The following is a 144,179-nucleotide window of genomic DNA, read 5'->3' on the forward strand; positions in this document are numbered from 1 at the left end:
CCTTCTGATGCTGCTGGTGCTTGGCACATCCAGAAAGACCTGGGAACTGGTTCTGCCTCTGTGAGTGGAACAGCCTGGCCTATAAAGTATGTTGCAGGAAAGCCAGAGCTACACAGAGAAACCATGTCTTTAAAATTAATTAATTAATTAATTAATTAATTAAAAGATCAGTTTACTCACATACTTTATTCTTTCTCTCTCTCTCTCTTTCTCTCTCTCTCTCTCTCTCGTGTGTGTGTGTGTGTGTGTGTGTGTGTGTGTGTGTGTGTGTGAGAGAGAGAGAGAGAGAGAGAGAGAGAGAGAGAGAGAGAGAGATTACTTGAGTTTTTGCTAAAGTCTCACTCATTTTCAGGCTCTGGGGACAGTGTTAGTGGCACAAACCAAAAGGATTGACTTTCCCTCCTATGGTCATAGACTTACACTCTGGGACAGCCTGGGCTGGGTTCCTTCTTTTACAGAACCTATGCCAGGGCGTCTTGATCAGAGTTAGTCCTCCTAAGGGCAAGGATGGGGGTCTGTGGATGTGGCTTCTGCTCATTGGTTCCCTCCAGTCTCCCTAGCTTCAGGGCCTGTGCTTTCTTCATTTTGCCCAGGACAGACTCTTCCATCAAATCTTCCCAATGCAAAATAGTTCTTTTTAGGTTTATTTGGTTTTGGGATTTTGGTTTTTCAAGACAGGGGTTCTCTATGTGACCCTGGAAGTCCTGGAACTTGCTCCGTAGACCAGGCTGGTCTCAAACTCACAGAAATCTTCCTGTCTTTGCCTCCCGAGTGGTGGGATTAAAGAAAATAATTTTTAAAGATCAAGGACCTGTCAACCTTATTCATGCCCTATATTTTTCTGCTCCTAGAGAAAAGCCTAACTGGCAGGACATCAGTGTATTTGTATTCGCTGACTAGCACATCAATTCTAATTTCCAGTACATGGTAGTGCATGTATGTAATGCCAGGACAACTGAGATATACGTTAAATCTGGACTGTGTAGTAAGATCTTGTTTTAAAAAGAATAACAAAACGTCAGTCTAGATTTCTATGGTCTATTTATATTAATAATTTTTGAGTTTGAACATTTTGAATATCTGTACTTAGTCTATTACCCATGTAGACTTAAATTAAGACAATTGACCTTAAGGGTAGAGCAAACCTGGGTTTTAGTACTAGCTTTGAAATCTCTCACTCTACTTCCTAAGCAAATTATTTAAGCCCTGTTTCCATCCATTTCATTACATTTGATAATAACAATAATAATATCTTCCTCATAAACTGATTTTAAAATTAAGGCGATGTGGTATGTGTTAAGTCCTCAACCAACACAACACAAATATATATAATATAAATATATATATATATATATGTACATATATTTTTTTCTTGTACTCATCCCCAAAACAGTGAGACTCAGTGAATTCATCAGATGGGGTTTAGACAGGCTAGAGATAGACATGAGGTATTCCCTATTGACCTTGGGCATAAGGCATTTCACATTGAGAGGAACTGGGTGAAGGAAGCCGGTTGAGCCATTCCAGAAATGCCTAGCGCATGCAGACTACGGGCTGAATTAGTCCATGTATTCGTTTGAAAGTATTTTTCACACCTCTCACCAAGAACAGTGTGCTAAGGCAGGATCAAAGGGAATCAATGGTGGCTCCTGCCCTGCAGGGGCTGCTTCCAGCAAAGAGCACAGTTGTCAGAGGCCTATACCGGCTCCTGCTGTTGCCCTGGCAGCATAAACACAGAAGAAAGCAAGCAGCATTTCTCCACGTGGGAGGCAAGTAAGAGCTGAATACGAGAACAGGATCCTGTTGCAGAGGTTTGAGACAAGGCTCAATGGAGGTCCCTTGCAAGATTTTGAATACGGAAGTGAACCAAGTACCAGAAATGGAAACGATAAACAGATCAGCAAATACTCATTTATTTTTTAATACACCCATACTCACCCATCTTCAAACTGGCACCATCCTTTATAGTTAAATCAATCCCGGGCCTCTGAAGCTGCCTGCAGTCGTCACTTTGTATGGAGAGAGGCAGTAAGATTTGCAAACCCTGCTGCCTCTCTGCCTCTAGACTGCTTGGGTTGATGCAACTACTTCTGGCGGCTGTGGTCATGCGACCTCCAGGGGGCGCGATTTCCCTTAGTTCTGGTGGAACTGTGGTTCTCAAGCCAACATGAGAATTTTGTTAACTCAGTGTCGCTGGGTCCCATTCCCACAGTTCCTGGTACAGTAGGTCCGTAGGGTGGACCAAAGAATGTGCACTAGTAATGTGTCCCCAGGGTGTACTGCCTGTGCTGATCCACAAGAACCTAAGACCCTTCTTTAAAAATAGGTAAAATGGCTAGAATTTTGAAAGGGAGCCTTTCTATAAAGTCCACAAGAGAAAGGAAAAACAAAGAGTGAAATTTAAAAATTAGGTTGGGGGATGGGGGCGCAGTTCCCTGGGAGAAAGGCAGTTCTCTGGGACAAAGCATGCCGGGTACAGGAGAGGCCCTGGGCTCAATTCCTACACCATATCAAGCAAAGACAACAGACAGAGCTAAGCCAAGCAACCATGCAACTTATATGTTGTGGCCGTGAGTCCTGGATGCTAGCTGGTCTTTTCCAGTTCCCATCTTCAGGGTAGCTGTCTACATACTTTGATTATCGGAAGAGGTTTTAGCACGGCCGTGCCAGGAAAAGGTCAATGGAAACACAGTGCGGAATACAAGAACGGCACAATCCGAACGAGCAATGTAGTCGTAAAATAGAAGGACACTTTTATTTCCTTAACAGACCCTTCTTTATGTCATGTCTGCCTCCAGTCCCAAGAGCAGAGTTTTGCTTTGTACCTTGAGAATGCCTAAGGAATATCAAAAGTAAAACTGAATTCCAACACTCAGCACCCCCTGGTTGGGAGCACAGCCCACCATACCGACATTACTCATCTGTTCCCAGCTGGCTATATTTATCCTGTGAACTTTGAATCGCATGTTATTTTTAACATAACTACAGCTTTCCCGATAGCACCCAGTCTAATAAATACAGATGTCTTCTGTATTTAACCTCTGGACTGTGTCTTCCTTGGACGAAGTGTCTTGTCAAAGAGGATGAAAAAGCTCTTAGAAATCGGTGCTCAATGGCCAGAATGGTGTTTATATCAACACCAGGGCTTGGCACAACTGTTGGTCATTCTTGAAAGAAAAAAATCTGCACAAGAGGCCTCCCTTAAAGAAAGTTAATCTCTAGTTACCGTATGTATCATCTCTCGGCTACTTGAGAGCTACTAAATGCCCATGCATAGCCCCCCGCTTCTTATTTAGTTTCTGTTGTTCTCTGCCCTCGAGGAGGGGAGACCAGAAAAAGCTCCTTTATATCCCAAACACCCAAGGGCCCTAGATTACTGCAAGAACAGTAGGAGGCGAGGAAGATGGGGAGAAGATGGCCGTGTCCAGACCCACTTGAAGCTCCTCCGTGAACATCAGTTTAGATCCCGATACACAGAAGATGGAGGCTAGATGGAGAGCAACAGAGCAAGAGGGATTCAAACAAGTTCTGGTAGCTGCGGATCCACACCCCACTCTCTTCTCTGCCGGATACATCTCAGACAACAGCGTTTTACCTGTCACTCAACCTAACGAGGAGGTGTGAGAAAGAAGCCAGAGCTGAAGCAATCCTGAAAGGAATAAGCAACACAGTTCTATGGAGTGTGAGAACTGGAGCAAATGGGGTGGGGGTTGGGGGGAAGGGACGACGGAAAGGGGAAGAGAGAGAAACTTTCTCAGGATAAGCTGTTCTTGTCACCAGTCTACATTCACCCGTGTGCGTGCACACATTCATCATGATGGTGGATAATTCTTTCGCAGGTGCAACGCCATGCGTTTTATTCTCCCCGGGTGACTAATGAACTAAAGTAATTTTGTTTTTCTTCTTAAAATTTTGTTTTCATTTTTAAGTAGAATATAGTTCTATCATTTCCTCTTCCCTTTTCTCCATCCCAGCCTGTGTACCCCTCTCTGATCTTTTTCAAATCCATGGTCTCTGTTTTCATTAATTTTGTTTTACACACACACACACTTTTTGTTTGTTTGCTTGCTTGCTTTTTTGAGACAGGATTTCTCTGTGTAGCCCTGGCTGTCCTGGAACTCACTCTGTAGACCAGGTTGGCTTTAAACTCAGTGATTCGCCCACCTCTGCCTCCCCACTTCTTGGATTAAAGGTGTGCACCCCGCCCCTCCAGCTACTGACATATATCTTCATCAAAACAACCTGTTCAGTATGCACCAGACATGCATGTGGTACACAGACATACATGGAGGCAAAATACCCATACACCTAAAATGAATGCTAAACATATGTTAAGGAGCTAGTATCTTGCTTGACAGACATGAAATGAAGGGACTTAAGAATTTCAAACTGACAGTTGATGGGTGAAAAAAAAAAAAAAAAAAAAAAAAGCCAAGTGCCACTGCCACCTGACTCAGACAAATTTCTTTTAATACTCTTACTTCCTGTTATTTTCCTGACGTGGAAACTTCTAGTTTCTTTGGAAAGTTAGTATGTCAAATTATATTTTGCTAGGGCACACAAGAGAAAGGATGTTTTGCTGGAGCGGACACAGGAAAGAATGTCTTCCTGAAGCAGACACAGGTGAAAGGATGTTTTGATATAGCAAACACATGAAAGGACCTGTGATGAAGGAGTATAAATATGACCCCACAGACAGTGGGAGATGAGGACTGAGCTTCGGCTTCTCTGCTCCACCTCACTATTCTTCCATGATGACCCACATGTATTTGTTCACCTTAAATAGCATGGTTGAGCTCAACTTGTGGTAATGCTGCCATTGAGAGAAACTCACCTAAGAACTGCTCGTGAGGTTCCTGCAGCAGCTTGCTGCTTCTGTAGTTTCACCTCAGACTAGCTGACAAGTTTCTTCAGGATTGACCTACAGCTGCTGGTTTGTGCCTGGTGTTTGCCTGCCTACCGGACTGGTCTGCAGCTCAGTCATATTTGGTGTTTGCTACGGGACTGAACTGAAGATCAAGTTCACCCCCAAAGAACTGTTACTAAACAGGTCTACTTCTCCCATGTCCTAATACTATTTCTCTTCCACTACCTCTGCTGGGTGGTGGACTAGAGGAAAGTTTGAACCCCTATTAAAAGTAGGTTGCAAAAAAAATGTACGCTAACACTCTCCCTTCCTACAAGGTTGGGTTTTTAAAAATTCAGTGACAGCCAGATACTGTGGAAAGCTTCAAGTAGAGTGTGTGTGTATGCATGCACACATGTACACACTCAGGAACATAGAGGGAAAGGCTTATCGTGGAGAAAACAGAGTAAACTGTCCTGTTTATCATGTGTATGTGGTGTGCATGCTAATGTGTACAGGCATTTATTTTTATTTGTTGATTGATTGATTGATTGATTGATTGATTTATTCAAGACAGGGTTTCTCTGTGTAGCCCTGGCTATCCTGGAACTCACTCTGTAGACCAGGCTGGCCTCGAGCTCAGGTATCTGCCTACCTCTGCTTCCCAAGTGCTAGGACTAAAGGCATGCACCACCACTGCCCAGCTGTGTACAGGCATTCATGTGCATGTGTGTGCACGTATAGGTGTAGGCCCAAGGTTGATGTAGGGTGTCTCCCTCCACTGCTGTCCATCTTATGGATTGAGGCAGGGTTTTTACTTGACCCTCGAGCTCACTGATTGGCTTGTCTAGCTATCTAGCTTCCTTTGAGGATCCCTGTGTTGGCCTCTCACACTGTAGGATCATAGGCAGACCACCCTTGCCAAGATGGCACTTACATGTGTGCAGGGGATCTGAACTCTGGTCCTCATGCTTGTACAATGAGAACATCACCCACTGAGTCATCTCTTCGGATACATATGCAGGCTACACCCACACACATAAAATAAAAACAAATCTTGAACGAAAAACCCTTTCCCAAACAATCACTGTGTTTCCGATGGTATCAGTGGGCTCTGGGGGGGGGGGGTTCCAAACAATGTCACTGTATGTATCCATTGCACAAGGTTCTGTGTTCCAAAAGGATAGTTTCACACAAGTTTATATGTCAAACACATTCCTCCCTGAGTCCCTATCCTTTCGTTTTCTTTTCTTTTAAAGATATTTATTTATTTATTTATTTATTTATTTATTTAATGTATGGCACACTATCTCTCTCTTCAGACAAACCAGGAGAGGGCATTGGATCCCATTACAGATGATTGTGAGCCACCACGTGGGAACTGAACTTAGGATCGCTGGAAGATCAGTCAGTGCTCTTAGCTGCTGATCCATCTCTCCAGCCCTATCCTTCCTTTTTCAACACCCCTCCAAATTCCTTTTGCCCCCCTCAACAGTTTCACTTCGACTTCTCTGTCATGTATACATGCCTGGTTTCATGTACCTAAATAAACTCTAGAAACTACAAATGAGAGACAGTATACCTTATTTGTCTAAGTCTGAGGTAGAAAAGATTTGTGATGCTATTGCATAAGCGTGATGCTCTGCAGGACTCAGTAGAACAGTTCATAAATGTTAATATTCAGTAGCAGTGAGCTGAAGCTATCTTTATCAGGGATGGGGAAATGATTTTAAATGTTGTTTACCCAACAGCTTTCCCGCAATTGCTCATTTTTGCTGGGTTTACTTGGGTTTAGAAAATGTAGATATTCCTGGGGGGGGGGGGGCGGAGTGGAGAGGGTGTGCCCACGATGCTTGCTTTCCTGGTCCTGACCATCATCCCTCTTTACAGTAAGGACTCCAGGAAATGTCTATCTGCAAACAATAAATCAGTAAGAATTCTGGGTGTTGTGTAATGATAGGAGGAAGTGTGTGTGTGTGTGTGTGTGTGTGTGTAAACCTCAAAGTTTCCATAGCTGTGGCATTACCTAATAATCAATACTTCTAATTTTTCATATTTTTATTTATCCTGCACAAATTACTAGGCTTGTCATACACTTCTTATTTCTCAGCCTCTTCATGCATCTTCATGATTAATAAACACATTGTCATTTTTTTTCCTCTTCTAACAGCAAGCTTGATGTATAAACACATTTGTTTTTGTCACACAAACAAGCGTGTGCACCTTCTCTCTGGTCAGCAGATCTAACATCAGCGCTAATAAATGGAGCATTTGCTTCTGCAGTGAAGGAAGAGAAGGAAAGGCAGCAGCTGCTGCTGGGCAAGCAATGATCCGGGGACCAGCACTGCTGGGAGCTCAGGGTCGAATGAGGTTGGTGTTTGAGTGGAGGGCTGGTGTATATACGATTATAAGTCACAGAAAGGGCTCATCAGCCAAATTGGGAGGGTAGGCCACAGATCACATGGTCAGGCGTGTATTGGTGAAGAGTCTGTGTTCTATTCCAAGCATAATAAAAATTCAAAGGTGCAGGATAAACAGGTGAGTCTTCTTTAAAGTCCCTGTCAACCGTCTACCCGCTAGGCTGGCCAGACTAAGAGCTGTAAGAATAAGACTTTGGGACCCTTTGACAAGCTGCATTGCTTACAGCATCTTGGCTACAGGCCAGAGAGATCCAGAATTTGTCTCCTCTCTTGTTGTGCTTTGTTTTGTTAACTCAAAAATACATAGCCAGCTCCTAAGTAAATCCTTATACCGTCTGAAACGTAAAGCAGCGAGTGATGTTAGCACTCCAACTTTAAGAAAAACAGAACAACAACAAAGCATGAAAGGAGGGATTGAAGATAACAACCTGAAGAAAGAGGAGAGAGAGAGATGGTTCTGCGGTCAAGAGCACTTCTTGCTCTTCTTACAAGACCCTGGTTCCATTCCTAGCACCCACATGAGTGTGAAATTTCTTCCTGGCACTCACTGCCAATCATAACTCCATTTCTAGGGGAATCTCATGCTCTCTTCCAACCCACTAGCGCCAGACACACACACACACACACGGCACACTTACATTCCTGCAAGCCAAACACTCACACACATAAAACAAAAAAGGAATGAGAATTTTGAGGCAGTGTGGGGCAAACTCCTGTCACTTGAATGATATGGAGCAGTAGGTGTGAGAAGCCAGTTGGAAACAGGGCTGAATTAAGTAGGGAAACCCTACAGAGACAAGCAAACAAAAAGAATGAGAATTGCGCTCCCTTGCATTCTAAGGGTTAGGAATGTTGGAAGGAAAGCCAGCTGGTTGGGGAACCCACTCTGGAAAGTCACAGTATGGCGTTGTCTTCTTACTTTTCTCTGGTTGTTGACAACTGGGAGAGGGAAGGGAAAGGGAATAAGAAGTATTTCTTTCACAGCCCGTCTCCGTTATCAGCAGGTTAGCAGTAGCCATGTTTCTTTTTACAGCCTAATGCTCCTAACACTTTTTAGCTTCAACAACTGCTTCTTCTTTTGGCCCTCCCTAGCAACTGTCCATTTCCCACAGCCCTGCCCTGCTCTTGCTGGCTCTGGCATGCTCAGCTGTGTTTTGTGAGTTTTTCCCAGCCATCCACACACCTTGTGAGCAATAATTCCCCAGAGTCACCCCCAATACACATACACTAGAGCTTACCATTTATTTTCTGCAGGGGTGTCCCCGACTATGCACTCATTAAGCTGATAGATTTTTTTCTGGCTACAACAGAGAATGTTTTCAAAGTACACTACTTTGTATATTTTGGCTTCTAAATCATGTGAATCTATTGTGCATCCAAAACTTTAACACGTGTATTTTAAAACGTTATAATTTTAAAATGATCAGAGTCACAGGACGTTGGAAAACAAAATTTAAAACATATAGACTGGGATCCTGTAGTTGCGCCCATCACTTGTGCATGCATGCGGTGTGTGTTTGTGTGTGTGTGTGTGTGTATGTGTGAGTGAGTGTGAGTGTGTGTGTGTGTGTGTGTGTGTGTAGCCCTGTGGCCATTCTACAATAGTTCCAAATCACAGTACAATCAGAACAATAAAGAAATCCACTCCTCATGACAAAGACCTCCTTTGCAGTCCTGCCTATTCTTCCTTCACCATGTAACCCTTGGCTAGTATCATTTATTTCCTATCTCTCTGATTTTGTTACTTTGAGAATGTTAAATCAATGGACTCACACCATGTGTAGCTTTCTGTGACTGCCTCCCCTTCCTCTTCTCCCACTGCCATGCTCTCATACTAGGTTGGTAAGTGTAGCAACCAACTCCGTCTGACCCTTTTGAACAGTGAGTGGTATTTTATGTGTCAAAATACCACTCACTTAGCCCCGGGGGTTTGTGCCTTGCTTGTAGTTTGAGGCTACTCTAAACAAAGTCTCTATGTCTATGTATATACAGCTTTTTAGGTAGACATGCAATGTTGTTCTCTGGGAGAAGAGCCTGCCAATAAGCAGATCATGTGACAAAGTGTTTAGTTTTGAAACCACTGCCCAAGTCTTCTCTCAGTATGGCTGTTTCATTTGTCGGTACACCAGAGATGCAATCACCCTGTCAGACTTGTCATCCACCTGTGACTGTAGGAAAAGCCCTCACCGTTCAAGTCAGGTTTTCTGATTGTCCACCTGCAATTCTGACTGGAAACCAGGAGCTCACTCTTCTTCTTTCCATCACTAACTAAGACTGTCTAATTAACCAGGTAGTATCCTGGGCCATACATCTATGATCAGCGACAATGCCACAGCTTTGTCTTTTGGTGCCATGCTGGCTTCTGTCCTCCATGTCATGCACACAGAAGTTTTTAACTTTGTATTGGTTCTTTGTGAGTTTCACATCATGCACCCCGATCCGACCCAGACCCACCCTTTTCTAGTAACCACCCTCCACCCTTGCAACCTCTCCCACAGCAGAGGAAAAGAAAACCTCACTAAGGAAGCTGTAGTGCGTCACAATGTGTCCCACAATATACCCTTCTGTTCACACCTCTTTCCTTGCAAATGTTCATAGCAATGAGTCTGGTACGAGGTACACTGGATCATCATTGGGACTCCTCTTGGATAGCCTGCTGTTGCCCTGTGTCGTGGAGATCCTGTAGTTTTGGATCAGTAAGACTGGCCAATACATGCCTTCCAGAAGTTCATCAGTAGGGTAAATGTTGGGGTGGGTCAATTCAAAGCCCTGGATCTGGGCCTGATCTGAGCTGGTCATTCCACCTGTGCTCCAGATCCCATGCCCTTGGGTCCAGCTCACCAGCAACCCCTGCTACAGGGCCAGCTCTACCCTCCTGCCCAGGTGAGGTGCAGGGCCCCCTCTCGAGTATTTTAGCTGATAAGAGACATGGCCAGTTCTCCCACTCTCATGATCCTGGGCCCAGATCTCCTGCCTGATATAGATGGTGAGGACTGAGGGAGGGGAGAATGGCATCTCTCCCTGGTCCACACCACCACCCAGCAGACAAGAGGGGCAGTTCTGCCTCTCCCACACTCATTCCCTCAAAACCAGCTCACCCACATCCTTTACATCCAGGCACAGCCCTACTGTGCTGCCTAGGCAAGGTGCAGGGGCCACTCTCTTAAGTGCTGCAGTTGGTGATGGGCAAGGCCAACTCTTCTGCTCTTATGACCCCAGGGTCAGCTCTCCTGACTGCCGCAGGTGGAGAGGGGGTGGGGGAGAGGATATCTCTCCATCATCCATGACACTGCACAGGAGATGAGTGGTAGGACCAGCTCTCCCACACTAGTATCCTTGGGGGCCTGGCTCTTGTACAACTCCCACAATGTGCTAGGCTGATCTCCTGGGCACTGCAGCTGGAGTCAGCACCCCAGTTCTCATGCACCCAGGGCAAGATCTCCCATGAAACCCAGATGAGGGGGCCAGTTCTACACAACACTTAGACACCAACATGTCCCAGGCCTGGCTTCAGGGCCATGTATCTAGACATGGCCCTTGGTGGCAGCACAGGCCTGAACCCACCATGGTCCCAGGTGGCATCACTGGCTACTCACATTAGGTCGTTCCTCACTACCCTCGAGTCTCCAGTCCTGTCTCTCTTCATAGGCTCCACCTCCTTCTGTTTTTCTTTCTGTTCCTTTTGCCCACCACTTACTCGCTCCTCTTAGAGGCACCCAGGGTCTCTGAGTGCCTGGGGTTATCTCAGGAGTAGTCTCAGGAGTGTTATGTCCTGGTCATGCATTATGGTGCTGGGTAGGTATCATCTCAGACATGGCCTACTCCCCCTACCCTAGAATTTCTTGGCACCCAACTGGTGGTTTTCTCAGGCTAGCTCCTTGTCCAAACCCTAAGGTGCCAATATGGTGGTCATCTCAGGCACATTTCTCACCTGGCCCACGGAGTGGCTCTATGTGAGGGGTGTCTATCTCAGGCTCACTCCTACCATGAGACCCAAGGGAACAATGGCAATGCTTCCCCAGAGCTGGAAGACAGAGAGGCTTAGAGCTTAGACTACCCAAGAACTTAGGGAGGGGAGTCTGCTTTTAGCAATACCATTGACTACACCCCCGAAAAGGGCAATGACATTGTTGTAACCATTTAGGACAGCCTCCTGGATACATACCAGTTAGTGCTAAGGATTTAGCTGAGGATTTAAACCCAAGACCTGGCACAAGATTTGTAGGCATGTGGCTGTTAGAATGGAAGCACTTCCCGATGTGCGTCTATTGGGAAATGCCGTCCATACCTTTGATGCTTCTGCAGTGATACAGCCAGAAAAGCAGGAAGAACCGAGACGTCAGTGGCCCCTGAAGTGGTGCTGATGTGGATATCAGCGAAAGCACAGCCGCTCAGGCTACAGGAGCAGACATTTCCCAGGCAACAAGTAACTCTTTCCAGCTCACTATAAACTCAGACTGTCATATTCTAGGGCTCCTCCTAGAGCATCAGACAGTTTTCTGTGAAGGGGATGAGGTTACATCTACGTCCCACACTGGAACGTGTCCCTAGAGACAGCGACGAGCATTAACTAAAATATGTCTGCGGAAAGTCACCTTACATTCTGTTCAGTTCCTCCACAAGGACATCAAAGCGACTGGGACACAATGGCACCAAGGGTCCGGATAGGGGGAAACTCTGGACAGCGTTTAATGTACTTGCAGCTGATCAAAGATCGTGGCTGTCTTCAGATGCTTTGCTGGGTCTGCCTCAGACATCTAGCCCCAGCTTTTGATGTTCTTAAGCTCCATCCCCTAAAATCAAGCCCTTTCCCCCAGCCGGGGGCTTGGAAGCTATAGCGGAGCCACTGCCTATCTTTTCTGAGCAGGCTTCTCTCCAGCAGACTTTTTTTCTGCATTCTTCTACGAGATCCTGGTTTTCCTTTCCCGAACACATTTTTTCCTCCTAACTGCCCTTCGAATATGCCTGATTTTGATGGTGAACAGCTTGGTACACTTTTCTGGGTTTCTCTGGTGTACACAGCTTCTTCTTATCTCTCTCGATGTGCTGGGATGCGTTTGACCTTCTGCCACCGACATCAGAGGGGTGAGGTCTTTTTCCTGAAGATAATATAAAGCAGACAGTTTCATCTCTTAGATTTATTACAAGAGCTGAGGAGTGAGGAAGAGATAGCAGAGGGTGGCTATAATTATTTGGTCTCCTGAATGTGTTGCTTCAGAAACCTGGCCTTGTCCACATGCACATATTCAAAACAAACTAAAGCTTTACAAGAGACCACAGTGCAGAGAATATATATATAAGTCAGTGATGGGGTATTTACCTTGTGTGCAGAAGCACCCTGGATTGTTCCTCTATACTATACCACCAAAATAATAATAATAAATAATAATAATACTCATTACTCTCTCTTTGCAACCAAGGGCATTCTCACATATGCTTTAATTTAATATAAAATAAAGTGTGTTCATTTCTTAGTGACCTTAGATGTTAACATAAGATAATTGCCTACCAAGTGGGAGAGGGCTGTTGTGGCGAGATATTCCTCTTGAGGACTACATTTTAATTCCTGTAGTTGTTAGTGAAGAGGAACATAAATACATTAAGCTATTCAAAAACTTTTAGTCATTTTTTAAAAGATTTTTTTTCATGTGTATGAGTGTTTACCTACATGTATGTCTGTGTATCACGTGTGTGTGATACCCTCAGAGGCCAGAAGAGGATATCAGATCCCTTAGAACTGGAGTTATAGAAGGTTATGAGCCACCATGTGGGTCCCTGGCCTGGATCTTACACACCTCTGACTCTAACTCACCTGAAAGAAGGACTATTCCTTCCTCCCGGGTCCCCTCTTCCTCTCTCAGACCAGAAAGCCTGCCTCCTCATCTTCACCCAGCGACTGGCTTCTTCTCAGCTCTATTGGCCAATCAAATAATTAGGGGAAATTCCCCTACAGATATCTACTATAGCATCACTAGTGGCTTATGCAGGACCCGGGTCTAGAAGTGTGCTGCCACAAGTCCGAACACTGACTTTAAGTTTTGGAAGTGTTCAGCTACAGAAATGTCTATACTCATTTCAATCAGAGTCTTCAATCAGAAAAGAAGTGCAGATGATTTTTAATGTCCAGCCAAAACTAAGAACTACCAACCCAGGCTAGCATACTTAACCCTTAGCCCCAACAGTCAGATTTCCTACAAGTCTCCTTCAACTGAAGGTCGCTGCTCCCCACAGCTAGTGTAGGCTTTCGTAGGCTGCAAGTAGAAACCAAGAATCTGCCTATTTAACAAATCTCCAGTCAGGTCTCTGTAGTTCTCTATGAGAACTACAACAGAAGAGGCACATGGGAGACCATCTCTAGAAACTTTATAAAGGAAAGACGTTCAACTCAGACAGCTTAAGGAATTTACTGGAGCTTATTAACAAAACTATGACCACAACATGGCCTGACATTCCCTCTCCTGATGGCAGGGGATATATATTGATGAAAGTTAGGCTAATGGGAGCTATCATTTTTCCTAAACAAAATTAAAAGGTTTGAAGGGGTGGGTGAAATAACTTTTTCATAAACCTACTTGCAAGTGTATGCATCCAGAGGATGTAGAAGCTGATACCACACTGGAACCAAGACGTGGGGAGGACTAGAAGGGTGGAAATGGAGGCTGTGATGTTCCATGAGAAGCCTGAATTCTAATCTGTGCTCAGGAAGAGGCACATCTGCCTTCTTGGACTTTTTTATCTCCTTCAACCACCTCTCACAGACTGATCTTCTGCAACCACCCTAACCCACATAGATAAAAATCACCAGGTCAGGGAATCCGTTGATTGACGGCCATGTTTCCTCCAAGCTCTCTTATACCACAGGATTTGCTCCATTCTCTCCCTTGGCCTCTCAATCTCACTCACGTTCCATGTGAGGGAAGATCTCCCCAAATATAAACGCCCTGTGGCCACACCTGACATTGACTTCGGAAAGCGTTGTGCCTAAGGGTCTGGGACACAACCTTTCAGCTGTGTCACAGGACACAGTGCACTGGCAACAGGGATTTTGACTTTCAGAGGCACTGAAGTGTGACTTTGTGGCTCCTGGAACTGCATTGGTATGCCCTTCACAGTGGTGTAGTTTTGCCTAGGGGACCGGGGATGCCAGAAGTTTATATTTCCACCACAGGTGAGTCTAATGTAGAACCAGCTGTGAGGTCCTCTGCCCATATCGGGCACTTAATGAGTAATCTTTATCTCATTAAGTTGTCAGGTGTTCTGATTTGTTTAGTTCTTGGGGGGGGGAGGGGCTTAATGACAGAATGTTCATAATGTCGATATTTTCTGGGTAGTGTGGAAAATATCTTCAGCTTGAGATCAAAGCAGGAACTGATTCTATCATACGAAAATAGAGAAGAGAAATGAAACTGCAGATGCAAAGCAGGTGTGGACACTCACTTATATCTTAAATTGTATTTCTATACAAGCTCGATAAAAAAAAAAAAAAACCCTTAGGTTTTGATTGACACAAACAAAGCCTTATGGCCACTTGAGTATGGAACAAAATAAAATCGGGACCATTGCAGCAGCGATGTAAGGGAACAAGTCCAAACCAGGGTCCAAAGTGAACCCATGTAGGCCTTGCAACCACGCTGCTCTCACGACTGTTACCCCTAGTTCTGGTGGACAGTAAACAACAGCATCAATAAGCTGTATTGTTTGAGGGACTTAAAGGACCTTCCTAGTCCTGACAGGGAGGAGCCCCACCCCTGACACTGGAATGTTCTGGCATCTGGGAACATCTTTTTCCATTCACAGTGGGTACCTTTATCAAACTCCTCTAACCTTCCTTTTAACATTCACAGTACAGGCTGTTGGAGGATTTTCTCTTTCACCCTTTTGGGTGTCATCTGTTACTTATCCAACCATGAAGCGATCAGGAATTTGACAGCCATGCCGGGTCCTCGCATCCTGCATCCTCGCATCCTGCTAGGATTTCCCATCCTAGCTCCTTTTGGCGTGCTTGCATGTCTGTTTGGTGCAATCTGCACATCTGTGAAACACCTAGTGATTAGCATTATATAACGAACACTTTCTATGGGGTGGGGGCAGGATCTCTGAATCCCTCCCCCTCCCAGTCCGAGTGGCAGTTGTTCTCAGGAGTCAGCTGCTAAGGGGACACTAAAGAAAGCTGTCAGCAAGACCCACCACAGCATATTCCAATCACATGTATCAACTGTTTTCTCAAAAGAGCAATGTACAGGTGGGGAGCATTACTTTGTTTCCCCCGTTGTAGGACACAATTTATAGGAAAAAAAGATACAAAGAATTTATAGACCCAGAAAAGTGATTAGTTCCTTGGGGATTCAGTTAGGAAACTGGAGTATAAGTAGACATATAGGAACCTGATGGGGTGATGGTCTAAAGCTGGATTGTGGTGATTATTATATAACATTATACAAATTTACCAAATCACTAAATTATATACTTTTCAAAATTAGGTAAGTTTATGTTGTGTAAATTGTACTTCAAATTTAAAGTATAGACAGAATTGTCACCCCCATTATGGAAAAGGCTTTTATAGCAGTTCACAGAATTTACAAAATAACGACGGGTGATATTTTTATCCTCATAATTTCCAGGCTCCCAAATTTCTTTTGAAAAGGAAAACAGCTATAGCTGTCAATAGCTGAATTGGACACCTTAAGTATAGATCAAGAAAACTATATAACTAAGGGATATTGCAAAGTCAGTAACATACTGTTAATTGAATTTGTATTTAATTAATTACAACTACCACATGCACACTCACTAGACATCTAAGACACCTTTCGTCAGACTACTAACTGTGTGAGTTGAGCATGTGGCTCATCAGCTCTGTGATATCAATGGAGATGCTGAGTGGTCAGTGCCCCTAAGCTGAAACTCCCCCAAGACTTTATGCCTCCTTGATACAATGTTGAACGAGGGAGAGCAAAGAGACTCAGTTCAATTCCATCTGCTCAGTCCTCTCTGGAGCTTAGAGAGAGAGACACATAGTTGACTTCGTGGGCTGTGGGGTGTCCAGTGAATGGGCAAACTATACTTGGGAAGAAGCTCACAGAACAAGAGGAGACGTCATGACTGGATAAAAACAGAAAGGCTGGATGGTCCGATGTCTGTCCAAACATGGTGTAGACCATTTTATGGATTTGGGTTTTTTTTTTTTTTTTTTTTTTGGTTTGGTTTGGTTTCCATTTTGTTTTATATTTATCTCCCTCTTGTCCCCAGGGGTCACTACAGTGGTACAGAGTTATGTCACTATAGGCTATAAAGCAGACCTTTCATGATTGGCTACCTCAAACAAAGGCTTCCTTGCTGTAGAAATTTTCTTTTGATGTAGGGTCTCTTCACTGATTTGTGAGGCCTTCACAGAAATGTGGCATCAAGCATGCCCAGCAGTCCTTACTGAGGTCTTCCCACATATAAATAAATCAGCTACTTGACAGGACCTCAAAAGTCCTTGTCCATGGCCAAGAAGTGAGTTTCAAACCCTTCCCCAAGTCATTTACAGGAAACACTTGCCGGTTCCAGTAAGTTGTCTCTGCCCATCCACTGGCAGCTGCTTGCCCTGCAGCTGTCTTGTGGCAGCTGGCAGCCACCGTGTTGGAAGGTGAGAAGTGGGTGAATCTTATTTTTAACTGTGTAACCACTCTTACACTTCCATGCAGTGTAACCAATATGCTCTTGGGTAAAATAAAATGAATTCACCATTCTCGCTGTTTTCAGACTTTCTGAGCATGAAAAAATTTAGAACACTAAATTTTTTCCTCCAGGGGAACAATTAGACCCATTGGTTCAGAGTACATGACCAGAAAGACATATTAAATGTAAATTACAGTTTGAAAATCATTTCATGGGGGCTGGAGAAATGGCTCATCGTTTAAGAGCACTAGCTGCTCTTCCGGGGACCTGGGTTCAGTTCCCAGCATCCACATGGTGGCTCACAACTGAGGTCTGACTCAAGTCCCAAGGGATCCAATGTTCTCTTCTGGTCTCTTGGGCACCAGACATGCATGTGGTACACAAACATACATGCAGAAATACTTGTATACATATCAAAAATTAAAATGAAAATAAACCATTCTGATTTATATTTCCTGACTTAGTAAAAAACAAAACAGTGTAACATCCTGGGCTGAGGGACATCAGGGCTGTCCTTCAGAGTGTCTAACCTTGAGTGGCCCTGGCCATTTCCACAGGGCTGATTCATTTCCTGTACCATTGAGATCACTGTACCCAGGTCACCATGATCTTTCTTGATAGTTGTAAAATAAACTTAAAAACCACAGATTAACAAAAACATACTCTACAAATGGGCTTAGGATTAGTCGAATAAAAATAAAATGTAGATTGGATAAGATCATGCTCAACTGTATAACAGGCAAATGTGCATCTTAAATAAGAGATCGTTGTAAAGGACAGCGCTTTGAAACTCACTTTCCATTTTTAGTTAACTGTTATTTCAAAAATAAACCCCTCCATCAATTGATTTCCTCAGCATTCTGTGGATATGCATGTGATAGCAATTAGTCCGAGCTTAACAAATAAACCAAAACAAATTGTAAGGTTATTACTGCCAGAAATATACTTTCCAAAGCTTGCTGCTGCACCCAATTTGCAAGTGGTATTGTTGAAGGGTCTACATCTCACAAGTATTAAAAATAACCCAAAGCAAGCCTAACTCTTAAGCAATTTCATTGGCGGAGTCTGCGTCCTTCTTTAGTGGAAAGAGATTTTGTGTCAAACTTCCTTTCTTTGCTTTTATCCAAGAATCTTGGTTGACCTGCTCTGCAAGCTCACAAACCTCTTAGGCTAAACTGAAATAAAATGTTTAAGCCAAAAATGACTAGAGAATACTTCCTTTGTGGAAATAAAAGGGGTTTCTTGGCTCGGTGGGTAAAAGCACTTGTCACCAAGCCGGAAGACCTGAGTCTGATTCCTTGAGCCTATAGAAGGGAAGGCAAGGGCTGACTTCTTTGAGTTGACCTCTGACCTGCATTTGTGCTCTGTGGCATTCATGGAGACATGTGTTCTGCTGGATAGTTTTATGTCGAGCTGACACAATCTAGAGCCATCTGAGAGGATGGAACAGTTGCTCAATCAAGAAAATGTCAACCCATAAGATTGGGCTGTAGGCAAGTGGGAAGAACATTTGCTTAATTAATGCTTGACAGGGCAGGCTCAGCTCATTGTGAACGGGGCCACTCCTGGACCGGTGGCCCTCTGTTCAATAAGAAGGCAGGCTGAGCAAGCCATAGGAAGCAAGACAGCAAGCAGCGCCCCTCCATGGGCCTCTTCATCAGCCCCTCTTCCAGGTTCCTGCCCTGCTTGAGTTCCTGTCTTGATGAACAGTGCTATAGAAGTGTAAGCCAAAAAATCCCCCAAGTTGCTTTGGTCATAGTGTTTCACCACAGCAAAAGAAATATTACCCAAGACATGCACATACCAAAAGTAAATATGTATTTTTAAAATTGATCTTACAGAAGCCAGGGTCTCCAGATGCTGGGAAGAGCAGGAGTAAGAGGCACAAGAAAAGGTGGATCAGTGGGTACTAACTCTCAGCTACACAGGAGGAGGAAGATGGGCTAACGAGGGTACCTATGGATAATGATAATTCACTGTATTGCAAAAAGCTAGAACAGGTGTTGAATGTTTTTATCATAAAGAAACTGTAAATCTTTGAGATATTGAACCTGATCTATACATTATATAAAACATACAATTTATTAAAACATCATATAGGACACAAAATATCCCATATTTATTTTGCTTTTTTTTATTAGTCAATTTAAAAGCAAATTTCAAGTAAACGTAAAGGATTGAAAACAGCTGCAAAAATAATATTTATAAACTTCTTGACCAGAGCAGCTGCTATGTGTCAGGCATTTTCTATATAAATTTACTGCAGGTATACAGTTGTGATCCCAACCTTGTGAGACAAAGGCATGGATGGAAAGGAGCTCTCGCTGGAAACCAACCTGGGGCCGCGATGGACAAGGCAAGGGTCGGATTCAAGTAGTTCTTTCTCCCTTCCTTTATGGCTTATTCGTCCTTAGGTCAGGAAGATCATCTGACCAAGGCCAGGATTTGACCGAAATGTACCATTATTTTGTAACTCTTACTGTTACTGCAGTAAAGTTTACATAGAGTAAAGTCAATCCCAAGAGCCGAGCACTTCTGCACCTGTGCGAACACCTGGCTCAGGATGCAGCTAGCATCTGGATTCCTTGACCCCCTCGTGCCTGTGAAGTGACCGATGAGCAAGACCTACTTTTTAAAAGGCTCATTTTAACCCACCATTACTTTCAAGAATATTTGAAGATTTTAAATGAAAAAAAAAAAAGGATTTCAAAATCACATTTAAATTATTTAATGCATACATTTAATATGAAAACTTTACGTACTTAACATTGATACTGGGTATTGTAACTAGGATTTGATGAAATACCAAAGGCTGGTTGACTTCTGTAAAACTACATACTCTTTTTTTTCCCCCTTTTGAGACAGCATGTTCTGGGTTGGTCAGGCTGGCCTCTGGACTTACACCTTTCACTGTGACTTACTTTTGTAGACTATGAGCAGAAGCCAGCTGTGTTTGTTTGTTTGTTTGTTTGTTTGTTTTTTCCCTTGCTGCGACAAAATACAAAAGCAACTCGAGGCAGAAAGAGTTTATTCAGCTCATAGTTCCAGGATACCATCATGACAGCGGATTCACATCGAGAGGTTTGAAGTAGTTGGGCACAGTCAGAAGGCAACAGAGGCCCAGACACTCCCCTGAGAACTAGTGTGTCCTCAAGAGAAATAATCCAACCTCACTGGACAGTATCATCCCTTTTAAAGACTCTATATCCTAACACTATGAGATCACCAGTCACATTTCAACACGAGCTTTGTCAGGAGCAGACTACATCCTAACTGTGGTGCACAGAAATAAAACATGCAGGCTCCTGTGCGATTGTGGCCCTCTGCTTCTTTAAAAGATGTATGTGTGAGATTTGGGGAGGTGAACGTTTGCCTGTATGTGTGATGGTTGACAGGATTGTGGGACTCACTAGCATGAGGCTTCGTAATAAAAATCTGTGGAAAATGGTCTTGTGGTTTTCAGTATTTCTGACAAGTGCTAACAAAATGAGTAGAAATTCTAAGGGAAGGCAAGGGGAGGGAATCTATGCTCTCTGTAAACTGTTTTCGAAAAGGACAGTCATCCAGGACAGAAAGGATATGATGGAGAAAGGCAGAGGAGAGCCACAGAGGACAAGAGGTAGAGCTGGGCTTGTGTCATAGATGCATTGAATCAGGACAAGCTTAGGAGACTGCAATAATTACAACTTTCCATAAATGAGCCTGAAGTAATACAGGCTTTAGAGATATAAAGAACTCATTTGTATCTCCCCCAAACTGCCATTTTATTTACATTATTTTTAAATGGTAATAAAGATACCAACTACACACACACACACACACACACACACACACACACACACTCTCCTGTGCACATGCTCATACCTGTAATAACTCCTTCCCTGTGGTTAATCATTACACACTAAGTGTCACTATGAGGAACCTTCTCAGTCTGTATTCTGGATATCTGTACCACATATCCAGACTTGACACAAAAACCTATATTCTTTTATTGTGCCAATAGATCTCGCAATAAAGGGGTGCCACCTAGTACAATGATTACAGATACTTTTATTTCATATGTATGTGTTGATATTCATAGGTAGGAATCAAAAGCTGATTTGAATTCAGATGCATCAGTTACAGCTAAGCACCTAAGTACTTTCCAGTAGTGCATGGGACTCAAGGGGAATCTTTAGAAAAATATTACAATTGTCCAAAATGAGGGAAGAGCCCTACGTTGCTAGAGAGAGAAATAATAGACTTGTCTAGTCAGTAATGCATAGTATTCTCACATACTCTAACTATAGTAATGTACAGGCATGGTGTTGGAGTCAGATGACTACGCAGGCTCAAACTCTGAACCTAAAGGTTATTGCTTGTATGTGAAAGTAGTTACACTCACCTTTTCAACTATATTTTAGTTATTCTTCTCATTGTCATGACAAAATACCTGGAAAAAAGAAAGCAATCTTTAAAAAAGGGTTTGTTTTGGCTTTCAAGGGATATAGCCATCATGGCAGAGAAGGCATGGTGGCAAGAGAAGTAGCAGGGGCAGGGGCAGGGGCAGGGGCAGGGGCAGGGGCAGGGGCAGGGGCAGGGGCAGGGGCAGGGGCAGGGGCAGGGGCAGGGGCAGGGGCAGGGGCAGGGGCAGGAGCAGGCTGCTCGTTGTCTGCAGTCAGGCAGTAGAGTGATGAACACTGCAGTTCAGCTGACTTTCTCTATTTTATTCAGTGCAAGACATCAACCCCCAGAATGGCACTACCCACATTTAGGGTGGGTCTTCCTGGCTCAATTAATCTCTTTGAGATAATCCCTTTATCCATGGCCATTCTAAAAACCCACCAAGTTGACATTCACGATAGCCATCTGTAAGTATGGAAAACTACAGGACAACACTGCTGGATCAGTGAGCTCTCTATGTACAGTCCTGTTTGGAGCAGCACCAGGTCACACCAAGTACTGTGTTGTTGGGCCACTTGGCCTTCAGGACACATATTCCCATTCCATTTCTCAGGGGCCTCCCTGATTTTTTTCCCACTGGTTTCCTCTCTTCTCACACTGATCTCTAACGCTGAGAAGTCCCAACTGGTCTCAGGTCATCTGTTCCATAAGTAACCATACTTTATCTTTTCCTATCCAGACTGATGGGCTCTAAATAGCACCCAGGGAAAACTGATATTGGATTTACTTTTCTTTCAATGAAACTGTAAAGGTGTTTTGTTTGCATGACACACTGCAGGTTCTGGCTCACACACAATGTAGGTTGTAAGCTTTGAGAGGCCTCACCTGCATCCAGTACTTTGTCTCATGATACGTTCTAAACCCAGCTCAGGAGAATAAAGCTAAAGCACAAGGTGCTAATTGTGCAGACTGGAGAAAACACAACAGAAGCTGGGGCAAGGGCCATGCCAGAGCTTCGAACATGCTCTTAAGAATCTTGACTGAATAGTTGAATGCTACATCCACTCCAGTAGTGACACACATGACAGGCTAAAATCCTGGACACAGTCCGAGGCGAAAAGTTCACAGAAACGTAGTCTCCTGGATCTGTGGCATCCCATAGCACGTATGCTCCAATTTTGTCCTTGTGAATGGATCTGTGTGCTCTCTTTTCGGTATTGTTTTGTTATAGGTGCCTCCAAGCAATGACTTGCCAAATACCTCAGCAAAATTGAACTTTGCTTCCTGGCCTTCACCAATGCCCTAGGTAGTCCTTGAGCAGACCATGGGCTTTGAATTCAGAAAGAATGTTGCCATTCAGAATTGGAATTCAGTGACATTCAGAATTGCCTCTAGTACTGAAAGAGAGATACTGAAAGAAATCAGGCATTACTATCTACTACATAGAGTTAGAAATCTCAGGGCAAGCTTAGCAAAGTAAGTTTAGAATTCTTAATATAGTTATGTATGGCAGACTATATTACTTATTAGTAGAAAGTCCCCCGACACTATCACTTAGAATAAAAGCCAAGTCACTCCCATATGCAGGAATTTACAATGGTTTAGGATGTAGATCCGGCTGTGGTTTTAGAGTATTGCATTATTCATGAGAAGGTTAGCTAGAGCGGAACTCCCTAATTAGGACCATGACTTGTGTGTGAAAGCCCTTGCCCTAGGAGTGTAAAGACCTCACACCTGGCTTCTAAGACTATAGCTGACCTTAGATAGAGCTGACTTTGTCTCAGTTGTTTTATTGCCCAGTTCCTGCCAGTCTTTGTGTTTGCATTCCTCTGTTTCATTTAAGAGTCATTAAGCATCCGGTAACCTCATTGTACCTTGCCGATGTGTCACCTACTTCCCTATTCTGTATAAAAAGTTTGATGCTCGATTTGACATTACATTCAGATATAGCACACTCCCTTGCATCTGTATTTGTTTGTCATTATTCTCCGACTATTTGCCCATCTGTCTGGAACCCTGAGTTCTCCTGAGGATTGAGGGAGCCTGACTGAGGCGGAGGCAGCTGAACATATATGTAGGGCAAAACTCTTGGATTCCTAGCAGAAAAGACCCGTGGTAGAAAAGGTTGGCAGAACCTTGAGTGCCATGCCATACAAAGGAGCTGTTGGAATTGAGACTCACATGGAAGTGCAGCTAACCTAGCATTAAGGACCCAGAAAAACAGCAAAACAAGAAACCTAAGAATAAAAACAACATCCTAGACATGAGTTAGGAACAGGGGCCCTTAGGAACAGAAGCAAGACCAAAACAGAATACCTCTGTCAAAGCCACATACTTAGTATTGACATCCAAGATGATGTATATACTTGATTTTTAGAAATAGTTTCAATAATGTATCACCCATAACTTCTAAGACAAAATTAAAATCATTCAATATGCAGAGTTTAAGAAGTGACTGACAATCAAAGGATGTAGCCAGTGGTAAGCAAATGAAAGACATTCTGTTGGTGTATTTTGTGTTGCTTTAACAGAGTATTAAAGGCTGTGTATTTTATAAACAACACTTATCTGGCTCACAGTTCTGGTAGTGAATGGGTCAAAGAACATGGCAAAGGCTTTTTAAGCTTCTTGTTTTTTTTGGGTTTTGAGTCAAGGTTTCTCTGTGTAGCCCTAGCTGCTCTGGAACTCACTCTGTAGAGCAGGCTGGCCTCGAACTCGCCGACATCCACTTGCCTCTGCCTCTTGAATGCTGGGATTGAACATGTGGGTCAGCACTGGCAGGCTGGCTTTTTTGGCTTCTTAAGAGTCCATTCTGTTAAGAACTCACTCAATTCCCTGCAAGGTGGTTCCTTTGTGACTAGATTAGCTTATACTAAGTAAGCCCTCTTCTAAAGAGGGCCTGCCTCTTCAAACCCACAATACTAGGGCCAATGCTTCCAGCATGGATTCCTGGATGTTCATGATATACCTTAATCACCCCAGATAGCAGTCAACTATGATTACTACATGAGAGGTAACAGAAAAACCTGTATAAAATAGGCATGATGGGAATTTATATAGTTATAATCTCAAAGATCAAGCTGGTATTTCTAGAATTATAAATTCACTGTCTGAGATTTACGACTTGTGAAAGGTTTAAAAGTTACATTAAAGACATTAATTTACCACTCTCTACAAGACTCCCAGATGCAAAGAAAGGCAACGAGGAAACTTGCTGAAGTATAGAGGATATAGTCTGATAGATCTCCCAGAATCGGCACATCCCAGAGTCCCGAAAAAGGAATAGAAACACTAATTGCAAAGATATTTGATGGCAGTTCTCTGAGTCTGATAGTAAAGATACCAACAGATTTCAGGGGCTCAGAAAATATTACATAGGCTGGGCAGTGGTGGTGCATGCCTTTAATCCCAGTACTTGGGAGGCAGAGGCAGGCGGATCTCTGAGTTCGAGGCCAAGCTGGTCTACAGAGTGAGTTCCAGGACAGCCAGGGCTACACAGAGAAACCCTGTCTGGAAAAACAAAACAAAACAAACAAACAAAAAACAAAAAAAAAGAAAACATTGGTAAAATCAGTCAAAGGTCTAAACAAAACAGTAAAAGATAAAAATGGTTTTGTTTTATGAGACAGGGGTCTTATGTAGCCCAGAGTGGCCTCAGACTCAGGGTATAGCAGAGGCTGACTCCAGCCCCTCCTGCCTCTACTTCTTTAGCACTGTTACTACAGGAGTGTGCCACTCTACTCAGAGTAGCCTGTGGTCACACGCTGGTTTCATCTCTTAAGGGCTCTAAGGTAACCAGATCTCTCCTCGAAGCATCCTGAACAGACCAACAGCCTTCCTTTCAAGGCTTCCCAGTGGGTTTTCCCTGCCTGGGACATTCTTCTCATGTCTCTTGCCCCTCTTTGCACAAATGAGTCTTTGATTCTCTCTCTCTCTCTCCCTCCCTCCCTCTCTCTCCCCTTTCTTAAATAATTTATGTTTATTTCATGTGCATTCTTCTACCTGCATGTCTATCTGTATGAAGTTCTTGGGTCTCCTGAAACTGGAGTTACAGGCAGCTATGAGCTGCCATATGGGTGCTGGGAATTGAACTTGAACTTGGGTCCTCCAGAAGAGCAGAGTTAGATGGCTCTTAACCCTGAGCCATCTCTCTAGCCCACCAGATGGGCTCTTCAAGGGGTCACTTTAAAAAAATCACTTCTCACTCCTCATCTATTTGAGCACCACACCTCTAGCTCACTGGGCTCCCATTCCTGATCCTCTGACTCCTTAACACTTTGCCCCACAGCAGAGCACACTGCTTACTGGCTCCATTCATTAACAGATCATCACTACAAGGGCAATCTTAGTTAAATGTGTTAATGTATGCAAATGCCTAGGATCTATGAGTACAACTGCTACCATGTGATTAGTAGCAATTTAATCTATGAGGATTCTTTCATGAAGGCAAGCATTCAAATTCACAAGGCTTCACTGCCAATCAATCGTATTTAATATATGAATTTATTCTTGCTACCATAGATGTAAGTGCAATAGAACGGGTGTCACAAAATTGTTTTGGTGTCAGCCGGAATGCTTCTGGCTGCAAATAACTGGATTTCTGGTTGGCAGTAGCTTGTGAAAAGATATTTATGGGCTGGAGAGATGGCTCAGTGGTTAAGAGCACTGACGGGTCTTCTGAAGGTCCTGAGTTCAAATCCCAGCAACCACATGGTGGTTCACAACCATCCGTAATGAGATCTGATGCCCTCTTCTGGTGTGTCTGAAGACAGCTACAGTGTACTTAAATGTAATAATAAATAAATCTTTTAAAAAAGAAAAGATATTTATTTACCTCAAAGGAACTGGGAGGTTGTGAGCCCAAGATTCTCAAGGTTAGCAGCTCAACACCATGGAACTGGGACACCGTCTCTGCAGCTCAATGCATTTCCTCACAATGGCTACAGGTTCAAGTCCTGTCTTCTCACATCACACCTAGGCAGGAAGAGCCAAACTGTTTTCGGTTTCTTGATACTTCTTTCCCAGATTCCCCTCACATGGCTATCTACCTCTAGCTGCAAGAGAGTCTGCAAAGAAGGAAATTCGACTAACAGGTCTGTATCTGGTCAGCATGGAAATGGACGATCCGGATCAGCTAAGAACCCAGAGAGAAACAAAGCAAACAAACAAACAACCCAGGTGTGTAAGCCAGGGGAAGGAAATGCATCACAATGTTCCAGGAAAAGGGATTCCTTAAAAGGGTCTCTGAAGTGTATGATTATAGTTGGAACTTCTGTAATAACCCTGATGTATTCAGCTGCAATGGTTCTGATATTATCTGCTGAATATCAAGGCAGGGCAACTTTCACTATATACTGAGTCATACAATAAGATGCAACATGTTTCATTTCATTTCCATATACTGAACTCCAAGAAAGAATAATCCTGTGCTTTTCCAGTGTAATGTGACTAGCCTGGAGTTCACTATGTAGACCAGGCTAGCCGCAAACCTGAGATCCGCCTGGCTCTGCCTCCCAAAGACAACTATTACAGCATGTGTCACTATGCCTGACTTTAGAAAGAATAATTCTTTTTGTTGTTGTTGTTCTTTTTGGTTTTGGTTTTTCGAGACAAGGTTTGTCTGTGTAGCCCTGGATGCCCTGGAACTCACTCTGTAGACCAGGCTGGCCTCGAACTCAGAAATCCGCCTGCCTCTGCCTCCCGAGTGCTAGAATTAAAGGCGTGTGCCACCATGCCCGGCTCAAGGCAATTCTTATAAAGGACATTTAACTGGAGCTGGCTTACAGGGTCAGAGGTTCAGTCTATTATTGTCAAGGCAATAACATGATAGTGTCCAGGCAGGCATGGTGCAGGCAGAGCTGAGAGTTCTATATCTTCATCTCAAGGCTACTAGTGGAAGCTAGGGTGAGGGTCTTATGCCCACACCCACAGTGACACACCCACTCCAACAAGGCCACACCTCTAATAGTGCCACTCCCTGGGCCAAGCATATACAAACCATGACACTCCCTTTATGTAGGAAGGGCATGCACTAAGCACCTTGTGCAGTGGGTACTCTTTTTACATGACCAGATTACGATACTACTCAGGGCAGGGCACCTCACCAAGAGAGAAAAGAAAAAAAGCCGTTTTACTGTAGTGGTTCGAATGAGAACACAGACATCAGGTATTTGAACCCCTGGTACCCAGTTGGTGGCAATGGTTGGGGAATCTGGACGGTGTGTTTGTTGGAGGAAGTATGTAGCTGGAGGCTGGCTATGGGAGTTTAAAGGATGGCCCTACTTCCAGGTCACTTCCAGCTTCCTGTTCCAGCTGTCGTGCCTGCATGCTGCCATGCCTCACCACCAGGATGGACTCTGACCCCCGGAAGGAGTTAGAAACCCAAATACTCTAAGCTGCTTTGGCCATGGGATTTTACACTCTGGAAACTTGAGATGCAACCATGAGTACGTATGGCTAATGCCAAGGCAGTTACCTGCTTGCTCTCCCACGTGGAGCTCATGTCCATACATGAGTTGGTGCATACTTGTGTGCTCAAAGCCCACACTCGTACTCTTACGAGAGAGATGTCTTACTTTCCTCTGAGCCCCCCTCTCTTAAGTTTAGGCTTTGAGTTTAAGCCTAAACTAAAATATCTTCAATAAAATCTCTACTTCTGGTTCATTTTACATAGGTATTGTGTGGATCAGGAAAATCAGTCTCCAAGTTTTTATAACAACAACAAGACACACAAGTGCAAAACCACAGCTTCCCATTTATTTCAATGGCTCAGCAAATATACACACACATATGTACATGCACATGTGTGTAATATATACATTTGTAGAGATTAAGACACACAGAAAACACAGTAAAACATTGAAATTATGACTCTAGCTAGAGTGTGGAAAAGCCCATCATATCACCTGGCCACTATTCTGTGGCTCTAGGGTTTTAAACCCAAGGACACAGACTTCAATAATCACGTGACACTAACTTACACTGTTTACAGGTGAAAACACTGGCAATAAAGTGATAATTCCGGAGGATGGAATTCTGGGAAGGATAACCTTTCGAGGGAGAACTTCACAGGAGCTTCTGATACTGTAAGTATCTCCACTCCAGTATGAAGGTTGGGTTTTCCTTTCTAGACAGTAACTATACAGTCTACACATTTTTCTAAGTGTATATTTCCAAACTAGGAGAAGGTTAAAAAAATGGAATGAAGCATATAAAAACATTTTTGAAGGAAAATCATTACACATGATTGTACGTGTGTGTAGTGTGTATAAAAATAAGCTGTTTTGCTTTGTGCGATGTAAGGGGGCTCTTGCTAATGAGTCACATACCCGAGGTCAGGTTACAGACATGTACGCTGAGCTAGTCATCTTAGTTTTCCATGGATAGTGCTGATGCAGTCACCAACTCTCAACACTGAATAATTTGACATAATGTTTTTCTAAACAATTTCTATAGGTTTTATACAACATGCCATGGTGTGCCCACACATATTCTGTATATACAGCTTAAGTGTTACTGTGAAAACCTTTAAGATTCTGTTACTCAAATGTTATAAATAACCAATGTTGCTCATGAGCCTCTTCTGACTCCCTCTGCAATTGACTTGGTGTTGTCAGGCCTGAGTGTCTCCATCCTCGCCATCCGAGTCAGACTCAGCGTCTAAGTCCTCATCACTGTCTTCCTTCCGTCCGCAGCGTCTTCTATGGCCAGAACCTTCATTTTCAGTGTTTTCTGGAGCGTCTGGTTCTTTATTAAACCTAAATGGAAGAAAAGGAAGACAAGGTGAAAACGAATTCCCAGGCTTCCTTTATCTAAAAGCGATAAAGCCTTTACAAGTCTACTATTGGAGTCTCCAGAGAGAACAGAGCTCTCCTACGGACTAGCTTAAACCTGGAGTCAGCAGATTCTAACTGCTGTCAGAAGAATGGGCCCAAGGAGTCAGGAAAGAAGCCCTTCAGGGAGGATTGCTGTGAAGTGGGTGATGAATATGAAGCTCGAGGCCAGAGCTGATGTTCTTCAATATTTGTCATTTTATAGTATTATAGAAAATTTAATAAAATTGTGACCCTTCTCCTGCTATGTAGAAAAGTGCTTATATTGAACTGTCAGTGCTGTCTAAGAGAAAGCTCATGGATTAACTACAAGACACAAATTCCAGTGTAAAAGGCAGTACTCACGGAATAACGATCTCTTCTTTCTTTCCACATTTGGCACAAACTTCAAGTTCACAGGCACATGGTCTACACATTATGTGGTAAGAGTCCTTTACTGTCTTTTGTAAACATTTAACACTGAAAGAGGAGGGGGAAATTAGATTCTGATTTTTACTGCTTAAGCTTTAGTTAATAATAAAGTACTCTCATTTCTTAGAAGCCCTTTAAGCAATGCCATTCCAAAGGCCTTCGAAGTACTGTACGTCCTGTACTGTTCAAACATCACACAGCACTAGCACGACTCACTATTTCCCAGTGCCTCTCTCTCTGACAATCTTGTGTTTAACTTTGCAGACTTTCTTCCTAATTCAGCTTTTTTTTTTCCCCTGTAAAGAATCCAAGCTTCATCTCGGTGTAAATGAGGAAGAGAAGTCCTGAGACTGCAGAGGGAGGCAGTGTGGGGCTGGGACTGGGACTTTTCCCCAGTGCTGCTGGTATAAAAGCTTCACGCTCAGCACACTTGGGGAAAGCACAGTGGCCTGCACCTTTATCTTAGCCCTTTCCAGCCACGGGCAGCTGGATCTCTGAGTTCAAGGCCAGCCTGGCCTATAAAGTGACTTCCAGGACAGCCAGGGTTACACAGAGAAACCCCGTCTCAACCCTATACATGCCTCCCCTCCCCCCGAGAAAGAGAAGAGAGAGGGGGTAGGAAGGGGGGAGAGGGAGAGGGCGATATGCCCATCTGCAAACTCTCCTTAAGAGCACATTGGTGCCCTGCTCCATCACTCTCTTCCTCTCCTCCCCTTTCTGACAGGGTCTCTCACTGAACCTGGAGCTAGGCTGGCAGCCAGTAATGATCCTCCTCCTGTCTCTACTCCCACAGAACTGGAGTTAAAGGAACCTATGGGGCAAGTAACCATTTTCTCTAATGTGAAAGCTACGATCAGAGCTGAGGCGCTTGATAGGTCAAATGAGCCAATTCACGCCACATTAGAGTATATTAAAGGCAGGTTTAGCAAGGCCCCAAGGCCCCAGGGGAGATGCCATGGGGAGAGAGGAGGGGAGAAAAAGAGAGAATGGACACTCACAGAGAGTGAAGAGAAGAAGAAAAGAGAGGGGCAGAGGGAGAGAGGGAAAGAGGGAGAGGGAGGAGGGGAGAGAGAAAGAGAGAGAGAGAGAGAGAGAGAGAGAGAGAGAGAGAGAGAGAGAGAGAGATAGATAGATATGTCTGGATTATATAGGAAGGAGTCTCCCGGGAAAGGGCTGCCCAGTCCCTGGGTTGGAAAGTTCAAGGTTGGGGCAGGGTATGCCAGGTAGGGACTGAGGGATGCTGGGAGAACCTGGAGGCCAGGTCTGTTTTGATATATGAAATATGTACCTCAGTCCCTTGCCCTGGGGTTGGAAACAAACAGCGTTGCACTTGCACATCAAGTGCTCTTGGCCACCAAGTCATCTGTCCAGCAGCCCCTGCAGCCCACACATCTCTACATACATATCCTTAACTTACCACCCAATGACCTCACCAGGACAGCTTTACTCAAGAAAAATGAACACTATGCCCATACAAAACACTGAATATTAACAATGGCTCAACTTTAAAGTTGTAAAATGAAGCACCCCCGAGATGTTTTCAGCTGGTCAGTGCATAAAACCCAGCTGCACCCCTTCAGTGGACGCCTCCTCAGCAAGAGGTCACACAATGTGGAATCCCTACATCTGGCATTCGGGAAATGCCATGGACAGGGAAGGAAAGCAGACCAGTGTTTGCCAGCAGTGGGCATAAGGTAGGCCTGATCCTAAGTTGACAAGCAATTCTTGGGTAATTACAATTTCTTATCTTCCATGAGCCGCTGATCTAACAACTTCAGCTAAACCTCAGGCTATACTGCAGCTGTTCACTGCAAGGCTGAGCTTTATTGTTGGTATCAGGACCTCCGAAACCCGTGACATCACATAGGCAGGACCCGCAGACCTGTTGTCAAGGCAACAGCCACTATATTCCCAGAATCCACTTGGCTCACCTCCCACCTTTACCTGTGTTCCACCATCACCCATATATAAAGAAAGGCCCTCTGGTCTCCCTTTCTCTCTTCGCCACCACCTTGCGCGACCTCCCCCCCTCCCCAATAAACCTCTTACACATGGAACTGCTTTGGCCGGGTGTGCTATGTTGGATGCAAGCCACTATTCGAACACATCATTTATTGTACGAAATTATACAAAGGGCCTCAACTGTGGGAAATTAGATTGTAAGCAAAACTTAAGATAATAAAAGCCTTTGACATAGAGCTAAATGAAAAGCTATTAAAACTGTGGTAAACTTGGATTACATTATTCTAAAAGGCTTTACTAAATTATTCTATACTTTAAGACTATATCATTAGGACCACGAGGAATAAGTCCCAATCTATAACATTTTCTTTTTTTTTCTTTTAAGTTTGAGGTCATTTAATTTTTAACTTTAATTTCTTTTTTTTTTTTTTTTTTTTTACATTTTAAATGTTATCCCCTTTCCCAGTCATCCTCCCTGCCAAACCCCCTATCCCATGCCCACTCCCATTAAAGTCTCTCAACTTTAACTTCTTAATGTCCTAAAATAGTTTAGGTCATCTGAGAATTCAAGCAACTAACAAGCATGTTTTCTTTTTGATAAATATTTGTCTCACGCTGAAGACCTCTGGAATCAGTAGATCTTTACTAAATTGCCAATGCAGGGTTAACACTGTATCCGAGGGCGCTATCAGTGTTAAGATCTATATGTAAATCTTGAAAATGGCTCAATTGTTTACAGTCTCAATCCATCTGCTCCAACAAAGGTGACTCTTAAGAATTACACATCAGCATAGCTTGCTAAATGCTCCACGTATTGTTTACATGGCCAAAATCTTGGGAGTGAGCCCCAGGAGTCTGCTAAATTCTTCAATGAATTCTTATGCCCACAAACACTTGAGAACTCTTGATATCCATCATAATTAAAAGATTCCTAAGTGGGGGTTTCTGAGCCCTGGTGAAGGTTACAAGGACCAATTCTGAGAACAGAAGAAATCTGAATGCTGCTGAAAGCAAGTGTGATCTTTTCAAAGTGAAATTCATTCGGAACACCACGTTTTGTTAGGTAATATGTCTGCCTGAGTGAAAGGGTCTTTCCATAGGTCAGGCATGTTGGTGGCAGTAGCCATGACAACAGTCTTTAGTCTTCATTTTCTGTCTCCCAAGAGGGTGTGGGTGTGCCTTTTCTTTCAAGTACATAACCCAGGCACAGACCATGAGTAAAGGAGAGGAGTCCCCAAGCTACCAGAGGTTTGCTGTTTTACACAAACCACATGCTCAGTACAACACTGAGTTTTAAACACAAAGAACCCTGATCCTAAATAGGAGAATAGTTTATGTAGCACTTTAATAGACACCCATTTCAAGTTGCATAAAACCCACAAAGTATTTTTCAATCTTTAAAACCAGCTATAAATCTCTCGTTGGGCCGGGCGGTCGTGGTGCACGCCTATAGTCCCAGCACTTAGGAGGCAGAGGCAGGCAGATTTCTGAGTTCGAGGCCAGCCGGGTCTACAAAACAAGTTCCAGGACAGCCAGGGCTATACAGAGAAACCCTGTATTGTAAAACCAACCAAACAAACAAACAAACAAACAAACAAAAAAACCTCTCGTCACTCCACCTGCTTTCCTCACACCTCACACCACTTTATAGTAAGAAATAACTTTACATTTACCTAAATACTTTTTTCCTTGAAAAAAAAAAAAAAGAATTGCTACATTTATAGTATTTTATTAAGGAAATGTCATGGGTGTTAATCCTAGTTTTCCTTCCTTTTCATATTTCTGTGTGTGTGTGTGTGTGTGTGTGTGTGTGTGTATGTGTGTGTGTGTGCGAGAGAGAGAGAGAGAGAGAGAAAGAGAGAGAGAGAGAGAGAGAGAGAGAGAGGGAAATGCCAGAAAACAAGCACTTAAGCTATTTTGGCTATGTGTATATTACAACTAATCAGTTGAAAGTGGCTAAATTCAACACAAATTGTTCTAATAAACCCTATTTACTGACAAAGGAATCCGTAATACACATCTTTAAAATAGAATAGTTGGTTTATAATGAAAACAGAAAAGGAAAAATAAGTGCTGACTTCCTAAGATCTGAACCAGGGCTGGGCAGTGGTGGCACACGCCTTTAATCCCAGCACTCGGGAGGCAGAGACAGGTGGATTTCTGGGTTCGAGGCCAGCCTGGTCTACAAAGTGAGCTCCAGCACAGCCAGGGCTATACAGAGAAACCCTGTCTCGGGGGAAAAAAAACCAAAAACCAAAAGCTGAACCAGGGACAGACTTCATTACATCATCTTTAAGAGTCGCCAACTTCTTTTGAGGCACACTGTTCCCAGTGGGTCCCAAGCTGCTTCCCCTTGAGCATGAAAACCTCTGGGACTGAGGACACCTGAATTACAGTGTGCTCATGCCTACAGATCCACTTAAACAGAAGCCTCATGCCTACAGAGTCACTTAAACAGAAACCTCATGCTACAGATTCACTTAAACAGAAACCTCATGCCTACAGATTCACTTAAACAGAAGCCTCATGCCTACAGATTCACTTAAACAGAAACCTCATGCCTACAGATCCACTTAAACAGAAGCCTCATGCCTACAGATTCACTTAAACAGAAGCCTCATGCTACAGATTCACTTAAACAGAAGCCTCATGCTACAGATTCACTTAAACAGAAGCCTCATGCTACAGATTCACTTAAACAGAAACCTCATGCCTACAGATTCACTTAAACAGAAGCCTCATGCCTACAGATTCACTTAAACAGAAACCTCATGCCTACAGAGTCACTTAAACAGAAGCCTCATGCCTACAGAGTCACTTAAACAGAAACCTCATGCCTACAGAGTCACTTAAACAGAAACCTCATGCTACAGATTCACTTAAACAGAAGCCTCATGCCTACAGATTCACTTAAACAGAAGCCTCATGCCTACAGAGTCACTTAAACAGAAACCTCATGCTACAGATTCACTTAAACAGAAACCTCATGCCTACAGAGTCACTTAAACAGAAACCTCATGCTACAGATTCACTTAGAGACCTCATGCCTACAGATTCACTTAAACAGAAGCCTCATGCTACAGATTCACTTAAACAGAAACCTCATGCTACAGATTCACTTAAACAGAAGCCTCATGCCTACAAATTCACTTAAACAGGAAGCTCAGGGCCTTTTCTTATCAGTCCTTTAGCAGCTGACAGGAACAGGCCTCCCCTGCTGCTCTGTAGTTCTGCCTTGGTTTCCTGGTTACTATGTTCTGACCATGGCCATAATTAGCCCCGGGTGGTATTGGCACACAGGAGGACAGGGCACCTTGGTAAACAGTGACTGTAAGCGCCTCACCCTTTGGTGTGCAAATGACAGAAGCTTAATATCGGCAGATACTCAAGATACTTCCTGCAGTGGCACTAAGCAACCTATGGTGTTTACAATAAGGAGAGTTTAAAACTGAACTATGGGATTAGCTCCTACTAGATTTTAAAATGCTTTTAAAGGAAACACTTACCCCTGCTCCCATTCCAAATACCTCATGTAGTAGTTACAATTAAGTTCCTGGGGTTTCCACATTATACACCGTAGACTTAACAGACAGGTAAAAAAAAAATACTACCTCCCTTTATTGCACTAGTAGCCTGGACTAGGATAATTATTTATTATTTTGAGCTGGGACTCCCTATATAGCCCTGGCTGTCTGGGAACTTACCATGTAGACCAGGCTAGCCTCCCTGGTGAAATGCTGGAAATGAGAGGCACAGGCAGAGGCCAGAGGTGTTGGGTTCCCTGTAACTAGAGTTACAAGTGGTTGTAAGCTGCTTCATGGGTGTGCTGGGAACCAAGCTCAGGTCCTCTGGTCAAAAGCTCGTACTCCAGCACTAAGCACAGAGCCATCCTCTAGTTCCTTAAAGGATATCCAACAGTTCTTCATTCGTGGCCCTTTTCTGCATATAATTGCAGGCATTGCCACTGTGTAGTTTATCTGCAAATCCAGGTCAGTTTGTGAGGGCAGAGGTTAAAGAATGAAGATTGCTCAGCAAGGTATGCTGTCTGGCAGAATCTCTTTTGTTCGTTTGTTTGGTTTTGGTTTTAGAGACAGGGTTTCCCTGTGTTGCCTTGGCTGTCCTAGAACTTGCTCTGTAGACCAGGCTGGCCTGAAACTCAGAGATCTGCCTGCCTCTGTCTGCCTCTCATGTGCTGGGTTTAAAGGCGTGTGCCACCACTGCCAGGCTAAGAATGCAGACTTTGAAGGTGGTAAAGCCTGAACTGTAGTCGATGTTTTCCATCTCCTTCCTGTTCCTCCATCCCCCACATGCATGGTAACGATGTACTGTGACAGTGAGTTGGCCCTGCCACTGGGTGCTTGCCTCTCCACCGCACCCCCAGTACAGTATGACTTAAGGAGCCTTAGGATGTCGATCATCCTCTGGGCTCAGAAACTGCTTTGTTATTATAGAACACTTCTTGTTTCCCGTATTTTCAAAATGCTTTTACTATTTAGGCTTGGAAAATGATATCTCTTCTAAGATGAGAAATGATTTTCTGTTGTGGTAATCGTAAGAATTATTTCAAGCATTCTTTATAGAGACTTGTCAGGAAGCTGACACAGTTTGGGCAGACAGGGAAAAGACCGTAACTAGTCAGAGCAGGCCTGCCTGAAGAGGTTGTCTTAGTCAGTTCTCTATTGCGGTGATGAAACACCATGGCCTCAGCAACACCCTGGAGGAAAGGACCCTGGAGGCAGGAGCTGGTGCAGAGGCCATGCAGGAGTGCTGCTTACTGCCTTGCTCCTCATGGCTTCTCCAGCCTGCTTTCTTACAGCACTCAGAGCCACCAGCACAGGGATGGCACCACCCACAATGGGCTGGGTCCTCCCCATCCATCATTAATTTAAAACATGTCCTCTAGGTTTGCCTACAGCCTATTTTATAGAGGCATTTTCTTAATTGAGGTCCCAGCCTCTAAGAAACAATCCAGTACAGAGATCACAGAGCTAAACTCTAGATGAATCAGTCCATTTCCTTAAGTAGATAATTAAGGTCCTTACTTTTTACTTAGTATCCTTTCAAAACTGTCACAGGAGTGGGTGCTGGTGACACTCACTTGTAACCCAGGTACTTGGGAAGTAAAGACAGGAGAATCAAGAATTCAAGGTTGTTTTAAATCAGGAGTTAAAGGTTGTTGTTCTTTGCTCTATTGTGAGTTTGAGACCAGCTTGGACTACACTGAACCTCAAAGCAAAAAAGCCTTGATCAACATAATCACATAGTAGTGGCATTTTAAATAGCCACTATCATTTAAAGGTAGGAAGCTGAAGAGGTGGTATTAAAAACTCTAGCAGCTGACCCCGTATGGTTAGCAAAGAACATATTCAGAATTGGGATCCAGACTTTTTGCTCATAATCTCTCACTCCTGGCTCTATTTTAGTGTCAGATCGTTAAGGTTGGCCATTTATCATGTTTTGAACAATTCCTGTATCTTAAATAAACTAAAACAAACATTTTATAAAATGAAGACACCTGCTAGAAACCATGTCTTATACGAACAATTTTTTTAAACTCTAAGAACCAAGAGACTAAGCTGGATTTAAAAGACAATTTACTATAATTGTTTTATTAGGAACAATAAGTATTGTTATGATTTAAGCAGTAGACACCATAAAGTCACACAATGCAACAGATAGCACTCAAGGGGTTTATTGGCGGAAGGGGGATGGCTATGCCAAGGCTGGCTCTGAGAGAGAGAGAGAGAGAGAGAGAGAGAGAGAGAGAGAGAGAGAGAGAGAGGCAGAGAGAGAGAGAGAGAGAGAGAGAGAGAGAGAGAGAGAGAGAGAGAGAATACCTACTGTAATGGGGTGTATAGCGCATGCGCATTGGGAGACTAAGAGACTTGTCCAAATGAGTCTCATTTGGCCGCTGACGATGGCCTCCTATTCCTAGGTTACTCAAAGTGAGCTTAGGGTGGGCTTGGAAAAGTCCAGGCTAATAGAGATATTATCCTGGACATAACTCTTAAATTTCTAAAAGAGAAAAAAAATATAGAGATGCCAACCAAGAATTATGGTTCAATTCTCAATTATTTTAGATAGTATCTTCAATATTCAAGGTACAAGATGAAAAATATGAAGAGTCTTTGCTGGCAAGGAACTCATTCAGTTGGAGTCCCAGGCTTGTCCCCTTCCCCCACATGGTCCAGCAAATCCCATTCCTCCCTCTCTCTCCAACCTCACCCACTCAGAAAGCGTCCCCAACAGAAAAGTCGCCAAAAGCCCAGTCCTGCATTCCTACCAGCTGTGCCAACCCCCTCATCTGAAGTCATCACACACACACACACACACACACACACACACACACATACACACCACACAGACACATACACACGCACACACACCACACACACACCACACACACACACACACACACACACACACATACACACACCACACAGACACACACACACACACAGACACACACACACACCCCACACATGCACCTGGGCACAAGCCTAGTGTGTGGCAGACACATCATTTTCCTTCACCTACCCTCTATAAAAAAAACTTCCCTGCCGAAGTCTGCCCTTAACTTCTTCCTGTCTTGTCCCCCAAAGCTTGTTGATAGCCCATTCTCAAATAAACCTGCCTTTTTAATTTTTTTTAATTTCAAGATTTATTTATTTATATACATAAGTACACTGTAGCTGTCTTCAGACACCCCAGAAGAGGGCATCAGGTCTCATTAGGGATGGTTGTGAGCCACCATATGGTTGCTAGGATTTGAGCTCAGAACCTTTGGAAGAGCAGTCAGCGCTCTTAACTGCTGAGCCATCAATCCAGCCCCCCCCCCTTTTTTTACTTTTAATTCTGCTTGAATTAGCTTATTTATCTGGAGCAGAAAACCTATTAGAATTTATTCTCGGGAGATATGGGTCCACAGGCAATTCCCAAGCAGAAGGAGACCTGGGCATTCGAGACAAGACTTCATAGGAATAAAACTGTAACAGCAAGAAGAGAGGTTCAGAATGGTCCTGAGTCCTGACTGGGCAGTGCATGGCTGATGTTTGCAGAAAACCTTGTGAAGAGTGCCTGGGAAAGAAGGGAAGATGAGTGGAGCCACCTACCTACCACACCACACCCTTACGAACGGTGCAGGCGTCTCACAGCTCTTCTAAGTTCATTTGTCCTGGGTTTTGCTGTTTGATAAGACAGGGTGCCCTATAAGACACTCATGTCTGCCACTCGGCCTTCCCAGTGCAGCAATAACAGAAGCACCACCATGTTCCTGTAACTTTGGGGGTCCGTGGAGATGAATAATATTTGGCAGTTGGGGAGATGGCTCAGAGGTTAAGAGCACTGAATGCTTTTAGAGAGGACCCTGGTTGTGACCTGTAACTCCTGTTCCAGGGCTCTGATGCCCTCTTCTGAATTCCACAGGGACCAGGCGTACATGTGTTGGAAAGACATATATGCAGGCAAAACATTCATACAATAAAAATGAATAACAAAAATTTTTAAAAGGATCACTAATCGGCTGAAGAGGAGGAGGAGGAAGCAGCAGCAGCTGCCACCAAAGGGTGAGGGTGGTGGCACGCACTTTTAACCCCAGCATTTAACCCCAGCACTCAGGTGGCAGAGGCAGGTAAATCTTAAGTTTGAGTCCAGCCTTGTCTACAGTTCAAGTTTCTGGACAACAAAGGCTACACAAAAAAACACTTTTCCCACAAAACCAAAAAAAAAAAAAAAAAAAGGAGGAAGAGACTTAGTTGACCTCAAATATAATCAACACATAATCAACAGAAAAGTGACTTATTTCTGACCTCAGGGTGCTAGATCGACTGGTTACATTTTTATTCTTTCATCAAAATAAACATCTATTACCATTTATTTAAGTATTACAACGCCGAACCCCACCAGTCTCTTCCTGTAAAGCACGTGAGACTAAGCTGTCTTAGTTGACACACACACCTACAGAGAATTAAAAATCCCTTCAGAGAAAGCTCAATCATTAAATACCCCTTTCTCACGCTGCATTTCAGAATGATTCTTCCCCCTAATTATGTATGTGGTAAGTAATCAAAATTCCACTGGCCTAGCAGGAATGTGCAGGTTTATTTTTTGCTAATGCATTTATTTTGGTGACATTCAGGAGCATCACTTTAGGTTGACACTGGAATATGTAGTGAACTATAATTCAATACGTAAATACGCCAATCTTTCTGAGTCAATACATTTTGTGAAATGTAGTGAATACATTGTTTTTTTTTTTTCACTTAGTCTAAGACCTTAATGGAAAAATTGAAAATTATAGATGAAGTATGCTGAGACAGGAAAGGGTTTAACAATTACAAACCAGAAAACAACCCAAGTGCAACATTTAATTGGCAAAAATAAAAACAATCTATAGAAAGGGAGCTATTAGGCCATAAGCATATAAAGATCCAATTTTTACCACTTGAATTTTGGATTTAGAGTTACATGGAGAACAAGGGATAGTCTATACTCATCAGGGGCATACATCATTCATCCGGCTCTAAGAACGGAAGGGAAGCTGGGTGGTAGGGGCGTGCCTTTAAGGAGACAAAGGCAGGCAGATCTCTGAGTTTGAGGCCAGCCTAGCCTAGAGTGTGATTTTCTGGATAGCCAAGGCTATACAGAGAAACCCTGTTTTCAAAACAAAACAAAACCAAAAGCAAAAAAACAGTAACAAAAGGGAAAACACCAAGTGTGTCATGAAAGCTACCTATCTGCACTATAGTTACAATGTCAGAAAGACTGGTATTGCAATGGTGTCTGTCCGGCCAACACATATAATTAGTGAGTGCCAATGGGCCAGAGTAGCAAGGCACTACTAGCATTCACTATCCTGCTCTCTGAACACTAATGCCTTGTTACCTCGGGAAAATGCGGGCAGTGGTCCAGTGGTACTCTTTCCTGTTTGTCTTCTTTTGTGGTCTTAGACCAGGCTGTTCCTGAACTCCCGGGCTCAAGCTATCCTCCTGCATCAGCCTCCCAGTTAACAGGGAAGACAGGATCACACCACCGCTTTCAGAACTAGGGTATTACTAAGAAATTCAGAATTACAGAACTTCTGTATGAACTCAATTTCCCTGAAAAAGCCACCCACACTGAAGATTCTACAGACCAGGGGGTGCCTCACTAGAACTTCTAGGGCTGTGGAGAGTTGGAGGTTTAACAGATGGTCAAAGTTACCTGGAGATACCTAGTCAGCAGCCATCACTACCCACCTGTGTCTGACCCAACGTCCTCTGACTGTCAGGTAAAACCTTTGGGATGTATTAACTGGATAGAAACTGGATAGACCATTAGTTTCCACTACGCCAGGGCTAGAGCTAACTCAGCTAGCATGAGACCTATAGAAGGGACCTCTGCTTGTTCAAGGCAGCTGCCTACCCTCAGTCCTCAGCAGTGTATTTTGCAAGTGTCTTGGTTTCTTTTGTTCTATAATCATAAAGTCATTGTAAATACTTCCATTGGGGAAATCTGAGTCTATGTCCCAGGGTCGCAGTCACTCATATTTAGCTGAAAAAAAACAAGAAACAAAAAATCAAAACTATCTCTTGTTCCTGTTAGAATAAGAGCTATGTTCTGCATCGATGTCCTTTTCAAAACCAGATGGCTGACTGAGGCTGTGGGGGAAGGATCGTGTATTTAAGGGTAGCTAGGGTATATCAGGAGTTTGAAGCTAGATTGGGCTACACAGAAAGATCCTATTTCAGGAAAACAAAAACTGATTCACAAGTCAGGAGCAACGAAGATTACAGTTAAGCTTCTGCTTACCAGGTCACAAAGGAAGGCCTAGAGTGCCACCTACCTCGGTGATCCTGACACCTGGGATGGGGGTTGCGGATATGAGGGGCTCACAGCAAGCCTGTCTCAAAAGACCAAAAGGGATGAAAAAAGTGATGGTGCCAGCCTGATGAATAGGGACACAGCACATGGTGGCATGGGGTTCTTGGCAGCATCTCATGCCCTCTCTGTGTCTTCCAAACACGACCTACTTTGGTTTCTCCTGCCTTCTAGATGACCCCTCCACCCACACTCGCAGGTCCTTTATAAGAACAGTAAGGACTCTGCCACAAAGCAATTTCTTCAACCCCTTTTAAAGATTTTTATTTAGTTATTTTATGTATGTGAGCACACTGTTCTCTCTTCAGACAGATCTGAAGAGGGCATTGGATCCCATTACAGATGGTTGTGAGCCACCGCGTCTGCGCTCTTAACCACTGAGCCATCTCTCTAGCCCTCCTTTTAATTTGTTAAATCACAGGTTTATTTATCTCTGGGCCAACAGAGATGTCTGAGAACAGGTGAGATGAGGAGCAACAACAACTTTAAACGGAACAGTAAAATTTATTTAATGGAATTAAGTATGAAGAAGTAAGGTGAAAATACCTTATAAAATAATTGGTCTAAAGAGTATCAAGTAATTTAGACACCTTTTAAACTTACATTAAGGTTTAAAAGATTTTGCCCTTTTCTCAAGCAGGGCAAGAAGGCCAGAAATGAAATAATTTTTTTTTTAAATGTCTTAGGTCAGAGGGATTATGCGTCTAACTCAAGACAAAGTAAAGCACAGGAAATTTATATTCAAACGCTAATTTAACTAATCCTCCAGCCCTCTTTTCCCATTCGCTCGCTCCCAGTACAGAATTAATCCCTCCAAAGGTCCTTCACTTCCACTCAACAAAAGCTTGGTGCTTCACTGAATCTTACAAACGCCACACTCTTGCTTACTGAAGAGGTCTGAAACTGAACCACACGGACTTGGTTTAACATATTATGCTTAGAACACCCTGGGTGTTTCTTTTTAAGTACATGTATTTATGGAAAGACAAGTAAGCTTTACTTTTAGTTCTCAAATGCCTTTGTTCCAGGTAACCAAGCAACAGTCTTTAAAAATCCAAAAAAGTCTAGAGGTAATTAATTACCTGTAGACACCTGTGTGCATGCTCATGAGCCTGTCACAGCGCCTGGGCTCTCTGCCACCCACCGTACAATCTTTCTGCCATCAGCTTAGACACCTAGTAAGGCAAATACCCACATTTATATTAGACTCTCTAAGCTACTTTTCTTCCTCTTTCCATCCGTTAAACACGCTCATCGGTAATAATGAATTAGCCCAAGCTTGACTTTGTCCTAGTGCTAGAGAAGCAGCTGACACAGAATGGTAACAGCCACAGACTGGGGCCTGGGTGGAGTGGGCGCTTAACTTATTAAGGAGGAGTATCATGGTGGCTCTTTGTCTCCCAAGGGGCATAAGGAAAAGGCTGGAAACTGTTGACATTGCTATGACTTGGGGAAGAAGGGAGATTACTGGCAGATAATAAATAGGAAGAGGCCAGGGATATTGTGACACATCTGACAGTGCATGGGACAGGCTAGTACAAAGAGAAATACTTGCCTAATATGTCCAGTGTCTCAGGCAAGAAATACTATTCTATTCATGCTTTTATGTAAGGATTTTGTTTTCCCTTTCAACACAGTATTCAATTAATTACTTAAGATTCGATGCTTGACTGATCGAGTTTGCGGTAGGTGATTTTGTCCCACTTAGGCTAGGGTGCAGACCATCTTAAGGTACAGAAAGCTAAAATATGACATGAGTCAGCACATTTTCAAACTGAGCCATTTTTAGTTATGATGGGTCAATTAGGCTGTAACCTATTTTGTTTTTTTGTTTTTTAAATGGCTCATCACAATGTATTTTATGTTAAAATGTACAGCTTTTTTGTTTTTTTCTTTCTTTCTTTTTTTTTTTTTTTTGAAGTAACTGACTAAAAAGAGAACAGGTAAATATAAGAGTGCTGCTGGCTCCAACTTTATACAAGGTGGCGCCTCTCCTGCCTGGCCCTTACTGTCACCTGTACAGGTACAAAGGCTACAAGAGGAAGCAATAGAAACAGACACAAATAACTTTTCTGCTATTTATTTATTTATTTATCTATCTATTTTATGTATATGATAGTTGTGAGCCTTCATCTGGTTGTTGGGAATTGAATTTAGGACCTCTGCTTGCTCCGGTCAGCCCTGCTCACTCAGTCCCTACTCGCTCTGGCCCAAAGATTTTATTATTATACATAAGTACACTGTAGCTGTCTTCAGACACACCAGAAGAGGGCATCAGATCTCATTACAGGTAGTTGTGAGCCACTATGTGGATGCTGGAATTTGAACTCAGGGCCTTCGAAAGAGCAGAGCCATCACACCAGCCCCACTTTTCTGCTTTTTTACATGTGATCTGCAAGCTTAGTTTGAGCTATTCACAAACTACTTTTCTACTTTTCCTTACAAAAATAACTCCAATATTTTATAAAAGTAGAAAAATCTACAGGTGGAATAAAAATGTACAGTTAGAGGCATTTCCATAAAATAGCAACTTTACACCAAATTCAACTATTTCTTTTTAAAATCCTGCCAAGCATTTGGACATGTATGAAATGCTTCAAAACCTGACAGATAAACACTGAGATATGCTTCACTCAATAAGCAGAAGTGTGCATTTATAAAACAGAAAGCTGCCTTCCCTCAGGATATAACCTGTTTTGAGGTATATCTGTATAATTGAAATATAAATCTGATCAAAGGATAATTTCTATAGGTGATTAGCTTGAATGAAATGTTTAATGTTCCAAATTAACCTTTACCATCAGCATCATCAACAGATTAAAATTCTTTACAATGTATTTTAATACACAGTGTCAATACACAGTAAAGAGTTCAAATCCCAGCAACCACATGGTGACTCACAACCATCCATAATGAGATCTGATGTCCTCCTCTGGCGCAACTGAAGACAGCTACAGTATACTTATATATAATAATAAATAAACCTTAAAAAAACACAGTAAAACAAAGCAAATACAGGTGAAGTATATTCCTACAAAAATACAGTCATAGACTGGACTTTGAAATCCCCAAATACCTACTGTGCTACATGCTCAGATTGACAGTAACTGCAAGTAATATTTTTAGTTTGTAAAACTTTAAAGCATTCTAACCAAAAAGGTGCCTTGGATTAGTGACTATCTTATGCTTCCAGAATCTGAGCTACAGAAGGTGTATGAAGGCCCTCATGTAAGAGAAATCCTGCTGACCTGAAAGACAGACAAAGGTAGGAGGGACAGAAGCTCCGCTAAGGTGCAGGGTCCCATCACTACCCCACCTCGGATTTACACCTAACTGCATGCTTTGGCCTATTGCATTCTCCATGGTGTCCTGCCTACAGCTCAGCACACATGCTGTGAGACACTACAGTTCAATCCTCTCTCTTTATCTTTCCCCTCCCCCTTAACTTCTTAGTTAGTCTGCAGAGAGCAGACTGAACTATGTATCATAAACCTGCCTAGAACTCTAACTCCCTCTATACCTTAGGTTGGCCTTGAACTTGTGATCCTCCTGCCTTAGCCTCCTAAGTGCAGGGTTAACAGGTGTAGGCCTAGCTTGAACTTAGCTATTTCTTCAGGTCTCCATTTCCTTATGAAGGCTCCCATGCTATATAAAATGTGTATAGTCACGTTTGCCGGTTCTGCTTTAGATCCAGAATCCCAGCTAAGGTTCAGAAGCGGAGATGAGAAAGGCATGTCTTCCGCTCTTCTACTGGAGCTCTGCTTTGAAGACTATGGCTCTGATTATTTCCCAGGGTCTTGTCAGCTTTGCTTGGAATAATAAGAACTCGAACGCTCTTATTCTTGGTGATTTCCCTTAATGATTTATCTGTATTTTATATTTGTACAACTTATACAATACTGTATTTATATAGTACCCCATTCCCTTCATTCTGAGGCTTTGGTGTGATGGCCTTGAGTCCTATTTAGCCCTCATCTCCCTTGATATAACAGTTGATCGCATGAGACCCATGAGGGGCACCCCTTTCTTCCTGGGCACTAGTAAAATCTGCTAGTGATCTTTCACAGTGGCGTGTTTGTATCAAAGAGAAGCAAGCACAAAGGACACAGCAGACTACCAGGAGTAGAATTCAAGTAATGGACATAGAAGAAATCTAGTTAAGTGACTGCATTTGTTACAATGTAAAAGTCTGCTAAAAAGCGGCATTCAAACTGCTCTGGGACACAAGCTGCCAGGGGAAGGAGCATGGGCAGCAGCAGTGCACAGTGCTGAAACCTTACACACTCCGTACGCCTTGTAGGAAATGCTCTAAACCACACATCTTGTGTTCGGCTTATTAACTAACAATATATGGTTTATTGCACAGCTAGTTTTAACTACTACCTGGAAAATAGTTATTCATACATAGAAATCTAAACTTGTATGCTCTAAGCACCCTTGTAACAGCATACCTTTCTGCTACCAAGTTAGGTGACTTAGCATAAGATTCTACAGTCTTTTTATCAGTGAGGGTTTGCTGGTTTTATGGGGATAGAATCCAGGGTGTCAGCACACCAAGCACACACTTCACCATTGTGCCATTTCACCATTAGCTGAAAGGCTTTTTTTTTTTAAAGGAAAGATGCTAGGAAGCAGGAAAAGCACTGAACAAATAATCAAGACACGAATGACTCTATGTAAAAGGAGACTCAGCAATAGCAGCAGGAAAACCACAAGTCTAAGAAAGTAACAGAGTGAAAAAAGCCCAAGCAGCTTAACTTACCATTGACCTTCTCTGAGGCCTTTTAAACAATATCAAGAAACACCTAAGTATGCAAAAAAAAAAAAAAAAAAAAAAGCCACATTAAGTATTGTTTTTTTCTTCCTTCTTTTTTGAGACGAGATCTCTGTGTAGCTCTAGCTATCTGGGAATTCTCTGTGAAGACCAAGTTGGCCTCAAAGTCACAGAGATCCACCTGCGTCAGTCTCCATAGTAAGTGCTGAAGTTAAAGGCATTTGCTATCATGCCCACTGGTATTTAATAGTCTTAAATAAACAAAATGCTCTACACCTCGACTTTTAGATTCACAACAAGTGTAAAAATAGTTTCCACTGGGAACCAACAGCAAATGCAATAATCTCTACAGTAGTAAGATGGCCAAGTCTTAGGATTTCCTCCCAGGAAGAAAGGTGTGTCCAAGTAAGATGGTGCCCTAGAAACTGTGTGACCTTGCCCCCCAGGAAGCCTCAAAGCTAGGCTCCAGCAAATGGGTGCACAGGAACCCCATGTTTGTCATTCTACATCAGTTGGACAGCAGTGACCGAGTACTATCTTCAGAGCAACTATCGTTTAAAATTGAGCAACTCAGGGAGGCTGGGAACAGAGAACTGCCGCAGGGCAAAGAGGCTACATTCAACCTGGCATGGTTCTGTGGTCAGAACTAGTTCTGTGGGGTCATTGAGGACAGCAAGGAAGCCTGACCCAGGCTGAAGGGCACACAGAAAAAAGCATCCCTGCTCTCCTGAGTCCTGGACCAGATTTTAGCAACTGAAATACTTCTAGAAATTGACAATCCTTTTCAGACTCAACCTCTGGAATAACCAATCTGTTGTCTAGAGCTCAGGAGCCAGAAGCTCCAGTAGACAACTGACACACACCTGCAGAGGGACTAGTATTTTAAAAAGGCTTAAAAGCAAGAAAACTTTCTTGTACAGATATCAGGGCTGTACTTAATTCCCTACTCCTGAGGCTCTTGTAAGATGTTTTGTGTGTGTGTGTGTGTGTGTATACACATGTGTGTACATATACTTATATGTTATATATATTTCCTCAGATAAAACATAAGTCCCCTTGGGCACGATCAGTGAAGTCTCAGAAGGGTGAAGGACTAGCTCTCAGCCTGCAGGGCCCAAAGTGTCACAGAGGCTCCTGTCACACAAAGAAGGTACACTATTAATGTAAAATCAACTTTGGAGGACACTGAGCATCTGTCCACACAGGCTTGATACCAGCACGCACAAGACTCCACAACCTAGTAGACTTGGATCTAGAGGTGAAACTGCACAATAAGAAGATCCTCGATCTTGCTTTCTCTCTAGCCCTCATGCTCCCTCTCTCCCCCTCCCTTCTCCCCTCTATCCATGTGACCACGGCGGCCCTCTGCCTCTTTACTCTTCTCTGCTTTTCTGCAATAAAACTCTGTATTTTTGTTGTTGTTTTGTTTTTCGAGACAGGGTTTCTCTGTGTAGCCCTGGCTGTCCTGGAACTCACTCTGTAGACCAGGCTGGCCTCAAACTCAGAAATCCACCTGCCTCTACAATAAAACTCTAAAACCAAAAAAAAAAAAAAGATCCTCAAATACAACCAAAATGGACAACCTAGCAGATGATCAAATGATCAAATCACAATAAAGAAATGTGAGAAACGTAAGAAACCAACACAGCATGACCCTTCAGAGACACCTGAGTGAGTATGAGATCTAAAGTTTACTGTTAGAAATGAACATTGAGGCCGGGCGTGGTTGCGCACACCTTTAATCCCAGCAGTTGGGAGGCGGATTTCTGAGTTTGAGGCCAGCCTGGTCTACAGAGTGAGTTTCAGGACAGCCAGCACTATACAGAGAAACCCTGTCTCGAAAAAACAAAACAAAACAAAACAAAACAAAACAACAACAAAACCCAAAACAAACAAACAAAAGAAATGAACATCAAACCAGGCGTGGTGGCTTTAATTTCAGCACTCAGGGCACAAAGACAAGTGGATCTCTATGAGGTCAAAGCCAGCCTGGTCTACATAGTGAGTTCAGGACAACTAGAGCTACATAATGAGACCCCGTATCAAAGAAAGAGAAAAACAACTGCAAAATGGATACAAATAACAGATCAATTCAACTCAGGACCTAGGAAGGAAAGTAACCAACATAAACCAATGGTCAGAGATGGCTCCTGTCACACAAGGAAGAGGATCTGAGGTCAGATCCCCAGCATGCATGTAAACGGCTGCTTACGGCAGTGTGTGCCTGTAATCCCAGTGCAAGGGAGGTGGAAACAGAAGCATCTTACCAAGGCCAAATGGCTCTCAGGAAAACAAAGAGGGCTGGCTGGCAGAATATAAACTTGTACAGCCACTGTGGAAATCATGTTGGAAGTCCCTCAAAATCCAAACAAACCAACCTAACAAGTGAGCCACTATACCAAACCTAGGTATATTCCTGAAGGACGAGGTCATACCACAGCCACTCACACATCCACAGCCATTGCCGCTCTAATCTTAATAGCTAGAAAGTACACTCCACATCCTTCGCTGAATGAACCAGCAGAGAAAACATGGTGCATATATATGATGAAAGCTTATTTAGTCACACAGAAAAATGAAATGATATTTGAAGGAAAATGAATGGAATTGGAATTACTACAAGCAGCAATACTGCCTATCTCCTCTCACATGTAGATTTATGTGTATGTATGGCATACAATTAGAAATGGGACCATGAAAGAGGAGGACAAGATCTTAAGGGATGAGGGAAAGAAGAAAAGTGAGGGAAAAGGGATACCGCTCTGTGAAAGCAGAAGTAGGAACTACCTGGAGGGAGGAGGAGGGGCAAGAAGAGGGCAGCACATAGGGAGGGCAGAAGGGGAAGAAGGCGCATCAAGAGAGATGTAACTACTAAACAGCTAAAGAACTATAACACATATAAAGCAACAGTGACAAGTTGTTAAATAGCTACTACACAGAATACCAAATTAAAACAATATAAAGAAATGCATTAATATTTATAATAAATACTGCCAGGTTCTTTGATACAGCTATTATTTTCCAATTGTCCTTACTCAGCTGAAATAAAGGACATAGATGAGGCTGATGCCAAAGTGTCTCAAAATTACAGAAGAGTTAGAGGCAGACGGGTAACAAATTAAGCTGGGTATCTTTTCATTTTGACTCAAGTCTTCAAATGACCGAAACTGTAAATTATGAACCAGTGTTCATGTATGATAATCTACCCACAACATTTTAGTAACTTCCATGGTTTGAATTAAGAGGTCAGACCCCTTTTAAGAATTGGTATAATATCTGTGCATAGTGCACATGGTAATAATGCCAGCATTTGGCGGCTGAGGTGGGATGGTCATTAGTTGGAGGATGGTCTAGGCCACACAAGCTCAAAAAAAAAAATCATAAACACAAGCTACAGTAAATACTGCTACTTATTCAGTGGAAAATAGGATTTTACAATAACTAGGCTTTTTCCAGTTGTCTTCAACTTACCTATCAGAAAAAAGCTTCTGTAAAAATGGTAGAAAATCGGACAAAGAATGATAAATCTACCTTTTCATCTGTCTGCTTTCATAACCCAAGATTCAGCATTCAGTAAAATGAAATTCTACACGAGAGAAAGGACTTCTCTATTTTCTTTCATGTTCATCTAAGCACAGCTTTGAGACACTACGATGTCTACATCACTAGAAGGAATTTAAGAACTGGGACTCACCACTTCTTAGGCTTTGACAGTGGCTTGTATTTGCTGTACTTTACACGCCACTCAAGAACTTCTTTGCAGCGCTGACATACTCCATCATGAAGTTTTGCATTAATTTTCTAAAAGCCAATAAAATAAATAAATTAATAATTTCATCCACAAGTCAATATGGCAAACCCCATAAAAAAGTTCATGGGAATGTCATAAAAATATCCTTGGATAAGCAAGGTGACTCAACAGATATAGGTGCTCGCCACTGAGCCTGAGGCCCTGAATTTAATCCCCTGGACCTACATGGTAGATCTCCCAATGCAAACTATGGAGAACATGCATACAAAACAAATAAAAACAATTTAAAAATTAAATGCAATGACTTAGCTTTCATCTATCTAAGATTCTATGACAAGTATGTGTTTTATGACACTACTCAATTTGATTCTTTATAAAGGAAATAATTTCTAACATGCTAACATGTTAAAGAGTTTTGAAGACGACGCTGAGAAAGCCTTCCTCAGACTGCCCCAACCGGGGATTCATCCCATAATGAGCCACCAAATGCAGACACTAATGCATATGCCAGAAAGATTTTGCTGAAAGGACCCTGATATAGCTGTCTCTTGTGAGGCTATGCCAGTGCCTGGCAAATACAGAAGTGGATGCTCACAGTCATCTATTGGATGGAAAACAGGGTCCTCAATGGAGGAGCTAGAGAAAGTACCCAAGGAGCTGTAGGGGTCTGCAACCCTATAGGTGGAACAACAATATGAACTAACCAGTACCCCCTGAGCTCGTGTCTCTAGTTGCATATGTAGCAGAAGATGGCATAGTCAACCATCATTGGGAAGAGAGGCCCCTAGGTTTTGCAAACTTTATATGCCCCAGTACAGGGGAACACCAGGGCCAAGAAATGGGAGGAGGTGGGTAGGGGAGCAGGGCAGGGGGGGCTATAGGGGACCTTCAGGAAAGCATTTGAAATGTAAATGAAGAAAATATCTAATAAAAAAGAAGAAGAAGAAGAAGTAAGCCTTTCTCACTGGCCCTGATGGAGTAGATCAAGACTAATACTGGATAATTAAGACACATGGATTTTACTGTTTGTAAACTAGACCTAAATAAAAAAATGTAATAAAAGAAAAGAAATCAAGATTATTATTATTCAACAATTCAAATTCTACCAATGCCTCTGAATTAAAATGAAAAATTGTGATTACCAGTTTCTTTGGGATAGCAGTAACTGGAAGTCAAGATGCGCTAGCAAGATGTAAGCAGGAAGCCAAGGGCACTTCCTTTCCTTTTGTGTTTCTATGTAAGCCAAGTCTTTTACAAAGGCTCCTTGGAAGTCCAATCTCAAACTAACAAAACCCCTGCGCTCCCTTGGTCTCCTGAGAATACAGCATGGACGTAAACACGGACAGCCAGGGGACAGGGGCTTCACTAGCTGCCCACAGGAAGAAAACATTACAGTTTTATTCTCAAGATGGGTTTGTATAAACAGGCGAGAGTTTAAATGTACCCTAGGTCCTCTGTACTAGATCTTATGGCTTGTTCTGAGAATCCTATCATTTCTTTTGATAAAAGAAGAAGGCTGGTCTTTGCCCACTGTTAGAAATATTTGCCAAATAAAGGGCAATTTTTTTTCTCCTTTTGTTTCCTTTTGAAAACACCTGGGGTGGGGGGGGAGGAAGCACATCACACAAGATGCAGTCTTTGGATGGCCACTTGATAGTGAGTTACAAGCACAGTCTGTGGACTAGATCAGCTGAGGGAAACAATTGAAAAGGCCTCTGCTAGCCATAAAAGCTGACGAGATGAGATATTTTCTCAAAACATTTATTCTAAGAGAATATATTTCAAGGTCCACAAAATAGGCTTTGGAGACCTGTGCCTCAGCTGAATTCTGGTACCGAGGATATTCTGTCATTTATGAATTGTGTATGGGTTTACTGCTGTCTTTCTGGCGTAGGGATGGTCAGTCCCAGCAGGCAGGCCTGTGTGTTCACTGTCACTATGGCATACTCTAGAGAAAGGCCCGCCATGCCTACACACCAAACGCCTCTTCTTAGATGCCATGCACTAAGCCTAGCAGGGACCACAGGACAGCTAAGAAACAGACTTCACATTCATAATTCATCAACTGTCTTCTATCATGTGCTGTCTGAAATATCTTACAACTTGTATTTGTCACTTAACAATTATAATAAGTTAATGGCTTTGAACCAGTTACAATGTGAAACAAATTTCTAACTAGTAAGAATTTTTATAATGCAGGAAATTTCATTACCTGCAATTGTAGCGCATGAACTTGCATTGGTTGCCAACCAGGAAGCATTAGTTGGTTTCTTGTTTGTTTCTCTATCCAAATTCTGACCAGTTCATCTTGATTTATAAAAGCTTGCATAGTTTAGAAAGGGATTGGCTTAGGGAGGACTAACTGTAGATCACGCAGGTCTTTGTAGTAACTTGCTCTGTGAGTGACCCGTGAGGCAGTAGAAACGGTAATCTTGCACAGGGCTCACACAACTGGAACCTCTACAGAATTAACTCCATTTTTATGTACTAAGGAATGAACGAGGAGGACAACAAAGAGTGTGTTCACTTAAAAACGCATCCACCCAGAAAGGGCAACTCCACAGCTGAGTCCAGACAACCTCCAAGGGGCTGGGTGAGCTTGCCTTATACACTCTTGTTTACATCCGATCCTCTTTCGGCAAATGATTTTAGAATACCCTTCAAGGTATATCATAGATTACTGTGAAAATGTGGTTTATAAAGAAGATCCGTCAATTCAACACGTTCCTTTCCTGATCTTCTGTTTGTTTTGTTTTGTTTTTTGAGATACAGTAGTTTTGGCTGGTTTGGTACTTAAATGTGTAGCCCAGGTTAACCTAAAACTCATAGCAATCCCCCTGCCTCAATGTCTAAGTGTTGTGGGTTTTTTTTTTTTTGTTGTTTTTTTTTTGTTTGTTTGTTTGTTTGGTTTGGTTTTTCAAGACAGGGGTTCTCTCTCTGTATAGCCCTGGCTGTCCTGGAACTCACTCTGTAGACCAGGCTGGCCTCGAACTCAGAAATTCATTCGCCTGCTTTGCCTCGCAAGTGTTGGGATTAAAGGCATGTGCCACCACTGCCCAGCAAGTGTTGTGTTTTATGAAATGCAGTATCACGTGGTGGGAGGGAGCACCTTAACAGGCCCACCAAGGTGTGTCCCCCTAAACAATCAAGCCATGCTAGAGACCTAGTTAGTATACAGACAGACTTACTGACAGGAAGGGAAAGGACCCTGGAAAAGGGGTAGAGGTAGAAAAAAAGGGGACAGAGAAGGACAGAAAGAGAGAGGAGAGAGGAAGAGGCAGGCTTGGAACATGTAGGGAAGTGGGGCGGGGGGAAAAAAGCAAAGCAGTCCTTACATGCCAGGTAGGCTAGCACCTGGCAGGCGGCTATGCTGTTGCTAAGCAGCTGTTGGGTGGAGCCTAGAGGAATTGCCAACACTAAGTATAGGGATCACAGGTATACCCAGCACATACAACTTCCACACTGTTAAAAGACTAAAATTCTACATGCTTAGGGATGAGTCAGTGAGTCAGATACAAGAACATGAAATGAATACTTCTTAAAGGTCAGAATAAATTTAACACATCAAGAGATATTCCTAATGGAACATAGAAAGGATGGCTTAAGAATGCCTTTGCTTATCAACCCACACCAGCATAAATTAGTGTTATTATCCCAGCTATGAAGATTCTATTGTCATACAACAAATATTCCATAATGGAATACCACAATCACAAACAGGAACTGAGTGAGAGTTCAGAGTCTCTGGAAGGTAGCAAGAGCAAACTAACTGTAACACGCATCAACATGCATCTAAGCATTTCATGAGCTGCAAAGTATCACTTAACAAGAAAGAAGACACAATTTGGGAGAGTAAAGGAATTTAAAATAACTAGTAATTTTTCTTTAGGATTACTTGGTATGAGGCAATTCTTTCAGCAATGTTGAATCCAAAACAATTATAGATGTTATATTTCATTTCTCTTAATTAAAAAGAAAAATCTTAAAGGAAAAGGTCTATTCCAGCTGCTGCCAGCCAACAGGGATCACCAGATTGGCCTGGCTCTTCACCCTGCAATCTCGCTACATGAGGAATTTTACTGTGAGATAACTGTATTACTGCTACTCTGAAAATAGGAACTTTTTACATTAATTATATTTAAAGCTCTCTCTCCTCATATACATACAAAGAGGGGGGAGAGGGAGAGAGAGAAAAAGAGAGGAGAGAGGGGCAGAGAGAAGGGGAGGGAGAGGGAGAGAGAGGGAAAGGGGGAGGAGGAAGGAGAAAGAGGGGGGTGGAGGGAGGGAGAGAGAGACAGAGAGAGAGAGATGGTTTGAATAGGTATGGACCATGTTGTGTGGGAATGCTTAGCCCATAGGGAGTGGCACTCTTAGGAGGTGTGGTCTTGTCTTATTGTGGTTTTGTTGGAGGAAGTGGGTCACTGTGGGGGCAGGCTTTGAGATCTCATAGGCTCCAGCTATGTCTAGTGTTTCCCTTCTGCCTGTGGCTCAAGATGCAGAACTCTCAGCTCCTTCTCCAGCACCATGACACCTACAGGCTGCCATGCTTCTCCCCACGGTGATGATAATAAACTAATAAACCTCTGAAACTGAAACAGCAGGCCAGCCCTATTAAATGTTTTCCTTTATAAGAGTTGCTATGGTCATGTTGTGTCTTCACACCAATAAAGCCCTAAAACAGAGAGGGAGAGAGAGAAATATCCTTGTTCTAGTATATAGGGAGCAAAACCCTCAGTGAATGTGTTATTCACAGAGGCATGGCCTCAGGCCCACTTGGCAGGGCCTTCTCCCTGGGGTGAGGGTAAAGCATGAAAAAGCCGCCCTCTGCTCCAAGTATGGATGCTGACACTTGGGCGAGAGTGTGTCCATCAGCCTTTCTAAACCCTGCATGTTTATGGCCCCAAGACTGCTCCACCTGCAGAAACTACTCCTACAGAGTTAATATCTAAGTCTTGCTTCCTTAATCCCTGTATACCACAAACCCTGACTCCCTGTTCAACAATATATAATAAACAGACAAACTCCCGGGGTACTATAGCTTCTTCAGCAGAGAACTGAATCCACCCAATCCCAGCTTTCTTTCTGGGTGTCCATCTCTGTCTGCCTTTTCTTTCTTCCCTTGCTTTCCTGGTCAGGCCTAAGTCCCTGGAAGCCATGCAACGCCTCGGCACTGGTAGCTCAGTGTTGTCCTTCAACTCCCAAACCTCATGTCGCAGCCTTAACTCTTAGAAACAGTCTTACTCAAAATTTGACTAGAGGCCAAACCCCTCACAAGGACTTACATAACAATTATAATGTGGAACTATGTCATTATGCTATTACCTTCAAATCATTAACTTTTATCTACTTTGTGTGTGTGTGTTTGTAAAGCCACTGAACTTTACCCCTGCACCATATTATTTTAAATTTCTTTCAGACAGATTACCATAGAACATGAAGTCTCTCACGATATACAGCCAAACAAACAAATAAACAAACAAACAAAGGAAAAAACCCAACAAGAAGAAGCAGTGGGAGGAATCGGGATGCTGCAGAGATACAGGTCAGCATCCAGGAACACAGCTGGACTAGGCCTGCTGGAGATGGCTACAGGTGAGAGCTGAGCATTCCCACAGTTACTGACCTGGAACTCATTGTAACAAGCCAAGTCCAGGTTCTCAGAAGCAGTATGCCTATTCCTTTTAATGAAACCCAGTTATCTTTCCCCAAAAGCTTATAGCATGTGAAGTAATCAGTTTCAAAGAATCCTACCATATGAAGAATTTCATAGAAATGTGTTCTCTCCCAGTGTTCAATGGAAACCTGCGTTATTCTGCTCAAACAGACACACTTTTGAATGTGTCTCTAATAGGCTCTAATAGTAAAGGCTTTACAAAGGTATTCTTACATGCAGAGATCCCTGATGGTAATAGGTCTGTCAGAAGGCCCTGCATATCACAAGATGTACATCTTCAAGATCATCTTGAAGAAGTATTATCATCAACTGGGTCTTTCTATTATGAAAAATGTCAAATCTGCACAAAAGTTAAAACAATACTATTTGGTGTGGTGGCTCATGCCAGTGGTCTGACATTTGGGACACTGAGACACAAAAACAGCCATGAGTATAGGCCAGTTAGACTACAAATTGCGACTGTCTAAAACATACATATGCATATATGTATGTAGATACATGTGCACAATGGCTAAAGACAACCACAAAGCTTACCCTTTCCCTTTTCATGTGTGTCTACACTTAAAGTAAGCTCCAGACATGAACGCATTTCATCTCCTGCTTCTCATCAGATCCAAGAAATGAAGGCTCTAATTCCAGGTTCTGTTACCATGCTAAAAATTAGGACAAACAGCTCCCTAACACTGTGAATATGGACAAACTATACTGAAATCCCCTCTACTGCTCCCAGCTTCCAAGCTTTGTCTGACAGCTTCCTCACATAGTAATTTACATTCCATCCTCCCAGGAACACTAATTGCTAACCTGAGGATTTTCTAGAATATAGCACAAATGGAATGCTGCAACCACTAGAGGGGCTTCCCTGGCCTTCATGCTGAAGCTGGGGTCCTGCAGTACTGTAGCTTCCTCATCCTGAAGGACACCTGGAGCTTTGTGTTATATGGGAGTTCACAGACACCTTCGTGGAAGGTTCTATTTGGACATGTTTTAATTTGTTGGCTTCGGACCTCTATTTTCCCAGGTTTTCCAAGTGCCTTTCAGAACTTAAAACTGTAAAATCCGTTTCATCTGAAAGAGTGCAGAACTCTCACTGTGGCTTGAATCTGTATTTCTCTAACACCGCAGCACCGAGCATCTTTTCTGCAATGCATCCTCTTTGTAGAAGCAACTGTCTAGTCTTTTGCCTATTTTTCTTATTAGACTGTTCATTTTCTGCACTTCTTCTTGATATCAGCCTTTGTCAGATACATATTTTGACTATATTCTCCACAGCCTGTGACTCCCATTTTCTTAAGAGCAGACCTTTTAACAATTTTATAAAGAATAAGCCATCAAGTCTGTCTCTTATGAATTCATATTTCCTATCTAAAATCTAAGGACCGTTTGTTGGAAAATGACAAAAAGCCTTCTACTTGTTTTCTGCCAGAAGCTCAGTGATTAACTTCTAGTCTATAACTCCTTGTGAGTTAATTCTGTACACAGTACAGAATGTCCAAATGTTCCAGCACCACAGAATTGCCTCTGTATTTGCATTAAAAAATTAAGTACATGCTGGCCTGTCCCTACACTCAATGAACACCCTGTCAATCATGTGTGTGGCCGTTCTTCCTCCAAGGCCTCATCGTGACTAAGGCAGCTTTGCAGCACATGCTGGGCTCAGTACTCTGAGTTCTCCAATTCTGCTCTTTGGCAAAATTGTCCGACTATTACAAATTCTTTTAATTTTTCTATTTATATTGGGAATCTATTCATTATTATTTTAATAACACAAATCTACTGTGCTTTTGATTAGCTTCACACTGAATATACAAGTCAATTTGGGAAAGAATTGGCATCTTAATTATATTCAATTCTTCTAAAATATTTTCTTTTCCTACCTTCACTTATTTACTTTGTGTGGGAGTAAGGGCAGGATGGGTGCACACCAGGGCACACACGTGGAGACCAGAGGGCAAGGTTTAGAAGTCATTTTCTCTTCAGTGACCATGTGAGTCCCAGGGATTCAGGCTGTCACATTTAGGGGAAGATGCCTTTTACCTGCTGAGCCATCTCAGCAGCCCAGTACTGGATTTTATAATACACAAATGTTGTGTACGCAGAATAAACCACGGTTCATTGTGGAATGTTATATTTCATTGGCTTCACTATAAAACATTTTTGTTATGTTGTAGGGATGTCCATAGTTAAATGAGTATTTAGCCTAAGTTACTAGGGAATTCATACATAACAGTGTAAATGGAGTTTAGTAAACTTTATTATTAATATGACCCAGTCAGCCTCCCACTAACCAAGGCAGAATTCTGTCGATTATTTGATCAGTTCTTGTATAGTTACTGGGGGTGGGGAGGGGGCCTATCCCTAATGTATATTTCTCTTTGCTGGACTGTTAGTTCCCACCTCTGCTCCTCAATACTTGCTGTTTGAATTTCACCCGGTTATTTCTGCTCTAGCAGTCTGTCCTGGGCGTGCATTTCACTCAGGCATGTGTTCCTGGTCCATCTCGTCTAATGGAGACCTTCTCTTCTATCTTCTTCCTCCTCCTTTCTCCTCCCTTGCCTTCTTCCTCAGGGTCGTTCCTGTAACCCACAGCCTGGTAACTGAAGCTCCGCGTCTTCTATTCTCTCCAGTAACTGACTGTAGCCATTTTATTTAACCAATAGTTTTAAATTAGGGAGCAAAGTTGGTGCAGTGAGGATCGGTTCCTGGGGGCAGCTAGATCCCAGAGGCTAGTAGTCAGCATTTGAATACATAGCAGCACCAGGCCAAACCCTCAGCACAACAGCTAAAGGCCTTGAAATAAATTTTATATTCCTCGAAATACTACATTAAAAAGTCTTACAAAGAACATATTTAAATCTATAATTTTAAATGTTTATAAATACAAAATGGTTTAGTCATACTTCACTGCCCTCAATAATTTTTATTAACTAAAGAAATTTCTCACAGTATATAGCTTATCCTAGCTTAAGTATACTTAGAGAACATATTCAACTTTTTTTTTTAAAGACTTATTTATTTATTTATTTATTACATGTAAGTACCCTGTAGCTGTCTTCAGACACTCCAGAAGAGGGAGTCAGATCTCATTTCGGGTGGTTGTGAGCCACCATGTGGTTGCTGGGATTTGAACTTCGGACCTTCGGAAGAGCAGTCGGGTGCTCTTACCCACTGAGCCATCTCACCAGCCCCCATATTCAACTTTTTATGTAGATAAAATGAATGGGGCAGGGAGAAAAATACTAAATGTCACAGGAGTATTTCATACACCTTCAATATAGATGCTTCTCTCTGCTGCTGCTTTTTCTCCTTCAATTATTTTTGTTGTATATTAATAATGGTATATAAACTTATATGACTTTCTTACAGCTATAGTCTATAACTTTATAAACAAAAATAATTTTATTGATCAGATTTTTTTTGTATAGACCAATCAATTCCAGGATAGCAAAACTTAGCTTTACCTACTTAAACAGAAAAAGTCCTTGCTTCACAAGCGGGAGGCCCTGCGAGGGATCCCTGGCCCCTTGTAGAAAGGTGGGCATGGCCGTGAGCACCTGTAACGCCATCCCTGCAAGCACAGGCAGGTGGGCGTGGCCGTGAGCACCTGTAACGCCATCCCTGCAAGCACAGGCAGGTGGGCGTGGCCGTGAGCACCTGTAACGCCATCCCTGCAAGCACAGGCAGGTGGGCGTGGCCGTGAGCACCTGTAACACCATCCCTGCAAGCACAGGCAGGTGGGCGTGGCCGTGAGCACCTGTAACGCCATCCCTGCAAGCACAGGCAGGTGGGTCTTAGGGTCCTGCTTGTTAGACAGTCTAGACCAGTGGTTCTCAACCATCCTAATGCTGTGACCCTTTAATACAGTTCTCATGTTAGGGTGACCCCCCATCCATAAAATTATTTCATTGCTACTTCATAACCGTAATTTGTTGTTACCATTATAATAGTGCAGATATCTGATATGTAACTCCCAAAGGGGTCACAACGCAAAGGTTGGGAACCACTAGTCTGGACACTATCTCCAAGTGCAGTAAGAAATATTGCCTCAATAATATAATAATAATGAGAAGAATGACAGAGGAATAAGTTACATGGTTTTGACCTCTAACCTCCACATGTGCATACCCATGAGTACAAAAAACATTTACAGGCACATGCACATACTCACACCTATGTAACATGCATACACATACAAATTTCAAACTAGTACATCTTTCTTTGTTTACATGAGGCATGCTTCTGCTACATATATGCAGCCCAGGCTAAAGCCATAGTCATTTTGAAACTCTTACTTCTACAGCACTGCTACTTAAAGATTGGTTATAAACATTTTAAATATTAAAAAAAAAAAAGGCCAGTCTCCAATGAGTAAAATACACTCTAGTATTTAAAATACCTAATTTGCATGTATGTACCAAATATGTAAATATTTGGTTTCACTATGTATCACTTTAGTTAAAGGCATCCGACACATAAAGTGAGGTACATCTCTATTTGTGAGATAGAATGACCTTTTACCCAAAGCCCATCTTTCTTTCACTCACTCCAAATTTATCACAAGAGAGAAGCAAAATGCACACTGGTCCTCAGAATGCTTCTCTTGCTCAGGAACCTGTAACCAAGTCCTTCCTGGAAACCAGGAAAGAATGTTGACAACCCCCCTCCCCCCTCCCCCGCTCCTCCAGCCCCCCCCCAACCTGCCTCCCCTCTCTCCTTGTTTACTCAACATCATCTGCAAAAATAAACAATCACATTTTCACCAGGAAACTGAATAGAAAATGAGTTTGGGTCATTCCAAACAATGGACTATTCTCTCACTAGGCTGGCAGATCTCCCCTCAGTGGCAATTAAACAGAGGGCCTGTGCTTACACTGGCTAACTCAGCAGCCAAGCACACTAGGAGGATTTTTCACTGAGGAACTTCATGTAGACAGTCAAATGGCACCACACTGGCCTGCAGGTGGGAAAATGTGCTGGTCTGTCAGAGAAAACCCACAGCTACTTTATGCACCTCACTTTTCCTTCCTTCCCCTGGTGCTCAGGATCTAAGGCAGGGCCTGGCATTCTCAGCAACCCGGCCCTACTCACACACTGGTAAGGAAAACAAAGTAAGATGGGATGCATAACGCAACACATAACTATGACAATTAAGCACTGTACTTTTTTTTTTTAATTTATTGGTGTGTGTGTATATGGTGTGTGTGTATGTGAGTGAAAGAGAGAGAGAGAGAGAGAACATGCCACATGTGGGTGGTCTGAGAGGTCATCTGGAGCTGGAGTTACAGGCAGCTGAGAGCCACTCTATAAGCGGTGCTTAGAACCAATCCCAGATCCTGGGAAGTACAATAAGAAATCTTAAACACAGAGCCACCTTTCCAGTCCCAAGTACTGTACCTTTAAAATACCGGAACTTTAAAAGGACCAGTAAGAGCCTGAATAAGGACCTCCAGTAAAAAGGTTTGGATCCTTCCCACTGTGACCCCACTTAGGAAAGCACGTAACGAAGTAGAAAATACCGGCCTTCTTCTGCGGCAGGAAGCAAACCTAGGGCCTTGGGAAAGTTAGGTAAGCACCCTACCACCAAGCTACATCCCAAGTCAGAAAATATTTTTTTTAGTAAAGAATATGCAGTGTGACCCTAAATAAAACTCCAAGAACACAAAATGATACCTCTTAAAATAGGAAAATCTGCCTTGAGATGGTTCGCGCAGGGTTACTTCATGTTTTACGGGAATGTTTCCCGTTGTTTCCAAGCTACTGTTGCGACTTTCTGACTTCAGGTCATTTTCAGCAAGGAAACGTTCATCCAAGGAAACGTTCTGGCTTCACAGAACGCAAGCCTTTTCTCCATCAGATTTCACTGTAGATGACGACAGGGTCACAGTTCCACCAGGGGATTGTTTGTCTTTCTGGACAGTAAGGTTCATCTTAGAGGCAAGAGGGCATCTCCAGCCCATCTGATCCTTTCAGGGTTGAGACTTCCTGCGTTAGTTATCAACTTCCTCTTTCTCAGGACAGGTGCGGCACTAGCACCCTTTGTTCTCAGACAAAGCATGCAAGCGTGACTTCAGCATTAGCAGTGAGACTCCTGCTCTAACTCCTGTGATAAAGTACTGTGGCCAACAGCACAGGAGATAGCGGCTCTCTTGCAGACACCCTTGCTGTCTCCAATTCAGATTCAAAGGCTCAACCGCAGCAAACACTACCTTAGCAATCACATCTGTTCTTTCTTTGTCCCAAATGTCATCTTTAAAAAGGTTTCTCGTTGGTTCCAGTAAACACATTCCAGGTCACTTTTTACTCCTTCAAGGCCTGGGCTAGGGATACTAAAAAAAAACCAGAAATATCTGCCGAATTGCCGCCATGCCTGTGAATTTATTGTTATTCAATAAAACCATCATAGAAACGCAAAACATGTTCCCCAGCGTTTCTGCCACAGGAACTCTGAATCTGACCCTCATCGCGTTAAAGCAAAGCAAAGGAAGCAACTGCACAACAAAAGCCAGAGATGAAGAACCCGGAGAAAGGAAGCCCAATTACCAAGAGCTGTCTGTTTCCATTGTAAAATATCTGTCCTATGCATTGGGCTAAATCCCTGTTTTGATAATGCCATGCATCTCCAGAAGGCTTTACATCGCCAGCTGCTTTAAATCAGTGACTTTCAATCTCTCTTCCCCTCAAACCCGTCAGCTAGTTCTTTCTGTCTCATTTTAGTACTAAGTGCCTCATATAAATGGAGATATACAGCTTTGGTCATTTTATAACTTATTTCACTTAGCAGTACCATCATGGGTCACAGATGCAGAATACCTCAGAATTTCCATCCTTAAAAATGCTAATCATTTGGGGGAGGAGAGGGAGAGGAAACTTCAGTTGAGTTGTACTATATTAGAGAATAATTGTTTTAAGTGAAGAAAATATGCTAATATTGTTCCAGTATGTGTATGTAACGTATTTTGCTTATCCAGTCATACCTCTGTAGGCTTTTCTGACTGCTTCTGATTTTAGCTATCATAAGACATACTGCTATAAACTGTATAAAATTAAACTCAGGTTTTAATTCTTTTGGCTGTATAATCAGAAATACAGTCTTAGGGTCATCTGAGAATTCTGTTGCAAATTTTTTAGAGGCTATTTTATAGCTCTGGACTATACACCCATCTTCATGTTAGTACTACACTATTTTTATTAGCTTTGGCATAATTTTGAAATTAAGAAATGTCAGATGTCCCTCTTAGTTCTTTTTCTTTCCTTTTTTTTTATTACGTATTTTCCTTAATTACATTTCCAATGCTATCCCAAAGGTCCCCCACACCCTCCCCCCACCCACTCCCCTACCCACCCATTCCCATTTTTTGGCCCTGGCATTCCCCTGTACTGGGGCATATAAAGTTTGCCTGTCCAATGGGCCGCTCTTTCCAGTGATGGCCGACTAGGGCATCTTTTGATACATATGCAGCTAGAGTCAAGAGCTCTGGGGTACTGGTTAGTTCATAATGTTGCACCTACAGGGTTGCAGATCTCTTTAGCTCCTTGGATACTTTCTCTAGCTCCTCCATTGGGGGCCCTGTGATCCATCCAATAGTTGACTGTGAGCATCCACTTCTGTGTTTGCTAGGCTAGTCTCACAAGAGACAGTCTTAGTTCTTTTTCAAGATTCCTTTGTTTATTCAGGATCCCTTGAGATTTTTGTGTCAGTTTTAGAGTTTTTCCAAGTCTGTACAGAAGTCCCTGGAACTCCAAATTGGACTGAACTGAGTTTGTAGATAACCTTAGTAGCACTGATATCATAATATTAAATCTTTTAATCCATGAACATGAGATATTTTTCACTTATCTAATGCCTTTTAAATCCAGCAATGGCTTACAGCTTTCACAGTAAATCTTTTATATTTTTAGTTAATTCTAAGTTTCCTTTCTCCACCAACTATTATAAACTAATTATTTAATTCCCTTTTCAGAGTACCCATTTTTAGTGGTGAGAACTGTAACAACATTTGTGTATAGACTTGTTTCCTGCTACTGTCCAGAGTACATTTACTCATTTTAACTGATAGAGTTCTGGGAATTTTTGACATATAAGGTCATACTAGCTATTAATAGAGTAAATTTACCCTCTTTTTAATTTGTGTGTATTTTGTGTCCCTTTTCTTATATAACTGTCCTGGCTCCAACTTCAGCACTAGTTGACAAAAGTAGACAAGCAGGAACACTTTCAAAAGACAGGTTTAGGCTGAGTATGTTGGTACACATCTGTAATGCCAGCACTTGAAAGGTTAAGACAGGAAAAGTTCAAGGCCAGCCTCAGTCACACAGCCAGACGTAGTCTCAACAACTCAGAGCAAACAAGCAAACAAAAAAGAAATGGAAAAACAAACAAACAACAATAAACCCCTTCTTCTACTTTCATCTTACAAGTGGCTTCTTTTAAAATTTTGAGGTAGCCTTTCTAAATTCAGTTGTTGAGTGCTTTTATTATGAGTATTGAATTCTGCCAACTTTTTTAAACTTCAGTTCCAGTGAGCACATACACTTCTCTTTTGTTCACTCTGTTCATGTGGTATCTTAGAAGTGCTGAACTATTCTTACATGAATCCCACTGGACTTTGATGTTTAATCCTTTAAGATTTGTTTTTATTTATGTGTCTGTATAAATGCTTGCTGTGGGGATGGGGTTATCCACAGCGGCCAGAAGAGGGTGTCAGATCCCCCAGAGCTGCAACTGAACTGAACTTGGGTCTTCTCCAAGAGCAGCTCTAACCACTGAGCCATCACTCACTCTGGCCCTTGTCTAACCCTTTTTATATCCTGCTGTACTGGCTAGTTTTGTGTCAACTGGATACAGGCTGGAGTTATCACAGAGAAAGGAGCTTCAGTTGGGGAAATGCCTCCACGAGATCCAGCTGTAAGGCATTTTCTCAATTAGTGATCAAGGGAGGGCCCCTTGTGGGTGGTAGCATCTCTGGGCTGGTAGTCTTGGGTTCTATAAGAGAGCAGGCTCAGCAAGCCAGGGGAAGTAAGCCAGTAAAGAACATATCTCCATGGCCTCTGCATCAGCTCCTGCTTTCTGACCTGCTTGAGTTCCAGTCCTGACTTCCTTGGTGATGAACAGCAATGTGGAAGAGTAAGCCGAATAAACCCTTTCCTCCCCAACTTGCTTCTTGGTCATGATGTTTGTGCAGGAATAGAAACCCTAAGACACCTGCTAAATTAAATTTGCTATCATTTTCTTTTGCTTGGAGATTTTTGCATTGGTACTTACATTATCTATCATATTATTATGTATTGGTAATAACAACTGAATGTGGGAGGGGCTCAGCTTAGTCCACCGTCCTCAGCTACACTGATTCTGTTTCCATGATGAAGCAGTATCATGTGGTAGAGGATTTTACTTTATGGACAACAGGAAGCAGGAAGTAAAGAAAAGACATGGTATAACTTTCAAAGACATACCTCCTAGTGACCTATTTCTTTCACCTACAATGCCACCACCTAAAATTTATAGACCTCATTAAAAAACACCAGTGGTTATAGGCATAGACTTTAACACAGCCTGGAGCAGGATACTTCAGACTCCAGCAGTATCTTAGTTACTGTTCTGTTGCTGTGATGAAATATCATGACCAGACGACTTATAAAAAAGAAAGCACTTAAATGGAAGCTTGCTTACAATCTCAGAGCATTAGCTCATAATCATTATGGCAGGGAGTGTGGCAGCAAGCAGGCAGGTATGGTGCTGAAGAAGGAACTGAGAGCTCACATTTGTTCTATAAAAGCTGCAGCAGAGATTGAGACTGGGCCTGGCATGGGCTGTTGAAACCCCACGGCTCACTCCCAGTGACACGCTTCTTTCAACAAGGCCACCTCTCAATCCTTCCTGAACAGTTCTACCAACTAGGGAACAATCAAACATATGAGCCTATGAGGGGCGGGGGGGGGGGGGCATTCTTCTCCAAACCACACAGGCAGTAACACTCCTCAGAAAGGAGACTGCTCTGTGGTTTTCTTGTAGTCTTCATTTGACTTGGGATTGGAGTAAAGCATCATTAGAATAAGTTAGGATGTGTCTCTCTTCCTCTCCCTCTCTCCCTCTCTCTCTCTCTCTTCTCCCGAGACAGGGTTTCTCTGTAGAGTCCTGGAACTCACTCACTGGAACTCACGCCTGATGGACTGTCCCAGTGAGAGCATAAAGCCTGGAGGGCTTCTCCACTGGGACTTTTCTTACTTCTAATCCAATCTTACAATTTCTTCACGACTCAGTCTGGCTTTTAAGATCCTGTACATTTCAAGTAGGTTATACAACTTGTCGAAAGCATCATTTCATAATCCTTTTTAGCTGGGTACAATTGTTACTAATTTGTCAATTTTCAGTTTTGGTTATTGTCATTTAAACCTTCTTTGTTGTTATTAGTTAGGTAAACGTTTGCCAGTTTTTGTTTACATACATTTTAATAATTTCTTCTACTTTTTGAGATTATAATTATAATACTTCCCCTCTCCTGACCCTCTCATATACCATCCTTGTTCTTTTTCAAATTCATAGCCCCCTTTTTCATTGTGCTTACATATGTGTGTATGTGTCCCTAAACACATAAATGTAACCCGAAAAATCTTTTGGTTTCACTGATTTTTCTTTCTTTTTTTGTTTGTTTGTTTAATTTTCCATTTTATTTACCACTGCATAAATCTATGCCCTTCCTTTTAGTGACCTTTGGTGTGGTTTCTGTTTCTCTAGTTCCTTGCCAGTTGCACTGCTGACACGGGATGCTTCTGATTTCTAACATTTGTTTCCCACAGAGCATAGCTTCAGTGCATCTATGTTGTTACATTGCTCTGATTTTCATATAAATATTTTCTCATTTCCCTTGTGATTTTATTATTTCATATAAGAATGTTTAATTTCTACAAATTTGTGATTTTTTTTTAAGTTTTCTTCTATTACTCATTTCTGACTCCACTCACCCATTATAGTTAGTAAAATTACACTGAGTATGTAGTACAATTTCTATCATTGAAAATCCACTGCAGTAAGACCTGAGAAGAAGATGTTTTTGCTGCTATTGGGTAGTACTCCTTTCAAGCTCACAGGCTCACTGCTCCCTACCCTCTCTCTGGTCCTGCTTGTGTTTCCTAGTCAGATCCATCATTCCAGGTCTTCAGCAAAGACTGACTCCCCTCCACCACCTCCTCCTCCCACCCCCCAGCTACTTCTTCCACTCTGAACTTTTGCTTCATGCAGTTTTGTTGGTCTGTTATTAGGTACATGAAAGCTTTTAATTAATTATTATATCCATTTTTAATGGAATGTCTTTTTGTCTCTTGTAATTTTTTTTTTTAGTTTAAAGTCTATTTTTGTTTGACATTTGCAAAACCATCCTGCTCTTTTTGGGTCTGCATATTTGTTGTTATTTTTTAATATTTGCATGGCCTAGTATGTCCATCTTTAACTCTGAATCAATGTATGACTTTGAGTTACAAGTTAGTCTCTTATAGGTACTATACAGTTGCATATTTTAAAATCCATTTCAGTCTCTTCCATGTCATTGGAGAGCTAAACTCTATAATTTTTCACTACTGAAAATTGAACTGAGAGCCGGCTAAGCTCCAATACTGATATTATCAATCGGCTCATTTGCCTTTTCTTTTTCTTTTTTGTTTTTGTTTTTTTTTTTTTTTTGTTTTGTTTTTTTTTGTTTTTTTTCGAGCCAAGGTTTCTCTGTCCTGGAACTCACTCTGTAGACCAGGCTGGCCTCGAACTCAGAAATCCACCTGCCTCTGCCTCCCAAGTGCTGGGATTAAAGACGTGCGCCACCACCGCCCCGCTTGCCTTTTATTTTTCAACAGGACTTCACTAAGTAGAGCTGAATGCACTCTGTATCCTAGGCTGACCAGGAATTTTGCATCTTCCTCACTCAGCCTACCAAGACTCTTTGCTTTATACCAGACACTGCTGCATGCCGCTCAAGTATCGAAATGCTAGTTATCTCCATGGGTAATTACCGCATTGGTTACTTTTCTTGTTGTGACCTGACAAGAAGCAATTTAAGTGAGAAAGGCTTTATTTTGGCTTGTGGTTTGAGGGGCTACAGTATCATGGAGGGGAAAGCATGGAGACAGGCAGCTCCACAGTTGCAGGAATGTGCAGTCAGGTCTCCTAAACTCAAGTCCTGGCAGAGAAGAAGCAGAGGGTGGATACGAGTCAGCAGTCAGGCTGGAAATCCTCAAGGCTCACCCCTGGTGATCTACTTCCTCCAATGAGGCTCGATTTCCTAAAGATTCCATGAGGTTCCAACTTAGCACCACCTGGGGCTGAGTGTTCCAACACACAAGCCTCTGGCAAACACTTCACATTCCAACCACAGAAACTATAAAACCAGCATTCTAATTGTTATCAAAAGAATATTAGCAAACTAAATAGACTGAACACAAAAGCCTGCTACTATAAATTCATAAACCACATGCCGAATCCTTTATAAAAATTCCCCTGGCTGTTTTTACCACATCCTTGTGGTTAGGAGTAGGTATTAATTATCGTCATTTTGCAGATGAGAAACCTGAAGCTCAGAATTAAGAGATTTACTCAAGGTCACAAAATTAATCAGGAACATCAAAGACCAAACTCATAAAAAGATGATTATTAGCTGAAGGTGTGGATTTACGTTAAAAGTGAAAAGTGACCCCCTATAGTTTTCAAGGTCTTCTATAAGAACGGAAGAGCAAGGAACCCTTCAGCCAATTTGGCAAAGCATACACATTTCCACTTGTAAGGTATTATAACTTGATTCTAAACTGGCGTACTGGTAGGAAAACTGCTTTGCAAATAGGGCTAAATCTAAGGTAACCTTTGCAGTATCCAGTGAATCATACACAATTCTAAAGTTAGTGAAGTTAACTCAGAGAAGGAAATGTCTTCACTAAGCACTGTTCCGAAGGAGGAGTTTTCCAACTGTTCACCATCCCTGTGACATGTAAACAAAGACGAGTCGGTATAGTGAGCAGCCTCAAGTAACCTGCGTACAATCAGCTGGAATGCAAAGAGTCCAGCTCAAACAGTAACATGTAAGTGTCGCACGGCAACACACATGCTTTTATAGCCACTCATTAGAACTTAGTCACAAGCTGAGATCTTGTCCAACCAGTAGGGTATGCCCCAAGTTAGTGATCTTTAAAGAGACAAACGAGTAACATTGTTAGACAGGCTTTTTAAGTGACACAAATACCCCTTCCTTCCTAATGGCATATATTAAGAAGTGTATGAATTTAACTCTTTCAAGTAACAGGCAAGCAAGCTATAAACCAGATGACTTATCTTTAAAAATAAATCTTAAGCATCAAGTCAGACACTTGGGGGTAATAACAATGAGTAATTACCACCTGCAAACAGCAACATCTTCAAAGTCAATTGCCTCATCCTGATCACATTTATGTCACAAAAACAATCTATCTGTACTGACAATGGCCTGAAGAGTTAAGTCACGGGAGTGGGAAAAGCTAGGTTTATTCTCTGACTCGTTTGGCTTAAAGCTCAGTTTTCACATGACTTTCCTAATACTCAGTTGAGAACATTTTTTGGTTGTTAAAGGAAAAATAGTACAAAGTTGTTTTCAAGCAAATGAATATGTAAAGCCAAGAAATAAAAGTAGATTTTAGTGAACAACACAGATCATCTATAATAACCACAGTACTACAACATTTTCTTCCTGGAGTTTTCTTTAAGTTTCCATTGTCTTCTCAAATCATCCTTGCATGGAGGAAGAAAGTGGCATTGCTATTTACTGTTACTCTAACGTATGAGTTACTGAAACTCATCCAGGGCTGTAGAGAGAGGGACGCATAGCCACACCAGCAAACGCTTGGTCTTTCTGGGTCTCTAAATATAGGACTCTTTCCAACATAGAAACCTATAATTGAGTCACAGACTAGAATTCTTCAATTCTAAAGCATGTACCATGACCATCACTGTTGTTCATGGGAGCATCTCAAAAAAGTAAAAACTAATGCACATGGCAGCTCCAAGATTACAAAGATTTATCAAGTCTAATCTTGACGATGCTTAAAATCCCACTAAAATAGGATTACTAAAGTAACGCATATGAAATCAGTCTGAAGAGCAAGTAGTGTCTTGAGTTAATAAGGTGTTTAAAATAAGCTAACTGGCTTGCTTCTCCAAACTAGGCTTTTAGGAGGGTTTAGACAACTGACCCACACTACTTCACAGCCTTCAAGACTGAAAAGCTCCCATCTTGCTGGCACTCAATTCTACTGAATTCTTCAGCTGAAGTCTTCAAAAGGTTTCAGATGGAAGCCATGCCGTTTCAGTCTTTCCTGAGAGGCATGTGTCTTGATAAAGACATATGAGGTGATTCAGATAGCTGCTTCTCTAAGAGAGGGGTGCAAGCCCTGATTTAATGCTAGGACTGGGGCTGGAGAAATGGGTCAATGATTCAAAGCACACACGGTTGTTTCAGAGAACCCGAGTTCAGTTCCCAGCACTCTCAGCGGATTGCTCACAAGCACCTGCAACACCTTCAAGGGATCTGATGGCTCTGGCTTCAGTGGGCACCACTGTACACGTGTGCATGCCCACAAAGAGAAACAAGCACATGCATATAACTAAAAAGTAATAAAAATAAAAGCTGGGGTGCTGGGATATTGAACAAATACTGCACTTCAGCTTTTTCCGTTTCCAGTACTAGAGTTCATACCCAGGCCCTGAAGCACACCAGGCCAGCACTCAGTTACTGACACAGCAACCCTACTAACTCCACTGAGATTTCACTTCAAATCCTCATCCTCAATTGAGCTGTTTAAAAAAAAGAAATCCTACTATGAGAAGGCTTCAGGGAGCTGGCTGGAGAAGTGGCTCAGGGGTCATCAGTGCACACTGCTCTTGCAGAGAACACACATTTGGTTCCTAGCACCCAGCTCTGGTACATATGTGCCCAAACACAAAACACATACACAGAGAAATAATAAACTAATAATGTGAAAAACCCTCTGAGTGGAGCTGCTCAGTCCTGCTTTTCATACCGTGGCCTTACCACCCAGCTTACCGTCATCACAAGCACACTGACACTAACATGTGTTGTTCTCTTCCTCTCCACTTTGCCTAGCAAACACAAAGCTATAGCTGACAACCTAAAAAGCCCCTTGGCAACACTGACGTTTCTTCTTTATGGCATCTCTACTCCTGTAAAACGGACCCCGTCTTCAGCCGACAGGTACTTAGTGAGAGGACCTACTTCACGCCATTTTAGAACCGGTAGCCACATTAGGCCTTAAGCATCAATTTCCCAGAAATACAGCCAAGGTTCTTGCAAAAAACCCAGAAAAAGGGCAGCCAACTGCCCTGACATCTGGCCAGGGGCAACCCTCTCTTCCTCAAGGTACGAACCTATCAAAAGTATATAAATATCACATACCATAAACTCAACCAATTCTGATGAAGGTGACCCAACCACAGCTGGAAAATCCCTAACTGGCTTTAAAGGGGGCCTGCAGAGATTTCCTCATGGTCACCATTTTGCTTGGATAGTTGACGCCTGCCCCCTTCCCCGCATGCTTGTTGTTTCTGCAGAATAAACACTCTTTGTCTTTGCATACTATTCAAGTCTGGCGTCTTCTTTCAGCAATTCTCAGACCCTTACGTTAGTGAGCTGAAATCTGGAGTTAGATATTTTACTTCCAATTCTGCCTCCCAATACAACACCCATATTATGTTTCATGTTTTGATACAAGATCTTGTATATTTTTACCAAGACGGTCCTTTAACTCACAGTCCCTTTGCCTCAGCCTCTGGCATTACAGGCATGTACCACTATGCCTTGCTTCTGAGTGACTCTAACTCTGACATCGAAGTCACAGCTCAGCACTACAATGAATTCAAAATTCAAGACTCCCTTTTTTATAATGTTCTGTAGACACTGGCCCATTGGCCATGCTAAAAAATCTGAAGCTTTGAAGCATAGATTGGAGCTGGCGGAAATTTTCATCAAGAGCTCAAAGCCTTACTCCCAAAGACATCCTCTCTTTCCCTACAATAACATTCTTATAAAGCACCAGACAGGTCCTTCTATCTGAAGCCAGGGCTTGGTCAACGTTTGAGGAAACTTCCGTCTCACCTTCCTGGACCTCTGGAGTTAGTTCCTTCACACAAACTGTAGCTTAGCTGCATCCTTCACATCTCAAGTTTTGTTTTGTTTTTTTCTTTCTTAAATATTTATTTATTTTATGTATATGAGTACACTATAGCTGTCTTCAAACACACAAGACGTAAAGTCCTCAGTTGTGCAACTCATGGCTGGAGTTTTCCTAAAATGTGTACTATTGATGAGTAATCTGTACCACCTCTGCATGCGAGCCTAGATCTGCACTGTGCAGTGCAGTAGCCATCAACTGCAGGCAGCTACCTTAAATGAACAGAAGTGAAAGGTCAAGTCCTGAGCTGTACTGAGAACAGTTCACGTTCTTGGAAGGTACACATGGTGACCGTGCTGGCTGGAACTGGAAAGGATGGCCTGCGGCATTACAGACAGATCTACTGGGTAGGACTGCACAGGTGAATCAGATCTGAGGATCACTGCTGCCCTGGAAGCGAATTCACATTTTATAATGCCTGCCTTTGATCGAGAGGGCGAAGACAGCTTAGAGATTACCGTGTACAGGACTCATGCTGCTTCAAGGTCCCGGCTCCATCAAGATCACAGCTCTCGTCCTCTTTCATGACATTCTCCCACACGAGATGGCTGTTCTGACTGGGTCTTTGCATTATTCAAAAATTGACTAGAAAAACCTTAATTTCCAACCATATTATATTACAACGTTGTAAATTTAGGACTTGCCTCTCTATGCCTTATAAATTTCCTGAAAAAAAATTTTATTATAAAGCAGGACTTTGTTTTTGTTTATCTGCTTAGTCTGTGCACTATAAAGAAAGGTCTCTACATTTAAACTGTACAAAAGCAGCCTGAATGATGTAGCCCTGGTCAAAAGGCACCACCTCTGCTAAAACACTCTCAAGCAAGTATCCGTCCAATTTTCCAGTATCCGGCCTCCTGTTCAGTTCTTGCCAGAGGCCACACTGCCTCTAGCTTCATGACAGTGCCTATCCTTGTGGCTTTCTTCATGACAGTGCCTATCCTTGTGGCTCTCTCTCTCCATAGTGCTCTTTGTTAGAAGATCTTTTTCAATTGTCTAAGGTCTCAGCTTTCTTTTGTCATTTCACTGAAATTTTGGAAGTGGTAGGTATTTTTAGTCAGCCATTTTGAATTAGAAACATCAGTAAAAAAATGCTTCTGAATAGCAAGCAAAGAGCAAGCCTTTCTGAACATGTCCTGAAGGAAACCTTAAATTAAAAGTTAGAAACCACAATGAGCCAGGATTTTGTTTAAATGTCCCAGGAACAGCTGACTATGTGAGGATCAAATAACTGTCCATACTGTCCACATATAGAAATAACCACAATATTTCCTCTTATACAGAAAAAAAAGATGATAACTTACACCCCATATGATTTAACAGTATGATCATGTCATTCAGTTTATAAAAAACTTGAGATCATACTACTATAGAATCTTGTGATAAAGGCTCATGATGGTATACTAAACATTCATTACACAAGTATATATAATGATGTCAACTATATTACTCAAATTGATGACTTCAGTGACATGAGTAACTTCAAGACAAACAAGTCAGCCACCTGGTAGAAAAGGGCTGAGCATTTAATAGCATATAAATCTTCATAGAACAACAGAACATTTAAATTAATCCCTAGCTTAGCTTGGAATTTCAAACCCATGATGTGTAAATGACCTACAATATCAAATGACCTTCAAAATCAGTTTTTCAGTAATATAAATGTATAAGAGAATTCTGCTGATAAGCCATAATTTAAAATACACAAACAGCTCCATCATCTACAAGAGTTCTTCCTATTAATAACATGACTTCATCCAAATAAAAACAAAAAAATATAGCATACAACTTTGTTCCAAAAGGATAACTGAATACTTAAATATTCAATGTAAACCTAATTGTTCCAACTAGAACAAACGAGAAATATGTACCTGAAGTTTCTGAATTGTCATTTTACATCCTGAAGATAGAGGTAAATTACAAAGAGTTAGAACCACAATTATGTATCCACCTCCAAAGCTGTGGGAAAGTTCAGGTTTAAAAAGGGACAAACTGGTCACTGTTGGAAAATCAAGTTACACCTAGTCCTTTTGCCAAAGAAGGATTATTTGAAGGTATAATGTACACATGAACGGTGAGGATCCATCAGGATGCTATTCCACTAACACTATTTCTCTATGTTTCCCAAGTTATGATTCAAAGCTTAGTTTATATTTCCTTAAATGGATACATTTAAGAAAGAGGCTCATGCTGACCGGGAGAATGGGGTTCTAGAAAGTAACATGACATTTCTGGTTAAAATATACTAAACTGCAACATGAGCTACAGACTTTTATATAAGTTATACTTCAATAGATGTTTATTAAATAAACATTGCACATGTAATTTTTCTACTTTCAATTTTCATTACTAGACTGACATTAGATTGGAGGATACATGCTTTACTCATTGTTGTCAATATTTGGCACATAATATACATAATATAGTAGCTCAAAACACCAGTGGTTTCACATAGACCATAATCAGTGGCAATAAGTCCGTTTCCACCTCACAGGGCTACTCTGACAGTACATATTATATACAATGAGGTTTTTTTCTTAATGTTCGGCTCTCTGTCAGGGGGCAATAGATAGCATTTGTGTCTATGTATGAGGAAGAGAAAGAAGCCAAGATATGTGCCCTAATAACTAACAACCCATGCATCATAGGCTTGGTGAGGGCAGCACATGTGACAGGGAAGGAGAGCTATTCCAAGCAGGATGAGCCAGGAAAAGCATGGCTGAGTGAGTAGCAATGAACACGGTGAGCATCTTAGTAGGATGAAGGCAGAGAATACCATTTATGAAGGCTTAGTGCTAGCTCAGGTTTGAGATGCGCCCACACAGACCATGAGCATTCAAGCACTTTTCTCATGATCATCACTCAGCTAGTAAATATACCCAAATGCACTCCGGAGAGCCACTTAAGCAACAGAGGCCTTCATTCCTATGCTTTTGTCTTCAGACAATGTATTGTCTCCACTTTGGCAAAAAGCATAAATATCTGCTTGTATTCTTGTTCTGGAATAATTACTAGGGGGAAAACCCTTTCACATACTCCAGATCTTTAGTCATTGACTTGAGTATTTCTGAGTCAGGGACTCATCCTCAAAGGCCTGTTTGCAAGGAAGTCCTGTTTGCAAAAGACTGCATGGAGTAATGCTCTTGGCTGATCCTTTTCATTTGGTTTCATTTTCAGGTTAAACTACCAGAAACGCCCAATCCTTTGGCATTAAGACTTGATGCCACCTACAAACTCCATGCTCTTGAACCACACAATTAAGTCACACACAAAATCAAGCAGAATAAATAAATAAATAAATAAATAAATAAATTAGGTTTTAAGTAAGTTTGCACTTTTGTGTTGGGCCACATGTGACTCCATGGTCTGGATACACCTGAAATGCATTCAACTCCTTGACCTAGAACTCATATTCACCAGTTAAAGCTTGCATCTGAAATGGCTAATATTGTGTACTTTGGTTTCAAGCTTGAGTTCTGAAGGCAGTAGAGATGTGAGTTAGGGTCTGAGTAGGGAAGCAGTCACTAGGAGTGAGATAGATCTTGGAGTTAAAATTCTCCCTCTGCTCCTGGTCCGCCCTTCTGTGAAGAGCTTCCACCACACACTCCAGCTGTCAGGAGCCAGTGGCTTTGGTCATTACTTTGCTGCCACAATGCAGTGAAATTCCTATGAAACCAAGCCACAGTGACTCTTTCATCCCCTCAATGGAGCTTCCGACAGACACTTTGTCAGAGTAACTAAGACAGCGCAGACTCTTCCACCTGGCTCTACTCATTCCCTAACTCTAGCCCCAAGATCTACTTTCTCTATAAGGATAATAATTAATCAGTTATTCCTGCCCCCTTTTATTTGTGAATTATAATGGTGCTATCCTTGTCAAACACTTAACACAGTCACAAATAATGATATTTACTAAATACCATCTGTGTACATGTCCATAGCCTTGGTGTTGAGAATGAAACAAAAATCCTGGAAGATGGCTCAGTCACAAAAGCATTTGGAATTGAGTTCTGATCCTCTTCACCCATGTAAAAGCCAAGAAAGGCAGAGCGTACCTGTAAGCCAGCACTGCGGTTAAAGAGACGGGAACTGAGACTGGACAAGTCTGACTAAAATGTGAGTCTCAGGTTCAATGAGAAACTGTTTTAAAAAAATAATGCATGTAAAGAAGGACAAATGAAGATACTCGATACATAAACACACCCACCCATGTACAATGCTTGAGTAATAGCTGTACAATGGTGGAGCCAATAATGAAACTAGAGAATACTGCTCAGGAAAAACACTGGACAGGACAAAAGCGGGGGCTTTTCTTTGCTACCTTACGCTTCACTCAAGAACAGAGGTCAAGCAGGTTGTCAGACACTTAATCCTGCAGCTCAACAGGAAGCCTGTGCTGGAGGCTGAGTTACAAGCACTCAGATGGACTTTAAGCCATGGACGGAAGGGAGTGAAGAATTGCTTTCAGACTGTTTAAGAGCCAGTTACTGCTGGGTGATGAGCATGAGGACTGCAATTGGTTACTGTGTGTAAATAGGCTTTAGATGTTAGGATAGTCTCGGGTTCACAGCAAAACAGAGAGAGAGGTGCAGAGTCCCCTCATTTACCTTCTCCCCCACAATGCACACTCACTCCATCACCAACATCCTCATAGTGGTGCCTTTCTTTACTACTGATAAACCTTTACTGACTTATGTGGAACACTCAGGTTTGTTTTATATTATTATTGTGCACATGGCACTCAACCCAAGGTGTGAATGAGGAAGTCAGCATAGAGAACCAGTTCTTTCCTTCCACCATGAATTGAATTCAGGAATTGAACTTAGATCCTTGGATTTGTGCAGGGTGAATGGGTAATTAAGGAGTCTTGTGCCTTCAGGTTGTTAGATAGGCAAGAGACGGTGAACTTAAGGTACAAATCAAGGGGACAGCCTTAGAGAACACCCTACTTAACTTTAACTGTTAGCTTGGCCTAGCTTAGGTAACCTGAGAAGAGAGTCTCAATTGAAGAACTATTACCCAGATCAGCCCGGCATGGGAGTACATCTTTTGGGGGCTGACTAAATTGTTAATAGATGTAGACGAGCCCACACCTCTGTGAGTGGCACCAATGCCTGGGCAAGTAGTTCCGTGCCATTGAAGAAAGCTAGCTAAGCACGAGTGTGTGAGACAGCCAACAAGCAGCATTCCTCTGTGGTTTCTGCTTCAAGTTCCTGCTTATGTACACGCCCTGACATCTTCAGTGATGAACTCTGACCTGGAAGCCAAATAAATCCCTTCCTCCCTATACAGCTTTCGGTCAGAGCACTTTACCACAGCAAGAGAAAGCAAACTACAACAGGGAGAGACAAGCATTTTATCTGTGCAATAAGGAAGCACAATGTATAGGGCCGGGCACAGGTAGTTTGTTAGACATGGTGGTAGAAAAACAGGAAGTTTGACCCGAGCAGGGTTAGACATATGTCAAGAGAGTGCCACAGGGAGAAAGAAGGACAAGGCAGCAGAGTATATCCTGACTCAGAGTTTGGTAAGGGGGACATGGAAATATAAAGTACACTGAAAAGTGAAGGATTATCAGACAGGAACAACCAGTGAGGCCAACAACAACAACCAGGTGTATTTGAGGAAACAGGAAGCCATGTAAATAAATGGTAGTCATTTTTTTTTAAGTTTCTGAGTAAGCTGGGTGTGGTAGTTTGATGGTTTGTATATGCTTGGTCCAGGGAGTAGCACTATTAGCAGGTGTGACCTTGTTGGAGTAGGTGTGTCACTGTGGGTGTGGGCTTAAGACCCTCATCTAGCTGCCTGGAAGCCAGTCTTCCACTAGCAGCCTTCAGATAAAGATACAGAACTCTTCAGCTCTGCCTACATCATGCCTGCCTGGATACTGCCATGCTCCCACCTTGATGATGGACTGAACCTCTGTATCTGTAAGCCAGCCTAATTAAATGTTGCCCTTTATAAGACTTGCCTTGGTCATGATGTCTGTTCTCTAACTAAGGCAGGTAGCACAGCGCTTTAATCCCAGCACCTGGGATACAGAAGCAGACAGATCTCTCTGAGTTCATACTCATGGTCTACATAGTGAGTTCCAGTCAAAGATAGACCCTGTCTGTGAGTAGAACAGTTTCCAGCCATGGTAAAGGTTAGAGTCTGCCCTTGAGAGTAGACTTCTGAGGGATGGGGGTCTAAAAGCTGAGACTCAGATGCTGGAAGGGTTACCCATGGACATGTAGTGATCACTGAAAGTATGCTGTGAGTATGATGGGAGGGCCTGTGGCATAGAGTAAGCCAGGCCCTGAGCAGGGGTGTGTAGGTTAGCATGGACCTAGAGGGGTGCTAGTCTGACAGCATGTGTTTTTCCAACGCTACAGTTCTGATTGAGGAGGAACTGACTAAAGCCACAAATAGGAAAAAGGTGAAGCTGTGGGCCAAGAAATACATCCTCACTTGTGAGGTCCGTGGGCGAGCAGTGTTCCCTGAAAGCACAAGGACTAAAAAGTGCATTTCAGCAATGTCTCTGCTGAATGGTGATGGCAACTACGCGTTCCTGAGGGCAGAGGAAGAGCTCCTGTGGGCGCTGTAAGGCTGGCAGGCCACATGTGGTTAGGATCTGCTCCACATCAACTGAAATCTGATTTCCCAGTGATTACAGTGGAGCCAGCAACAGCGAATCACGCACAAGCTTCATGACAGCTCAGCACCTTCTGATTCCAGCAGAGTTCACAGTTAGGAAGCACGCACAGAGAACTCACTCTACTCAATGGACACTGACTCCTGCTAGCGCAGCACCTGACCCCATCAAATTCCACTAGGCCCCACCTTTTAAAATCCCCAGTCTCTCACTCTCACACTGGTGGGTTAAGGCTCCTGAACGTGAACCTCTGGGGCACAGAGAACACCTTGGCTGTGATAGGCTTTGACAATGGGGCTCATACTTCTCTGTCCTGACCGTACTCTCAGGGTCATATTACTTCTGTTACAAACAACAACTCCAAGAAAAGAAAAACTGGCTCTGGTGGCTGAGGTTTGTAATTCAAGTTTTTTAGCAGGCTCAGGCAGAAGGAACTAAATTCATGGCCTTGGCGGCTATATCTGTCTCCAAATATAATGGACAGAGATGAGCAGATAAAACTCCCCAGGCCGGAAGCAGAAACTCTGCATACAAACAAGGGCTTTGAAATGACTTGCCCTCTGAGTCTCATCTTACCTAATTAATGCACAGCCATATGCTAATTATGTAACTTTGGAGACACCATTCACTCCCCTAAGTCCTAATTTCCCAGTATGCAAAATGGAGTAATTATAGCATTTATCCCAAGGTCATTTTGAAGATTAGATAATGTGTAGCAAGATGGCATAACATAACACACTGAAGTATATTACTATCAACCATTATTACTGTAAGTATATTTCCAATCCAGACAGTGGGGCCTCAGACTTCCATTTTTTATCTCCATGTCATGATGACAATCAGTTTCCAAAAGTGAGTGTGTTTCATAAGACAGTTCATTAGACATTTTATAAACCAAACCATTCCATAGTTTTGGTCAATTACCGTTTCAAGTCACAAAACATCCCAGTGCTTTTAGGGTTTTGTTTGTCTGTTTGACACCACACTGTTGTATGAGCACCTCTGCATGGCTCCGCACCATGACACAGTCCAGCCTAGCCTTGAATTCATGGTATTCTCCTGCTTCAGAAACTCCAAAAAGTGCTTACACTTTGCCCCCATCACAAAGTCAGATTCAGTCCACAGTATTTCTAAAGCAACTTGGTCATAAAATGATGCTGGAGACCTAAAAATACACACTTTGAGAAATGTTAACAAAAATAATGCTGATCACAGATATAAAGCAAACGGCAGTTTCTAGAGAATGGCATATGCTCTTCCTATTTCACATTTCACTTAGTACAGTGTCTCACCCATCAGATCTTAATAGAATGTTCCTTAATCTCCAAACTCCAGACTTCTAGTTAAATACTCTTGGACTTTTCTTTCATAGCTCTTGTAAGCACAGGCACTGACACACTTGAAAGACTATTTGATTAATTTCTGTCACGTCACCCTGCAAATTATAAGCTTCAGTCAAAGTAGTGTGTATACATACATGTACACACACACACATATTTATATATACACAGATATACATACACATACACACCATACACACACATATATGTATATGTATTGCTCTTAGCCCAAATCTCTCACCATGTAGCACCATGTCTGATACAAGACACTAAGGGACAGACGTTTCATTATCTACCCCAAGCTAGCCTTAAACTCACTGTGCTCTTGCCTAGCTTCCAGAGTGCTTGGGTAATAGGCATGTACCGCCACTTCCAGCGTCAGCTCTTTTTATACAGTAAGGAACTGTGAAGAACTCAACTGTTTATTAAATGTAAGTGGTTAAATACGCAACGCTATATTTGTATCATACAATGTTTTAAAATGATTAAAAACCTTGACATTAGCTGAGTGTGGTGGCCCAGGTGATCCCAGCTGCTGGGAGGCTGAGGCAGAACTGCCTTGATTACACAATGGGTTCTAGGCCAGGCTAGTATACAGACTACAAATGTACATAAAACTGTTAACAGTGACTACGCCTGAACTGTAGGCTTGAGAAAAGTAATCTTTATGTTCTATAAACTTGTTACAATGCTTTCAAAAACTATGCATTTCTTATAATTAATTGATCTAATTAATTTTCTTAGGGCCTGAGCAACTTTGAATCCACATAGATGACCACATGATTATGCTTGGCTCACACTTGTATTTCTCTCTCCCTTCATGCTTAGTTGGTTTTTGAGACAGGGTCACTCTCCATATCCCTGGCTGCTCTGGAACTCAGTATCTAGGCTACAAACTGATCCACAATCATGCCATTCACTTAATGAAAAGACAAAAATCTACTCAGTCCGTTGTGTCTGATAATGGTCTCTGAAACTCGCCACTCACCCATTTCTCCATGTCCCCCCATACATCACAGTGCCCTCTAGAAAGGCCGAATGGGTCTAGACAAGCCACTTGTATCTCTCTTTTGTTTTGTTTTTCAAGACAGGCTTACTCTGTGTAACCCTGGCTGTCCTGGAACTCACTCTGTAGACTAGAGTGGCCTTGAACTCAGAGAGTTGCCTGCCTATGCCTCCCAAGTGCTAGGATTAAAGGCACGCGCCACCACCTCCTGGCATGTCTCTATTTCTTAAGATTTTTTTTTAAATGATCCTTACAACCATCTTGACTGGAAAGTTAAGAGCAGAGATAGTAGTAACCCAGAATTGTAGAGTAAAAATGACAGAACAAGTATGGGTGGGGTCTCTCTTCTACTACAGCAGTCACATGAACTTCTGGAGAGATGACCAAAGGTATAAAAAAACAGTTCTCCCTGGGTCCAGTTCAGCGAACCAATGAATTACAATTTCTTACCAAAAAATGGGCTATTTCCAGGAACAAGGACAAATGCTGTATGGCTACCCCACTGAAGAAAATGACTGTATCAACATCCATCCATCAACCATAGATAGCTTACGCATACACTTGAGGGGAGATGATGCCTTTTAAGGTCCTACCTACTCCATGACAGACCATTACTAGGCCCAATCTTATGCAGGTGTCTCACAGGTAATCACAGGTGCCAAGGGTTCAACAGGTCACTAACCATGGCATGACCAGATGACAATGTTCCACACCACCAGTTGTGTTTCATTACATACCATCTCCTCTCCAGAAAGGAAGCGAAGACCACAAAGGCAGGCCTCTTTTCAGTAAGCTCAGAAAGTGGCAGGTTACAGAGTTTGGTATGCACCACTTGACTGTTAGGTAGTCCTCCTATCAAGCTGGAAGGTCCTGCGTATGCTAACCCTGTTGGCCATTGGGAAGACTAGAGCAAGCTTCTTTCCTCTTTCCTCAAAAATATATTCAAATGAGAGAAAAGAACCACTTTATTTACATAAGCATCCTAACAAAACATCTATTGTAGCTAGGCATGGTCAGAAGACTGAGGCAGGAGAATTACTCCAAGTATAGCCTAGTCTACATAGTGAGACCCTGTCTCAAAAGATTAAAACCAGGTAGAGGTGAAGTGGGGAGAGGGGAACGTTCTCTAACTCTCCATTTTTATCTGTCCAGTCTTAAATTTAAAAACTGTCTTTAGAATAGAGAGCTGAGACAACCTGGGGCCCCAGTTTCCTTCCTCTGGGGAAAGGTCTAATTAGTGTATCTCACAATTATATTTAAGTATGGTCTAGTCTTACTTTCAAGGCTCTCCACAGATTTTAAGATGGCTACAGAGCAGTGGGAGGAAATTATACTTTACTATTCCCACTGCTGTTCGGGCCAAATTGTGGATTAATCCATTTTCTTTACCAACTTCTCTCCATAATATTTTTCTAAAATACAGGAAAAGCAGGTTTATGGACGAGTGTCTGCTAATGTGGTCTGAGGGCCCTGCTTAAACTATTTTTTTTTATTCTTCACTGAACTGCCTTTCCCTTTAGCAACTTCTATTGAAATTTGTAATTACAGATCCATCTGCTGACTGACTGTCCATATTACTCAGACAATTACAAGCTCCGTAAAGGCAGAATCAATAGTTTTGAACACTGTCTACCAGGGGTCTAGAACCCTGCACGTGAAAGGTATTTATTAAATATCTGAGAAACAATGAAAGAGAAAGACAGAGTACAAGTTACTATGGATTGCCTTTTTAATGTTTTAAACGTAATCACCTGCTGACCACCTGTTATGTCCCAGACTAGTTACTCTTCTGTTAGCTTCCGAATAATCCTATCAGATTTCTTATCTGAGGCTAAAGGTCACAGAAATTACTAAATTACTTCAAGGAACAAACTTAGGAAATTTGAGCTCTTGTTTCTGTAAATATTAACTTTATCTGATGTAAGCTGGCCTCCAGGACGACTAAAGGCCTTTATCCGCTCCCCATTCAGTTATGGGGAAGGGGATCGCTATTCACAGAATCACTAGTCATACATATCTCAAGTAACAAACAGTCTGAGTTTTCTTCCACTTTACACAGGTCCTGCTAAGTTAATTGTATAGACAGCAAGCAACCATTTTTACACAAGCCAAAACGTTTGCTCCAACACAAAACTGAAATAACATCTTGTTGATAAGGACAGTGACGCTAAGATCGTACTCCCTACAAACTTATGGGTTTGGGAGTTCTCGGAAAAACAGTCGCTGCAAAGAGACACTCGGACGAGTGCCTTCATTTCATTTTCTTATTGCGGGGGCGTGATCCAGGTGGGAGCATCCAAGGCGTCAATCGCCCCATCGGTACCTTAGGTTGGATGAATTTAAGCTGCCCTATCCAGTCTCGGCGCCACTACTGAGATGTGCTGACCATCAGATAGATTCACGGAACAGAGCCAAGCCAAAGAAAGGGCGTGGGAAGAATATTTGAGACACGATTGCACTGCAGCCAAGACTAACTGGGCTGCAGTCCACGCTCGCCAACTCCTCTCCTTTCCTCTCTCTGTCCCCTTTCCTCTCTCTGTCACTTTTTTTTCCCCTGGGATGGCAGTCAGAACAACAGGCAAGGGCCTACCTTGGTCTGAACACTCTTATCAAACTTGTCATTTTTGAAGGTGAACGTATTCTGGTGCTTCTGAGGCCGGGACCGAGTCACGTTGCCTTTCTGGGAACTCATCACCAAAATCTCAAGCACTGTAAATCGGTGCAGCCTTTAAGTTACAGGAAAGAGTAAAGACGTTCCCGCCCCAGATTGAGACTAAGGACAGTGACCCGGAAGAAGTTCTTCTACTCTTTCCGTCCCAGCCCCAGGTCGGCCCACGTGACTCATTAGGGAGGTCACGCTCGGCTCTGCCTTGCCGCACATCCTCGACTACCGGCTTCACGGAAAGCCTTCCTCGGACCCAAGGTGCAAGTCCGGCTTTCTTCGAATCTAGAACTCCCCCATTGGCTCGAACGCGGCTGTCCATCACGGCGGAGGGACGGAGATTCCCCGTTCCTATTGGCTCTTCTTTTCCGCAATCCCCGCCTCCTGCCGAACGCTCCCAACCTGTCTCCCGGCTCCGTAGCGTAGCGACTCCGCTGCGCAGTTTGTGATTGGTGGAAGGTGGGCGAGGCCGGTGCCCTGATCGCCTGCAGCCCGGAGCCCGGGTCAGCTTCGGCGCCCTCCTCCAGTCACTGAGCAGCTCGAACCGGGCCGCTCGCCCCCCCGCCCCCCGCCGCCCTCCCAGCTCCCGCCCGCCGCGGCCGCGCGCTCCGCCGCCTGGCGGCCTTCGGAGGTGCCAAGGAAGGCGGGCTGCGGAGAAGGCAGCACCGGCCCTGCGCTGCGGACGGCGACCACGGCCGCGCGGGACCTCGGGCCGGAGAGCCCCGGCGGCGGCCGCCCCTCGCGGCGGAGCCGTTAGTCAGCAGAACGCGAACGCGCGTGGAGGGGCCCCACGAAGCGCGCCCGGGCACCGCAGCTCTCTTTCGCGTCCTCGCCGGGCCGGGCCGCGGGCGCAGAGTCGGCGGGCGGCGCCCCGCGGAGGACAGCGCGTTGGCGGCCGCGGCCGCCCAGCTGCAGGTGCGTGGGGCTGGGCTGCTGGGCCGTCGGGGGGTCGCCGCTCTGAGCTGGGGACCAGGCCGGGTGGCTTCGGAGCGGAGCTACCGAGCGGAGAGCCGTGCGTCCCGGGCCTCCTCGCCCGCAGGGAGGACCGCAAGATGGGGTCGGGCCGCCGCTCCCCTCCCTGGATCTGGGCCACTTCGGGCCCTCGCTCTCGGCTCGGTGTCCGGGTCCCGCCAGCCTCGATTTTAGATGGAGTCCGCCCGGAGCTTGAGCTGGGTATCCCGCTCCGCTTGTCGCGGGAGCTGCTTTCCATGGCTTGAACTTGTATCATCTCTGATTGAGAACTCAAGGAGGGAGAGGTTGGATTTGAATTGAAAGTTGGAGAGTTCTGTTTGAAATTGTATTTAATATTAAACCAGGAAAGTTGTGTCAAATTATAGTGTGTGGAGGACGTTCGGAGAGTTTAACCTCCCTCCGCTTCTGTTGAAAGAAAGAAAGAAAGAAAGAAAGAAAGAAAGAAAGAAAGAAAGAAAGAAAGAAAGAAAGAAAGAGAGAGAGAGAAAGAAGAAAACGTTCAGAGCCTTAATCTTGGTGATTTTTCTGTCAAAAGCAGGATATTTAGTTTCATCAGTGCTGCTCTGATTTAAGGCAATGTGAAGCAGATTTGGTAAGGATTAGAATAACGGGGCCCCGCGGAAAGGGTGACCTTTAATTTTTTTCTGATAGTTTATGAAAGGTATTCCATTCCTTGTGCAGTATATACTGCTTGATCCCTAGGATTTACATTTTTCAAACCTTCAGCGTATAAAGAGAATTTTGGACATCTTGGGGCAGTACCTAAAACTACTAAGTCTTGAGTAGAATTAATTAGGTGCGGTTTGTGATTGACATATTTGTTTACATTAACGGGGATTTTCAATCAACACTTATTTTAGAGAATGTGTGTCCATATACTTGGCGCATGGATTCAGTTGGGTAATAAATCTACTCGTAGCCAATGCAGTATTTTGAATATCACCATTGTTATCGGTGCCGGTGTCTTACCAATGGAAAACGGAGAAGGCGAAGGTGTTGGAAGTTGAAAATGGATACAATATCTGCTATGCCTTCGTTACTGTTTCAGATCTTGGAGGAAATTAGTAGCGCCTTCACCGTATTTTGACCTCTCTCTCTTCTCCTACTCTAGTATTAATAAGGTTAATTGGCAAGGATAGGATTAGATTTTCAGTAGGCTAGGAAGCTTTAAATTTGTCCCTTGGTGTACAATACACTGGTTAATAAGTGGTTTGTTTACTTGAGTACCATCGCTCATTTTGCATTGTGATAAAACGACAGCTGAAAAAGCAGGCTCTTGCCCACCCCAACGCATAGACTTACCGTAAAGTACTGGGACAAGATAATGTTTTAGTAGCTTAATAAACTCAGTAGTCCACAGTCTATCACTGAATTGATCTACAACCCCAGGCATGCGGTTCTTGGCTGAATCCGTGTCCACATTCATAATCCAGAACTATTAAAATGTGCCACTTGTTGCTCTTGCAGAGGACCTCTGTTCCCTTCGTAGGACCCACATGGTGGTTCATAACCATTGCTAACTCCTGTTCCAGGGCACCTGACACCCTCATTCATCTGATCTCCATGGACACCAGGTCTGGTGCATATAATATGCATGGAGACAAAACATTCATACATATAAAACAAAATCTAAATCTCTCATTTAAAATTGTCCCACCGGCTGAGTTTTTAGAGGTGCTTATTAATTGATAAACGTGTTTGCGTGTGTCAGTATTGGTGTGTAGCAGTGTCCACAAGGAAATTTAGGTTTCCTGACTTTGTTGGTTTATTTCACTGCCACTCTAAAGTGATTTCTCTTGTAAGTCTCAAAATAATGTCTCCCTTTCCTACCCTGTTAGGAATCCTTCACTACTTGGCCTTGTCTACCCCAGCCTTGTGTGTGTGTGTGGGGGGGGGGGGGGGTTGGCTTTCTGGCTTTTACATATTAAGTAAATAAAAACAAGAGAAATTAATTACTTAAATAGCCTTAAGTTAGACAGTAAGAACTGAGACTTGAACCCACATCTTTTGACTTGTCTTCAATTCTTGGTGTTGAAGTAGTCTTCTGTGCCTTGTCTATACTCAGTTTTGCTTTAGTCCCTGTAAAATGGCAGTGTAGCTGTTTAATTTTGGTGACATAAAATTTCATGAGGATTCATGTACCTTTCACCTAGTGAAAGAAATACAACTGCAAATCAAAAGGATATTTTCCCTATGTCTTGTAAATTCTCCCACATGCTACTCTCTTTCTCCCACACCAACTGTTAACCTTAAATTGCCAGACTCCTTGCTGTCAGTGTTCGTATAAGCAGCATCTAGATACCTGAACACGTGTGTGCATGTTTGTGTGTGTGCACGCGTGCGCGTGTATTTTTGATGGTCTTACATTTATTTGAGCACGATGTATGAATCTTTCTGTAGCTTGTTTTCTCAGTCTGGCCAAGATTCATCCATATTCTTCCTGTATTTCTGTTTTGTTTTTTACTGCCCTGTCTACATACAAATGTTCTATGACCAACTCTGCAACAACAGTCTCAAAATTACCTTGCTTAATGGTGTCCTTGGAGTCTTCCTGTAAGTATATTCTGGCATTTGCATAAGACTATTGTCTGACAATAGGGTTCTGAAAATGTCTCACTGTCTTGGTTTTTTAAGACAGGGAGAGACCCTCGGTAGCCCAAGCTGACCTTAAACTTGAGGTTCTCAACCTCACTACCAACATGTCTTCTCATAGTTAAATGTGTATGCAAAATATCACCAGTTGTTGGTTCTTGATCCTATATTCTCCTCTCTAATTTTTTTTTTTTTTTTTTTTGGTTTTTCGAGACAGGGTTTCTCTGTGTAGCTCTGGCTGTCCAGGAACTCACACTCACTCTGTAGACCAGGCTGTCCTCGAACTCAGAAATCCACCTGCCTCTGCCTCCCAAGTGCTGGGATTAAAGGCGTGCGCCACCACATCTGGCCTTATATCCTCCTTTTATAAAACACTTGAACAGGGTTTTTTTAGTGCTTTAGTAAAAACCAAAATTATTTCGCAGCTCAGTACTTGAGCTGCTACACTCAGACTTTGCTCCTGTGTGATGCTATGTATCGATAGCACCAGAAGCAGCTGGTAGTTTGTTAGGCCTGCGGTGCCTCGGGCCCTACCCTACAAGGTTAACGGCACTGCAGGATTTGTGTCCACACTTAATTCTCAGTATTGCTAGAGTCAGGAGCTCTGCACCAGTGGGTGCATCATTGTCAGCACAGTTGCCACCACTGTCCATTCCGATTGTCCTACTGAATTGCTTTCAGACACCAAAAAGAGCACTGTGACAGACAAATGACTTTCTAAAATAACAAACTTACTCCTTAAAGTTTGCGCAAGACAGCATGCACTCTTCCTTTTTCACACTAGATAAATAATTTAATGTCATCATCTGTGTTAAAACAATATAACTAGACAATGAGTACATTTTTAGAAATATTTGACCTTGGAGTTGGTTTTGTTTTTCCGCCCGTTTCCCAGTGAATATCCAGTAGAGAAGTTAAAACTTGTGGGACTTAGAGCAGCATTATCTTTTTCTAGTTTGTTTTGATTTGTTTTCATTGGAGGGGTGTAGAGGTAGGGACTCATTGTGTACTCTAGGCTGGCCTTGAACTACTGATCTTCCACAACTAAGTAAAAGTCTAGTAGCATCATTTTCATACAGGGAAAGCACTTGCCTTCCCTGGCTTTTGGGTTAGTGGTGCTTCCATCATGATACCCGAGGGCCGTCATTGAGAACAATTACCCCAGTTCATAAATCTCGTAGTAGATTGGTAGATGCCAGGGTATGAGCTTCTGCTTATTAGATAACTGCCGATCTTCTGTTCAGCAGAGTTGAAATGCACCCTGGTGCTTAGGTCACTCACTGTGTCCATTTTAGCGGTCTTAAAAACCCCTGTCCGGGAAGTGATGTCACTTGCAAGTAGGATGGGTCCTCCAGTATCAATGAACACAACCAAGGTGATCCCCTCAGGCACACCCAGAGGTCCATCTCCCAAATGATTCTAGATCCTGGAAAGTGGACAGCAACTACCCGCTACAACAACAGACAAACTATGCCAGTAGTGGATGGAATCCATTTTTCCATGTAATTGATGCTTTAGACTTAGTTTCTGCCATTCCAAGGACAGATGGCGCTTGATTCTAGTTTCATTCCTATCTCCCAATTATTTGTATTGCTGGTAATTGTTTGATTTATTTTTATTTGTTGTCCACATATTATTTCTCTGTGATTTTTTTCCTCAATTTTTATTGATTTTTCTGCACAACAGATTGGGGTTTTAATACCTTCTTCCACTCTTTAGTATGGCTTTCACTTTGAAAGTGATTTCCTTTATTTAATGTTTTGAAATGGAGTCTTACTCTGAAACCCTGGCTGGCCTCAGATTAATAACAGTCTTTGATTTAGCCTATCAGGTGCTGTAATTAACACCACAGCTGGTTCTGAATATTTTATATTTTATTTTAATGTTAGACTTAATCATACTTTAATGTTTGTTGTTGTAACGGGTAGTGCTGTCCACTTTCCAGGATATAGAATCATTTGGGAGATGGACCTCTGGGTGTGCCTGAAGGGATCACCTTGGTTGTGTTAATTGATACTGGAGGACCCATCCTACTTGCAAGTGACATCACTTCCCGGACAGGGGTTTTTAAGACCGCTAAAATGGACACAGTGAGTGACCTAAGCACCAGGGTGCATTTCAACTCTGCTGTCAGACTGAATGCAGTGTAACCAGCTGAATCACACTCCTGACCCCTTGGCTTCCCACCCCAATGGACCAGAATTAACTTCCTCCCTTTAGATGCTTTTTGTCAAGAGTATTTATTACAGAAAAGTATCTAAACATCTGAAATTGTGCATTTTTATCCATAATAAGGAGCTTATAAATTTGTATTCATTGAAAGAAAGTATCTTTTTATTGAAATTGGCTTTTTATACTCTTGACATAGTGGTGATGGTCATTGGGTTTAGTTAGTATCCCTGTATGGAAAATTAAAATTTGGTAACTCTCCATCTGAAGATGCCATTCAGTGGTAAAGAGCATTGGCTGCTCTTCCAGAGGGCCTGAGTTTGGGTTCAAGCACCAACATTGTGTGGCTTACAACTGCCTAACTCCAGCTCCAGGGGATCTGACCTCCTTTTCTTGCTCCACAGTCACCTGCATATATGCACAGGAGCATGAACATAAATACACAGATGAATAATAAAACTTTGAAGAATAATAAAATTTGATGACTATTGTCATTGCAATTGCAATATTTCCTTTAAAGAGATTCTTGGAATCTACAATCATTCCTTTATAAAGAGTACAAATTGAACATCCCTAATGCGAAAATTTCAGCTCTAAAATGCACAACTCTTTGAGTACTGGCATAATGGTCAAAAGTTTTCAGATTTTTGAGTATTTTAGGATTCTTGACTTTGAGGTTAAGAATGCTTGGCTAGTAAATCCTAAGAAAAATATTTCAAAATAAAATTCTGCTCCTACTCATCTCACATGGAATGCTCAAGCTGTACTTGGGATGTTGTGTTCCATCCGAGGCTGACATTTAGCTTAAATGTAAGTTGGCTCAGATACGGGCCCTTTTTGTTTCCTTGGGAACTATACATTAAAAAAACAAACAAACAAACAAAAAAACAACACCAAACATTGAAACAAGTCCTTATGAGCGGCTAAAGAGGAAAAGTGTGTCAATGTATATCCTGCTCGCTGTTGCAGGGTTGATTTTGGTGGTGAAAGGAGGCTTATGAGCAAAATACATACAGATGGCTAACTTATCCCTAGAACTCAGCGTCTAACAGAGGATCACTCTTAATATGGTCAAATAAAATGCCTAATAGTGTTGGAAAGTTATAGATATTTCAGAATAAGTAGCACAAGGTCCAAGAGGGCAAAGGAAGCTGTTTGACATTAAATAGGGTGGGCATGTTAGGGTTCATTGACCAGGGGGGAATGAGCAATGCCACGCAGTCACTGAAGGCATTAACTGTGCAGATCTTAGCAGAATCCACTAAGAGTAGACAGGATAGTCTTTACAGTAGGCCTGTGTGCCTGGCCCTCCCATTTTGAAGTTGTGTGAGCTTAGCTTTTAAGTTTATTAGCTTAAAAACTTATATTATAGTATGGGTTCCTCATGTATAAAAGTGTAACAATGTAAGAAAAGTATTATTAACATTAAGAGATAAGTAAACGGACCCGCCCCCACTTTATTCTCATGTGGAACTCTGTACTTTGTTTTCACAGTATATGTCCCAGCTTGTAATTATCTGCATTATGGTTTGATAAAGTTTATCTCATCCCTTCTGAAATATTGATGGGAAGTACCGGTCAGTATAGTACTATTTCACTAATATACTCTCACAGACAGCCTTGAAACCTTTCGCCATTTGGAGTTATCTCTTACAGATTTGTTGAGAGTGTTTTGTGTTTATACAGTCTCTTTAAATTGGGGCTTTTGACTGTATCACAGGCATTAGCTCATTAGTCACCACGCATCTCTGTGATGAAAGCAGTAGGTGTGTCTCATCTGCACCTTAAGAGCACTAAGGCTGCTGAATCACAGTGACACAAAATCAAAGCAAATTTGGATCACAGCTGACATTTGGTTCATTTTTCTGTCCACCCACTACACACATACAAAATTCACTTAATATGTGTGAAAAAAAAGCACGCGCACCATAAATCATTAGATTTAGCCTTTGGAAACTTATGAGGAAACATGAAATTAATATTCTAGTTATGACTTTGTTTCCAAGTTTTCTCTTAGTACTCCTCAAAATATCTGAGAAGAGGTGCCAAAAAATGATTCGTGTTTTGAGCCTTTATTCTTAAGAACATAGTGTCTCTGGGGCCAAAGGAGTTCTTTTTGGTGTGGCTTTGTGGATTTCAGATTTACTTTGAGGATATATAGTCACATGAAATGGTAGGAGTTAGAAAATATGTAGCAGGATTGGGGATATAGTTCAGGAGATAGTGGAAGGGTCTTACTGTCCATGACAAGGCCCTAGGTACAACCCCCAGCACTAGGGGAAATGAATATGGCATAAATTTACTGTAGATCAGGATAAAGAACTAAAGAATTGAAACAACCCTGTTGATTTGTTGTGCTCATTCCCCATAGGACAAAACAAAAGCATATGCCTCCAGGAACAAATGGAAGGCTGTTTATTAGTCAGTTGCAACAACGTTGCTTGGCTTCTGAATTTAGGATATCCTCAAGTATGCTTTGAAAACTGACATAATGTGACATAATTTGTGTAATAACCTCCAAAAAATTCTGTCCCCAGATTGTGACCTAGATTTTGATTTTGATTAGTATCTTACACAGTGTACAGATCACTCTCTCACACCACCCCCATCCCTGCCAAAAAAAAAAAAGATATAATTTGGTAGCTTGTATCTAAAATAGTAAATGTACCTTAAAAAAAAAAAAAAAAAAGGAAGGGAGTAGATTTTTGAGCTGTTTAGCTCTGACTTGCCTCCAGTCTTCCTGTCTTAGATACCCAAATAGCTGGTTCCATTTTGTTCTCCTAGTTTGCAGGTTACATTTTGTTTATGGACTTCAGTGTATCTTTTATTAATGTTTAGAACAAGAAGGCAGATAATATTGTTAAGGACTTCTTGTCTTTAAAGGGCATCCCAGTATAAACCCCTAGAGTGCTAGCTTCATCATTTTATCTGTTAGGATCCATAATATATTTTGTTTCATAATATGGAAATACAAAAATCAAAGTGAAACTTTGGCTAAAGAGAGTATCTAAACCAGACAGAATGGGCATATTCAGGGCAGATTTTTATTTTTCCTTGAGTAAAGTAAGTAAAGTAATAAACTTTACTTAAGCTTTGATGTGGGAAATGATAAGAAATATTTTATCAATAGATTATATACCGTATACACAAATACACAGAAGTAAAGAAAGAAAAAAAATCATGCCTGTATCCGGCACCAGCACGTGCAGGAGAATAAATGAGTAGAGACCATGATGCAGTATGGTATGCTAATTCAAGAGGGTTCACAGGACTATTGAAAAATGTAAACAGATAAGTGACATCACCTGGCAGAGGAATTCAGAGTATTGATTTGATATATATGGGGTATTATATTGTGATTGCACAGTGATTTTATAGTGCCCGATGGAAAATAGTTAAGAAATGGCTGAGAAGATTGGTGGAAGATACAGGGGAAAAGGGTACTGGTTTAATGTGTCACAAAAGTACAAGAAAAATACAGATTGACCTATTTAGGGGGTAAAGTTTAATGGAGGGACTAAAAAAACCTTAAGATTTAGCTAGGTTTTGGTGTCCCTAGTGTGTAAGTGGCAGTTAGAGCCTGGAGATTAGCCAAACATGACGGCTCATTCCTGTAACCTTAGCAGACTTGAGACTAGCTTTGGTTGGGTAGTAGCGGGGTGAGGGTCTACTTTTGGAGGGGGGAGAATTGAGAGTTTCAGTTAAATAAAAAAGCTAAAAATCAAAAGACCAATCTGTCAGAAAAATAAAATACTTGACATTGAGGTTGCAAATTAGCTTAAGAAGGAAGGAAAGGACAATAGTGTAACATATGTGATACATTAGGTGACATACAGACTCTGTGCTGTGCTATTATAAGAGGTTAAAAGAAGAGGTAAATACGAGATCACAGTTCATTTTAGGCCTGAGAAGGAGAGATTTGATTCTCAAGAAATCAGATATAGGAGTCTGTCTCTGTGTGTGTATATGTGTGTTTAAAAAAATCTTTGTTTAACAACAGAAGAAATACCCGTGACTGATGAATAGGGATCGCCGAGAGATTGATTATCATGAGTAAAACTCTCAGGAGAAAAAAGACAATCATGGTTTGATTAATTTCTAATGTTTAGAAGAATGGCCAAACACATGCCTACCAGCTAAAAACATTTTTCTGGATCTAGTTAGTATATACAGGCTTGGAGACTATTTATCTTTCCAGCAGAGCTGTAGGTCGAAGCTGAGAAAGGGTCACTAACGTATGATGTGAATGTGTTTAGTTCCAGAGGCCAGGCCCCAGGTTAAAATCTGATGTATTAGGACCAGTTAGTTTCTTTGCAAAAAGTCTGTCAATCATTATCACTGGAGTTGTATTCTGGGAACTCACATGGTCTTAACTTTAACATGGATACTGAGGTGTATGCATGTTCTCATAAATACAAATACATATCTGTGAACATAGATGAGTTTAACTTAATTTTAATTGCAAAAAAAAAAAAAAAAAGATGAGAATAGCCGGGCATGGTGGCGCACACCTTTAATCCCAGCCCTTGGGAGGCAGAGGCAGGCGGATTTCTGAGTTTGAGGACAGCCAGGGCTATACAGAGAAACCCTGTCTCGAAAAACCAAACAAAAACAAACAAACAAAAAGATGAGAATGCTATTTAGGTTTTGCCTAGTAAATCACTTTTAAAAATTCCCATTGTTTATTCTTTTTAATAGTGTTTTGATTTTTTTCGAAAAGATAGCATTTCATATTATAAAGGTAGGAGAAACAACCTCAGAATAGAAAGCATTCCCTTAAGTGAAATCGTGGTAGCTTAAAACTGATATACAACTCCCCAATATTAGACTTGACTGGCTTTAAAAAGATAAGCAAGTGAAGTTAGTGACCATGCCCATAACCCAATACTGAAAGGCTTGGGTGCAAGACTCTGAGCTTGAGGCCAGACTAGGCCACATTAGAGAAACTGTCTCAGACTAAAAGTAATGAAATAAATTATGTCCATATTAAATTTGTTTGGCATATCGAATTTGTCCAGAATTATTTGTTTTCCCAAAGAATAGCGAAACTTTATCACAAACTAGCAACTCTCCTCAAACTTCTACCGCCTGTAAATAAATAATTATGAAAGAGCAACTGTGTGCAAAAGCATAGGACATTACTGCTTCACAGCAGAGCCCATTAGGACTAAAGATCTCATTGTGTTCATAAAAACAGCTGGATTTCTCTGAGCTTGTTTGTTTGTTTGCTTATTGGGGGATGGCCGTCGCTGTCGTGGCACTCAATATGCAGAACAGGCTGACCTGAACTTAGAGATCTGACTACCTCTGCATCCTAAGTGTGGGGATTAAAGATGTGGACCACCACACCTGACTCTTGTTAATCTTTTAATGATTCTGCTCATTGTTGAGCTGCCAAAAAGGAAAAAAAAATCAATAGTGACAAACTGAATGAAGTAACTGAAAAATATAATTCTTACCACTTCCATCTATTCTGGTAATTTGTGTTTTCAGGTTTCCTGCCAGTGAAGGATTGCATAAGTGTCTGATGTTTGCATCTGCCAGTTACAGTTTTGAAAAGTAATGACAGTCAACGTGTAATAGCTCAACACACACCATTAATTCCAGTGTTGAGGTCTCCAGTAGTTACAGCTGACCACCTTTAATAAATGACCAGGAAGATACTTGTCAAATTCACAGCTTTTGTGAAGTTAAGGGACATCAACTTAGTTTGCATCAACTAAGGGACAGGTGCTAGCCCAGGACTGCAGGAGCAGGTTACTCAATCTTTTTCAAGTGCTCCTCGCCATTTAAAAACGAATACTTGAGGGAGGTCAGTCCTGCCTCTTAGCACACATTTCAGAATTGTTGCATCATCTAAAAAAAACTCCTCAACATGCAGGAATGTGTAATTTTCGCCAACTCCAAGCTTCATCTCTTCAAAGACCAAGCTGACCAAAACCTGCCACCTAACACACACATCACAGCTGGAAGTGTGTCCTATGGGAAGGAAGAGGACTATCTGAGATTTTTTGTTGTTGTTTGTTTGTTTGTTGTTGTTGTTGTTTTAAATGTAGCCCAGGATGACCTGAAAGTCAAAATCCTGTTTCTGTTTCCCCAGTGCTAAATTACATTTCGAACCCTTGCCTTCTCCCCACTATCCAAGTGACAACCTTTATCATTATACATATACACATGGGGTGTGTGTGTGTGTGTGTGTGTGTGTGTGTGTGTTGGGGAGAGGGGTACCATGGCAGGCTTCTTGATCAGATGACAACTTTGTGAAGTAGATTCTGTCCTTCCATCTTACATGACTTCTAGGCATTGAATTCTGATCATCAAGTTTGAACAGGAAAACCTTTAGACACTGAGCCAGCTTGTTGCTTTCCTAAATAGTATTTTGTTTAAAGATTTATGTTTGATTATTTTTATAAGTTCTGTGTAAACTTGGAGGAGGTATAAGCATGCGAGTGTCAGGAGTCCATGAAGGCCAGGCATGCCAAATCTCTCTGGGGCTGAAGCGACAGGCAGTTGTGAACACCCAGTGTGGATCCTGGGAACAGAACTCAGGTCCTCTTGTAAGCACATTACGTGCTCTTGGACTATTGAGCTACCTCTCCAGACCTTGACTCCCATGACACTTTCTTGTTATATTTTCTTGTATTTTAAATTCTGTGTCTATGTGCTAGTATCTGTGTGAGTACATGGGTGCAGGCGCCCATGGAAGTCAGAGACATCGAATCCCCTGAAACTAGAGTAAAAGCAGTTGGGAGCCACCTGACCTGAGTGCTGGGAACTCAACTCAGGTCTTCTGCAAGAGCAATACAAGCTGTTAACTATTGAGCCATCTCTCCAACCCCTCAGCTGAAACTTTGAAAGGACACTGCAGCCTTATGGAGGAAGACATAATATATAGTTTGATGGATAAAACATATAGAATTGCTTTGAATATAACTGATCAATTGGTATGGGATTTATGTTTATGATGTAGTTAATTAATGAAGCCTAATGTAGAAGGTAAATGTGTGGCAGGCATCACAATGTTCAGCTATGTGTGAACCCTGCAAACTACAGTAGTGCACTGAAAGTGTCAAGAGAGGTAGAGAGGTGAGCTAAGCCCAATTCATACAAGGCCTGTGATAAACTGTATAGAAGTTCAGTTTCATTGCAACTATGGAGGGAAGCTATCAAGGTGTTTTGTTGTTATTTTTGTTTCTGTTTTTTCTAAACGGGAACATTTTATTCACATTAATAAAAGCCCAGAATCTTTTATCTTTCTGGATCATCCTTACTGTATTTCTTCTCAATGATCACAAGATGACCATTCCACAAGAAAGTGATAACCAGTTTGGCTAGTTTTGTCTTCTTTTAAATATAATATTTCATTACTTCTTTGAGAATTTGCTATGTATTTTGATCATGTCCACCCCTCTCTTTCCTCCAACTCCCCAGATCCACCTTCTCCTTCCTCTGCTTTATGTTCTTTTTTAAACTTTATATTGATCATTTGTGAATGTCATGTCATGCACCCCAGGGCCACTCATCTCTCAGTCCCTTCCCAACCACCCTCTGCCTTTGCAGCCTCCCCCCCCCCAAAAAAAAAAAACAAAACAACAACAACAAGAATTAAAAAGAAAAAAAAAAAAGCAAGAGAAGAAAAATCTCGCCTGCAGTTTGCCAGGCTGGGTCACACAGTCTACCTTTTTGTTCAAACTACTTACAAATGTTTTTTGGTCTGGTTTCAGGCTTCTGCTACACCATCAATATTAGGTCCTTATCGTGACTACACTCAGATATTCTGTTGTTGCCCAGTGTCATGGAGACCCTGCAGTTTTGGTTCTGCAGGATAAGCCCCTTCATGTGTTCCAGCTGTTCATAGATGGGGTAGATGGTGGGGTGGGCCAACTCAAAGCTCTGGATCTGGGCCTGTGTGGTAGCTCAATTGGTCAGCCTTCCTGCACTGCCCAGGCTTGCTTACCCAAGTGCAGTTGCCAGCAAGGGGCAGAGCCAGATCTCCCACTTCTGCAGATGATGGAGGACAAGGACTATCAAGGTGTTTTTAAAGCAGGCAGTTGATCATCTTTAAACTGTCTAGATTCAAAGGACTCTTGAGTAGAAAAAACTCACACTCACTTTCCAAAAGGTTTTCGTTTGTTATGCCCAGTTTGAATTGTTCTTTCTTTTACCAGTCTTTTTATCAAAAAACCAGGAACTATTACAGAAGAGTAGAAAAGAAAATACCAATAAATACATTACCATTTAAGAATGGTAAAAATTTCTTTCCCATTTACTTTCAATTTTAGAATTTCAAGATCTTTAGATCAATGGAAATGTCCTTCCTGTGATACTATTTTGGCCTGTATTCAGTAGTGTTCCAAAAAGACTGTTGTTTTTCTGTCTGGAGATATCATAATTAATAAGCTTTTTAAATATACTTAATATTTTAATGGAATATGAAATCATATTCTTTTTCTGTGGAAGCAAGGTAAGGAAGAGACCCAATCTAGTAAAGATGTTAACATGAAATATGTCCCTTAAAATCTTTGTAATGGTCTAGAGATATAGTTCAGCAAGTGATACAGCTTTTGTAAAGATGAAGAGGCCACTGTCTTAGCGTTTCCATTGCTGTAAAGAGACACCATGACCAAGGCAAATCTTAAAAGAACAACATTTAATTGGGGCTGGCTTACAGGTTCACAAGTTCAGTCCATTATCATCAAGGTGGAAAGCATGGCAGTCTCCAGATAGGCATGGCACTCACTGGAAAAGGAGCTGAGAGCTAGGGGGAGGGTCTCCAAGCCCACCCCCACAATGACACACTTCCTCCTAATGGTGCCACTCCCTCAACCAAGCATATACAAACCGTCACAGTCACCCATAGTAAATGCTTGCTTTGTTTTTCTCTGTTTCAGAGATAAACAATGGTGACTATCCACACTAAAGATTCACAATACCATCAGGTTCATCTTACATAAGTTGTCTTAACTAGTTTCATAAATTTTCATTCCCTCTTTGTTGCTTATTTTTCTATTTATGTGGTGATAAAGCATCATAACCAAGGCAAGTTATAAAAGTTTATTTAGGCTTCCCGTTCCAGGGGTCCTTGACAGAGCAAAGGCATGGCAGCAGGAGAAGGGAGCTAGGGGCTCACTTCTTGAACTGCAAGTACAAAGCAAAGAGAACAAATTTGATTGGTATGTTTTTAAGCTTTCAGTGTCCACCTACATTGACACACCTCTTCCAACATGGCCACATTTCCTAAGCCTCCTTAGAAATTACCACCAAGCATTCAAATGCCCAAGTCTATGAGGAATAGATATTTGACACCCTGGTCCCCACAGTCTTTGTCACGGCCTTAACACTGAGTTCAGACTCTTCTGAGACTCAAGATAAGCACTTAATTGTAAGCCCTATAAAATAAAAAAAGTAAGTTATATAGTCCAACATACAGTGACATAAAACATGCATTGCCATACTGAAAAGGAAGGATTAGGAAATAGCTGAACAAAACCAAGATGGAAACTCAAACACCAAATCCAGCTGGTCCACATTCAATGACTGGGATTTTAATTTTAAAGGGCTCACATGGCTTTATTCCTCCAGCTTTGCTCCCTGCATACATTTCTCTCACTGGCTACGTTTCCTATATGCAGCTCTCCTTGGCAGATACTTCATAGCTTTGGCATCTCCAACATTCTTGTGTATCCAATGCAACCGAGGCCTTACCTCCACAGTTTCATGCAGTGCCAGACATTGCCTGGCCTCATTGGAGGAACAATCCCCTCTACTCTTGCATTCTCCAAGACTCTAAAGCCACTACCATGTGGACCACACTGCCCACCTGCCAGCTTGGGAAAGTTGCTCCCCACCCCACCCCACCCCACCCCCACCCCCCGGCCCCAGTTGCTTTCCAGGACCAGAAAATCCCCTGGGCTTTTTTCCTTTCAAAGTCCAGCCTTAGCTGGGTGGATACTCATACCTTTATTCCAGTGTGAATCAGATCTTTTTTTTTTTAATATTTTTACTACATATTTTCCTCAATTACATTTCCAATGCTATCCCAAAAGTCCCCCATACCCTCCCCCCCACTTCCCTACCCACCCATTCCTATTTTTTTGGCCCTGGCGTCCCCCTGTACTGGGGCATATACAGTTTGCAAGTCCAATGGGCCTCTCTTTCCAGTGATGGCCGACTAGGCCATCTTTTGATACATATGCAGCTAGAGTCAAGAGATCCAGGGTACTGGTTAGTTCATAATGTTGTTCCACCTATAGGGTTGCAGATCCCTTTAGCTCCTTGGGTACTTTCTCTAGCTCCTCCATTGGGAGCCCTGTGATCCATCCAATAGCTGACTGTGAGCATCCACTTCTGTGTTTGCTAGGCCCCGGCATAGTCTCACAAGAGACAGCTACATCTGGGTCCTTTCGATAAAATCTTGCTAGTATATGCAATGGTGTCAGCGTTTGGAAGCTGATTATGGGGTGGATCCCTGGATATGGCAGTTTCTAGATGGTCCATCCTTTCGTCTCAGCTCCAAACTTTGTCTCTGTAACTCCTTCCATGGGTGTTTTGTTCCCAATTCTAAGGAGGGGCATAGTGTCCACACTTCAGTCTTCATTCTTCTTGAGTTTCATGTGTTTAGCAAATTGTATCTTATATCTTGGGTATCCTAGGTTTTGGACTAGTATCCACTTATCAGTGAGTACATATTGTGTGAGTTCCTTTGTGAATGTGTTACCTCACTCAGGATGATGCCCTCCAGGTCCATCCATTTGCCTAGGAATTTCATAAATTCATTCTTTTTAATAGCTGAGTAGTACTCCATTGTGTAAATGTACATTTTCTGTATCCATTCCTCTGTTGAGGGACATCTGGGTTCTTTCCAGCTTCTGGCTATTATAAATAAGGCTGTTATGAACATAGTGGAGCATGTGTCCTTCTTACCGGTTAGGACATCTTCTGGATATATGCCCAGGAGAGGTATTGCTGGATCCTCCGGTAGTGCTATGGAATCAGATCTTTCTTAATAGCTTCTTTCCAGCACATGCCTTAGCTATAAACATTAAAATTGCCAGTTTTTGTTTCATCTTCAAACTGTACAGTTTGTATTTCTTTTGTCCCATTTGTTTTTTTTTTCATTATATACCCTCATGAGAGTGGTTTTACTAATAAATACTCAACTAGACAATACTATGCTGTCCAGAAATCTGCCCCCGCAATAGTCCATTGCCCCAGGCAAGTTCTTAGGACATGGACAGAAAACAATCTCGTATTTGCCAAAATATCACAGAATGTCCCTAGCCCAGTTGTTGGTGGTGTTGCCTTGAAACCAGGCTTCCACAGACTATTTTTACACCACTGTCTTACTATGGTGATACACTAGGCTCTTCTTATAGCATTTAACCACTTTTCCAGTCCAAAGTTCCAAATACCAGCATCTGTGTTAGTTACTCTTTTATTGCTGTGATTAAAAACCCATGACTAATGCAGCTCAACAGAAGGATTTACCTGAGATGACAGGTTACGGTGGGTTAGAGCCTAGGGTGGCGGAATGAAGGCAAAGCAGCAAGAAGCTGAGGGCTCACATTGCAAGCACAAAGCAGAGGGAACAGACGCAAAGTAGCTCAAGTCTTTAAGCTTTTGAAGCCTATCCACAGTGGCACAGGCCACACCTAAAAGAGTGCCATTAACTGAGAACAGAGCATTTAAATCCCTAAGTCTAAGAAGAGATGTTGTTAAATCAGCCAACCCTTCCCGTGTTGCCTTATTTGGCCAACACTTTAGAGCAGTTTGTTGGCCTGTTAGCTCTGGCTAAAATACTTTTCACAACTTCCCTAATAGTCATTTGTAAAAGAAAAACAAATATATTTGCTATGTTCTCCCTGCTTGCCTCCTTTAAAGGGAGACAAAAATCTTAAATGTCAACAAATTGTGATTGTCTTCACAATATGAGGAAAAAAATTCTATTATTCATAATTTGGATAAATAATTAAGATAATTAACTGAATGGTATCACTAACACATTTTATAATATAAATGACCTGACAGGCCCTTATTTTTAATACTCCTTTTTCTTACTAATGTATATTGGGCATAACTTCATACTGTGGGTTGGTATCTGCCTTAGGTTTCATTTTCACAATCTTACATTGAAGCCTTAACATTTTGGTGTATAAAGTTATTTACATTTAACATTATGTGAGTCTACATGTGATTGTTCCACTTAAATCTTGGAATAACATATTTAAATGTAGAGCCAGTTCTGGCTAGGTAAAATGTGCCCAGTAATGCAGTAGTGATAAGTGAGTCGTGGGACAACGGTCCCTTTCTACTTTTACTTAGGATCTGCTCCAAAAGAAGGACAAAAATCACACCCTCCTAGAACATGAGACAAGTCATAGTTAGCAGCTGTGGACAATCTGAAACAGCTCCTTAACCCACACCTGGGATTAAGACAAAACCATATTTATATAACATACCTGGTTTGGTTTGGTTTACTTATTCACTTTGCATCCTACTCACTGCTCAGTCCTGGTCATCCCCTCCCATAATCCTTCACCCTACCCCACTTAACTGGGAGTTTAAAGAAACCAAAGTTCCCACTACAGAGATGCACATTTTCTGCCTCTCAAATGCTGGAATTAAAGGAGTGCGTCACTATGTCCAGCATGAGATGTTTCCTTTTGCAATGAGCAGCAGTGACTGCACAAACTCATACTTGCTGAAATGATGAAAATAAATGACTGAACAACGCTCAGCCTTAAATGGAACATCTATATAACTTTTTCCATGGCTAGGAAGAAGTTATATTTAAAAAGAGTTCAAAAAAATGTAAATGCTGGATGAGAAATAATAGAGCATTATGAAACTCTTATTCCTCAAGCATGACATGACTATTGGCCAGAAAAGAAAAAAAGGAAACAGAAAAGAAACTTCAGTGGAGTAAAGCAACAGATAGCTGAGTCCTGAGAAGAGTACAATGCATTTAGTCATTTGGATGGGAAGGAAGTCTTAGGCATGGGAGTACTGAGCTTAGAGTTTAGATCTAAGAACACCTCCCTAATGGCAGCCTGTAAAATCCGTAAGTATACTGTCGAAGCTGTGGGTAGATAAAGGCTAAAACTTGCAAACAGTAGTATGTAATCATGGAACTGATGTCTGCCCAGAGAGCCCTGCATTCACTAAAAGACGGTAAAGGGAGGAACATAAATACATGCTTCTCCTCCAGCCTCCCCTACACCCCCAGCCTAGACTTCCCGTGGAACCCTTACATGTTATCTACTTAATCTTGCGAGTAGCAGTTTTTGGACAGTGGTGTTTCACTCTCACTCCAAGGGTATCTCCTGCATCAGCTCTAGTTCTATAACTTCCAGGGCTTGGGAATCTACCCTGCCCAGGACTTAAAGTGTTATAAAAGAAGTTATTTTTACAATATAAAGGGTTTTGGTTTTGTCTTTTGTTTTTTGTTTTTTAAGAGGTACCATTTTCAAGTAGAAAGCACACATGTAGATCCAGAGATTTTTTTTAACCTGCCAACTAATCTTTCATGTAACCAGTGTACACTGTAGATAGCCAGTTTGTCTGGGTCTAGTTACTATTTCTACTTTTTCTCTTTTCTAGGTGTAAAGTCAAGGCAGGGTTAGATGGCCTATATGCTTTGAGCCTGAATCTAAGGTTGATTTAAAGGTTCAAGCCCCCAAGCTGAAATATCTCGAGGTAGAAGGTAGAAGGAAGCAGAACAGAAAGAAAGCAGTTGAGCAGAAACCAGGAATGTTAAACTAGAGCAAGAGGGTTCAAGAAGAAAAATGTAGAGTACTGAGATAAGGCCCAAGGGCTGGAAGCTCCCGAGTTGGTTTATGTGCCACCACCATCATTCGCTCGCCATACTCTCCTAAACATGTACAGACAGGCTCCCAAGCTTCCAGAGAACCAACTCATTTGGCTGATAGGACCCCTTACTGCAACAGATTTATGTTAGACATTGCTTCTTAGTTCTCATGCCAACTTTGCAAGATCAGTACATTTCTGTTATATACATTATCCAAGGCTTATATATCTACATTTGTCCTCTGGTAGTTGAAAGTGAATATAAAATGTCAGAGAAAAAAGAAATTCAGTACATAGCAAACATTGTGCAATTAATATTCAGTACTTTCTGTCTCTTAAACAGCTTTGTTTTGTGAGATAGCCATTTCTCTGACTTCACTCTCTGACATTACAGCATCAGGCAGGAAATTTTTGTTGTTGTTGTTTTTAAGACAGGATATACTGATCAACTTATATAGTTCAACCTAGTCTTAAAATTGAAATCCTCTTGCCTTGGCCTCCTGACAGCTGGAATTACAGGTATATTTCACTACATGGCTACTATAATAGTTAACAGAGGGGAAAACAACAAGACATAGGGGAATCTGAAAATAATGTAATTATTTTATATAAGAAACTGATTTTTCTTTACTATAGGAAGAATACTCATTAATTTGTTGTATTAATTTATTATAATCTTAATACAAAAATGTAATGAGAAAGATAATTTAATGAGAGGCAAGGATACGTTAAGTCCATCCTCAATCTTGTATATAAGTACAATTTTTGTTTGTTTTTGTTTTTTAAGATAGGGTTTCTCTTTGTAGCAGCCCTGACTCTCCTAGAATTAGCTCTGTAGTCCAGGCTGACCAGGCTGGCCTCAAACTTCTAGAGATCGGCTTGCCTCTGCCTCCCCAGTGCTGGGATTAAAGGTATGTGCTACCACCTAACTTTAGCAGTGTGTAAATAATTTACATTTTACCTAAACAACCATTTCAGAATAGAACATTAGTTTTCTAGCATTTACTCCATTAAAACTCTCTGGAAACAAGGGAAGGAAAGAAACAATATTTTCTGCAAAGGCATGTGAATTTCTGAGTTCGAGGCCAGTCTGGTCTACAGAGTGAGTTCCAGGACAGCCAGGGCCACACAGAGAAACCCTGTCTCGAAAAAAAACCAAAACAAACAAACAAACAAAAAAACGAAAACAACAACAACAAAAAATTTATTTCATTTTATGTGTATGAGTGTCTTGTCTGCATGTATGACTGTGCACCACATGAGTGCTTGGTTTCAGATCCACTGGCACTGATATTACAGGCAGTTGTGTTGTCGTCGTGAGTGCTGGGGTTGAACCCTGCTTCCCTGGGATTGAGAGAACATTTTGTGCTCTCAGCCTCAGAGCCATCTCTTCAGCACCCAGACTTTTAATTTATGAGGAATACATTTTAATTTTTTTTTTATGGAAAAAGTTATCCTTGAAAAGATTGCTATCCATTAGATATTGTAGTGTATGCTCGTAATCCTCGTATTTGCCAAGTGGCAACCAACCTGGACTACCAAGCAACACTGTACCTGAGAGGGAAAGAAAAGCCATCACTCTTAAAACCAGGCGCTTGTTTGGTAGTAATCTATGTCAGAGCCTTGGTAAATCGAGAAAATATAATGAGCTCATAAGTATCAGTAATAGAGATTTAAGAACTATAGTAGAGTTGCTACATAGTTTTCAGAAGGGAAAAACTTACTCTAGAATGAATACGTAGACTCCAGGATTTTAGTTGCTCACGGTTGGTTTCTAGGCTCACTGCTATTCATTAGCATTCTACGCGTCTCATTGGTTTCATTAAACCATCAATTCATCTAAATAATACAAATCTCTGGGGTGCTCATACTTATACCTCCAAATTGATGATAGTATTTTTAATTCCTGGTCCATGGGGTGAATTCAGGGCCTTATACACACTAAGCAAGCACTCTGTTACTGTGCTGCGACTCCAGCCCTTGCTCTGTTTCTGGTACAGTTTGGGAAACAGACATTTATGGCGCACGCCTCTAATCCCAGCACTCGGGAGGCAGAGGCAGGCGGATTTCTGAGTTCGAGGCCAGCCTGGTCTACAAAGTGAGTTCCAGGTCAGCTAGAGCTATATAGAGAAACCCTGTCTTGGAAAAAAAAGAAAAAAAAGAAAAAAGGAAAGGAAAGGAAAGGAAAGGAAAGGAAAGGAAAGGAAAGGAAAGGAAAAAAAAAAAAAACTGAACCGGATTGTTCCAGAGCTAGTGCCGGTGCCGTGCGGTGCCGTGCCGGCATGTTCTCACCAAGCTACTCTCCCCAGCTAGCCCCCACTATGCCCGATCACTGCACTCCCAGCCCTTGTTCGCTTGTCCCTGGAGCCGCTAGTTCTTCCTCAGCCAGAAACCCGTGTAGTCAGCGATCCCACATTCCAGTAACTAAATGGAACCGCCAACCTCGTGGTTGCATATCACAATACCCAATAACCAGGTAAAATCAAGATCCTTAAAGCTTAACTAACCAATCCAATCAGATTTATGTATCAATAATATCACAATTTGCAAGAAGCCAGTACAATAATTTCAGAACCAATTGATAATGATAAAGCTTTACCCCAACTATTCTATACTCACAACTACTTGTGGCTGGTAAACGCCATGTGGGTTCACATCTACCGCCATCTTAGATGCTTCCTGTCTCTGCAACTCTTAGCTCCGCCTCCCTTTTCCCTGTCCAATCACAGGCCTCCTCTGCACTAATATAATTGGACAGGGAAAATCCTGATACATGTGTCCAAAGACTTCCTAAGATATATATACATTTGAAGACTACCTTCCTTTTGAAAAAGTCATAGCTCAGAAACGTCAGGAAAGAAAAGCAAAAGAGCTGTGAAGTGTAAACACAGTTTACTTGTTTTGTCATCATGGGATCATGTGTGTGTGTGTGTGTGTGTGTGTGTGTGTGTGTGTGTGTGTGTGTGCGCGCGCGCGCGCTTACATGTAAGTTCCAGGATAAGCACAGTCATTTGGAAAGCAACTGGGAAGTGAGAAGCTCTGTTCCCTACCTTTGGCACCTCTGTTCTCTGCACCTCATTACCTACCTCATCCTCACAACCTAAAGTTGTAACTCATTAGTTGTTAAATGTACACGTCCTTGTAGGCTGGTGAAATAATCAGTACAGCGATTGTTCTACAAGTATGAAAACCTGAGTTCGATTGCTAGCGCCTTTATAAACCCAAGGCGTTGGCGTCCAGCATTGTAAAAGTGAAGACAGATCTCTGGACCTTGATGGCCAACGTAAGGCACTATGAGAAACTCTGGCTCAGTCAGTGAGCATGGGAGATCTTTTTTAATCCTGGTGTCTTTCTCAATTTCTTTTTAAACTATTTTTAAGTTTTCATTATAGAAATGTTTCATATCCATGGTTTAGTCCACAGGTTTGGAGTTTTTATTGGGGTGGGGGCTGTCCCTGGTTGGTTTTAGACAATGGAAATGTTTCTCAGATTTTTGGGGGGCGTGGGGGGGGGTGTTATTAGTATGTTGAAAGGCTGTTGGGTTTGGATTTTGGTGGTTGTTTGTTTGTTTTCTTTTTTAATGCGTTAATTTTGTATTCTGCTACTTTGCTGAAAATGTTTTATCAGCGCTAAGAGTTTACTTGTAGAGTCTTTAGGGTCTCATATATAGAAAGAGTCATGTCATCTGCAGATACACGTTGGCTTCTTCCTTTCCTATTTATATCCTTTTTATTTGCTTCTCGTATCTTGTTTTTCATTTTAGTGGAAATGCTTTGTCTTTCCCCATGTAATATAATATGGGTTGTAGGTGCTTCATATAAATATTCTTATGGTTTTGTGATATATGTTTCTTTTAAGTTTCTTCAGGACTTTTAACACGAGCAGATTGGATTTTGTCAAAAGTCTTTTCTGCATCTATTGATATAGCAATGGAATTTCAATTCTTGAGTCTACTCATGTAATATAAAATTTATTGATTTGTATATATTGAACCATTGCTGCATCTCCAGAATAAAATTTCTCAAACTTGACATGGTCTCTTCTTTTGTTGTTGTTGTTGTTTTTTTAATCCAATTTCCAAGCATTTTTGCTGAGGATTTTCTGTTTTACAGAATGGCTTGAGAAGCATTGGGCATTAGTTAATTACATTGAAGGTCTGATACAGTTCACCAGTAAATCCATCTTGGCCAGGACTCTTTTTTTTTTTTTTTAAGGGTTTTAATTGCTATTTAAACCCTACTGCTTATTATAGATCTGTTCCAGCTAGGTTTAACTTTGTAAGGTCATATTTATCTAGGAATGCATTCTTTTAATATTTCCAATTTAGTGGAAGTTTAGTTTTCAAGGAACAATCTAATGTTTTTCTGAATTTCTTTGGTATCTGTTGTAATGGCTCCCTCTTTCATCTCTACTTTTATTAATTTGGGTTCTTTCTCAGTCCTTTGGCTAAGATTTTGTCAGTCTTGTTAGTCTTTTGAAAGAATAATATTTTTTTGTTATGGATTCCTTATTCTTGAAAACTTCACATATTTCATACAATAAACTATGATTTTATATATCCCATTTTCCTCTTCCAACAATCCCTCTCTTCATGTTCCTACATACATACGTCCTTCCTTCCTCCCTCCCTTCCTTCCTTCCTCTCTTTTTCTCTTTTCTGATAACCCACTAAGTCTTTCCAGTACTGCTGTGTGCATATGTCTGGCACCATCCACTGGGTCATAGGAAACCTGTCAATAACTATATCCTGAATTAAGATTACATTCTTCTTCCTTCAGCAACTATCCACAGCTGATAGCTCCTCACTATGGGCAGAGGCTGGACCTGGAGATCTTTGCTGACTGAATCTTGTACAAGTCTTCACAGCTGCTGTGAGTTCATGATTGTTACAGCCATATCTTTTCCAGAAGACTAAATTTCTCAGGATTTATCTCAGTCCTCCATCACTTAAATTTTGTCTGCTTCTGAGCTCCCAGTTTATTTGATCTTCTTTCTCAGTCTGAGATCCCAGCCCATAAAATGGTACTCTTCACATTTAGGGCGGGTTTTCCTGCCTCTGGGTAACCTAGCCTCAGTTGATTCTACAAGCATTTGGTGGTGATGAGAGCCCCTTCTAAAAATCAGCTATGACTCTCCACTAGTTTTGTTCTCTATTTTAGTAGTATATCCGTAGTCAGTTTTTCTTCTTTTTTTCTCTGTGCTCCCTTGAGTTGAGGACTGAAAAATATTGAAGATTGATCATAGCTGCTTTAGATATACAAACAATTTTAGTGGCTCTCTGACTTGGTAGGCATTTCCTTCCATGACTTAAGTGGGTCAGTGCCCTTCTGAAGCCATATGTCCCAGTGGATGCCCAGTGTTCTTCTATTATAACTCTTGTTCCACTTTGTCTTCATATTGGTGGTGTTCCAAAAGATTCCCCCATTGCTTGTTTCATACCACTACACTATTAACTTTATTTGTCATTGTGATTTGAATTCTCAGTGAGAACTGAGTTTTACGTGAGCCATGAACTATAAACAGAAATAATAGGTTTGTAATATGAAAGGATTATTATCATTTGGTTGAACTGCTTCAGGGGCTCAAAACCTTGTTTCTGTGTGAATGTGACAATGATTAGTGTCTTACCGTGGCTCACTTGTGCAAATTTCTTTTCTCAAACTGATGTGTAAGGTGTTTTTGAGTATCAGGAGATTAATATGAAAATACACACACACACACACACACACACACACACAACACCACATTGCTAACCAGTAGTTGTCTCCAAATGCTCTTGTTTATTTACCTTTCCTTAGGATTCTGAGTTTCCATCAAGTTACACAAAAATTACCAACAAACCTAAACACACATTCTATCTTGATTGTGGATAGCCTTAAATGGTTTTATTAAATAGGATGATCACTGCTTTGGGGAATATACAATACTTGAGTCTGTTTCCAGAAATCTTTGCTTCACTCCAGGATTTAAAGTGTTTCCAGAGCAATGTCATTAAACCTATTTGGGAGGGTTCTTGAAATTATAGTTAATAGTCCTTGACTACCAATAATACTTACATATGTCTTTGTTATTGTAGGAGAGTGCAATGTCCACATTAAGCTATTAAAATATTTGATGTCTCTTCTTCTTTTTCAGAAGATGAATAATCTGTCATTTAGTGAGCTATGTTGCCTCTTCTGCTGTCCACCTTGCCCAGGGAAAATTGCTTCAAAACTAGCATTCTTGCCACCTGATCCAACTTACACACTGATGTGTGATGAAAGTGGAAGCCGCTGGACCTTACACCTGTCAGAGCGAGCAGACTGGCAGTACTCGTCCCGAGAAAAAGATGCTATTGAGTGTTTCATGACAAGAACCAGTAAAGGCAACAGAATTGCTTGTATGTTTGTGCGTTGTTCACCAAATGCTAAGTATACCTTACTCTTCTCACATGGAAATGCTGTTGATCTTGGTCAGATGAGCAGTTTTTATATAGGTCTGGGTTCCCGCATTAATTGTAACATATTCTCCTATGACTACTCCGGATATGGTGCTAGTTCTGGAAAGCCAACAGAGAAGAACCTGTATGCAGATGTGGAAGCTGCCTGGCTGGCTCTTCGGACAAGGTAATGGTTTTTACCCTTATGCTGCATAAGTTATACTGTGGAACAGCGAAACAGAAAGCATTTTTAACACGGATGCTTTGAAATGCAGTGTGAAGATATTTGCATAATTGTATTACATTAAGATAGTAAAATTTTATATAATAGCCAAAGTAGTCTTGACAAACAGCTCGCATTGTGTGTGTAAATGCCTGTGTGGGCGTGTGTTTCAGGATCTTTTTTATTTAAATCTAGGAATATTTAAAGTTTCTCTCTCAAGCTTTCTTATTAGGATATAATACACACATCCTTATTCTGTGATTTCACTATTTGTTTGCTCTGGCATTGATAATGTAAGAAGCCTTTTGTTTGACTTTTATTAAATAAGACATGTTGGCATTTTACTTTACATCTTAGTCTACTAAAATTTGGAAAGATCATCTTAATTTTCTTTGAAGTAATATGACAAAATTAATGAAGATGTGTCTCACTTATGTCATTCTTTAACGAGGACAGATTGTATTTGGGAAGTAGAAACCCATTAACTTTTCTGGGTGCAAGTTTTATAGATTCCTGAGTGGTGTTCTTCATAATTCAGATTAGTATACAATAAATAGTAGATACCTTAATATAAATGGTTTCTCATTACATATTGATAACCTGCCTTTTCCACAGTGTTTAAACTGAAGCTGTAGGCTGTAAAGAACCCACTTTTCCTGGTCAGTGCCAATGCTGAGGATGTCAGGGAGACCCTTCATTTCATGACTTTGTGCAGCTACCTTGGGGGATGAGTGCTGGATTAAAGGCATGAGCTACCACAGCCCAGCAGTATAACCACTTTTATAAGATGTCTTTTAAAATATTTCCGTTCCAATAAAGTTATGTCCTCATAGCAAAATTCTGTGTGGAGGGAACTCTGAAATCAGTTGCAGTAATATGAAAGCATTAATTTGAAAAGTAAGAAAAAGTAAATGTAAGTGGTAAATTATTAACAGAGTGATAAAATTAACTTTTGGGGCTGGGCATGGGGGTGAATGCTTTTGGGAGGCAGAGACAGATGGATCTCTATGAGTTCAAGGCCAGCCTGGCCTATAGAGTGAGGTCCAGGACAACAGGGAGAAACCTGTCTTCAAAAAAATAAATTACTGTACAGGGAAGGAAGGAAATTGTGTTTGGTTCTCAATTTTTTATATAAAAATTTATATTAAAATTTTTACATTTATATAACAGTCATCTTTAAGGACGTTATCACCATTTAACAGAATAATCACCACTTATTAGAATCTCCCATTCAAATCTAATACAACTGTCAGATATTATAATATTTTTAAATTGAGCAGCTGAATAGTCCGTGCATTTAAGGCCAGCCTGGGCTACATAGTGAACTGAAGCTGAAGCTGGGATGTACTGCATAATAAAACAGTCTCAAGAGAAGAGGGCAGGCAATATGCTTGGCATGGTGGGACACACCTTTGATCCTAGCACTTTGGAAGTAAACTCGGGCAGAGTTCCAAGTTCGAGACTGCCTTAGTCTAAAGAGCAAGTTCCAGTACAGTCTGGACTACACATAGAAACCTTGTCTCAAAATAAAATAAAGGAGGTAAATGTTAATAATCATACAATAATTTAGTTATTAAGGTACAAGTTGGGTGTTGTAACTCACAGCTGCAATACTCATAACACTAAAGGATGTTTTGGTTGTTGATGCTTCATGACAGTTTCTCTGTGTAGCCCTGGCTGTCCTGGAACTCACTCTGTAGGCCAGGCTGGCCTCGAACTCAGAGATCTGCCTGCCTCTGCCTCCCAAGTGTTAGGATCAAAGGCGTATACCACCACTGCCTAGTTTCATAAAATTGAAGTTTTAAGACTTTGGCAATTACTTTTCTAAAAGATTAGAAGTGAGCATGAAATAATTGAGTAGAGAGCTTATTGTAACATTAGAAATTATGATGGCTAAGTAATTTTAGTTTTTAAATATAAATTGCCATCTTATGAGATATTTTGTACCAAATCTTTAAAACAATGGACTATTTACTTCCAACTGTTTTTTGAACTTGTGAATTTCTCAGATACGGCATTCGTCCTGAAAATGTGATTATATATGGCCAGAGCATAGGGACAGTGCCATCTGTGGACCTGGCTGCTCGCTATGAGAGTGCTGCTGTTATTCTTCATTCTCCTCTCACCTCAGGAATGCGAGTTGCTTTCCCTGATACTAAGAAGACCTACTGTTTTGATGCATTCCCAAAGTAAGTTCAATATTCAGAATCATTGCGCACCAAGGTGTCCCGGAGCTTCTGCTTCATGTAACGGATGACGTCAGAATGTGGCAGAGACTGTCCGCGTGTGACTGAGAAAAAGACTGAAGTGTTTGAGCATGAGATGAGGGCGTTTTCCTAACTAAGCAGTGTACTAGTCCTTACACAAAAGAACAGACCTGTGAATGTAAATTAACAGATCAAAGCAGCAGGTTGGATGTGGGAGGTTCTACAAAGAACAACTTGAGGAAGGCCGCAGACTTGCTGTAGGTGCCAAAACAATATGAAGTTTAGTGAGAGGCACAGCATGAGAGAAGTGGGCGAAGGTGAGTAATGGTACCTGCCAGTTGTATGTGCCAAGAAAGTCAACTCTTGAATGGCTGGAATAAGGTTAGCTGTCATACATCGTATGGATGTATTTGAAAGGAGAAGGGCTGTTTCTTGCTTTCCATGGTGAAGAGTGGTTGCCACCTGACATCTTCCTAGTTGGAAAAAGTTAGTGGCCTATTTTTCTCAAGGACAAAGAGAAGGCAAGAAGGAAAAGCTGGCGGTTTCATTTGGTCTTCTTTCCTCTGTTGGCAGAAATACAAAGATAGTTTTGTGAATGGCAGGCCAGAAGCCAAGGTGTCATTTGCTTCTTTAACAGGAAAGCAAACGTTATTCAGAAACAGTATTTATTCTGCATTAGGCTAGAGGTGACTTAGCTGGGAACGTGAAGACCTGAGCTCAATCCTTAAGACCCATTTTGTTTTAAAGTAGGCATAATGATACTTGTAAATACCTGGCTGGTGAGGGGTCAGAGAAACAGGTAGTTCTCGGGAGCTCCCTGGCCACTGAACCTAGTTTGTTTAACTGAATTACAGAGAGTTGGTGAGGTGGTGCTCTGCCAACTTATTCTCTGAACTTTTTTCATGTTTGACATACTTAGATATTTCTCAGGAATAAGCTAGTTGAAAAAGAAAATACACTATTTGTCTTAGTCAGGGTTTCTATTCCTACACAAACATGACCAAGAAGCAAGTTGGGGAGGAAAGGGTTTATTCGGCTTACACTTCCATATGGCTGTTCATCACCAAAGGAAGTCAGGACTGGAACTCAAGCAGGTCAGGAAGCAGGAGCTGATGCAGAGGCCATGGAGGAATGTTCTTTACTGGCTTGCTTCCCCTGGCTTGCTCAGCCTGCTCTCTTATAGAACCAAGACTACCAACCCAGAGACGGTCCCACCCACAAGGGGCCTTTCCCCTTGATCACTAATTGAGGAAATGCCTTACAGTTGGATCTCATGGAGGCATCTCCTCAACTGAAGCTCCTTTCTCTGTGATAACTCCAGCTGTGCCACGTTGACACAGAACTAGCCAGTACAGTATTTTCACCTTGAATTCCTCTAAGTAAACATTTCTGCGTTATTTATTTATTAGGATATAGAGCCTTGAGAGTGCCAAGATTGTTCATCAGTTTCACTACGTAACTTATTCCTTTATAAGATTCCATCTTATTTGTAATTAAAGTGTGTTCTCTGTCCAGAGGGGGGAAATGCAGAAAGCATGTTTGTAAGATTTCTTTGCATAGTTTCTTGTTGCGGGAAATCAAAAAGAACCAACAAGTTCCCGTGCTCCATCCAGCTACTCTCTGCCAGCCAACTCCCCAGCAGGGCCAGAGCTCCTGAGTTCCCTTCCCTGCCACACCAGCCCCACGTAACCACCGTCCACCCTGCGGTCAGCCTCCACAACACCCAGCAACCCTGTAGAAACAAAACTCTAGATGCTTATAATTAACAAGTCAGATAAATTCTCAATTCATACAATACCCACACAATAATTTCAAAGCCAATTGATAATGATACAAGCTGCCCACCTAGATCAGACAAGTTATATCCCTATATTATATTCGTAACTACCTGTGGCTATTAAAGCCACACTAGTTCAGGATCTTCTTCCAGCCGCCTCCATCTTGGCTTCCTCCTCTCCTGCGATGCTCTGTGTCTCTGCAACTCTTAGCTCCACCTCCCTTTCCCTGCCCAATCACAGGCCTTCTGCTGCACTAATATTTTAATGTAATTGGACAGGGAAAATCCTGTCAGTTTCTTTTTCCAAGTTGCCTTTCTAAAAGTCTGTTTTGATCTCTATCTTACATTTGAAGTGTTCTCTTCAATATCTGATCACTCAGTATCTGAATATTCTTATGTTAAGAGTAGAGAACCAAAGAGCCACTTGGATACACTATGCAAATAAAACTCAAACTCTGCCTTGGATGATGAAGCCTGCCATTAGAGCATTTTCAGAACCCAAACAGACCTCACTGAGCCAGCCTGTTGTGTGCTGTGTGACTGTAGTACCTTTCACGTAAACTGGAGTCCTACATCTACAGACCTAGAGTTGAAGAAAGTTACTCAGCTTTTCCAGGAAGTCTGAGAAAGAAGGACCTTACTGTGTTGTAAACAGAGTTTGAAGGATTCCATCATGTTTCAGCCCCCACCTTCATCTCCGTGGCAATGTCTTGGCCAGAGCTAGGGTATTCCATTGTAGCCTGGAGGCTGCTTCACTTTACCTTCTAGTTGATTGGCATTGTGTTTTTACCTGTCTTACTAATATAATAGCTATTTCATAGACTCATCCGATTTGTAGCTTCAAACTATTTTTTATGTTTTCCTCTCTGTTTTTAACCTTAAACCAGAACAAACCCAAAGGATTTTGCTTGAGTTTTAATAACTGATAGAATAAAATAAGTGCAGTAGGGAATGAAGTTAGCCCAGGCAGGCATGGTCCTTGGGTTAAGAAGCCTAGGGGAAATTCAGCATCGAGGCAGCGCTTCCATGTAAGGGTGGCAGTGTCCAAGCAGAGCAACTGTGCAGAGGTAACTTCCTGCAGCACCGTAGAGGTCATGGAAAGGATGGACGGCCTTTGGATCTTACTGAAGTTGACTTCCATCCCTAAAGCTGAGTTACTGTACAGTTCTAATGTTTGAATTTTCTGTTCTAACACAGGAAACTTCCTTTTTTCTACAGTTCATTGAGCTTTTTTCCTTTCTCTTATTCTCTCTAGCATTGACAAAATCTCTAAGATAACCTCTCCAGTATTAATAATTCACGGGACTGAAGATGAAGTCATTGACTTTTCCCATGGCCTCGCATTGTTTGAGCGCTGCCAAAGACCTGTGGAGCCCCTGTGGGTTGAAGGGGCAGGACACAATGACGTGGAGCTTTATGGACAATACCTTGAGAGGTTAAAACAGTTCGTGTCACAGGAACTGGTAAATTTGTAAACTACTCTGTAAATTTGCAGACTGGGTTTTCTTTTCTTGCTGAACTGCACTCCTTGGTAAATAACATAAAACCTGAAGGTTTTGTTTACAAATCATGTAAGTTGCCTTCATAACTGTACAGGTAATGATTTGTTAACAGACTTAATGAAGGTTTTAATTACCATAACTTGAAACTGGAAATAGCAGTATCATGCAGTCAGGCTGTGTAATTTATATTTTTTCTGTGAATTTTTTTTAAACATCAAGATGAGTACTGTATGAAATTTTAATTCTATAAAATCAAATGCTGTAAAAGTATTGTCAAATGCTTTTGCATATCAAAAGCAAATTTATAAATATTTTTAAACATCTCAATGTACTAAATATCCTGGTATACAAATGTAATATTCTTTCAAAAAGCTGTATATCTAAAGCAATTCAAGTACTCAGAATAAACTGTAAAAAACAAAACGGTTTGAAAACATCCAAATTGAGTTGATATATACTCCACTGTACAGGGATAGAGGCTTAAATGGTTATTTTATTGTTAAAAAAAATGCATTGACTTTTCTGTATTCTCCAATTATAGTACATTTATCCTTTAAAAAAATGAAGTCTTAATTTTTATGCCATCTGTTAACTTAGCAGCTCTTCATCCTGTCACTGAGAAGTCCTGATGGCGCTGGATTTTAACTAGTTCTGACTTATGTTTGGTACTGTGAGACAACTACTTAACATTTTCATTCAGTTATTTAAAGGACAGTTAGGGCTTCAAGAATGATTTTGTATGCAATGTTGTTTTAAATTTGACTAATTATTAGAACTGTAGTAGTCTTCCTTATATGAATACTTGAAACTCCGTTAGTTGATCTTCAAGACCACAGAGAGACTGGCTGTTTGGTTCCTTTCCACCTCTGCTGTTTTTAAGAGTAGGGCCTGTTCTTTTGGAGTAGTATCTGAGAATGTCATGGGTTCCCTCCTGAATGCAGGGGATAAGAAAACATGCCATACATTTTATATTAACCAGTATAGTAAAAAAAATAAAATAAATAAATAAAGCTCACACACAAAAACTAAGTTGCCTTTCCTTGAATGAATCCTGCCTGAAAAATGAAAGAAAAATAAAAAATAAACTAATGGTATATAGTCTTAATTTGTAATGAATGAGAATCAAAATAATACACACTGTGGATATGTTTTTAAGGCCTTATGTAATTTTAATTGTTCTGCTTGTTCTGTGGTTATGTCTAAGATTATAGTACACGATCTTCAAAGTATATCAAATATTGTGAATCCTTTGGTTCAGCTATGTCAAATTCACAGTAAAACAACAAATGTACCACTCGGCTGTGCTTGTGTGCCTTCTTCTGAACTCCTCACCCCCACAGAAAGAGGAAAAGTCACAACACCTTCCTGAAGTTTTCTGTATCTTTAAAATTTTGTTTTAACATTCTAAGTATACATTTAAGAAGGTTGCTTTGATATTTCCACATATGTGAATGGCTGTAGCCTTCTGTTTTCCACCACCTTCCAGGTCTCTTAACAGTAAGAATCCTGCATTGGTTTGGTTTGGTTTGGTTTGGTTTGGTTTGTTGGGTGATTGGCTGGTTTGATTTTTTTGAGACAGGGTCTCACTATGTAGGCCTGGCTATCCTGAAACTTGCTATTTGGAACAGGCTGACCTTGAATTCACAGAGGTGTGCCTGGCTCTGCCTCCCGAGTGCTGGGGTCGAAGGTGTACACCACCACACTCGTCTTCAGTATTCTACTTATAGATCAACTGTTTTAGATTCTGTGTGGAAAAGAAAACATCATGCTTATCATTCTATACCTGGCTTATTTACTTAACATAATCATCTTTAATTTCATTCATCTTATTGCATATGGCAGGATTTCATTCCTTAAAGTAATGCTCTGTTGTGGTTGTGTGACACATTTCACTTGTTCACTAATCTGCTTGTTACCATACTAATTATTTAATTGGCCAGAGCCTGGGCTCTGACATTTTCAAGAAGCCAATTAAACAGTAGTAAAAAGTAAGTCAAAAACAGAGGTCCACAGAGCCCTCTTTCCAGGTCCATCTTTGGAGTCCTGACATTAGGTTTAAGTAGAGGGCGAGGATATGCATAGCTAAATAGTGCCCGTTAAAGAGTAGTCCAGCCCACCACTGTCTCAGCTCCTGTCTCTCTAACTGTGGCCAGAGGTAAGGTCAGAGCTTGTTCCCTAGCAGCCCTAACAAGCCAGGCTTGGCATACATCTTTAATAAGCCCATTAAAAGATCCAGATTAACAGTGAAAAGCAGAGGCAGGTGGTGGTGGCACACGCCTTTAATCCCTACACTTAGAAGGCAGAGGCATGTGGATCTCTGAGTTTGAGGCCAGTCTGGTCTAAAAAAATATACTTTCAAGGACAGCCAGGGTACACAGAAACCCTGTCTCAAAAAAACAAAAACAGACAAAACAGTAAAAAGCAAATTTACTCAGTGTGGTCATACATCTGATTTTTACTATTGTTTCCTGTGTTTAGGGTCCTATCCAAATAGCCATTGCGGTTACCAGTTTCTCAACTATTTCATTTTTATTTTCCCTGGAGTTTGAGAGTGTCAGCTCTTTGATTTAGGCCCTTGATCCACCTTGAGTCTGTTTTGCATAGAATAGAAGAGAGGAGCCTCTTGCCATCCAGCTTCCTGGTACTGTTTATTGAAGAGGCTGCCCTTTCTCCTGGGCATGTTTGTGGTGCTTTTGGTGAGAATGAGCTCGCTGTGAGGTGTGTGTGTGTGTGTGTGTGTGTGTGTGTGTGTGTGTGTGTGTGTGTGTGTTTCTGTCTGTCTCCATTGATAGAGGGGCTGCTTTAGGCTGATAGCATGTCAGGTTTGGTTGGTAGTGCTCTGACACACCTTGCTTTGGTCATTTTGCCCAAGATCGCTATTTGGAGGCTTTTGTGCTTCCATGTGAACTTCAGCATTGTTTTTTCTAGTTCTTAGTTCTGTGAAGAATAACAATACTGATATTTTGATGGGGGTTGTGTCCAAATAGAGATCACTTTAAGAAACGTGGACTTTTTTAAACAATGTTGAGTCAGTGACTATGGAAGGTATTTGCATTTTACTTTCTGTGTCTAATATTTCTTATCAGTGTTCTGTAATTATTACAGAGGGCTTCTTTGCTTAAGTTTTATGTCATTTTCTTTTGTTATAGTTGTTGTAAGACTGCTTTCATTATTTTAGCAGATTTCTTTTTGTTATTATTTTATCTTTTCTTGTTTTTCAAGACAGGGTTTCTCTGTGTAGTCCTGGCTGTCCTGGAACTCACTCTGTAGACCAGGCTGGCCTCGAACTCACAGATCTGCCTGCTTCTGCCTTTCTAGGGCTGGGACTAAAGGCATTAGCTGATTTTTGTACTGATATATAGAAAAGCTATTAATTTTGTATCCTACAATATTGAATTTGTTCTTTATAGAGTCTTAGGTTTTTCTAAATACTGCATCATCTGCACAATGGAATAATTTTATTTCCTTCCTATTTGTATGCTTTTTGTGTTCCTGTGTGGTTTGTCTAATCAGATCTCTTTGTGAGGAGGAACTGTGTCCATGGATGCCTCTTGTTGCTGTTGATTCTGCTCTCAGCTTTTCCCCACTCACTGTGACCCTGACTCTGGCTTTGTCATATGTACTTGTTAGGTTAAGGTGGCTTTTCTGAGTTTGTTTAGGGTTTTTAGCACAAAGCATCGTTGCACTTTATCAGATCCTTTTTTGCATGTTGAGATGATCATACGCTCTTTAATCCTTCATTCTGTTAGGTGATTGGCACGCTCATATCTCTAGGACTAAGCCAACCTAACATGGTTTTTAAAAATACGATGTTGAATTCAATTTACTACCATTGTGGGGTTTGACAACAAAATTTAAATTCTCTTAGTTTTAGAAACCAAATGTCCAAAGGCAGGATGTTGTGAGAGGCCCTTCATTGGCTTGCAGATATCAATGTTTCCTTTCATAACCCCTCACTGTCCCACCTCTGTGTGTGTACATCACTGGTTGTCTTATTCTTTGGGCAAGATTTCTGCATCTCTGTTCATGAGGAATATTGATAGTTTCTTTGTGTGTTGTGTCCCTGTGTGGTGCCAGCTGCTTAGAATGGGTTTGTAAAGTGCCTCTGTGACCAATACCTGATAAGAAGCAGTTTACAAGAGGGAGCTTTGTCCTGGCTTGCCATCTGAGGGTACAGTCAATTCTAGCCAGGATCACACAGTTTATGGCAGCAGGAGACTGGCTGCTTGCTTATGTCGCTGAAGCTCAGTCTGTACTCAGCTCAGACCTGGGTAGTAACTCAGAAAGCTCATTCCTCATGACACACTTCTTCCAGTCGGGCCGGACCTTCTGTAAAGATCCCACAACCTTCCAAAATAGCACTTAGAGCTAAATACCGAGTGGATCCCATTTAAATTTCAACAAGTCTGTTCACTCCCTTTTATGCCTTTAGAATGGGTTGAAAGAAAGTAATTTCAGCCAGGCAGTGGTGGTGCACGCCTTTAATCCCAGCACTCGGGAGGCAGAGGCAGGCGGATTTCTGAGTTCGAGGCCAGCCTGGTCTACAAAGTGAGTTCCAGGATAGCCAGGGCTACACCGAGAAACCTTGTCTTGAAAAAACAAAACGAAAAAAAAATAATAAAGAACTGAAGTAATTTTAATTCTCTTAATCTTGTCAGAAGATCCATCCATGAAGCCATTTGACAAGGTTTTGGGTTGAGAGATCTAACTACAGATTCGATCTTATGTTAATTGTTCTGTTTAAGTGGGTTTAATGGTCTCATGGATCTATTTCTCTACATCATAGATATTGAGTTTTTTTTTCTAGAGGATATTTCAGTTGGTTAGCATAGTACCATAGTCAAAATAGTACCTAATGAGCCCTTGAGTAATGTTGGTTATTGTGTTTTTCACCTCTTTTCTATGTGTGCGGCACCCGTACCTCTTTTCTTGGTTACTCCAAGTGAAGGTTTGTTAGTCTTTTCCGAAAGCCAGCTCTTTGGCCAGGTGTAGAAACCCATGCCTGTAACCCTAGCACTAACGAGGCTTGTGTCCTGAGTTTTCAATCAGCAGGGCCTATATAGTAAAGTCCTGACTCAGACCAATTCAATTATGTTTCATTGATCATTTCTGTTGTTTTCTTTAGTTTCTTTCATTTATCTCAGTCATTATTTGTTTCCTTCTGCTAATTTTTATTTGGTTTGTGGCTTAAGAGGCAATGTTAAGTTGTATATTTGAGAGCTCTGTGGGGGTTTTATGTAGGCCCATTATTACTGCATGCTTGCCTTTTGGTAGATCAGAAAATTGTAACATAGAGTTTATCAGTGTCATACTTTTCTGAACATGGACCTCTGGCAAATTTACCAGTTCTCTGTCTACGTAAATCCGTTTGGTTTTTTGAGACAGGCTTTCGAACTCAAGAGAACTCAGCCTCTGCCTCCCAGGTGTGGGGATTAAAGGCGTGTACCATTACCACCTGGTTTATAAGTATGGGCAGTCTCTTTAAGAGCTTAATAAATAAAATGAGTTTTGAAATTGTAACCGGCAGCAATTGTCATATTCTTGGTACATTTATGAATTCTACCAAAACGACTTAAAAAGACAACTTTCCCTAGACAGGTATTACATTGCAGAAAGCAAAATAAACGTGGAAATCTTAAGCGTAATGATTGTACAGCCTGACCCCGAGTTTTAGAAATGCAGAAACAAACCCAGATGAGGGAGTTGCTTGCTCTAGGTTAAATTCATTCGCAATGTTGTGAGGCTGCTAGGTCCCGTTATCTTGCTCTAATATAACTGTGATTCCTTTGTAGTCTAGCTATGGAGTCTTGACTGCCTTAACTGTGCTATCCTCCTGCCTCAGTCTGCTGTGTACTGAGGTTCCTCCAATGACCCCTTTACAGGACTTTACAGCACAAATTGATTTGCTCTCCAGTGCTTACTTCTGTATTTTAAATGACTCTAAATTTTCATCATAATGTTCTTTTCCTATCTCTTAATGATTTAATTAAGGCTAACTTATTTTGCTTACTAGGTGAAATAAAACAGCTTTTTAGTATGTCAGTACCTAATCAGTGTGGCTACGTGAATAAATAAGTTTATTCCCACTGCCCATTTACTACAAATTATAACACTGAGAACGGTTAAAACTAGAAATTAGACTGAGGTATGGTTTTCAGAAATGAGAGACAACGTTTGTCCTATTTCCAAATAGTTGATGCCTCTGACTGAATAGGGATGAGTGATATACTGAGTGAGAAAGGAAGCAAACACGGCGATCCTGGAAGTGACCTGCTTGACATTTGAGCTTTAAAAACAGCAAAGGAAAGAACAGGAAGAATAGCATCTACGAATGGTGTTCAGCTGAAAGCTGTTAAGTTGGCTGTGTGAATCCAGATGGACTCGGACTTTGTATTTCCTCTTGGCAGCTATGACTAAATATGCATAATACAATCAGAACACTCAGGAAAAGGCTTTAGTAGTATGATTCAAGAATGAAATTCAAGGCACACACCTGTAATCCGAGCACACCAGAAACAAAGTGCAAGGCCAGCTGTAGCTGAGTACACCCTATCACAGAAAGCAACAAACTCCTATCCTGGAAAAAAAGGGGAAATGTTGCTTTGTAGTGTTATCCCTTTAGTAACTCAGACTTAAATTTTTTTTTCCCCTCTAAAATAACTGGAATGTGGTGGAGGCGAAATGTCGGTGGTAGAGTGCAAGAGCTTGGCCTGATTATTCACGACTGCCATGAGTTGTAAACCACACTGGGCTGCAGAGCCACCCTTTGTTGCAAAAAGAAAAAAAAAAAAGAACTGTTCCTTTCATACTCAGTGGATACCTAAACTATAAATCAAGCTTCTTTTTTTATGTGTAATTTTTATTAGATATTTCCTTTATTTACATTACAAATGTTATCCCCATTCCTGGTTTCCTCTCTGAAACCCCCCCTCCCATCTCCTCTCCCCTCCCCCTGCTCCCCAACCCAACCAATCCTGCTTCCTGGCCCTAGCATTTCCCTATACTGGGGCATGGAACCTTCACAGGAACAAGAGCCTCTCCTCCCATTGATGACCGACTAGGCCATCCTCTGCTACATGTGCAGCTAGATCCATGAGTCACACCTTGTGTTTTCTTTGGTTGGTGGTTTAGTCCCAGGAAGCTCTGAGGGGTACTGGTTAGTTCATGTTGTTGTTCCTCCTAAGGGGCTGCAAATCCCTTCAGCTCCTTGGGTCCTTTCTCTAGCTTCTTCATTGGGAACTGAGCATCCACTTCTGTATTAGTCAGGCACTGGCAGAGCCTCTCAGGAGACAGCTATATCAGGATCCTGTCAGCAAGCACTTGTTGACATCCACAATAGTGTCTGGGTTTGGTGATTGTATATGGGATGGGTCCCCAGGTGGGGCAGTCTCTGGATGGTCATTCCTTCAGTCTCTGCTTCACACTTTGTTTTGTTCCCCCTTCTAAGAAGGATTGAAGTATCCACACTTTGGTCTTCCTTCTTGAGTCTCATGTGTTTTGTAAATTATATCTTGGGTATTCGGAGCTTCTGGGCTAATATCCACTTATCAGTGAGTACATATTGTGCAAGTTCTTTTGTGATTGGGTTACCTCACTCAGGATGATATCCTCCAGATCCATCCATTTGCCTAGGAATTTCATAAATTCATTGCTTTTAATAACTGAGTAGTATTCCATTGTGTAAATATACTACATTTTCTGTATCCATTCCTCTGTTGAGGGACATGTGGGTTCTTTCCAGCATTTGGCTATTATAAATAAGGCTGCTATGAACACAGTGGAGCATCTTCTGGGTATATGTCCAGGAGTGATATTGCTGGGTCCACAGATAGTACTATGTCCAATTTTTTTGAGGAACTGTCAAACTGATTTCCAGAGTGGTTGTACCAGCTTGCAATCCCACCAACAATGGAGGAGTGTTCCTCTTTCTCCACATCCTTGCCAACATCTGCTCTCACCTGAGGTTTTGATCTTAGCCATTCTGACTGGTGTGAGGTAGAATCTCAGGATTGTTTTGATTTGCATTTCCCTGATGCCTAAAGATGTTGATCATTTGTTTTAGGTGCTTCTCAGCCATTCAGTATTCCTCAGCTGAGAATTCTTTGTTTGGCTCTGTACCCCCTTGTTTGTTTGTTTGTTTGTTTGTTTTTGAGACAGGGTTTCTCTGTGTAGCCCTGGCTGTCCTGGAACTCATTCTGTAGACCAGGCTGGACTCGAACTCAGAAATCCTCCTGCTTCTGCCTCCCAAGTGCTGGGATTAAAGGCATGCACCACCACTGCCCAGTTACCCCATTTTTTAATAGGGTTATTTGGTTCTCTGGAGTCTAACTTCCTGAGTTCTTTGTATATATTGGATATTAGCCCTCTATTGGACTTAGGATTGGTAAAGATCTTTCCCCCAATCTGTTTGTTTCCTTTTTGTCTTATTGACAGTGCCTTTTGCCTTACAGAAGCTTTGCAATTTTATGAGGCCCCATTTGTCAAGTCTTGATCTTACAGTACAAGCCATTAGTGGTCTGTTCAGCAATTTCCCCCCTGTGCCCATATGTTCGAGGTTCTTCCCCACTTTCTCCTCTAAGCTTCAGTGTGTCTGGTTTTATGTGGAGGTCCTTGATCCACTTAGACTTAAGCTTTGTACAAGAAATAAGAATGGATCAATTCTCATTCTTCTACATGCTAACTGCCAGTTGAGCCAGCACCATTTGTTGAAAATGCTGTCTTTTTTCCACTGGATGGTTTTAGCTTCTTTGTCAAAGGTCAAGTGACCATAGGTGTATGGATTTATTTCTGGGTCTTCAATTCCATTCCATTGGTCTACCTTTCTGTCAGTGTACTAGTTCTTCTAAGTAGAATTCTATAGTACTTAGTCTGATGAAACATTTGCCTTTACATACATTGTTTCTTTTGCAAAATCTGAAACCACCTATACTACCATCAAAGAAGTCGTCGTAATATTTGAAGCTTTTCTGAGTGTCAAAGCCAGGTTTCTAAGCCTTCTAGGTTTACCACGAGAAAATCAAAACAGAAGAATAGCTTGAGTCCATATGACACTTGGAAGAGCCATCACTACATCTGAGTGGGTGAGACGCTCTGCAGTAGAGTGTGCATGGTATGCCCTAAATAGCCCCACGAGAAACCTGGGAAATGGAGGGGTCATATGAAGTGGGTAAGTGTGCTAGTCAACATCTCCAGCACCACAAGAAATGCGATAATTAAAATCCCTGAGTACCAGTGAAAAAGAGAAACGTAAATGCATTTACATGTACTAGTGCCCTTGGAGGCCAGGGAGGACATTACATTCCCTGAGGCTGACCTTACAGGCCGTTGTGATCTGCCCAGCCTGGATGTTGAGAACTGAACTCTGGAAGGGCAGCAAGAGCACTTAAGCAGTAACTCATCTCCAGCCCCCGCACCACGCTCCCCTTGAGGTATAGAAGCTCTTGTGTTACTGGAATGTGGGTTGAGTGGCTTCTCAGGCTCTTTATTTGCATTATATTTGTTTTATAATCCTCTCATAATTAACTGTCACTTCAGAATCCCATAAATTCACTACTTCATTGGCTCAAATAGTTTAGAAAACTACAGTCATCAAATGTCTAGGACTAGCAGTGTGCCCAGTCTTAGGGTGTGTGTTTAACGTGCCCAAGGTCCTGAACTTAAGTGTGCAACAGAGCTAGGCTATTTAGCAAAACCTTGTCTTACAAAAACTTCACGACTTTCTTAGAGCAACGTGTTTTGTCTAAGTGTCCAGCTGAATCCAAATGACTAGTCACATTAATTTGAGACAGTGCAGGGGAACATGTGCAGTGGTACTATGTCTGCTTTCAGCTTGACACAGTTTAAAACCATCCCTGACAGGTTGAAACATACTGCTTAGAAAGCTGAGCAGTTATAAAGAAAAAAAAAATAATAATAATCATGAATATGAAAGAATGGGCTTGCTAATAGCAACAACAACACAAAAAAATAGGCTGAGAAAAATAAGTGTAATAATGTACCTTAAGTCTAATAAATAACCAGAAATATACAGAATCCAGAGGAAGTTCACATAAGTATGTGAAGACCCAACTAAGAAACATTTTGCTATTAATAGGAAGCCCTGAGTACAGCATTGACAGAAAGAAAGCTAGGCATGATGGCTCATACCATGGGTCACCACATGTTTGCTGTGTATGTGGGCTATATGGTGACATCTTGTGTGATGGCTAATCTTGGTATCACCTTGACTATATCTGCAGTCAACTAAAATGGAAGCATCTGGGCACATCTGTAAGGGAGTGTTCTTGATTGGATCATTTGAAGTCAGAAGACCTACCCCACTCCTGGTACCACAGTCTAAATTAGTTCTCTAAAGGAACACTGCTGATAGACTGAATTTCTATATGGGATTTATTAGAGTGGTTCCCCAGCTGTGGTCTGACTAGTCCAACCATGGCTGTCTTCTGGCAGAAAGTCAGGAATCCAATAGTTGTTCCGTCCATAAGGCTGGATGGCCCAGCTGGTCTTAAAAATATATTGGAATCTTGAAGAAGTACATTTGAATATCAGCAAAGGAATGGCTCAGCAGCAGGACAGATGAGCTTGCCAGCAAGTGTAATGGCAAACAGGCAAAAAGGAAAAGCTTCCTTCCATGTGCTTTCACATAGGCTACCACCAGAAGATAGGGCCTAGGTTTAGTGTGGGTCTTCCCACCTCAAATAATCTAAGAAAAGTCTCACGGGTGTGCTCGGCTCCTTGGGTTTTAGTTGTTCCAGATGCAGTTAACTTGAAAAGTCGGTGCATATCTGTAATCCTAAATCATGGAGTACTATGGCAGGATCCAATAGCGGTCTGGGCCACATAGAACCTACTTCACAAACCAAAAAATTAATAATTTGAATATGAATAAATACACAGGTGTAGTGTATATGCCCTTGATCCTGGCATCCTGAAAAGGGAAGCAAGCTGATTTCTGAGTTTGAGGTCAGCCTGGCCTACATAGAAATTTCCAGGCCAGACAGGGCTACATAGTGAGAACCTGCCTCAGGAAAAGAAAAAAAAAAAAAAAAAGATAAAATTGAAACTTGTCATCTTACTTTAGCATTCCTATGGCAAAATGTGTGGCAATCAAATCAAGAGGAGTTTTGCCTTATATGTTTAGAGATGCTCAGTCCATCCTGGGTGGGGAAGTGTGGTGGAGAGAGTTTGGGGTAGCAGCTGTATACACATTAAAAAAGCAGAAATCAGAGAGCAGCTCTGAAACTGAGGAACTGGCTAGACTTTTAAAGACTCACCCACAGTGACAGTTCAGACCTTCCTCTAAAGGCTCCAGCCCCAGACAGCAGCATCAGATGCAGAATATTCCAGATGGAAACTGTAATGAAACTTTTTAAAAAATAGTTAAAATACTGCATTGCTGGGAGCTGAACAGGAATCAGTCACTAAAACAATTTGAGTCCATATTGTAGCCACATCTAGACTGCATCTGGACTTTGGAGAAGCCAGCGTACCAAAGACAAGAAGCGGAGCATAATTGCATTTGAATAGGTTCGAGAGCAAGGTTCTTGGTGCTTCACCAAGTCCAATCCTGCCCAGTGTGGCCACAAGTTGGGCCTGAGGTCAGATGTTTCCAGGTCCTTGGTCTCTTATCCAAAGAGGCAAATTTCACAAGTCTCTAGAACAGATCAGAAATACATCCCAAGATAACAGCAGGCCACATGAAAGTATAGGAGGGGTCCAGTACTGCTTGGGGCTCTCCTAGGGGATTAAAGAGAAGAGGAATTTATTTGATTGACTACCAGGGATGTAGTTTCGGTGGGTTTCTATTTTGATATGTCAGGTTCCATTTATAGTGCATGTCCCTTCTCATGATGTTTATCCAACTATTGCAAAGGCATATTGTCCCTAAAATGCCACAATATGCCTTATTGGACATGCATCTAAAACCAGTTCAGAGGCATCTAAAACCAGTTCAGAGCTGTCAGCATTTCCATTCTTCTGTCCAGACATAAGGACTATGGAATTGAATAGGGTCATAGTTTGATGGTTTTCAAAGTCAAAGAAGCCCATCATTGTTCAGAGAGGGGTGTGTGTGTGTGTGTGTGTGTGTGTGTGTGTGTGTATGTGTATGTGTGTGTGTGTGTGTTGTATATATTTATCCATATAGATATTTGCATTGTGTGCCCAATATTGCACAGCCTAAAGCAGCAAATAAGAGCAAATGTACCTTTTGTCATGTCCAGTCCTGCCCTACTCTGGTGATTCTCTGTCCCCAAACATGCTTCTTTTGTCTTCCTAGCTTTGCTGGTTAAACTAAAGAGGCCAGAGGCAAGAAGCCCTGAAACATGAAATGAAAATGCCCTGGTTTCAGGAAACGTTCATCTGAAGTGATAAACCCTGGATGGTGCTCACTTTTCCTTAAACTGGCGTGGGCCTGAAGAGATGACGCAGCAGTTAGGAGCTCTGGCTGTTCTTCCAGAGGATCTGAGTTCAAGTCCCAGTACCTACATGGCAGCTCACAACTGCCTGTTATTCCAAGCCAAGCGGATTTGACACCTTCATACAGACATGCATGCAAACAAAACCCCAGTGCACAAGAACTGAAAATCAATCCTTACAACAGCGAAAAAGAAATGAAATTGAATAGAAGAGGAAGATGATAATTTATATCCCATCTATTCTGCTTCAGTGGTTCTCTGCTGACATAAGGATTCAAATTCTCTTGGGGGAGTGATGTTTAAAAACTTAATTATTAGCTTGCTAATAAAGGTTTAATATGTTATAAGGAAAATTTAAATATAAATCATTTCTTACTGTTAGATTTTCTCTAAAATGGCACAAAAATGCAATCGACAGCTCTAGCTAAGCTTATGGCTTATGTACTTTTACTTATTCTTTTATTTTGCTTTAATTAAAATATAACATTACACACACACACACACACACACACACACACACTCACTCACTCCTTTTCTCCAGCTCTTCCCATGTCCACTGAAACTCATGGCTTCTACCAGCCCAAGTTTCTCTGCTGTGATGGCTGACAGCAAGGTCACTGCTTTGCATTTAACCCAGAATAAGGGATTGGTGTGCAGGAGTTTTTAAAGTGAGCAGCTCTGCTTCTGAGAGAGGTGTTCAAAAGTCGTTCTTGGACACTGTTTCCCCAACTGTCCTGGAACACAGGCTGAGGAGCACAGCATCCTCTGCTTCAGACTCCAGCAATGTCCCTCAGGACTTCAACAAGGTGACTCTACAGGAAGGAACACACTTCGCCTCACCTTGCAAGAGGAAGAAACACTCTGGTTTAAACCAAGAATACACCCACACCCACAAACTATATATATATATATATATATATATATATATATATATATATATATATATATAGTGTGTGTGTATATATATAGTATGTGTGTATATATATAATGTGGTGTAAAAAAATGTATGTGGGCTGGAGAGATGTCTTAGTGGTTTAGGGACAGTTACCGCTCTTACAGAAACCTAGGGTCAGGGCTCAGTACCCTCATCAGGTGGCTCACAACTGCTTATAACTGCAGCTTCATGGGCTCTGATACTCTTTCTTAGATAACTCAGGAAAAACTGCATTCACAGACACACATAAAATGTCCCCAAATACGTGTGTATGTATGACTAACAATAGAATTTTAATGCCTGTCAATGGATATATTTAATTGTTTGACTTAGACCACTCATATTATTTTGTGTTTGTATCATTTTTGACCTGTTCCACGCAAAGGGACCCAGAGGGTCTGCGGCAGCTCTCCAAGCAAGTGTGTTTGCAAAAGAGGTTTTTAGAATGAGGTCCCAAGCTTCCGGCCCACTGCTGCACCATGGTCCCTGGCCCGGGGACACCCGCAAGGACCCACACAGGATCCGCCATGGGATCCTAAGACCTCTGGTGAGTGGAACACAACTTCTGCCAGGAGGCAGGTTCAAACACCAGATATCTGGGCACCTTCCCTGCAAGAGGAGAGCTTGCCTGCAGAGAGTACTCTGGCCACTGAAACTAAGGAGAGAGCTAGTCTCCCAGGTCTGCTGATAGAGGCTAACATAATCACCTGAGGAACAAGCTCTAACCAGAGACAACTATAACAACTAGCTCTGGAGAACACAAGATGGCGAAAGGCAAACGTAAGAATCCTACTAACAGAAATCAAGACCGCTCACCATCATCAGAACGCAGCACTCCCACGCCACCTAGTCGTGGGCACCCCAACACAACCGAAAAGCTAGACCCGGATTTAAAAGCATATCTCATGATGATGGTAGAGGACATCAAGAAGAACTTTAATAACTCACTTAAAGAAATACAAGAGAACACTGCTAAAGAGTTACAAGTCCTTAAAGAAAAACAGGAAAACACAGCCAAACAGGTAGAAGTCCTTATAGAGAAACAGGAAAGCACATCCAAACAGGTGATGGAAATGAACAAAACCATACTAGACCTAAAAAGGGAAGTAGACACAATAAAGAAAACCCAAAGTGAGGCAACGCTGGAGATAGAAAACCCTAGGAAAGAAATCTGGAACCATAGATGCAAGCATCAGCAACAGAATACAAGAGATGGAAGAGAGAATCTCAGGTGCAGAAGATACCATAGAGAACATCGGCACAACAATCAAAGAAAATGGAAAATGCAAAAAGATCCTAACTCAAAACATCCAGGAAATCCAGGACACAATGAGAAGACCAAACCTACGGATAATAGGAGTCAAAGAGAATGAAGATTTTCAACTTAAAGGTCCGGCAAATATCTTCAACAAAATTATAGAAGAAAACTTCCCAAACCTAATGAATGACATGCCCATGAACATACAAGAAGCCTACAGAACTCCGAATAGACTGGACCAGAAAAGAAATTCCTCCCGACACATAATAATCAGAACAACAAATGCACTAAATAAAGAGAGAATACTAAAAGCAGTAAGGGAGAAAGGTAAAGTAACATATAAAGGCAGGCCTATCAGAATTACACCAGACTTTTCACCAGAGACTATGAAAGCCAGAAGAGCCTGGACAGATGTTATACAGACACTAAGAGAACACAAATGCCAGCCCAGGCTAATATACCCGACCAAACTCTCAATTACCATAGATGGAGAAACCAAAGTATTCCACGACAAAACCAAATTCACACATTATCTTTCCACGAATCCAGCCCGTCAAAGGATAATAACAGAAAAAAACCAATACAAGGATGAAAATCACGCCCTAGAAAAAGCAAAAAAAGTAATCCCTCAACAAACCAAAAAGAAGACAGCCACAAGAACAGAATGCCAACTCTAACAACAAAAATAAAAGGAAGCAACAATTACTTTTCCTTAATATCAATGGACTCAATTCCCCAATAAAAAGACATAGACTAACAGGCTGGCTACACAAACAGGACCCAACATTCTGCTGCTTACAGGAAACCCATCTCAGGGAAAAAGACAGACACTACCTCAGAGTGAAAGGCTGGAAAACAATTTTCCAAGCAAATGGTCTGAAGAAACAAGCTGGAGTAGCCATTCTAATATCGGATGAAATTGACTTCCAACCCAAAGTTATCAAAAAAGACAAGGAGGGATACTTCATACTCATCAAAGGTAAAATCCTCCAAGAGGAACTCTCAATTCTGAATATCTATGCTCCAAATGCAAGGGCAGCCACATTCATTAAAGACACTTTAGTAAAGCTCAAAGCACACATTGCACCTCACACATTAAGTGTGGGAGACTTCAACACACCACTTTCATCAATGGACAGATCGTGGAAACAAAAACTAAATAGGGACACAGTGAAACTAACAGAAGTTATGAAACAAATGGATCTGACAGATATCTACAGAACATTTTATCCTAAAACAAAAGGATATACCTTCTTCTCAGCACCTCACGGGACCTTCTCCAAAATTGACCATATAATTGGTCACAAAACAGGCCTCAACAGATACAAAAATATTAAAATTGTCCCATGCATCCTATCAGACCACCACGGCCTAAGGCTGATCTTCAATAACAACATAAATAATGGAAAGCCAACATTCACGTGGAAACTGAACAACACTCTTCTCAATGATACCTTGGTCAAGGAAGGAATAAAGAAAGAAATTAAAGACTTTTAGAGTTTAATGAAAATGAAGCCACAACATACCCAAACCTATGGGACACAGTGAAAGCATTTCTAAGAGGGAAACTCATAGCTCTGAGTGCCTCCAAGAAGAAACGGGAGAGAGCACACACTAGCAGCTTGACAACACATCTAAAAGCTCTAGAAAAAAAGGAAGCAAATTCACCCAATAGGAATAGACAGGAGGAAATAATAAAACTCAGGGGTGAAATCAACCAAGTGGAAACAAGAAGAACTATTCAAAGAATTAACTAAACGAGGAGTTGGTTCTTTGAGAAAATCAACAAGATAGATAAACCCTTAGCTAGACTCACTAGAGGGCACAGAGACAAAATCCTAATTAACAAAATCAGAACTGAAAAGGGAGACATAACAACAGATCCTGAAGAAATCCAAAACACCATCAGATCCTTCTACAAAAGGCTATACTCAACAAAACTGGAAAACCTGGACGAAATGGACAAATTTCTGGACAGATACCAGGTACCAAAGTTGAATCAGGATCAAGTTGACCTTCTAAACAGTCCCATATCCCCTAAAGAAATAGAAGCAGTTATAAATAGTCTCCCAGCCAAAAAAAGCCCAGGACCAGACGGATTTAGTGCAGAGTTCTATCAGACCTTCAAAGAAGATCTAATTCCAGTTCTGCACAAACTTTTTCACAAGATAGAAGTAGAAAGTACTCTACCCAACTCATTTTATGAAGCCACTATTACTCTGATACCTAAACCACAGAAAGATCCAACAAAGATAGAGAACTTCAGACCAATTTCTCTTATGAATATCGATGCAAAAATCCTCAATAAAATTCTCGCTAACCGAATCCAAGAACACATTAAAGCAATCATCCATCCTGACCAAGTAGGTTTTATTCCAGGGATGCAGGGATGGTTTAATATACGAAAATCCATCAATGTAATCCACTATATAAACAAACTCAAAGACAAAAACCACATGATCATCTCGTTAGATGCAGAAAAAGCATTTGACAAGATCCAACACCCATTCATGATAAAGGTCTTGGAAAGATCAGGAATTTGAGGCCCATACCTAAACATGATCAAAGCAATCTACAGCAAACCAGTAGCCAACATCAAAGTAAATGGAGAGAAGCTTGAAGCAATCCCACTAAAATCAGGGACTAGACAAGGCTGCCCACTTTCTCCCTACCTCTTCAACATAGTACTTGAAGTATTAGCCAGAGCAATTCGACAACAAAAGGAGATCAAGGGGATACAAATTAGAAAAGAAGAAGTCAAAATATCACTTTTTGCATATGATATGATAGTATATATTAGTGACCCTAAAAATTCCACCAGAAAACTCCTAAACCTGATAAACAGCTTCGGTGAAGTAGCTGGATATAAAATTAACTCAAACAAGTCAATGGCCTTTCTCTACACAAAGAATAAACAGGCTGAGAAAGAAATTAGGGAAACAACACCCTTCTCAATAGTCACAAATAATATAAAATATCTTGGCGTGACTCTAACTAAGGAAGTGAAAGATCTGTATGATAAAAACTTCAAGTCTCTGAAGAAAGAAATTAAAGAAGATCTCAGAAGATGGAAAGATCTCCCATGCTCATGGATTGGCAGGATCAACATTGTAAAAATGGCTATCTTGCCAAAAGCAATCTACAGATTCAATGCAATCCCCATCAAAATTCCAACTCAATTCTTCAACGAATTAGAAAGAGCAATCTGTAAATTCATCTGGAATAACAAAAAACCTAGGATAGCAAAAACTCTTCTCAAGGACAAAAGTAACTCTGGCAGAATCACCATGCCTGACCTAAAGCTTTACTGCAGAGCAACTGTGATAAAAACTGCATGGTACTGGTATAGAGACAGACAAGTAGACCAATGGAATAGAATTGAAGACTCAGAAATGAACCCACACACCTATGGTCACTTGATCTTCGACAAGGGAGCTAAAACCATCCAGTGGAAGAAAGACAGCATTTTCAACAAATGGTGCTGGCACAACTGGTTGTTATCATGTAGAAGAATGCGAATCGATCCATTCCTATCTCCTTGTACTAAGGTCAAATCTAAGTGGATCAAGGAACTACACATAAAACCAGAGACACTGAAACTTATAGAGGATAAAGTGGGGGAAAGCCTCGAAAATATGGGCACAGGGGAAAAATTCCTGAATAGAACAGCAATGGCTTGTGCTGTAAGATCGAGGATTGACAAATGGGACCTCATGAAACTGCAAAGCTTCTGCAAGGCAAAAGACACCGTCAATAAGACAAAAAGACCACCAACAGATTGGGAAAGGATCTTTACCTATCCTAAATCAGATAGGGGACTAATATCCAATATATATAAAGAACTCAAGAAGGTGGACTCCAGAAAATCAAATAACCCCATTAAAAAATGGGGCTAAGAATTGAACAAAGAATTCTCACCTGAGGAATACCGAATGGCAGAGAAGCACCTGAAAAAAATGTTCAACATCCTTAATCATCAGGGAAATGCAAATCAAAACAACCCTGAGATTCCACCTCACACCAGTCAGAATGGCTAAGATCAAAAATTCAGGTGACAGCAGATGCTGGCGAGGATGTGGAGAAAGAGGAACACTCCTCCATTGTTGGTGGGATTGCAAGCTTGTACAACCACTCTGGAAATCAGTCTGGCGGTTCCTCAGAAAATTGGACATAGTACTACTGGAAGATCCTGCAATATCTCTCCTGGGCATATATCCAGAAGATGCCCCAACCGGTAAGAAGGACACATGCTCCACTATGTTTATAGCAGCCTTATTTATAATAGCCAGAAGCTGGAAAGAACCCAGATGCCCCTCAACAGATGAATGGATACAAAAAATGTGGTACATTGACACATTGGAGTACTACTCAGCTATTAAAAAGAATGAATTTATGAAATTCCTAGGCAAATGGTTGGACCTGGAGGGCATCATCCTGAGTGAGTTAACACAATCACAAAAGGACTCAAATAATATGTACTCACTGATAAGTGGATATTAGCCCAGAAACTTAATATAGTGAGATATAAGGTACAATTTGCAAAACACATGAAACTGAAAAAGAACGAAGACCAAAGTGTGGACACTTTGGCCCTTCTTAGAATTGGAAATAATCACCCATGGAAGAGTTACAGAGACAAAGTTTGGAGCTGAGACAAAAGGATGGACCATCAAGAGACTGCCATATTCAGGGATCCATCCCATAATTAGCCTCCAAATGATGACACCATTGCATACACTAGCAAGGGTTTGGTGCAAGGACCGTGATATAGCCGTCTCTTGTGAGACTAGGCCGGTGCCTAACAAACACAGAAGTGGATGCTCACAGTCAACTATTGGATGGATCACAGGGCCCCCAATGGAGGAGCTAGAGAAAGTATCCAAAGAGCTAAAGAGATCTGCAACCCTGTAGGTGCAACATTATGAACTAACCAGTACCCCGGAGCTCTTGACTCTAGCTGCATATGTATCAAAAGATGCCCTAGTCGGCCATCACTGGAAAGAGAGGCCCAGTGCACAGGCAAACTTTATATGCCCCAGTACAGGGGAACGCCAGGGCCAAAAAATGGGAATGGGTGGGGAGGGGAGTGGGGGGGGGAGGGTGTGGGAGGCTTTTGGAATAGCATTGGAAATGTAATTGAGGAAAATACGTAATAAAAAAAAATAAGAGGAAAAAAAAAAAAAAAGAATGTGGTCCCAAAATACTCTATAATGCATTTTTAAATCTTCCCACTCCCAAACCTGTCACATCAAATGAGGTTTGTTGGTTTCAAAAATAAGGTTGACCAGGACATTGAATTAAAAAAAAAAAAAAAAAAAAAAGGAAACTTTGAAATTCACAAGTACTTATGAAAGAAGCCAGATGCATACATCATCTTAAAAGATGTTCAGTGTGGGTTTCCGTTTGCCCCCCTCAACCCCCACCCCACTCCAGAGCTGACCCTGTACCACAGCTCTTCATACCCAAATCAAACCAGGAGAGAACTGGTCTCCCAAGAGTCGTTAAACACCTGAAAGCACAGGGGAGACCATCACTTCTGTTCAAATTCCTAGCCCAAGAGGGACCCACCCAGAGCCATCAGGTCACAGGAAGGAACAGCTGGGGAAAGGATCCTTCCAGTTTCAGTGTGTGCCCTGGAGCTGAACCTGCCACAGCTCTCCATACCCAAATCTCGCTGGGAAAAAGCTGGTCTCCCAGGAGTGCTGACACACGGGCTTACAGTCAGAAACAGCAAGACTAACACCAGAGATAACCAGATGATGAGAGGCAAGGGCAAAAATATAAGCAACAGAAACCAAGGCTACTTGGTATCATCAGAACCCAGTTCTTCCACCACAGCAAGCCCTGGCTACCCCCAACACCCTGGAAAAGCAAGACTCTGGTTTAAAATCACATCTCATTATGATAATAGAGGACTTTAAGAAGGATATAAAAAAACTCCCTTAAAGAAATATAGGAGAACACAGGTAAACAGGTAGAAGCCCTTAAAGAAGAAACACAAAAACCCCTTAAAGAATTATAGGAAAACACAATCAAACAGGTAAAGGAATTGAACAAAGCCATCCAGGATGTAGAAATAGAAATAATAAAGAAATCACAAAGGGAAGACAAACCTGGAGATAGAAAACCTAGGAAAGAGATCAGGAGTCAGAGAGAGAGAGACAAGCAATCACCAACAGAATACAAGAGAAAGAAGAGAAAATCTCAGGTGCAAAAGATACCATAGAAAACATTGACACAACAGTCAAAAAAATGCAAAATACAAAAAGCTCCTAGCCCAAAACATCCAGGAAATCTTCAGGACACAATGAGAAGACCAACCTAAGGATAATAGGTATAGAAGAGACTGAGGATTCCCAAGTTAAAGGGCCAGTAAATATATTCAACGAGATTATAGAAAAAAAACTTCCCTAACCTAAAGAAAGAGATGCCCATAAACATACAAGAAACCTACAGAACTCCAAATAGACTGGACCAGAAAAGAAATTCCTCCCATCACATAATAGTCAAAACACCAAATGCACAAAACAAGAAAAGGAATATTAAAAGCAGTAAGGGAAAAAGATCAAGTAAAATATAAAGGCAGACCTATCAGAATTATACCAGACTTCTCATCAGAGACTATGAAAGCCAGAAGATCCTGGGCAGAAGCCATAAAGCCCCTAAGAGAACACAAATGCCAGGCCAGGCTACAATACCCAGGAAAACTCTCAATTACCATAGATGGAGAAAACAAGATATTCCATAAAAAAAAAAAAATTTACACAATATCTTTCCATAAATCCAGCCCTACAAAGGATAATAGATGGAAAGTGCCAACACATGGAGGGAAACTACACCCTAGAAAAAGCAAGATAGTAATCTTTCATCAAACCCAAAAGAAGAAAGCCACACAAACATAATTCCAACTCTAAAAACAAAAAAATAGTGGGAAGCAGCAATCACTATTCCTTAATATCTCTTAACATCAATGGACTAAATTCCCCAATCAAAAGACATAGACTAACAGATTGGAGATGTAAACAGGACCCAGCATTTTGCTGCATACAGGAAACACACCTCAGTGACAAAGACAGACATTACCTCAGAGTAAAAGACTGGAAAACAATTTCCCCAGCAAATGCTCCCAAGAAACAAGCTGGAGAAGCCATTTTAATATCCAATAAAATCAACTTTCAATCAAAAGTTATCAAAAAAGATAAGAAAGAGCACTTCATATTCATCAAAGAAAAAATCTACCAAGATGAACTCTCAATTCTGAACATTTATGCTCCAAATGCAAGGGCACCCACATTTATAAAAGAAAATTTACTAGAGCTCAAAGCACATATTGCATCTCACATAATAATAGTGGGAGACTTTAACACCTCACTCTCATCAATGGACAAATGATGGAAACACAAACTAAAGAGAGACATAGTAAAACTAACAAGTTATAAACCAAATGGATTTAACAGATATCTATAGAACATTTCATCCTAAAACAAAAGAATATACCTTCTTCTCAGCACCTCATGGTACCTTCTCCAAAACCGATCATATAACCAATCACAAAACATGCCTCAACAGATACAAGGACATAGAAATAATCCCATGTATCCTATAAGATCACCATGGACTAAGGCTCATTTTCAATAACAACAAAAACAACAGAGAGCCCACATACATATAGAAGCTGCACGTTTTACTCAGTGATAACTTGGTCAAGGAAGGAAGAAATTAAAGACTTTTTTTAAAAATTTTTTTAGGTATTTTCCTCATTTACATTTCCAATGCTATCCCAAAAGTTCCCCATACCCCCCCCCCACTCTCCTACCCACCCACTCCCACTTTTTGGCCCTGGCGTTCCCCTGTACTGGGGCATATAAAGTTTGCAAGTCCAATGGGCCTCTCTTTCCAGTGATGGCTGACTAGGCCATCTTTCGATACATATGCAGCTAGAGTCAAGAGCTCCGGGGTACTGGTTAGTTCATAATTTTGTTCCACCTATAGGGTTGCAGATCTCTTTAGCTCCTTGGGTACTTTCTCTAGCTCCTCCATTGGGAGCCCTGTGATCCATCCAATAGCTGACTGTGACCATCCACTTATGTGTTTGCTAGGCCATGAAGTCACAACATACCCAAATTTATGGGACACAATGAGAGCAGAAAAGAAGAAGAAAACTCATAGCTCTGAGTGCCTCCATAAACAAGCTGGAGAGAGCACATACAACACACCTGAAAGCTCAAGAACAAAGAGAAGCAAATGCACCCAAGAAGAATAGACAGCAGGAAATAATCAAACTCAGGGCTAAAATCAACCAAGTGGAAACAAACAAAACTATACAAAGAATCAACAAAACCAGGAGCAGGTTCTATGAGAAAATCAACAAGATAGATAAACCCTTAGCCAGACTAACCAGCGGGTACAGAGACAGTATCCAAATTAACAAAATCAGAAATGAAAGGGAGATATATAACAAAAGAAACTGAGGAAATTAAAAAATCATCAGGTCCTACTACAAAAGCCTATACTCAACAAAACTGGAAAATCTGAATGAAATGCACAATTTTCTAGACAGATGCCAGGTACCAAAGTTAAGTCAGTATTAGATAAATCATCTAAACAGTCCCATAGCCCCTAAAGAAATAGAAACAGTCATTAAAAGTCTCCCAACCCCCCCCCCCCCAAAAAAAAAGCCCAGGACCAGATGGGTTTAGTGCAGAATTCTATCAGAACTTCAAAGAAGACCTAATACCAATACTCTTCAAACTGCACAAAATAGAAACAGAAGGAACATTATCGGATTTGTTACATGAAGCCACAGTTACACTGATACCAAAACCACACAAAGACCAAAGAAAGAAAGAGAACTTCAGACCAATTTCCCTTATGAATATCAATGCAAAAATACTCGATAGAATTCTCACAAACTGAATCCAAGAACACATCAAACCAATCATTCATCAGGATCAAGTAGGCTTCATCCCAGGGATGCAGGAATGGTTCATTATATGGAAATCCATCAATGTAATTGACTACATAAACAAAGGCAAAGAAAAAAAAACCACATGGTTATTTCATTAGATGCTGAGAAAGCATTCAACAAAATTCAACATGTCTTCATGTTAAAAGTCTTGAAATGATCAAAAATTTAATGCCCATACCTAAACATAGTAAAAGCAATATACAGCAAACCAGTAGCCAAAATCAAACTAAATGGAGAGAAATTTGAAGCAATCCCACTAAAATCAGGGACTAGACAAGGCTGCCCACTCTCTCCCTATCTATTCAATATAGTACTTGAAGTTCTAGCTAGAGCAATTAGACAAAAAAGGAGGTCAAAGGGATACAAATTGTAAAGGAAGACGTCAAAATATCACTATTTGCAGATGATGTGATAGTATACATAAGTGGCCCCAAAAATTCCACCAGAGAACTCCTATAGCAGATAAACAACTTCAGCAAAGTGGCTGGATATAAAATTAACTCAAACAAATCAATAGCCTTCCTCTACTCAAAGGATAAATGGGGTGAGAAAGAAATTATGGAAAGGACACCTTTCACAAGATAAAATATCTTGGTGTGACTCTAACCAAACAAGTGAAAGATTTGTAAGTCAAGAACTTCAAGTTTCTGAAGAATGAAATGGAAGAAGACCTCAGAAGATAGAAAGATCACCCATGCCCCTGGATTGGCAGGATTAATATAGTAAAAATGGCCATCATGCCAAAAGCAATCTACAGATTCAATGCAATCCCCACCAAAATTCCAAATCAATTCTTTATAGAGTTAGAAAGAGCAATTCTTAAATTCATTTGTAATAACAAAAACCCAGGATAGCGAAAACTATTCTCAACAATAAAAGAACATCTGGGGGAACACTCCTCCATTGCTGGTGGGACTGCAAGCTGGTACAACCACTCTGGAAATCAGTTTGGCGGTTCCTCAGAAAATTGGATATAGATCTACTGGAAGATCCAGCAATACTTCTCTCACTCTGCCACCATCATCACACCCACTACCCACCGCTCACTATCCACCAACAGGCTTACTTAAGAGACTTTTCTCAAATTCACTATGTAGCCAAGAAACTCAAGATTCCCCTACTTCATCCTCCTGAGTGCACAGGTTACAGGACCCACTATGCCTACCCCTCCTCCCTCCCACTCTCTCTCCTTTTGAATTACCATTCAAAATCAGTTATGTATCCTAAAGACATTTTCAAATGTGTTATAGTTGGTTTTCCCCTCTCACTGTCCTCTCCATTCCCCACAGTCTCCTTTAGGTTTTCAAGTAATATGTGACCATTTGCCTCTCCCACTTCTTTGAATCTCCTTTGTACTCCTTCTTAACCTCCTTTCTACTTTCTGATCCATGTTTATACGTATTTACATACACATGTATATATGTTACAGTCAAGGACATGCATACGAAAGAATAGTCTCTTTGTTTGGGTAAGGAGGTAAGCAACGATAAGAAAACCCCACAGGCTTAGCATTCTTCGGGCCACCTGACATCAAAGCAGATAAAAGCTTATGAGGACCCCAAAGCATGGGGGAAATTATTGTAAAGGTGAACACAGAGACAGAGGTAGACGCTGTTATTTAATTATATTGACACCAAACGTCAGAGAGAGCCTCTGGATAATGGGTTAGTGCATTCTCATATGGATACCTTAAAGTCTGGCATAAGAAGTCACATACAAATTTACTCCTTGGGAGGCACAGTGAGATAGAATCTGGGTATGTAGACCACGTTGGCCTCTTAAACTTGTGATCTTCCTGCCTCTGCCCCTGAGATGCTGGAATTAGAGCCACCACACTCAATTTTATGTACTTGTTTTAAGTGATCTCTATAGAGAATTCTAGATGGATCAGTATTGTTTGGTTTGATTTTGAGAATTGGTCTTCCTTTGTAGCCAAAGCCAGCCGGGAACTACCAATCCTGCTTCCATTTTCTGAGTGCTAAGATTGTAGATATGCCCACCAAGCCCAGCTTCTTTGAGGATGCACCAATGAACCTGTATTTCTAAACAAGGAGTAACTAGTGCAGTATTACTCTCCTGTTGTAAATGGCTAGAAAGCTAGACAGCATACAAGAAACAGCTCTGTGGTAGTAGAATGGCTACAGCATATTCAAGATTTTTATTCTGGACAGAAAATTGAAATAAACTCCACAACTGTCCCAGAGCTCTATCTACAATTCGGGTTCCTAGACAAATCTTGTGAAATCTCAGACATATAAATTTCAGCGTGTCAGTGGAAGCAAGGATGAGACAGCCCAGAATTGCTGCCCATGGTCTCAGGAGCCCCTTATCCCCTAGGGACTTCCACTCAGGCAGAGCTGGACCCTCAGTATCTTCCAGGAAAAAAAAAATCAGGAAGAGCCAGTTTGAAGCACAGTCAGAATTTATTTGAAAGTTCAAGAGATTTAAATAGGAAGGTTAGAAAGAAAGGTGCTCGGGCAAAGGTGAAGACACTCCTGAGAAAGGGGCTGTGAGCCTCACAGGGGAAAGTCACATTTCTTTTTTTTTTTTAAAGATCTATTTATTATTATATCTAAGTACACTGTAGCTGTCTTCATTAGCACCAGAAGAGGACATCAGATCTCATTACGGACGGTTGTGAGCCACCATGTGGTTGCTGGGATTTGAACTCAGGACCTCTGGGAGAGCAGTCGGTGCTCTTAACCACTGAGCCATCTCTCTAGCCCGGAAGGCAGCGGTAGCTATGGATACCACTTTGGTGGTTCTTAGGGTTACATCTCAAACTCCTGTTAGGAAGCATTTCCCCTTCTTTTTCGATGAATGAGATCATGCCTTGGCACCAGGATGCTTTGGATGGGATTACAGTCTGATAGCATAAAATTAGGAGTCACAAGGATTATTCACGGAAGTGATCAAGACATACTTTATACAGTAAATGGGATTTTTCCTCATGGGAGTCCCAGAAAACTGCTGGCCGTATCTGCTCAGGACTCAAGCATAGGTAGTTGCTATGTTAATTCTTGTTTAAAACGACCCTATATAAAAGTAATATTTTGTCTGTACATAGAATGTTCACAGCAAACATTGTTAACTGTGTTGGAATTCTTAGCAACCAGACTCTAGAGTCAGGAGTCCCTTTTATTCCTGTGCCCCCATAATTGTCCCTGTCTTCCCAGTCTGCCTCAAGACTACAACCAAAAGACATTTTTAGTAGAGGTATTTGTAAAAGTACAAGGTTAGCCAGGTGTGGCTTTAATCCCAGCACTCGGGAGGCAGAGGCAGGCAGATTTCTGAGTTAGAGGCCAGCCTGGTCTACAGAGTGAGTTCCAGGACAGCCAGAGCTCTACAGAGAAACCCTGTTTTGAAAAACCAAAACAAACAAACAAAAAAGTACAAGGTTGTATTTGGCAACCTGTGGAAAGCCACATGTGCCGTTGCAGGGTGGCACTGGCTACAGTTGGCCACCACGCATACATAGGCAGTAAAGTTTTTTGCCAAGATGAGGTTTTGAGAATTAACCAATCAGATGAGAGACATATTAACCAATCAGAAGAGAGACAAGTTAACCAATCAGATGAGAGAGAAGTTAACCAATCAGATGTGAGACATGCAAATGAGGTGGTAAGCATAACTCATGCATAACCAATCCGGGTGTGAGACACGCCTCTCCTAGGCCTATATAAGCAGCACCAGTTCTGGGCTTCGGGTCTCTTCGCCTCTGCAATCAAGCTCTCCCAATAAACATGTGCAGAAGGATCCTGTTGCAGTATCATTCTTGCTGGAGAGTCAGGGCGCGCACAGGAGCAACCCTTCTAAGGGGAAATTTTTAGATATGGACATAGGGGAAGAAAATCTAAATGGAATATGTTAACTTCCTCATCTAGGAAGACCTAGATACTAATTTCATGATACTGAAGTGGCTAAAATTTTCAGAAGAGAATAATGGAAGGGAGCAAGCTGCATTTGAAAGATATTTTCAAAGGACTTCCTTGATTTCTTAGCTGAGTACTACTCTGCATATCCAGTATGAAATCCCCACTTCTAGGAAAGAGTGAAGATTTCCAGGTTCTCACATGGCTTGGGGGCATTTGAATCCCATGCATCCAGACCTCAGGGACATCTCTGGACATGCAGGGCTACTAGAGATCTTTAAGAAAGCTCATATCTTAGTAATAGGTACTATAAAAGAAACACTAGTTTTAATATTTAAAAAAATGTAAACTGATCCAAGGGGTTGGCAATATAGGCCAGTGACAGAGCTCTTGCTGATCCTGTGGAAGTCCCTGGCTCAGTCCCCAGCAAAATAAAACAAAAGAAAACAAAATTTTAGCAATGTTTTTAAAGCCTTAAAAAAATTAAGGTAATCTTTGCAAATATTTGCCTGCAGGTGTTTCATGCTTGTTACCCACAATAAAACAAGATACTGAAGGAGGATGATCATGTGAGGCCAGCCTGGCTATATAGAGAGACCCTGTTGAATGGCAGGCAGGAAGGAATTTTTAAGGAGAAAACCAAAATTTCAACACTTCACATATAGTACAGCATCCAATAAAACTCAGCTTGTAAAAAAAGGGAATGGCTTCTGGCATTCTTCCCACACCTAGAAGAAAAGATGATACAAGTCCAAAAGTGACAGACATTATGGAATCACTAACCCGAGGGGTTGTCATGGCTAGTTTTTAAGTCCACTTGAGACAAGGTAATGTCATCTGAGAGGAGGGAACCTCAAATGAGAAAATGCCTCTATAAGATTGGGCTGTTGATAAACCTGTAGGGCAGTGGTTCTCAACCTGTGGGTCAAGATCCCTTTGGAAGGTTGAACAAGCCTCTAACAGGGGTCACCTAAGACCATAGGAAAACAAGGGTCCACAACGGGTGATGATGTAGCTAAGCCACTGGCATTGAGTGGCTGAGGGATTTACAAAACAAGTTCCAGGACAGCCAGGGCTACTGGGAGAAACTCAAACAAACAAAGAAGGGGATAGCATTACATGATTTTTCTATTTAAAGAGAGAATTTGTATCTGAAAAGTTATCTCTGCTGACCAAATGAGACCATTAAAGACAAATTAAAGTATAAAGGCAGGTTTATTGTGTGTGGGAGCAGCTCCTGGTCTAGTTCGCTGATCACACAGGAGGGGGGTCAGTGAAGTTGTTGTGGAAAGGGAGAGAGGGGAGAGGGAGGAGAAAGAGAGAAAGCGGCTCCCAGAGGGAGAAGAGAGTGTATCAGGATGTCTAGAGTATATAGTGAAGAGCCACTCCTGTGAGAGGAAACCCAGCCCTTGGGTTGGAAACTTCAGCATAAGACAGTAGGGTATGCCAGCCAGGCCCTGTAACAGGTAGGGACTGAGGGTTGCTGGGAGAAACTGGAGGCAAGGTCTGCTTTGATATGTTAAATATACTCTTCAGTTGCTTGTTCTGGGTTTGAAACCCAACAGTAGCCACTCAGTTTGGGATTTGTCTCTGTGTGGTTCTTTGTATCTGCATTTTCTTCCTTCCACACGTGGTGGTGGTGGTGGGGTGGG

The 144,179-nt window shown here is 41.6% G+C and overlaps 2 protein-coding genes and 1 long non-coding RNA gene across 5 annotated transcripts; 1 reads left to right on the top strand and 2 right to left on the bottom strand.

Annotated features, from left to right (window-relative positions):
• Positions 1-8,494: 8,494 nt before the first annotated feature.
• Gm38486 lies at positions 8,495-26,914 on the bottom strand. Of its 2 annotated transcripts, XR_003952926.1 has the most exons (3): positions 26,147-26,914; positions 13,839-21,361; positions 8,495-12,365 (listed from the first exon to the last, which is right to left on the bottom strand). It is a non-coding gene; the product is annotated as a predicted gene, 38486 (long non-coding RNA). The 2 variants fall into 2 exon arrangements; XR_003952925.1 differs by having other exon boundaries at positions 8,495-21,361.
• Positions 26,915-28,047: 1,133 nt separating this feature from the next.
• On the bottom strand, positions 28,048-83,526 carry 1110059E24Rik (RIKEN cDNA 1110059E24 gene). Its single transcript, NM_025423.2, has 4 exons — positions 83,342-83,526; positions 49,844-49,950; positions 29,490-29,603; positions 28,048-29,069 (listed from the first exon to the last, which is right to left on the bottom strand). The coding sequence occupies exons 1-4, from the start codon at positions 83,441-83,443 to the stop codon at positions 28,925-28,927; spliced, it is 468 nt and encodes a 155-aa protein (NP_079699.1). The 5' UTR covers positions 83,444-83,526; the 3' UTR covers positions 28,048-28,924.
• Positions 83,527-84,001: 475 nt separating this feature from the next.
• On the top strand, positions 84,002-116,373 carry Abhd17b (abhydrolase domain containing 17B). Of its 2 annotated transcripts, XM_011247228.3 has the most exons (5): positions 84,002-84,328; positions 107,731-107,823; positions 109,088-109,557; positions 111,603-111,782; positions 114,833-116,373. In XM_011247228.3, the coding sequence occupies exons 3-5, from the start codon at positions 109,091-109,093 to the stop codon at positions 115,050-115,052; spliced, it is 867 nt and encodes a 288-aa protein (XP_011245530.1). In that variant the 5' UTR covers positions 84,002-84,328; positions 107,731-107,823; positions 109,088-109,090; the 3' UTR covers positions 115,053-116,373. The 2 variants fall into 2 exon arrangements, with proteins under 2 accessions (XP_011245530.1, NP_666208.2); NM_146096.3 differs by lacking the exon at positions 107,731-107,823 and having other exon boundaries at positions 84,044-84,328; positions 114,833-116,372.
• Positions 116,374-144,179: the final 27,806 nt, after the last annotated feature.

This window comes from Mus musculus, chromosome 19 (genome assembly GCF_000001635.26).
Source record: "Mus musculus strain C57BL/6J chromosome 19, GRCm38.p6 C57BL/6J".
Taxonomy (NCBI): domain Eukaryota; kingdom Metazoa; phylum Chordata; class Mammalia; order Rodentia; family Muridae; genus Mus; species Mus musculus.

Bases quoted from the DNA above. Each gene is read 5' to 3' on its own strand.
- 1110059E24Rik (NM_025423.2), bottom strand. From the start codon at position 83,443: ATGAGTTCCCAGAAAGGCAACGTGACTCGGTCCCGGCCTCAGAAGCAC. The intron at 29,604-49,843 runs GTGAGTCCCAGT...CTCCTCTTTCAG, and splicing joins CTGTCAAAGCCTAAGAAGTG to TGTTAAATGTTTACAAAAGA. The intron at 29,070-29,489 runs GTGAGTACTGCC...TCTTCCATTTAG, and splicing joins AAAGAAGAGATCGTTATTCC to GTTTAATAAAGAACCAGACG.
- Abhd17b (XM_011247228.3), top strand. From the start codon at position 109,091: ATGAATAATCTGTCATTTAGTGAGCTATGTTGCCTCTTCTGCTGTCCA. The intron at 109,558-111,602 runs GTAATGGTTTTT...TGAATTTCTCAG, and splicing joins TGGCTGGCTCTTCGGACAAG to ATACGGCATTCGTCCTGAAA. The intron at 111,783-114,832 runs GTAAGTTCAATA...TATTCTCTCTAG, and splicing joins TGTTTTGATGCATTCCCAAA to CATTGACAAAATCTCTAAGA.